General features: G+C 41.4%; 4 protein-coding genes across 5 annotated transcripts; all 4 read left to right on the top strand.

The window, feature by feature from the left end:
- Nucleotides 1-44,554: 44,554 nt before the first annotated feature.
- LOC310802324 (GRAM domain-containing protein 4-like) lies at nucleotides 44,555-96,465 on the top strand. 2 transcript variants are annotated; one of them, XM_083666616.1, is made up of 20 exons: nucleotides 44,555-44,849; nucleotides 45,323-45,412; nucleotides 51,307-51,505; nucleotides 55,425-55,545; nucleotides 67,589-67,709; nucleotides 71,488-71,552; nucleotides 74,680-74,812; nucleotides 79,738-79,763; nucleotides 79,921-80,012; nucleotides 81,604-81,695; nucleotides 82,072-82,120; nucleotides 83,022-83,093; nucleotides 83,250-83,293; nucleotides 86,512-86,621; nucleotides 90,019-90,173; nucleotides 94,526-94,673; nucleotides 94,915-95,008; nucleotides 95,169-95,259; nucleotides 95,422-95,490; nucleotides 95,838-96,465. In XM_083666616.1, exons 3-20 carry the CDS (start codon nucleotides 51,356-51,358, stop codon nucleotides 95,943-95,945), a joined length of 1,740 nt encoding a protein of 579 aa, XP_083522742.1. In that variant the 5' UTR covers nucleotides 44,555-44,849; nucleotides 45,323-45,412; nucleotides 51,307-51,355; the 3' UTR covers nucleotides 95,946-96,465. The 2 variants fall into 2 exon arrangements, with proteins under 2 accessions (XP_083522742.1, XP_083522741.1); XM_083666615.1 differs by lacking the exon at nucleotides 45,323-45,412.
- A 26,070-nt stretch (nucleotides 96,466-122,535) lies between these two features.
- On the top strand, nucleotides 122,536-124,374 carry LOC310801765 (gamma-crystallin M2-like; the record flags this gene model as incomplete). The annotated part of the gene is made up of 2 exons (XM_083665880.1): nucleotides 122,536-122,907; nucleotides 124,078-124,374. Exons 1-2 carry the CDS (start codon nucleotides 122,605-122,607, stop codon nucleotides 124,372-124,374), a joined length of 600 nt encoding a protein of 199 aa, XP_083522006.1. The 5' UTR covers nucleotides 122,536-122,604.
- A 6,524-nt stretch (nucleotides 124,375-130,898) lies between these two features.
- LOC310802270 (gamma-crystallin M2-like) lies at nucleotides 130,899-142,832 on the top strand (the record flags this gene model as incomplete). Its single annotated transcript, XM_083666560.1, has 3 exons — nucleotides 130,899-130,931; nucleotides 141,645-141,887; nucleotides 142,527-142,832. 3 exons carry the CDS (start codon nucleotides 130,899-130,901, stop codon nucleotides 142,830-142,832), a joined length of 582 nt encoding a protein of 193 aa, XP_083522686.1.
- On the top strand, nucleotides 131,205-132,451 carry LOC310801552 (gamma-crystallin M2-like; the record flags this gene model as incomplete). Its single annotated transcript, XM_083665623.1, has 2 exons — nucleotides 131,205-131,513; nucleotides 132,125-132,451. The coding sequence occupies 2 exons, from the start codon at nucleotides 131,205-131,207 to the stop codon at nucleotides 132,449-132,451; spliced, it is 636 nt and encodes a 211-aa protein (XP_083521749.1).
- Nucleotides 142,833-144,179: the final 1,347 nt, after the last annotated feature.

The following is a 144,179-nucleotide window of genomic DNA, read 5'->3' as shown; positions in this document are numbered from 1 at the left end:
GGATACTACAAAACCTCCTTGAGACCTTGGATTATTGGAATCATTTCCACCAAAGATATATGATTAGGACATAGAAAGCTCTTGTGGCGCAACTGGTTATACAACAGTATGCAGCAGAGCAATGCTGAGGTTGTGGGTTTGAGCCTCACCTGGAGCACAGTTATTTGGTTATGCCTGCTAAATGTATTTACAAGAAAGGTGCTTTCACCAGCTGAGTCACAGGTCATGTCTTTTTTGACGTTGGCGACATTCAAGAGAACAAATCATCTGTCCTGAAGTAGGCAGGTGAGTAGCCAGGTGCTGGGATTCAAACTCAGGGTCTCAGGTGCTTTCACCAGCTAAGCCACAGCGCCCACAGCTAAAGGTGGTAAACTTACAGGACTTGCAGGAAAGGGTTTCAAAGCAGTGTTTTCCATGAAAGCACCACAGAGTCCAGTTGAAAAAAATCAGAGAGACCACGGACAATAAATAGTGAGTTGGAACCACACAAAAAAAGAATCATATTCGGTGCATTTAGTTAGCTCAGGGCTTGAAGGCCAACACACCTTCCAGCAGTTGTATGGCAATCAGGAGTTTGCGGTGAGTAAAGGTTGACAGAATTTTCAAGGGGGATTTGACATTGATGGCAGTTTGCAGAGATGCTTTTGGTGGAGAAAGCAATCGCCCAACATGGGGCTCCAACCCACGACCCTGAGATTAAGAGTCTCACAAAGAAATCCAGAGGCTCCTGTGGCGTCAATTGCTTTGCGCGCTGTACTTATACAACAGTATACACCAGAGCAATGTTAAAAGCAGAAGTCAGGGATTTTTACTTTTGGTGCCCTGAAATGGGAGGACAATGAATAAAAAGTTGTCATTTCTAAATGGTGAAACCAATATGTACACAAATGCCCTGAAAAAACCCCTGAGAATCTATACTTGAACCTCATAGTAATTGTTTGATTTCAAATTCAAACTTTTGGAACATAGAGCCAAAAGAAGGAAACAGCGCTTCAATGTCCTATTATTTACGCAGGGCAAGTCAAAATGATTTTCTAACAATGAATGTCGTTGGTTTTGGACCTATTATATATCATTGAATATGTAATGTAATAAGCTTTTAGAATTAAGAGTAAAAAAAGGTTTAAGATTTGAAAAAATGTGTTTGTTTGCAAACCATTCATACAGAGCATTCCAAGAAAGCTTGAGTGCTACTATGCTATCACACATTTTTCAACTCTAGGGGCATAGAAAGATTCAAACAATCGCTATGAGACATCAAAGCTCCAAATGGTATTGACCGACCCCCCTGGCTGATGGACTAAAAAATGGCAAGTAGGAGTTTTGCGATGTGTGCGTTGTGACATCATAATAGGCGACACATCAATGATGTCACATTATTCCAGAGTAAAACAGAGGGACACAACAAAGCATGTTCAGACAGTGTTTCATTTCAGTTGGACATTTGTGACAAGTGATGATCAACTAAGATGAATTCTCTTCTCAACCAGCTGGGAGGACGCAAATTTGTCTGTGTGGCTGGCCTGGTAGCTGCTGCTGCTGGGTCAGTTTATATGTATAAGAGGATCTGGGGCTCTGAAGAGGCCCTTGTTATCACTGATGAGCAAGGTAAGTTACAGTTAGCCAGTGGATATACAACAAATGTCAATGTCATTATTGTTGGGGGGTTTTTTTGTCCAAGAAGTGGAAACATAGGTAGGTAATTTAGCTATGGCAAGCAAGGCTAGAATTAGAATACATTTATTTTTCCTATCGGAACTACATACAGGTAATATTCATAAGGCTCATGAAAATCACATTACAGTATAAAAAACACAATTAAAAACAATACATTTACATCAACCCACTAGAATATAGTGCATTTCTGAGTTCATAAACAGTGATAACAGATTTAGTTTTTTGTGAACCACCTATATAGCCTGTAGAAAATTCTAGAAACCCTACCAATAAACATAATGGTGTTTGATGTTACTAGTCCTGACCATGAGGGATCTGGCAGTGACCCAGGCTTGTGTCCTGATCCAACCTGTGGGAAACCCAGACCAAGGTCAACCAGATCAAGACCCATCCACTGTCCTCATCTATGAGGTAAGATCTCCCACTAGCAGAGAATTATGACACTCTCTAGTCTAGGTGTATGTATGTTAGTAGAGAGACAGACATCATTGTTACTTTATGTCCATGCATTCTGTGCTACAGGAGGTGGTGGTGCCAAGCGTGCAGTTGTTGCCATGGAGGTACAGTCCTCTGTACTGTGGGCCTCTGGCCATAAGGGTAAGACATGTTTTACTCTCCTAGCTTGTCAGTCTGTTATGGATCGATAAATGCTAACTGGGATCCTTGGGACGGCCCAACTCTGACGTCACCCCTTTGAAGTTGACTGATCTTAAATGGGTTAGGTAAGGGAGGGAGATAGAACTTGATTTTTGGTAGTGGTTAGTGGTAGGCTACGAACAACCGTTCCGACAATCCACACCACCTGTCGCCATTGGAGAGCCAAGAAAACCATAATTAATAAACAAATACAAGACAGCAGACTACAATTGCATATGATTGGGTATAAGAACCCAGTTAGCCTCTAGAGCTTGATTAGGTTTAGCTTGTGCTAACTTTCACCATCAGTCCCTAGTTGGACTTTCAAAAAGGAATGTCCAAATGGTGAAAAATCCAATTGATTTCACAGCAGACCTGGGTTCACATGTTAAATACTTCGCTATGCTTGATTTCCGTGACAAAAAGAAACACTATTTTACTCTGTTTCAGTCACAGAAAAAAACATACTGACATCTGTTGTATTTATTGTTTCTCTATGTTAACTGAAATGAGAATAGTTCTGGAACATTTCTTGATGTCTCCTCTCCTCTCGTTCTCAGACGAACACATGCAGAGTGCTGATGAGCTGTGAGAGGATTTTCCAGTTCCAGACTGCATGGTCTCGTGTCACTGGGTCCAAGGTACCGTAGAACAACCTTCAACAACAATCTAATAACTCTGGGCCCTTGTACCATCTTATAGCTTGGTTGTTCTACTGTATACAGTATGACCATTCAATTTGCACTGTGTTGGTGAATATTCTCATGTTAGGTCTCCATGTAGCTCTATCACTGACCTCCTCTCGGATCACACTTACTACACATGTCCTTGTTTCCATTCTCACTCCCCAGAAGGTGGAGACTAAGATGCACCATGTGTGTGTGGTGCGAGGGGCTGATTGCCGACTGTGGTGGGCGATGTCTGTGGAGAGGTGGAGGCTAACGCCAGAGGTAGGAACAAAGATGATTTACTCTAATAGGGATAGCCAGGTCTTATCAGAAAGTTCTGGTAGAAGTGGTAGAAGAACATACATAGAGATAGTTAGACATCCCAGATCTGTTCTGTAACCCACCACCCTCTCTCAATGAATCCACTCTTCTGTTTGTTTCTGAAGGGTTACCCATACACTAGCACAACAGTGGTATCTGTTACCGGCATTCAGGTGAGATTTCAACCTCTTGAGATGAGAAGGAAGTTGAGTTTTAGCTAGCAGCAGATTCAGTATGGGGGTATGAGTCCGTGTGACATTCTGTTTCTGTCTTGGCTGTTTTAGCTCCTGGGCGGTCAGGTGAGGCAGGTTCAGTCTCACCTGTGTCAAAAGACATCGGTCAGCATACCGTTCCCGCATTATTGGGTAATTATTACTTATGTACTGTACAGTGTGTTTCACTGTCGATACCCAAGTGTGCTTCAATGTTACAGCCCAGTCTGAGAGGAGTGTATGTTTGTATGTTTTTAACAGCAGACAGATGTGTCAATCGCCACGGCCACACTCTTTATGGGACCTGATGGGAAGCTCTCCTCCACAGCCCAGACCTTCCATGAGTCTCTGTCCAGTCCTACGGACACCCAGGCTCAGGCACAGGCTGATCCCCAACCTGACAGCCAAGAAGAGGCTGACTCAGGGGCAGAGTCAGACAGCGAGTCATACACTGACTCTGAGAGCGAGTCTGACTCTGAGAGTGTGCCAGGGTCTGAGGCCGAGTCTGAGACCCAGAGCTTCCCTGATGTAGCCACATTATATCTTTTACACACACAAATTAAACACACACACACACAGTCAGTAATTACATTGACCATTTCATCACATGTTTGATTCTATTTAGAGTTTAAGTGAAAGTTGTCTCATGTTCCAGATGGATCACGTCAGCTTCACCGTTGAGGAGATTGAGGTCCCCTACTTGAAGTGAGTACACTCTCTGTCCTCTTCCAAAGACTGCTCATATCTCACTATACTAGTATTGTTATGTGCCTGCTTTTAAAAAAGACTATAAGAATAAAATATACTATGCATTACATATTTCGTATGATGCTCTCTGTTCACGTACACTATCAGTCCTCACAAGCAATCAGGGGTGACCTCACAGTTTAACATGAGTACCACCTTCTCACAGCTACTACTTTGCCAGTCGAAATCTCCTCGACTTCCCCCTCAAGCTGGCAGCCCTGAGGGAGGCATTTTCTGTGAGTACTTATAATCACTATTTCCGCACAGATTCATCTATGTGCAGTACTCTAACCTCCAGCTTGGTGCATTCTCTTATCTCTACTGATGTATTGCTCAAGGCTTCTGTGGACATCAGAACAGTTCAACATGGTGTCTTGTTCCATTTGTCTCCACATAGACTCTCTTGAGCAACGAAGGCATCAAGAGAATCATCACCGAGGCTGGGAGGCTCCTGCTCAGTGGCCTGGTCGATGCCGGTCATAAGGTAGACATTTAATATTCTGTAGAGTTTGAGGTCTAAGTGACACTGAAGAGTAACAACCCGAGCCTACAGAGAAATCTAGAATCCAAACACTTGTCATTAATGGCTGAATGGAATGTTCAAAGGTAGCGACATCTCATCCAGTGTCCTCCAAGTTGACCAAACTCTCTAAACGACTCTGATTAAAAACATGCGTATTTCATGTATTACTGCCGCTTGTTTCCTCTGACAGGAACAGGAAAGGTTTTACGGGCAGTATGACCGACTGACCGGATTCTTTATTGGCGAGGCTAATAAAGAAGCTATTGCCGGGGAGCTAGCAGAGGAAGGGGTAGGCTCATTGCGTTTTACATTCAAGTAAAATGCAGTGTGTGTACACAGCGTGTACATCTAAATATCTGAGTTGCACAATCATCTATAAATTCTCCAAACTCCTTTCAGATCCAGCATGTCAATTTCATTGACATACTCTACGAGTTGGTCCTTTTGGGAATGCTTGGGGAGGACAAGAGGGAGCCAGCTGTCAATGTGAGTGGAATTTTCAACATACTGTACAGTACAGGATCACACCATGGCATAACTGGATAAAGTATATGTACCACAGCTGGATGACTACAGGACTCTCCTGTTGTTTTACCAGGTGTCTGGTGGGGTGTTTGAGGAGCTCCACTCCCTCCTCCAGGTTGTCCTGCCAGCCGGCCAATGGCAGGCCCAGGCCCAGCGCTACCTGGATATGCTCAAGGTGAAGGTCCCTGTGTTTGTGTCCACTAGAGGACAGATTCTCTTGATGAACACATACCCTAGACGCATGTAGGCACGCACACACTTATTCGTCAGATTTGATCTGACTCGACATTAAGAGCCTTAAAGGGTTCATTCAATATTTTTCAACTTATGGTGAGATGGTTCCTTACATTGAAAGTAGTCTTTGTGCCAGGAGAAACCTGGAGTAATCTTCAGACTTGTGTAAATAGCCACTACCAACTTCAGCCACCGCTACAACAACAAAAACTAAGGGAGTGAAAATGAACTCTCTGACTTGGTTGGAAGTTACTATGAGGTGATTTGGCCACACAAGTTGAACTTTTTTCTGTCTTCAGGCGATGCTGCTGGCATTTCTAGATGCCATTTTTAACCTGCCCCTGGATCACTATTCTACCCAGGAGACACTGCAGACAGTGCTGCTGCAGCAGCTAAGACACCACCTGCAGGGCATGGTCAGCAGCCTACGGACAGCCTGAGAGAGCTCCTCCTTTCCACCCCCACCACCCAATTTACAGTAGCAATCCAATTAAACATTCAATTCGACACTGTCTGCGTTCACTCATTGTAAGCTAATATATCATCTATTGTTGAGCACAACTGTTTAGTATGAGAGAACAGAGAAAGTGTTAAGGAGACAAGTGTTATGAGAAGAGGAAGAGGGCCAGACATAGGAAGAGGAGGATGTGGTGTTGTTGGTGAAACCCAGACATGTAGAGCCTACTAATAATGCACTTCAAGTGTTATGACATGAGTTAAATAAATAGAATGATCCTTAAAGTAAGTGAATTCGTACTAAATATTAGACACTAAAAGGAAGAAGAATATGCAATGATTGAGAGAAGCTAAAATCTATGAAAAATAAGATGATATGGGATATATTCATGGTTAAAAACTGGAAATGGTATTCCATGTAAGAACTTGGAAAGGTGATTTGTGGATGACATCATTATCATTTGGCAGTATCTCATTAGTTTTTGCAGAATTGAGAAACTATTCTTCAATCAACCAATGAGAACCCTAGTCACGTTGTGAGTTAACCAATCAGTAGTGTAGATCCGCCCTACGCCTCTTTGGATCATGGAAAAATCATGTCGCTGTCTTTTCCGTGTTAGCTCGTTACTGATCAGACCTGTATGTACTATGCGCTGGAGATTCCTGCCACGTGTGTGAAGAAATGCTTTCAAAGTATTTTTCCTTTGCAAGATCTGCTTACTTCCATTATTGAGAATATAAAAGACGAGTGTTACTTTGACCAGCGTCGAGTGAACTAGAGTGTGGAGTAGCATAGCTCTGCTAGCAGATAGCCTCATAGCTAACAAAGTTATCTATGGAGTTGTTCAGTTTTCAAAGACATACGAGCCTTCCACGAACCCACAATATCCGAATCACCTTTCCACAGTTCCTGTTCCAAGCTGCTGTAACCTTGAAATATTTCCCTTGGTGAGTCAGTGTTTTCATTATATTAGCAGCGCTACTCACAAACTAACGTGACGATAGCAGTAGCATTCAATTGTTAGCACCACCAACATATATGTCTTGCTAATGTGTTAAGTTAAATGAGCAAACTCCAGCTAGTGATACAGTATCTCCGTTTTAAACTAAGCTAAGTTAAAGCATTAGAATTAAATGAATATTCGGTTGAGTGAAAACTAGTATTCAGTGGAAAGAGAATTGACACTTGAATTGATATGGAATTGAAATATCTTTATTGAATAAATTAGAAAGGAGATTACAATGAAACAAACATGTTGAAAGTTGAAATGAAGAGGTAAATGAATGTAATTCAGAGATAGGATATTAATTATTTCTTGTGGCTTTGCTCTGCAAGGCCGGGTTTTGTGGTTGAGTTCATTCCCTTTGGATCCTGGATTTCGTCCTCGTCCTGCTACGCTTCTGTTGGAGGAGTTGTGCGGAGCGTGGACTGGCGAGCCATTCCCAACGTCCCTTTTGTTGATTTGATTTGAGCGAAAAAAGGAGAGACACTGTGTATTGTGCCTTCTGGATTTCGGTAGGACAGGTCCTTTGCATCCACACACACTTGAACCACTGGACGTGTAATAGCAAAAAATGTATTTGTACTATTTTGCTTAAGTCTTATATGAAATGTATTGACCTTGTTGTGACCCAATGTACTTTGTTATTTTCCTTTATGTGACTGAGGAAGAACCAAAACCGACTGCTCCTTCTATCATACAATAGACAGTGTGACCTTGGAACACTCCTAACTGCAGGCTGATACATTGTAATAGTGGCTCGCAACACCTACGCTTGTCTCCCAGCTTCTTTATCAGCAAACAGGTGCAAGATATGTTTACCCCTAGACCTATGACGTATGAGCATTGGGGTTAAAAATGGTCCTCTCCTCGGCCACAGCATCAGTATCTGAATCCATACTGTTAGTGAAGGAATGCTGATCCAGCTTTAAACAACGTTGTTTAAACTTTGTATATGCATTAAAACTCTCAACTGAGACCAAACATCGTTTATTGTTGTTCACTGAAAGATTTCCATCACAGACGGCCCCTGGTCCATGGACTGAGACTAAGTCATCACAAATCTCCTCATCCACTCATCAGAGTGTGGTACTGTTTTTGTAATGTTACTTATTGAAGTTTCTTGATGTTTGAATCCAGAGTACACATGTATTGACACTGATATTTGATTTTGGGATGTGAATATTTGATTTTGATACTTTACAATCTTGTGGTTGAATCCATTTCAGTTCTGCTTAAAATATGTTCTAAGTTTAATAACTACTAAGAGGTAATTTTAACTAAAAGACCTACTGGGTAATACCAAAATAGATTAATGTTTAAAAAAAAAGAAAGAAAAGAAAAGCTAAAATACTTAGTATTAATACAAAAGCAAGGTGTTAAATAACATAGTAAATCCCTGTTTAGAACCAGGGATCAGGTTCTAAAAGTAACTAACCATATGGGTAAATGAATAATTAGTCATACTTATCTCACAAGAAGTGAAAAGCCTTGGGTTGTACTGTTAAAGAAAAAGGTGTTGATTATTGGTATTTAAGAGTTACTGATATTCTCATTGAATCATTTTACATTCAAAATGTTGTTACGTGTTGGTTTTCTACTTTTGTAGAAAAAAATAATACATTTGAAGGAAGAGAAAAGAAAAGAAAAACAAGGAAGAAAGAAGCAAAACATTGTCTTACCTTTTAAATATAACATACGTCTCTGTGCGATTCATTCTTGCTTGTGCATCCCACCCTCTCTCCTGAACGAGTCTTTATCTTCCGATATCTGGTCCATACCCGAATTCAATATACATATTCTAGTCACCGGTGTTCATACCGAAACACGGATTACACTGGCCAGCCTGAATTAACAGCCGGTTAGCTAACCTGTCTGTCTATCTGGCACTGAGGACAACAGGATAGCTAACTAAATAAGTAGCAAAGTAGCTTTCTGAAACAATTTGGCTTTTCATTTACCATTTCATGATGTCTCATACTGATTTTTTGGAAGGTCTATGCCCCAAGAGTTGGACAATGGGTGATAGCACTGTAGCGCTTTCTCCACCTCACTCGCAGAATCTAAGCACCAGTGACCACTGGGGTTAACAAGGGCAAGAACAATTGGTCATCTTCTATTTGATGTTGGCCGACAACACGAAGCATGTGGCTTTCAAGAGAACAAATGCATGCATGCATCCGTCCTGAAGTAGGTGTCTTCTGTTTACAAGACAGGTGATTTCACGAGCTAAGCGCACAGAGAAGGTAGTCATTTCAACTGGACTCTGTGGTGCTGTAATGGAAAACAAAGCTTTGAAACCAGGCCACTTTGGATACTACAAAACCTCCTTGAGACCTTGGATTATTGGAATCATTTCCACCAAAGATATATGATTAGGACATAGAAAGCTCTTGTGGCGCAACTGGTTATACAACAGTATGCAGCAGAGCAATGCTGAGGTTGTGGGTTTGAGCCTCACCTGGAGCACAGTTATTTGGTTATGCCTGCTAAATGTATTTACAAGAAAGGTGCTTTCACCAGCTGAGTCACAGGTCATGTCTTTTTTGACGTTGGCGACATTCAAGAGAACAAATCATCTGTCCTGAAGTAGGCAGGTGAGTAGCCATGTGCTGGGATTCAAACTCAGGGTCTCAGGTGCTTTCACCAGCTAAGCCACAGCGCCCACAGCTAAAGGTGGTAAACTTACAGGACTTGCAGGAAAGGGTTTCAAAGCAGTGTTTTCCATTAAAGCACCACAGAGTCCAGTTGAAAAAAATCAGAGAGACCACGGACAATAAATAGTGAGTTGGAACCACACAAAAAAAGAATCATATTCGGTGCATTTAGTTAGCTCAGGGCTTGAAGGCCAACACACCTTCCAGCAGCTGTATGGCAATCAGGAGTTTGCGGTGAGTAAAGGTTGACAGAATTTTCAAGGGGGATTTGACATTGATGGCAGTTTGCAGAGATGCTTTTGGTGGAGAAAGCAATCGCCCAACATGGGGCTCGAACCCACGACCCTGAGATTAAGAGTCTCACAAAGAAATCCAGAGGCTCCTGTGGCGTCAATTGCTTTGCGCACTGTACTTATACAACAGTATACACCAGAGCAATGTTAAAAGCAGAAGTCAGGGATTTTTACTTTTGGTGCCCTGAAATGGGAGGACAATGAATAAAAAGTTGTCATTTCTAAATGGTGAAACCAATATGTACACAAATGCCCTGAAAAACCCCCTGAGAATCTATACTTGAACCTCATAGTAATTGTTTGATTTCAAATTCAAACTTTTGGAACATAGAGCCAAAAGAAGGAAACAGCGCTTCAATGTCCTATTATTTACGCAGGGCAAGTCAAAATGATTTTCTAACAATGAATGTCGTTGGTTTTGGACCTATTATATATCATTGAATATGTAATGTAATAAGCTTTTAGAATTAAGAGTAAAAAAAGGTTTAAGATTTGAAAAAATGTGTTTGTTTGCAAACCATTCATACAGAGCATTCCAAGAAAGCTTGAGTGCTACTATGCTATCACACATTTTTTAACTCTAGGGGCATAGAAAGATTCAAACAATCGCTATGAGACATCAAAGCTCCAAATGGTATTGACCGACCCCCCTGGCTGATGGACTAAAAAATGGCAAGTAGGAGTTTTGCGATGTGTGCGTTGTGACATCATAATAGGCGACACATCAATGATGTCACATTATTCCAGAGTAAAACAGAGGGACACAACAAAGCATGTTCAGACAGTGTTTCATTTCAGTTGGCCATTTGTGACAAGTGATGATCAACTAAGATGAATTCTCTTCTCAACCAGCTGGGAGGACGCAAATTTGTCTGTGTGGCTGGCCTGGTAGCTGCTGCTGCTGGGTCAGTTTATATGTATAAGAGGATCTGGGGCTCTGAAGAGGCCCTTGTTATCACTGATGAGCAAGGTAAGTTACAGTTAGCCAGTGGATATACAACAAATGTCAATGTCATTATTGTTGGGGTTTTTTTTGTCCAAGAAGTGGAAACATAGGTAGGTAATTTTGCTATGGCAAGCAAGGCTAGAATTAGAATACATTTATTTTTCCTATCGGAACTACATACAGGTAATATTCATAAGGCTCATGAAAATCACATTACAGTATAAAAAACACAATTAAAAACAATACATTTACATCAACCCACTAGAATATAGTGCATTTCTGAGTTCATAAACAGTGATAACAGATTTAGTTTTTTGTGAACCACCTATATAGCCTGTAGAAAATTCTAGAAACCCTACCAATAAACATAATGGTGTTTGATGTTACTAGTCCTGACCATGAGGGATCTGGCAGTGACCCAGGCTTGTGTCCTGATCCAACCTGTGGGAAACCCAGACCAAGGTCAACCAGATCAAGACCCATCCACTGTCCTCATCTATGAGGTAAGATCTCCCACTAGCAGAGAATTATGACACTCTCTAGTCTAGGTGTATGTATGTTAGTAGAGAGACAGACATCATTGTTACTTTATGTCCATGCATTCTGTGCTACAGGAGGTGGTGGTGCCAAGCGGGCAGTTGTTGCCATGGAGGTACAGTCCTCTGTACTGTGGGCCTCTGGCCATAAGGGTAAGACATGTTTTACTCTCCTAGCTTGTCAGTCTGTTATGGATCGATAAATGCTAACTGGGATCCTTGGGACGGCCCAACTCTGACGTCACCCCTTTGAAGTTGACTGATCTTAAATGGGTTAGGTAAGGGAGGGAGATAGCAGACTACAATTGCATATGATTGGGTATAAGAACCCAGTTAGCCTCTAGAGCTTGATTAGGTTTAGCTTGTGCTAACTTTCACCATCAGTCCCTAGTTGGACTTTCAAAAAGGAATGTCCAAACGGTGAAAAATCCAATTGATTTCACAGCAGACCTGGGTTCACATGTTAAATACTTCGCTATGCTTGATTTCCGTGACAAAAAGAAACACTATTTCACTCTGTTTCAGTCACAGAAAAAAACATACTGACATCTGTTATATTTATTGTTTCTCTATGTTAACTGAAATGAGAATAGTTCTGGAACATTTCTTGATGTCTCCTCTCCTCTCGTTCTCAGACGAACACATGCAGAGTGCTGATGAGCTGTGAGAGGATTTTCCAGTTCCAGACTGCATGGTCTCGTGTCACTGGGTCCAAGGTACCGTAGAACAACCTTCAACAACAATCTAATAACTCTGGGCCCTTGTACCATCTTATAGCTTGGTTGTTCTACTGTATACAGTATGACCATTCAATTTGCACTGTGTTGGTGAATATTCTCATGTTAGGTCTCCATGTAGCTCTATCACTGACCTCCTCTCGGATCACACTTACTACACATGTCCTTGTTTCCATTCTCACTCCCCAGAAGGTGGAGACTAAGATGCACCATGTGTGTGTGGTGCGAGGGGCTGATTGCCGACTGTGGTGGGCGATGTCTGTGGAGAGGTGGAGGCTAACGCCAGAGGTAGGAACAAAGATGATTTACTCTAATAGGGATAGCCAGGTCTTATCAGAAAGTTCTGGTAGAAGTGGCAAACATACATAGAGATAGTTAGACATCCCAGATCTGTTCTGTAACCCACCACCCTCTCTCAATGAATCCACTCTTCGGTTTGTTTCTGAAGGGTTACCCATACACTAGCACAACAGTGGTATCTGTTACCGGCATTCAGGTGAGATTTCAACCTCTTGAGATGAGAAGGAAGTTGAGTTTTAGCTAGCAGCAGATTCAGTATGGGGGTATGAGTCCGTGTGACATTCTGTTTCTGTCTTGGCTGTTTTAGCTCCTGGGCGGTCAGGTGAGGCAGGTTCAGTCTCACCTGTGTCAAAAGACATCGGTCAGCATACCGTTCCCGCATTACTGGGTAATTATTACTTATGTACTGTACAGTGTGTTTCACTGTAGATACCCAAGTGTGCTTCAATGTTACAGCCCAGTCTGAGAGGAGTGTATGTTTGTATGTTTTTAACAGCAGACAGATGTGTCAATCGCCACGGCCACACTCTTTATGGGACCTGATGGGAAGCTCTCCTCCACAGCCCAGACCTTCCATGAGTCTCTGTCCAGTCCTACGGACACCCAGGCTCAGGCACAGGCTGATCCCCAACCTGACAGCCAAGAAGAGGCTGACTCAGGGGCAGAGTCAGACAGCGAGTCATACACTGACTCTGAGAGCGAGTCTGACTCTGAGAGTGTGCCAGGGTCTGAGGCCGAGTCTGAGACCCAGAGCTTCCCTGATGTAGCCACATTATATCTTTTACACACACAAATTAAACACACACACACACAGTCAGTAATTACATTGACCATTTCATCACATGTTTGATTCTATTTAGAGTTTAAGTGAAAGTTGTCTCATGTTCCAGATGGATCACGTCAGCTTCACCGTTGAGGAGATTGAGGTCCCCTACTTGAAGTGAGTACACTCTCGGTCCTCTTCCAAAGACTGCTCATATCTCACTATACTAGTATTGTTATGTGCCTGCTTTTAAAAAAGACTATAAGAATAAAATATACTATGCATTACATATTTCGTATGATGCTCTCTGTTCACGTACACTATCAGTCCTCACAAGCAATCAGGGGTGACCTCACAGTTTAACATGAGTACCACCTTCTCACAGCTACTACTTTGCCAGTCGAAATCTCCTCGACTTCCCCCTCAAGCTGGCAGCCCTGAGGGAGGCATTTTCTGTGAGTACTTATAATCACTATTTCCGCACAGATTCATCTATGTGCAGTACTCTAACCTCCAGCTTGGTGCATTCTCTTATCTCTACTGATGTATTGCTCAAGGCTTCTGTGGACATCAGAACAGTTCAACATGGTGTCTTGTTCCATTTGTCTCCACATAGACTCTCTTGAGCAACGAAGGCATCAAGAGAATCATCACCGAGGCTGGGAGGCTCCTGCTCAGTGGCCTGGTCGATGCCGGTCATAAGGTAGACATTTAATATTCTGTAGAGTTTGAGGTCTAAGTGACACTGAAGAGTAACAACCCGAGCCTACAGAGAAATCTAGAATCCAAACACTTGTCATTAATGGCTGAATGGAATGTTCAAAGGTAGCGACATCTCATCCAGTGTCCTCCAAGTTGACCAAACTCTCTAAACGACTCTGATTAAAAACATGCGTATTTCATGTATTACTGCCGCTTGTTTCCTCTGACAGGAACAGGAAAGGTTTTACGAGCAGTATGACCGACTGACCGGATTCTTTATTGGCGAGGCTAATAAAGAAGCTATTGCCGGGGAGCTAGCAGAGGAAGGGGTAGGCTCATTGCGTTTTACATTCAAGTAAAATGCAGTGTGTACACAGCGTGTACATCTAAATATCTGAGTTGCACAATCATCTATAAATTCTCCAAACTCCTTTCAGATCCAGCATGTCAATTTCATTGACATACTCTACGAGTTGGTCCTTTTGGGAATGCTTGGGGAGGACAAGAGGGAGCCAGCTGTCAATGTGAGTGGAATTTTCAACATACTGTACAGTACAGGATCACACCATGGCATAACTGGATAAAGTATATGTACCACAGCTGGATGACTACAGGACTCTCCTGTTGTTTTACCAGGTGTCTGGTGGGGTGTTTGAGGAGCTCCACTCCCTCCTCCAGGTTGTCCTGCCAGCCGGCCAATGGCAGGCCCAGGCCCAGCGCTACCTGGATATGCTCAAGGTGAAGGTCCCTGTGTTTGTGTCCACTAGAGGACAGATTCTCTTGATGAACACATACCCTAGACGCATGTAGGCACGCACACACTTATTCGTCAGATTTGATCAGACTCGACATTAAGAGCCTTAAAGGGTTCATTCAATATTTTTCAACTTATGGTGAGATGGTTCCTTACATTGAAAGTAGTCTTTGTGCCAGGAGAAACCTGGAGTAATCTTCAGACTTGTGTAAATAGCCACTACCAACTTCAGCCACCGCTACAACAACAAAAACTAAGGGAGTGAAAATGAACTCTCTGACTTGGTTGGAAGTTACTATGAGGTGATTTGGCCACACAAGTTGAACTTTTTTCTGTCTTCAGGCGATGCTGCTGGCATTTCTAGATGCCATTTTTAACCTGCCCCTGGATCACTATTCTACCCAGGAGACACTGCAGACAGTGCTGCTGCAGCAGCTAAGACACCACCTGCAGGGCATGGTCAGCAGCCTACGGACAGCCTGAGAGAGCTCCTCCTTTCCACCCCCACCACCCAATTTACAGTAGCAATCCAATTAAACATTCAATTCGACACTGTCTGCGTTCACTCATTGTAAGCTAATATATCATCTATTGTTGAGCACAACTGTTTAGTATGAGAGAACAGAGAAAGTGTTAAGGAGATAAGTGTTATGAGAAGAGGAAGAGGGCCAGACATAGGAAGAGGAGGATGTGGTGTTGTTGGTGAAACCCAGACATGTAGAGCCTACTAATAATGCACTTCAAGTGTTATGACATGAGTTAAATAAATAGAATGATCCTTAAAGTAAGTGAATTCGTACTAAATATTAGACACTAAAAGGAAGAAGAATATGCAATGATTGAGAGAAGCTAAAATCTATGAAAAATAAGATGATATGGGATATATTCATGGTTAAAAACTGGAAATGGTATTCCATGTAAGAACTTGGAAAGGTGATTTGTGGATGACATCATTATCATTTGGCAGTATCTCATTAGTTTTTGCAGAATTGAGAAACTATTCTTCAATCAACCAATGAGAACCCTAGTCACGTTGTGAGTTAACCAATCAGAAGTGTAGATCTGTTTACTTCCATTATTGAGAATATAAAAGACGAGTGTTGAGGAAGCGGTGAGTCACATACTGACAGTCAAATATTCTTGAAGCAAATAAGACACATGATTTTGTTCATAGTCAACATACATTACGACATTTGGTATCCATATAGTTAAGTTGAATTAATTGCTACTAACATGTATATCACAAGTAACCGTTTCACACAGTGCTTCCTTTGGTTATATAACAATAATTATCAAAGTAATATAATGTTCCCCTTTAATTTGGTTAATTTGCATTCACAACATTTAAAACATTGTAGGCTGAATGTTGTCTCTCTCTCTCGTTCTCTACCTCTCTTTCCCAGGAGGAACAAGCCAACTCCCACATGTCTAAGTTGCGTAAGGTTCAAAATGAGACAGAGGAGGCTGAGGAGCGTGCTGACATCACTGAGTCCCAGGACAACAAACTCAGGGCTAAGAGCCATGATTCTGGAAAGGTACAAAGCTGCTGTCAACCCTATACCTGACTCATGTCCAAATATTATCTCATTAACAACACCATTTCAGGTTCAGTGTACACATACAGGTCAATATTGACTTTCACATTCACAACTGTCTTGGAAGTCTCTGAGAAACTTATCCTTCAGAGGGGGTAAAAACCTTCTGTTTGGCATTGCAAAATGCATTAGGGTGCTCATGTTAATGACAGAATAATACAAACCAAGCTGACACTCAAAGCTGAGTGCAGAGCCAAATAATTGCTTGCCCTAAACAGTCTATTGTGTTCTTTGAAGTGATCATATGCAAGAGGTTCATATCTGTTTATCCTTTATTTTGTCTCTCTTTTCACAGGCCAAAGAGGCTGAATAAACAAGATCACACACTCTGTTTGATCACAGACTGTGAAAATCATATTTTATGTTTTCATGGTGAAATTTTGAGCATTGATTAAAAATATGTAGATACATAGGGTATGTGTTCATCAAGAGAATCTGTCCTCTAGTGGACACAAATACAGGGACCTTCACCTTGAGCATATCCAGGTAGCGCTGGGCCTGGGCCTGCCATTGGCCGGCTGGCAGGACAACCTGGAGGAGGGAGTGGAGCTCCTCAAACACCCCACCAGACACCTGGTAAAACAACAGGAGAGTCCTGTAGTCATCCAGCTGTGGTACATATACTTTATCCAGTTATGCCATGGTGTGATCCTGTACTGTACAGCAGTGTTTCTCAACCTTTTTTCAGTCGCGGCACCCTTTGCATGAATGAAAAATCTCAAGGCACCCCAATATATATATATATATATATATATATATATATATATATATATATATATATATATATATATATATATATATATATATATTTTTTTTTTTATTTTTTTTTTAATGTTGATTATCATTAGAATACACACACTGTCTCTGACGAACAACAAATGCATGACGCATGTAGCCTACTACTCTTACACGCACGCACACACACACACACACACACACACACACACACACACACACACACACACACTATTCTCGCAGGAATGGATGACAGACACACACGTAGCTCCTGGTCCACAGCTCTCAGGCGCTCTCTATCCGCTACGTTCCACGGTAAAGTCCGATGTTTCCATTGAAATGGTTTTGGGTTCCTTGTTTTGTGAGGAACTCATTTTTATTCATTTTTCCGCTGGGAACCCTGTCTTTTTTCGCCTCAAACAGTGGACCTCTACCGCGTATTCTCTTTGATCGTGTAAGAGCGGGCGCTGTTTTGAATAATTCCAAAGCCGCGCTCATGCGTCCGCTACGTTCCAAGGTAAAGTCGGATGTTTCCATTGAAATGGTTTTGGCTTCTTTGTTTTGTTAGGAACACTGGGATATTTCATTTTTATTTCGTTTTTATTCCTCTGGGAACCCTGTTTTAAGCTGTTTTAAATAATTCCAAAGCCGCGCTCATACGTCCGCTACGTTCCACGGTAAAGTCCGATCGTTTCCATTGAAATGGTTTTGGGTTCCTTGTTTTGTGAGGAACTCATTTTTATTCATTTTTCCGCTGGGAACCCTGTCTTATTTCGCCTCAAACAGTGGACCTCTCCCGCGTATTCTCTTTGATCGTGTTAGAGAGGGCGCTATTTTGAATAATTCCAAAGCCGCGTCCGCTACGGTAAAGTCCGATCGTTTCCATTGAAATGGTTTTGGGTTCTTTGTTTTGTTAGGAACACTGGGATATTTCATTTTTATTTCGTTTTTATTCCTCTGGGAACCCTGTCTTTTTTCGCCTCAAACAGTGGACCTCTCACGCGTATTCTCTTTGATCGTGTTAGAGCGGGCGCTGTTTTGAATAATTCCAAAGCCGCGCTCATACGTCCGCTACGTTCCACGGTAAAGTCCGATCGTTTCCATTGAAATGGTTTTGGGTTCCTTGTTTTGTGAGGAACTCATTTTTATTCATTTTTCCGCTGGGAACCCTGTCTTTTTTCGCCTCAAACAGTGGACCTCTCCCGCGTATTCTCTTTGATCGTGTTAGAGCGGGCGCTGTTTTGAATAATTCCAAAGCCGCGCTCATACGTCCGCTACGTTCCACGGTAAAGTCCGATCGTTTCCATTGAAATAGTTTTGGGTTCTTTGTTTTGTTAGGAACACTGGGATATTTCATTTTTATTTCGTTTTTATTCCTCTGGGAACCCTGTCTTTTTTCGCCTCAAACAGTGGACCTCTCCCGCGTATTCTCTTTGATCGTGTTAGAGAGGGCGCTGTTTTGAATAATTCCAAAGCCGCGCTCATACGTCCGCTACGGTAAAGTCCGATCGTTTCCATTGAAATGGTTTTGCGTTCCTTGTTTTGTGAGGAACACTGGGATATTTCATTTTTATTCATTTTTCCGCTGGGAACCCTGTCTTTTTTCGCCTCAAACAGTGGACCTCTCCCGCGTATTCTCTTTGATCGTGTTAGAGCGGGCGCTGTTTTGAATAATTCCAAAGCCGCGCTCATACGTCCGCTACGTTCCACGGTAAAGTCCGATCGTTTCCATTGAAATAGTTTTGGGTTCTTTGTTTTGTTAGGAACACTGGGATATTTCATTTTTATTTCGTTTTTATTCCTCTGGGAACCCTGTCTTTTTTCGCCTCAAACAGTGGACCTCTCCCGCGTATTCTCTTTGATCGTGTTAGAGAGGGCGCTATATTGAATAATTCCAAAGCCGCGCTCATACGTCCGCTACGGTAAAGTCCGATCGTTTCCATTGAAATGGTTTTGCGTTCCTTGTTTTGTGAGGAACACTGGGATATTTCATTTTTATTCATTTTTCCGCTGGGAACCCTGTCTTTTTTCGCCTCAAACAGTGGACCTCTCCCGCGTATTCTCTTTGATCGTGTTAGAGCGGGCGCTGTTTTGAATAATTCCAAAGCCGCGCTCATATGTCCGCTACGTTCCACGGTAAAGTCCGATCGTTTCCATTGAAATGGTTTTGGGTTCTTTGTTTTGTTAGGAACACTGGGATATTTCATTTTTATTTCGTATTTATTTCCCTGGGAAGCCTGTCTTTTTTCGCCTCAAACAGTGGACCTCTCCCGCGTATTCTCTTTGATCGTGTTAGAGCGGGCGCTGTTTTAAATAATTCCAAAGCCGCGCTCATACGTCCGCTACGTTCCACGGTAAAGTCCGGTCTTTTCCATTGAAATGGTTTTGGGTTCCTTGTTTTGTGAGGAACTCATTTTTATTCATTTTTCCGCTGGGAACCCTGTCTTATTTCGCCTCAACCAGTGGACCTCTCCCGCGTATTCTCTTTGATCGTGTTAGAGCGGGCGCTGTTTTGAATAATTCCAAAGCCGCGCTCATACGTCCGCTACGTTCCACGGTAAAGTCCGATCGTTTCCATTGAAATGGTTTTGGGTTCATTGTTTTCTTAGGAACACTGGGATATTTCATTTTTATTTCGTTTTTATTCCTCTGGGAACCCTGTCTTTTTTCGCCTCAAACAGTGGACCTCTCCCGCGTATTCTCTTTGATCGTGTTAGAGCGGGCGCTGTTTTGAATAATTCCAAAGCCGCGCTCATACGTCCGCTACGTTCCACGGTAAAGTCCGATCGTTTCCATTGAAATGGTTTTGGGTTCCTTGTTTTGTGAGGAACTCATTTTTATTCATTTTTCCGCTGGGAACCCTGTCTTTTTTCGCCTCAAATAGTGGACCTCTCCCGCGTATTCTCTTTGATCGTGTTAGAGCGGGCGCTGTTTTGAATAATTCCAAAGCTGCGCTCATAAGTCCGCTACGGTAAAGTCCGATCGTTTCCATTGAAATGGTTTTGGGTTCTTTGTTTTGTTAGGAACACTGGGATATTTCATTTTTATTTCGTTTTTATTCCTCTAGGAACCCTGTCTTTTTTCCCCTCAATCAGTGGACCTCTCCCGCGTATTCTCTTTGATCGTGTTAGAGCGGGCGCTGTTTTGAATAATTCCAATGCCGCGCTCATACGTCCGCTTGTTCTTGATGCAGGTTAAGCTCGAAAAGCTCAGTTCACACACATATGTCGTGGAAAAGGGTAACAGTATGTCAACGGCACTACTTGACACTATCGGGTATTCCTTTTCCAATGATATCCAAAATGTATCCAATGTCATATCTTGAAATTTCATCCTTAATGTACGATCTTCTTTCATCTCTGCCATTTGCTCCTGTCCTGTGCCTGCATTGGCAGGTCGGCAGCGCTCTCCAAAGTGCACGAATTCCAAGGGTCACGGACCCAGTCAAAACCAGCAAAGGTCTCAGCTGGAAAATACTTATTAAATCTCTCGTCAAGGGTTTGCAGATGCTGAGAGATAAGGCCAGAAAGTTTTTTGCTGTTTGGATGTGCACTGTACAGGGGAAACATCTAAACTCTCCCCTGTTTCACACAAGAGTGCCAGAGAGTGAGTTTAGACTTGAAGCCACGCAATTTGTCTGATGAGCTTAGTAGATTTTCCTCTTTACCTTGCATTTTAGAATTAAGTTCATTGAGGTGCTTAAATATATCGGCCAGGTATGCGAGTTTCGCGCACCATTGCGCATCTGCAATGAACTCTTTATATGCAGAATTCTCTCCCGCTAGAAACACTCTGACTTCTTCTCTTAACTCGTACAGTCGGTCCAAGCACTTTCCGCGTGAGAGCCAGCGGACATCCGTGTGCAGCAACAAGCTCTGATGCTCGGCTCCCATTTCCTCGCATAGAATGGAAAAAAGACGGGACTTTAACGGTCGCGCCTTTATTAAATTAACTATGTCCACTGCCCTGTCCAGTACATCTGAAAGATATTTCGGTAAAGTCTTGGCAACCAGTGCCTCCCTGTGAAGGAAACAATGCGTTGTGCGAACATTTTGGTTTTGCGCTCTGATCCTGCTGATGAAACCTTTGACATTGCCGGTCATCGCAGCAGCGCCATCGGTGCAGACACCGATACAATTTTTCCAACTTAGACCTCCCTGTTCAAGGTACTCTGTTGTGACACGGTATATTTCCTCTCCCGTTGTTTTGTGCGGCAAACACTTGCAAAATAAAAAATTCTCACAAATTTCTCCTCCATCAATAAATCTCACAAATCCCAAAAGTTGTGCGTGGCCACTCACGTCTGTTGATTCATCAACTTGCAGAGAGTATTTCCCACATAGCCTTATTTTCTCTAAGACCACGTCTTCTATGTCTGCCGACATGTCATTTATACGCCTTCCAATGGTAGAGTTCGAAAGTGGTACCTTTGCGATCTCTTTAGCTGCTTGTGGGCCTATCATTTTGTTTACAATAGCCGTGCAGGCTGGCATTACTACTGATTTGGCAATGGTGTGAGGCTTTTTAGCCTTAGCTATTATTTCGGCTACCAGATAGCTAGCCTCCAGTGCATTGTTTGAGACTTTCGCACACTTGAACATCACCTGCTCCTGTCGGCTGTGTTCGCTTTTCAAACGAACAAAGTATTCCCTACTTTGGTTGGCATGTGATGGGTGATTGGTTGTCAGATGTCTTTTCAACTTGCTGGGTATCTTGCCTGGTTGGACAATTTCATACCACATAACAGGCACAGGGGGAGAGGACATGACAGCTCTCCAGTGAAGATGAATCCAAACGTGAGGTAATTGTCATCATACTGTCGTTTCTTCATCTTGCTGGAGGTGCCTACCTCCTTCACTGACTGACCACATGATGACGATGTTGAGGGCTCAGATTCAGATATATCAGACTGTGGAGCTTTTCTTTTAAAAAAACGTGTCCATGCTGCTGGCTAATTAACCGCTGCACAACGCTATGACAACTCATCCGATATCGCGCGCTGTAAATAAAAGTATTTGCCTACGTCATGCAGCCTACTTTCCAAACACTGATTGCAGCGTCGGTAGGCTACTAGAAAATTAATCCGAACTATTTTCTCTGATGTGTGCCTCGATTTACTTAACTGTATGATACAGCTAAAAGAAAGATTCCAAAATGATGCATTCATTTATTTCAATTTCACTATATTAGCCTAGTGTCAGCCACGTTTCTGCGGCACCCCTAAGGATGCCAGACGGCACCCAAGGGTGCCGCGGCACCCCTGTTGAGAAACACTGCTGTACAGTATGTTGAAAATTCCACTTACATTGACAGCTGGCTCCCTCTTGTCCTCCCCAAGCATTCCCAAAAGGACCAACTCGTAGAGGATGTCAATGAAATTGACATGCTGGATCTGAAAGGAGTTTGGAGAATTTGTAGATGATTGTGCAACTCAGATATTTACATGTACACGCTGTGTACACACACTGCATTTTACTTGAATGTAAAACGCAATGAGCCTACCCCTTCCTCTGCTAGCTCCCCGGCAATAGCTTCTTTATTAGCCTCGCCAATAAAGAATCCGGTCAGTCGGTCATACTGTCCGTAAAACCTTTCCTGTTCCTGTCAGAGGAAACAAGCGGCAGTAATACATGAAATGTATGCATGTTTTTAATCAGAGTCGTTTAGAGAGTTTGGTCAACTTGGAGGACACTGGATGAGATGTCGCTACCTTTGAACATTCCATTCAGCCATTAATGACAAGTGTTTGGATTCTAGATTTCTCTGTAGGCTCGGGTTGTTACTCTTCAGTGTCACTTAGACCTCAAACTCTACAGAATATTAAATGTCTACCTTATGACCGGCATCGACCAGGCCACTGAGCAGGAGCCTCCCAGCCTCAGTGATGATTCTCTTGATGCCTTCGTTGCTCAAGAGAGTCTATGTGGAGACAAATGGAACAAGACACCATGTTGAACTGTTCTGATGTCCACAGAAGCCTTGAGCAATACATCAGTAGAGATAAGAGAATGCACCAAGCTGGAGGTTAGAGTACTGCACATAGATGAATCTGTGCGGAAATAGCGATTATAAGTACTCACAGAAAATGCCTCCCTCAGGGCTGCCAGCTTGAGGGGGAGGTCGAGGAGATTTCGACTGGCAAAGTAGTAGCTGTGAGAAGGTGGTACTCATGTTAAACTGTGAGGTCACCCCTGATTGCTTGTGAGGACTGATAGTGTACGTGAACAGAGAGCATCATACGAAATATGTAATACATGGTATATTTTATTCTTATAGTCTTTTTTAAAAGCAGGCACATAACAATACTAGTATAGTGAGATGTGAGCAGTATTTGGAAGAGGACAGAGAGTGTACTCACTTCAAGTAGGGGACCTCAATCTCCTCAACTGTAAAGCTGACGTGATCCATCTGGAACATGAGACAACTTTCACTTAAACTCTAAATAGAATCAAACATGTGATGAAATGGTCAATGTAATTACTGACTGTGTGTGTGTGTTTAATTTGTGTGTGTAAAAGATATAGTGTGGCTACATCAGGGAAGCTCTGGGTCTCAGACTTGGCCTCAGACCCTGGCACACTCTCAGAGTCAGACTCGCTCTCAGAGTCAGTGTATGACTCGCTGTCTGACTCTGCACCCGAGTCAGCCTCTTCTTGGCTGTCAGGTTGGGGATCAGCCTGTGCCTGAGCCTGGGTGTCCGTAGGACTGGACAGAGACTCATGGAAGGTCTGGGCTGTGGAGGAGAGCTTCCCATCAGGTCCCATAAACAGTGTGGCCGTGGCGATTGACACATCTGTCTGCTGTTAAAAACATACAAACATACACTCCTCTCAGACTGGGCTGTAACATTGAAGCACACTTGGGTATCTACAGTGAAACATACTGTACAGTACATAAGTAATAATTACCCAGTAATGCGGGAACGGTATGCTGACCGATGTCTTTTTACACAGGTGAGACTGAACCTGCCTCACCTGACCGCCCAGGAGCTAAAACAGCCAAGACAGAAACAGAATGTCACACGGACTCATACTCCCATACTGAATCTGCTGCTAGCTAAAACTCAACTTCCTTCTCATCTCAAGAGGTTGAAATCTCACCTGAATGCCGGAAACAGATACCACTGTTGTGCTAGTGTATGGGTAACCCTTCAGAAACAAACAGAAGAGTGGATTCATTGAGAGAGGGTGGTGGGTTACAGAACAGATCTGGGATGTCTAACTATCTCTATGTATGTTCTTCTACCACTTCTACCAGAACTTTCTGATAAGACCTGGCTATCCCTATTAGAGTAAATCATCTTTGTTCCTACCTCTGGCGTTAGCCTCGACCTCTCCACAGACATCGCCCACCACAGTCGGCAATCAGCCCCTCGCACCACACACACATGGTGCATCTTAGTCTCCACCTTCTGGGGAGTGAGAATGGAAACAAGGACATGTGTAGTAAGTGTGATCCGAGAGGTCAGTGATAGAGCTACATGGAGACCTAACATGAGAATATTCACCAACACAGTGCAAATTGAATGGTCATACTGTATACAGTAGAACAACCAAGCTATAAGATGGTACAAGGGCCCATAGTTAATAGATTGTTGTTGAAGGTTGTTCTACGGTACCTTGGACCCAGTGACATGAGACCATGCAGTCTGGAACTGGAAAATCCTCTCACAGCTCATCAGCACTCTGCATGTGTTCGTCTGAGAACGAGAGGAGAGGAGACATCAAGAAATGTTCCATAACTATTCTCATTTCAGTTAACATAGAGAAACATTAAATATAACAGATGTCAGTATGTTTTTTTCTGTGACTGAAACATAGTAAAATAGTGTTTCTTTTTGTCACAGAAATCAAGCATAGCGAAGTATTTAACATGTGAACCCAGGTCTGCTGTGAAATCAATTGGATTTTTCACCATTTGGACATTCCTTTTTGAAAGTCCAACTAGGGACTGATGGTGAAAGTTAGCACAAGCTAAACCTAATCAAGCTCTAGAAGCTAACTGGGTTCTTATACCCAATCATATGCAATTGTAGTCTGCTGTCTTGTATTTGTTTATTAATTATGGTTTTCTTGGCTCTCTAATGGCGACAGGTGGTGTGGATTGTCGGAACGGTTGTTTGTAGCCTACCACTAACCACTACCAAAAATCAAGTTCTATCTCCCTCCCTTACCTAACCCATTTAAGATCAGTCAACTTCAAAGGGGTGATGTCAGAGTTGGGCCGTCCCAAGGATCCCAGTTAGCATTTATCGATCCATAACAGACTGACAAGCTAGGAGAGTAAAACATGTCTTACCCTTATGGCCAGAGGCCCACAGTACAGAGGACTGTACCTCCATGGCAACAACTGCCCGCTTGGCACCACCACCTCCTGTAGCACAGAATGCATGGACATAAAGTAACAATGATGTCTGTCTCTCTACTAACACACATACACCTAGACTAGAGAGTGTCATAATTCTCTGCTAGTGGGAGATCTTACCTCATAGATGAGGACAGTGGATGGGTCTTGATCTGGTTGACCTTGGTCTGGGTTTCCCACAGGTTGGATCAGGACACAAGCCTGGGTCACTGCCAGATCCCTCATGGTCAGGACTAGTAACATCAAACACCATTATGTTTATTGGTAGGGTTTCTAGAATTTTCTACAGGCTATATAGGTGGTTCACAAAAAACTAAATCTGTTATCACTATTTATGAACTCAGAAATGCACTATATTCTAGTGGGTTGATGTAAATGTATTGTTTTTAATTGTGTTTTTTATACTGTAATGTGATTTTCATGAGCCTTATGAATATTACCTGTATGTAGTTCCGATAGGAAAAATAAATGTATTCTAATTCTAGCCTTGCCATAGCTAAATTACCTACCTACGTTTCCACTTCTTGTGTCGCCTATTATGATGTCACAACGCACACATCGCAAAACTCCAACATGGCATTTTTTAGTCCATCAGCCAGGGGGGTCGGTCAATACCATTTGGAGCTTTGATGTCTCATAGCGATTGTTTGAATCTTTCTATGCCCCTAGAGTTGAAAAATGTGTGATAGCATAGCAGCACTCAAGCTTTCTCGGAATGCTCTGTATGAATGGTTTGCAAACAAACACATTTTTTCAAATCTTAAACCTTTTTTTACTCTTAATTCTAAAAGCTTATTACATTACATATTCAATGATATATAATAGGTCCAAAACCAACGACATTTATTGTTAGAAAATCATTTTGACTTGCCCTGCGTAAATAATAGGACATTGAAGCGCTGTTTCCTTCTTTTGGCTCTATGTTCCAAAAGTTTGAATTTGAAATCAAACAATTACTATGAGGTTCAAGTATAGTATTTTTTTAGGGCATTTGTGTACATATTGGTTTCACCATTTAGAAATGACAACTTTTTATTCATTGTCCTCCCATTTCAGGGCACCAAAAGTAAAAATCCCTGACTTCTGCTTTTAACATTGCTCTGGTGTATACTGTTTTATAAGTACAGAGCAATTGACGCCACAGGAGCCTCTGGATTTCTTTGTGAGACTCTTAATCTCAGGGTCGTGGGTTCGAGCCCCATGTTGGGCGATTGCTTTCTCCACCAAAAGCATCTCTGCAAACTGCCATCAATGTCAAATCCCCCTTGAAAATTCTGTCAACCTTTACTCACTGCAAACTCCTGATTGCCATACAACTGCTGGAAGGTGTGTTGGCCTTCAAGCCCTGAGCTAACTAAATGCACAGAATATGATTCTTTTTTGTGTGGTTCCAACTCACTATTTATTGTCCGTGGTCTCTCTGATTTTTTCAACTGGACTCTGTGGTGCTTTAATGGAAAACACTGTTTTGAAACCCTTTCCTGTAAGTCCTGTAAGTTTACCACCTTTAGCTGTGGGCGCTGTGGCTTAGCTGGTGAAAGCACCTGAGACCCTGAGTTTGAATCCCAGCACCTGGCTACTCACCTGCCTACTTCAGGACAGATGATTTGTTCTCTTGAATGTCGCCAACGTCAAAAAAGACATGACCTGTGGCTCAGCTGGTGAAAGCACCTTTCTTGAAAATACATTTAGCAGGCATAACTAAATAACTGTGCTCCAGGTGAGGCTCAAACCCACAACCTCAGCATTGCTCTGCTGCATACTGTTGTATAACCAGTTGCGCCGCAAGAGCTTTCTATGTCCTAATCATATATCTTTGGTGGAAATGATTCCAATAATCCAAGGTCTCAAGGAGGTTTTGTAGTATCTAAAGTGGCCTGGTTTCAAAGCTTTGTTTTCCATTACAGCACCACAGAGTCCAGTTGAAATGACTACCTTCTCTGTGCGCTTAGCTCGTGAAATCACCTGTCTTGTAAACAGAAGACACCTACTTCAGGACGGATGCATGCATGCATTTGTTCTCTTGAAAGCCACATGCTTCGTGTTGTCGGCCAACATCAAATAGAAGATGACCAATTGTTCTTGCCCTTGTTAACCCCAGTGGTCACTGGTGCTTAGATTCTGCGAGTGAGGTGGAGAAAGCGCTACAGTGCTATCACACATTGTCCAACTCTTGGGGCATAGACCTTCCAAAAAATCAGTATGAGACATCATGAAATGGTAAATGAAAAGCCAAATTGTTTCAGAAAGCTACTTAGCTACTTATTTAGTTAGCTATCCTGTTGTCCTCAGTGCCAGATAGACAGACAGGTTAGCTAACCGGCTGTTAATTCAGGCTATTTTGATTACTCAAAATATTATTCACAAATTTGTTAGAGGAAACAAAATATTTGCTTTTTTTATTATTTGGTTACAAATGCGACTGGCTATAAACCAAGGTTACACAACTCTGGTTTCCATATTGATATTGGCCAAGTTTCCGTATTAAATTATGCTGCATAACAACTATGACTGACAACTATGAACTATGAGCTGTCGAGTGGTAAAGCAATGTTAATTGTAGTTTTGGTGTTTTTCGAGATAACTCCTTGCCTTCTGCGTATCAACGACAGTATTGTTTGTGTTGTAAAGTGGCCACCCTGAACACGCCCGATCTCGGAAGCTAAGCATGACCGGGCCGGGTTAATACTTGGATGGGAGATCGCTTTTTCCGTATTTTGACCAGTAGGGTATACTATTGTATCACCACTCTCGTTTTAACGGTGCTGTAGTGTGAACACAGCTCCAGTTTCATATTGCTGTTTTGAACAGTTTATACAATTTGCTCCAAAACCACCTGCTAAGAATTGGTGACTCACTCAGCCTTCTCTTGATCTAGATTCTAGACTGACACCTATGAACTATCGAGTGGTAAAGCAATGTTAATTGCAGTTTTGGTGTTTTCCGAGATAACTCCCTCCCTTCTGCGTATCAACTACAGCAGGGGTCACCAACCTTTTTGAACCTGAGAGGTACTTCAAGGGTACTGAGTAATACAAAGGGCTATTTGTTTGATACAAACTTCCTGAATAACAAAGTTGCACGGTTCACCTTTAATGATAATAATACATTTTAACATTCATGAACAATAACATTTTTGAACAAATCATGAACTCTGTCCCGTGTTTGTACAAATTATTATGTAACATTTAAAAAAAAAAAAACATCAACTCTATTACATTTTTAAATGAAACATATCACATTTGTACTAGTCAATAAATATTATTAGTGGGAAGCCTGGCATTGCATGCTGTTCACCAGTGTACTGTAATCTGGGGTATAAATTGACACTGCAACTCTGAGTGAGTCTCAAAAAGTATAAACATGAAAAATATGAAAACGTCAAGTCAATCTGAATGAAAGTTATTGAGAGGAGTCTGTCTTCACAATTGAAAGTTGAAGGGAGGTGCCAAGCTTTAAAAATTAAAATGGAGACACATTTTGTACTTTTCCCATTGACAGCAAATGGCTATAGGAATTAATAGGATGTCAGGTAAAGTATTTTTTTCTTCAAACAAGTGAAGTTACACAAGTTTGGGCATTTAAAAGTTGATTTGACGTGAACAGGTTAAGCAGTTTAGACTGTGCATGCGTCAGTATAGGATTTCATTTATTCTATTTTTTGTGCTCAATAAGTATACATTGTATGAAAAAGAGAGAAGGTTATGTTTGTATGGGTTACCTATCTATGACCTTCTCAGTGTCTTACATCAGGTATCGTCATTCTATCGCGACACCACTTCACTACACTACAGTGTGGACAGTCTTCTGTCGTAAGACAATGATGAACTTCTAACCATCTCACATCTATTTAATCTTTCAACCTTGCAACTACCTAGCCATCATCTTTTCGCTTCACTCAGCATAACCCATACTGATTAACCTCTTAATTATTGATCTATCTATACCTCCCCTCTCTCATGTTTCCATCCTCTCTTTCACCTATCCAACCATCCATCCATTCAACCAAGCCATCTTTAACTTTATCTGCTGCTATAATAAAAAGCTACCAAAACTCATCCATCTATCTGTCTGTCTGTCCCTCATCGATCTAACTTCATCTGTTTATCTACCTGCAGTATCCATCTACCAATCTATCTAACCTTCTCCGCTGTTTGAGGCGAAAAAAGACAGGGTTCCCGTAGGAATACAAATAAAATAAAAATGAAATATCCCCGTGTTCCTCACAAAACATGGAACCCAAAACCATTTCAATGGAAACAATCAGAGTTCGAATGTAGTGGACACATGAGCTTAGGAAATCTTCAGCGGATTCAGCGTTTTCGCTGCCTGGTGGCGTGAGGGGGTCGGAGGTCCACTGTTTGAGGCGAAAAAAGACGGGGTTCCCGTTGGAATAAAAATAAGTGGTGCTGAAGCATCACTCTGACACCCCTTATTTTTTTTTTGGCCTCCATCCCAAGTTGAGATCCAGCAGAGGGACTAAACATGAGGACCACAAGCTAAAACATGATGGAGGGGGAGATGGAGGGAGACTAGGGGGGAGACAGTGACCCACAGAGGGGCCTAGTAGATGTGTGTGGCCTGCCTGGTAGTCAATAATAAGGACCACAAGCTAAAACATGATGGAGGGGGAGATGGAGGGAGACTAGGGGGGAGACAGTGACCCACAGAGGGGCCTGGTGTGTGGTGTGTGTATGTGTGTGCGGTCCGTACCTGTACATGTATGCTGTCCGTCTCCGTGGTGAGCAGCTGCTCTGGGTCTCCTCCACCTCGTCCTGGCTGCTCTTCCCCAGCTACGTTATGAAGGTGGGCTTCTCCTGCAGGATCAACTTCCTGTACACCTTGCGAGTCGCTGACGCCTCACAGGACGGCAACAGGAAGGCCTGCAGGTTATATATTATGATAATACATCATAATTATAATTATTATAGAATTATAATTATATAATATATATATAATATAATTCCAGGAGATTGTCCCTCTCCTATTTTCATCCTGAGAATGAGTGTGTTTGAGTCAATTTTCTAAGAATGTGTCTTCGATGGAGTGATACTGTCCGTCCACTAGAGGGCAGTCCAATAGAACTCATCTCAATTGGAGGTAATTCAAGGTAATTCAGATCAACACTGCATTCAAAAGCAAGTGGTGACTGTGAGGAAATCAAATGAGCATTACACGTACGGTAAAGCTAACATATTTCTATCATATCATATCTTTCTCCAGTAAAAATACTACTGAATTGTACATTTGTTTCATTTGTTTAATCTGGTCCTTATTGTGTAAAAAACGTTACTCTTCATACTTTTAGACAACATTAAACGATAACAACTTGAGCCCATGGTACTTCTGCACATCTGTAACTGGTGGAAGACCTTGTTGACGAAGATGATGTTGTCCCGCCAGTTGGACAGCGTGCTGCTGTTGGAATGGCTCTTCTCTGGCTCGGCGGGCCTGTTGAGCTCCCCCTTGTCCCCAGTCTTTCTCCTTCCCCTGGAGAATTGCACATAAATTTTTTTTATAGATTGGAGTGTTACAATTTCTTTAGCTGAGTAGTTTTATTGAGTTAATACCAATGTCTGGTCTAAATTTCATGTGAATGGCTGCAATGGAAATATGTTGAATTAAACATTTGTTGATGTGTTGAATACTTATTTCCCCAGCACCTTATTCGGAACACTATACTTACACTGGGTAGGGCCTCCCTTTGCTCTCAAAACAGCCTCAATTCTTCGTGGCATTGATTCCACAAGATGTTGGAAAGATTCCTTTGAGATTCTGGTCCATGATGACATGATTGCATCACGCAATTGCTGTAGATTTTTCAGGTGCACTTTCAAGCTGTGAATCTCTCGTTCTACCACATCCCAAAGGTGTTCTATTGGATTCAGATCCGGTGGATGGGAAGGCCACTGAAGAACACTGAACACATTGTCATGTTCATGAAACCAGTTTGAGACGACTTTTGCTTTGCGACATGGTGCATTATCATGCAAGAAGTAGCCATTCGAAGATAGGTAAATTGTGGCCATGAAGGGATGCACATGGTCAGCAACAATACTTGAATAGGCTGTGGCATTCAAGCAATGATTGACTGGTATTAATGGGCCCAAAGTGTGCCAAGAAAACATTCCCCACATCATTACACCACCTCCACCATGAGAATGTGTACAGGTGTTCCTAAGAAAGTGCTCGGTGAGTGTGTGTGTGTGTGTATATATATATATATATATATATACACACACACACATATACATGTACACAACCTCCTTTTATCTATAATTGTCTTATCACTATGCTTATTACCAATTTATTACATGTCCCTAGCATTTTCTTTTTATCTTATACTTGTTATTATCTATTTATATAGGCAGGCCTGCTATGATTTTAAAATCAACACCTCACTTTTCACTTTCACCCACTTAGCACTTCTTCTCCTAAAGCATTCACACCCTGATGGCTCAATAGCGCTCCAACAAATTCCTCTTGATTGCCCTCTAGTATTCTTTTTTTATTCTTTTTTTTCACATGGTTGTTAGAGGGATAGAGATGGCTGCTACAGAAGCCCTAGGTTGGCTGCAGTCTCTGTGGTGGACCTCCACAGCAGCCTCCATGGTTCTGTGTCTGTTTGAGACATTGTCTGTGTGTGTGAAGAAGTAAGAGAACATTTTTGAGACAACATCTGTGTGTGTGTGTGTGTGTGTGTGTGTGTGTGTGTGTGTGTGTGTGTGTGTGTGTGTGTGTGTGGTGTGGTGTGTGGTCACCAGTGTTGAGGTCATCATGGTTGGTGGTTGAATTGGTTTCCATATTGTGAGCTCTGGATTGATTGGGCCTTCCTGTAGGTTCCTGAAGGCTTTGGCGGTCTAAAACCCTTTGCAATGGTGTTTTGGGAGCAGCACCTGCTTTCTTGCATGCCGAAGAGACTGAGGAGGCCTTTGATCCTGTTTTAGATTGTCTAGATTTATATGATGCTTTAGAAATGCTGTCCAGAGGTGAAACCTGGGATTGTGCAATTTGATCCCTTTCCATGTTTCGATTTCCTTTAAAAAGTACTGGAAATTCGTCATTCTGGGCTCATATCATTCTACTTGATCATTCTCCCTTTCATCCTCTGAAAAGAGCATTTGCACAGATTGATGCACATTTTTAAAATGTATTTACGGATCGATTGAATGTGTCGAGACCCTTATTGACTTGGTCAACATTTCCTCCCTCCCCCAGCAAAGCCTTTATTTCATTCATTTTTAGGGTACAGACTCCCATTATCCCCCTGCGGGTTGCAATAAGTGAATTTAATAATTTCTCTGCCTCAGCAGCGGTCCCAGTACTGTGACGCTCAGTCATAGTCACTCTTAGTTCACTTTAGTCACACTTGTTTGTTTGTTTGTTTAGCGCGGTGCGTTGCCGCTATTTTGTGAGCTGCGCCCCTTTAAGGCCTTTTATAGACGGCCCTCCGTATTGCCTTTACAGTTACGCGCCGTTTCAGTTGCGTTTAAACAATTTTACATACAAGTGTTCTTTTAACTCCTTAGTTCCTTAGCTCATCGGTTTTTTAGATAATATTATTCACAGCACTATTTGTTATGATTCCCGTTCCCACATCAAACATTATATTCATAGTTCGAAGCGGCACTTCCATTATATGTTCGATCAAACAATTGCATTCGTCAGTTCAGCTCATTCATTAATTCGTTGGTGTTACTCACGACCGGCGAATTATCCTTTGACTCTGGAGCTGTACTGTTGTTGCGATATGAACGGTCTCCAGTGTGTATTCGTGGAGTTGTTTGTAAATCCTTTGCGGAGCTTTTTGACTTGATATAGTGGCTTCTTTTAACAAAATAATAACGAAATCACAAAAATACTCCTTTCCAATAGCCACTGTCCAAGCTGGAGCGTGGTTAATGACGCACAATCCAAGATAGAGCAAACGCGGAGATCCAGAGTTAGAATTCAAACCAAAATGGCATTTATTATACATTAACGTTCAACAAAAATATTCTCCGCGGCTCTACAATGCCATAAACAAAATATATTGATCCCGAATTGTTTCTTTCAGTTTGTGACAATAAGACCGATATCGTGAAATATGTGACGCTCTATATAGTTAATTCTGACCATTTGGCCGTCAGAACTACGCTAAAAATACCAGGACAAAAGAACACACAGTGTCTGGGAAATAAGGAACTCATAGTGGATTAAACGAAGAGATATGTCGAATAAAGGATCTCGGATGCTTGATGAAAAGTGAATGTGAATTTTGGGAAGTGTTGAAAGAACGAATTCAAAGGTTCTTCAAATGGAAATTTAGAATAATAAATCAAGTAAAGAATAAAGAGTATAACAAAACTGTAAATAAACTTATCGAACTCAAAGTCCAAATAGATTAAACCGAAAATGAAGAAGAGGAAATAGAAGACTGGAGAACGAAATTGACCTTTATAATAGAGAAAATGTTACTATCATCAAACTCCGTTCTGGACAACATCTTTCAATATAAATGCAGCCATAAAAAAAAACAAAGAACGGAAACAGTAAACAAATAAGTGCAATTATAAATGAAAATGGAAATTTCATCATGAATGACAACAAAATTAGAAAGACAGGTAGGTGCATGTTTGAAAAAATGTATCGAGAAATTCCTATGGGAGGTCCTCTGTGGCTCAGTTGGTAGAGCATGGTGCTAACAATGCTTAGGTTGTGGGTTCGATTCCCACTGGGACCATATATACTGAAATGTATGCAGTCACTGCAATGTAAGTCGCTTTGGATAAAAGCATCAGCAAAATGGCATAGATATATCTATCAACAATGGAGACGGCTGCTATCTTGTGGCTTTGGATCAGAAAAAGGCCCTTGATTTTATATCAAGAGACTATCTATGGCACACAATGAGAACCTTTGGTTTCCCCACAGCCTTTATTAACATGATTAAATGTATGTATGGAACGACAATATGCCAAGTGAATATAAACGACCACTTAAACATAAGATGAGGAGTTAAAATTTCAAAAAATGTGTTTTCGCTTTGTCATTCTGGGGTATTGTGTGTGAATTGATGGCAAATTTGTTTAATTTAATCCATTTTAAATCGTGTCTATAACACAACAAAATGTGGAAAAAGTGAAGGGGTCTGAATACTTTCCGAAGGCACTGTAAATTAGATAACGCAGACCAATACACCAATATACAATATAATAATGGATGACCTTTAAGGTGGAGTAATCATGTACAGAGATCTAACAGTAACTGAATGTAAGTCTCTAGCAAAGAGGATATGGTCTAGAAACCTCTCTGAAAAGTGAAGATACACTGTGTTGGCCGGCATCATCCCCCGTCACCTGCAGTTGGCCGTCCGTAATGACGAGGACCTGAACAAACTGCTGGGTGGTGTGACCATCGCTCAGGGTGGTGTACTGCCCAACATCCAGGCAGTGCTGCTACCCAAGAAGACCGAGAAGGCCATAAAATCTAAGTAAATGTACCAACGCGGCTTCGACTCGACTATTCAACCCCAAAGGGATGAATGATGGAATGATGTCTAGCAGGGTGGATTTATCTGGATTCTTCAAGTTAGGCCATGTTGGTTTTGAGATTAACTGTTTTATTTTATGATGCAGCCCTTTGGGGAATGATTTGGTGGATTTCACCCTGGATTTCACCCTTCATCCTCTACATGGAGCCGGTCCTGTCTTCATCCCCCATGTTGGAGAAGGAGCTCCTTGTAGACCATCACTCCTCTGGCCACTCCTCCTCCTCCTTGTCCAATGAGACATTGCAATGCATCTCTGTCGGACCCCTCGGGAGCGAATCAGAGACATCTTGTAAGCTCCCAGAAGGGCGCACTAGGGGCATCACCACGCCGACGGCCTATATCATGATAGAGGACTTGGAGGCGTATGGAGACGAGATCATCAAGTTCTGAACATCAAATGTGTTGAACTTGTTGAGCCACGCAGAATGAGAGTGACGACATTGGGAGTGACCTCTCTGGTGCTGGGATCCCACGTGTCTCCCCCTCCAACCTCCAGAGGGCGATATCCCCACTAAAGGACGCCACTAGCTGCCCTGGCTCTTCTCTGAGCAGAGTGTCACCACGGGACAGGAGGGTCCTCACTGCCATTCTGCTGGAGCTCAAAACCAAGCTGGGCAGTGAGGAGGACCTCCTCCCAGCAGCAGACAGGAGGACCTCTTCCCAGCAGCAGACAGGGCCATCGGGCCTGTGGGGAGATGGCCCTGTCTGCTGCTGGGAAGAGGTCCTCCTGTCTGTCCTAGAGATGGTGGTCCTAGAGATGGTGGAGCTGATGCAGAGGCACCTGGAGAGGGACCACATCTGAGCTCTCCCTCTCTCTCACCCCTATCTCCTCAGGGCTCCATTGTGCCCGCAAAGTCCTGTGTAGATGGCAGTCAAAAGAGCCAGAGGGAAGACAGAGTCAGAGCCTTCTTTGTGAGCCTCAGGTCCAAATTCCTGAAGCTGAAGTGCCTCTTGAGCCAGGAGGACATTTTTGTTCCTCTGGCGCCACCTATTGGGTGTGTTGCGTCAGTTTCTGACCTGAGAGAGGCAGTGAAGGAGATCTTGAGGAAGAACAAGGAGGAGGCTATTTTAAAGGGACTGGGTGGGGATTTCCCTGTACTGTCAGACCAGCAGCTTTACCCCAACCTCCAGGACAAAATGGAGTCAAAGAGAGAGCTGATGTATTCCAGCTCTTGAATCAGTTGCAGCCTCACCCCCGGTGAGGTTGAGAGTGGACTGGAGTTCTCTGATCCACTGTCAGAATCTGTCCTGTCTCTCCTGGAGGATAAATATGGAGGCAGGGCCCGAAGCCCTCAAAACAGGAAAATACATTTTCGAACAAGCGACCCTACTTTTCAGAGACTTCACATTCTTAATCAACCCCGATAAAAGCTTTCTGAAACCCATTTACCTTTTAAACTATTAAGCTTTTTCTAACTCCAAAAACTCTCATCCAAAAACCAACCAACTCTACCATTCTCAACCACTCTACCAGCCAACTCTACCCATTCTACTGAAGTGCCTCTGGCTCATCCTTTCTATCTATCTCACATTCTATCCATCCAACCAACCAACCAAACCATCTCTAACTTTATCCACTACCATAATAATACTCTCACTTTCTTTCTCACTACCCAGCAAATCTATCGCATCATCTTTAAACCTTTTCCACCACCAAAATAACACCTTGCAAGCTCTTCTGGAACCTTTTTTCTAGTTTATTTAAACAATTACATTAAGGGCCGGTTTCACAGACAAGGCTTAAGCCTAGTCCCAGACTAAAATGCCTGTTTGAGCTGTCTGAACTCAAGCGACTTGCACCGATTTATCTTAAAATACACGTAGATTTAGCCTGTTCTGGATTAAACAAAGCCGATTGCAAGAGGGAGGATTAGAGCTACTCTAGGACTAGATTGAAGCTAGTTTAACTAGTACACGATGGGCCGGTTTCACAGCCAAGCCATAAGCCTAGTCCTTGACTAATTCATACTTTCAATGGCAAATTGCCACTGAGGATGCTTTATAGTCTTGGACTAGTCTTAAGCCTTGTCTGTGAAACCGGCCCATTAAGGCCTACTCCTATCTTAATCTAAAACCTGTCTGTGAAACCTGTCCTAAATGTACTATTTCAGACCTCAGGTTAATGGATTTGTGTTACACTTAAGTTTGGGATTAAATTTGGGTTTGTTATTTCTCAATTATTCAAGAGATTAACACAACATTAGAAAGCTCTGAACAGATTACAGCAAACATAAACATGTAAAATGTGTACGCTTCTTCCTCTCTACGCTCTAATCTCTAGTGTTTTGTACGCAGTATGCAAACAACTTTTGACTGGAGGTCGAAATTTAATTCTTTATTTTATCTTCTGAGAAAGTTTGCTATTTGGGGTTTCCTGGGACTGAATATTTCGTTTAATTTCCATAGGCCTACAAGGCAAAACTGTGTGCTGGCTTCTGGGAATTAGAAAATACAAATAATTAATCTATATGAATATGGAGACGGGTGTCTTGAATGCATGTCGCTTCAGCATGTCAATATGAAGTAGGTACACCACTAGACCAAATCAATGACACTCGGAAAGGAACAGTCAGCAACAATAAATGATACAGAAAACCATTTCGAACCCACCTTTACCGAGAAGTACACCGCTGCTAATCCGAGACAGAAAAGGTTGAGATAAACCAAGCTGCAAAGTGACCACACAATGTAGTCCCTGGGTGTTGGCGATCAGGACTGTGGTGCATTGTTGATGGTGGTGACTGCTAAGTATTTTTTTAAATATGTTTTTAGGGCATTTCTGCTTTATTGGGATAGAGACAGTAGAGATTGACAGGAAGGATGGGAGAGAGAGGAGGGATGACATGCAAGATAGGTCGGAGGGTCGGAATCAAACCAGGAACCTTGCGATTACATGGTGAGCGTATCAGTGTGCTACGCCACTAAGCACTCCCCGACTGCTAAGTATTTTAATAATGACACCCCAAACCCATGAAAAGGTTTATTGAAAAATAAAAATAACAACAACAGCGAATGTCGAAAGTGGCAAACAGTAAGCTATTTGTATTGAGGATCAATGGGCAAACTTGACTTCCAGTAGAGGGGTGTGGCTTCAGATTTCTGGGATTTTAATGCTTCTGGCATGAGTATCTATAAGACTGTCTCCTTTCAATTCCAAATTGTCCCTTCCCTTGTTCCCTCCTATCGAGTGAGCCCTTCAGTGACGTTACATTTCCTTACCTGAGCGAAGGAGGTTGAGCGAGGGATAGTCAACCAACAACCATTAGTGGTCGCTGTTTCATACCTGTCTTGGTACGTCAAAAGACAGTTATGAAACAGCGACCACTAACAGCTATTGTTGAATGAATTACAATGAATTGTGGGTTACTCTTCGTGCTGAAGGGATGTTTTTCTGTTGACTCTGTGAAGGGGATATTTGGAGGGGACAGAATTCCCCCTTCCCTTGCTCACAACAGAATGGAATCACCCTGCTGTTCGCCACCATCTTACATCCGGGTAATACAGATTAAATAACCTGGACGCTTGTGCAATTATGATGCGGTGTAAATTCGCTCTGATAGCAGACGGCGGTAAACGTCATGTCTGAGGTTCTCTATCCCTGCCCATCTCAATTATCAATTGAGCAAACACCACAAACAGTACTACACACGCTTAAAGGTGAATGAAGTTCATCACATCTCCGATAATAAAAGAATCCACGTTGTAATCATTTCTCATTTAGGAAATAATGAATGAGGACGAAATAAGATGAATGAATTAATAATAACCTAACATAGACCCATTGTTGGTCAACCTGAAACAGAATGGGGTTGGTCTAATAGGTTACACGTAAAAATGTACAGTATGCAGGTAGGAATACACCTTCGCTGTATTCTGTCCCAGATTTATAATTAAATTATGAGAGCTAAATCATATTATTGACAAATATGCTATTATTGTCACAATCAGTAGTAGACTATCACATACAATTATTTGATTATAACTCAGTCATCATACCCCTTTTAATTCACAGATACAGCTACATGATATAACGTAGGCTCTAGCCATATATGAGGACAATTTATTGCAGTGAAGTAGGCTAAAGTTACACTAGACAATCCTATTGGAATATTTTTTTTCTTGTTGGAAATCAAAAGTAATCCTATTGGATCATATAGTGTACTCATGTTTAGTATTTGGTCCACAATCGTTTGCAGGCAATAACTGCCTGAAGTATGTGACCCATTGACCCCACCAGACACTGGGTGTCTTCTCTAGTGATGCTCTGCCAGGCCTGTACTGCAGCCATCTTCAATTGTGGTTTGGTGTTATAGATTATATTGTTTGTGTTGTATTTATTGTTTATATTGTTTAGTATTGTTCTTGTTGTGAAGCACTTTTGAAGCGTCATTTGTCTATATAAAAAGTGCTATACAAATACATTTGAGATAGATAAACATTTGGAGGTTAATCAGTATGGGTTAGGTTAGTTAGATAGAATGTTCTAAGGTTGGGTAGTTCAGTGGAGTGGGTGTTGACGTGGTTGGTTAACCAGATGAGAGTTTTTGGAGTTATATAAAGCTTAAAAGTTGAATAAGTATCAGAAAGCTTTTATCAGTTTTGATAAGAATTTCTGGATAGTTGAAAGATGGGTTGGTTGATTAGATGGAAGAATGGATAGATGAAAGAGAGGATGGATGCATGAGAAGGGAGGTATAGATAGATAATTATGAAGAAGAATAAGTATGAGCAATAACAATAGTTGGATTTGCTGAAGCAAGCCCACCAATGACATCATTGTTCATATATACGCAATGAAAATCCATACTAGGCAGCAGGATGTAGGCCTAGGTAAACATAACTGGAGACACTCACACATGCAGCAGTTGATGCTGTCAATGACTACATATTGACTTTAATATTTACCTTGAATATTTACCTAAATAGCCCTAAGATAAATATCAATATTGTCAATATTGTTTCAGAATGGCAGTTGGCTAAATCAACATTCCACCATGTTAAAAGGTAGGAGTTTTTGAGTTACAAAAAGCTGAATAGCGTAAAAAGTATAATTAGTTTTAAAAATATAAATCTAAGCAACTCAAGTTAGATCTCTCCAAATGTTTTAACGTTTGATTGTTGTGAATAGCTTAAAAGCTGTAGGAGTAGCATACTGAACAATCTGAAGAATATTATTATTGAATAATAATAATAATAATAATAATAATAATAATAATAATAATAATAATAATAATAATAAGTATGAACAATAACAATAGTTGGACTTGCTGAAGCAAGCCCACTAATAATACAAATACGTATTTATTATTATTATTGTCTGAGGACGAGAAGAAACATCATCAGTTGAAACACGTATAACATAGACTTTTTGACCTATCATGATATGTATCTCTTTTGTGCATTTTCCTAATTGTATCTCATCCATTTTATTGTGGCCTTTTGATTGCCTACGTGCTTAAAAAAAGAAGAAGATGTTAATTTAACAACAATAATGGAACATGCTCCCACTGTATTACAGTGTTCTCCCATACTACTGCTAACTAACTCATACCCCGATCCTCTCTCACTGTACCCACTGAAGGCTTCCGACCCTGAGCAGCAGACCTATTTGATTTAAGTACACTTCGCTTTGCCCTCACTCAAATAGCTTTGTAAGGGCAAATACAAGACAACAACTATATGTCAAAGTGACATGCACCATGCAGAACATTACTGTAGGCCTATAGCTACTATCATAGAACAATGCATTTTTCTAGGCCGTAGTAATCTGGCATTGCATAATCTTTTAGGGCTATTTTCTTTTGTGTTCTTTGTGTGTTCTTTATGCTGTTCAAAATGCGGCCTCTTTAAGAAAGGTGGCCGCTGACAGCTGTGTTCTGTGAACGACAATAGTGAAACACCGCCCACATAGCTCGGGTGTATGTAAATGACGATTTCTTCAAAATAAAAGCACCCACGTTAAACTAGTTTAAGCGTTTAGAAATACTAAATATAGATAAAAGAACCACCAATCATATGTAACTATATGTGGAACTAAACATTTAATCGTCTCAATGTATTATTTGTGTTTTTAAGGGTTTGTAATTCTTCTAATATCCTAATTACCCTGATGAAAGACTGCTGCACTGCATAGGGAACACATTAGATTAGATTAGATTAGATTCAACTTTATTGTCATTGTGCAGAGTACAAGTACAGAGACAACGAAATGCAGTTAGCGTCTAACCAGAAGTGCAAAATAGCAGAAAGTGCAATGAACAGTATTTACAGGTAGTGCAATATATGATCAGTAGTAGTGCAGTGTAATATAGAATAATATAAGCAGTATAATATAGCAGTGCAGTATAGCAGTATGTGAGTAACAGTAGCATTATAGTAGAATAAATAGTTACAGTATGAGCAGTGTAGCAGCATATGAGCTGTATGGGTAATGCAGTCTAGCAGTATATATGTATTAACAGTAACATGAGGTAGATGCCGAATAAATATAAATATGGAATGCCGTATAAACAGTATAAACAAGTATGTACAGTATGTGCAGTAGTATTAAAGAAAATATAGGATATGTGCACTATGTGCATTATGAACAGTATGAACAGGTATGTACAGAAGAGCAGTGGTAATGAGTAAGAGAAGGGGAGGGGAGTATAGTGCAATAGTGCAATTGTCCGGGGGGGGGGGGGGTGGGGGTTGCGGGGGTAGTAGTTTGTCAGGTAGGTGTAGTGTTCGAGTTCAGCAGGGTGACAGCCGCAGGGAAGAAGCTGCCTCTGAACCTACTGGTTCGGGTGCGGAGAGACCTGTAGCGCCTCCCGGAGGGGAGTGGGGTGAAAAGTCTATGGTTGGGGTGAGAGATGTCCTTGACGATGCTGCGTGCCTTACGCAGGCATCGTTTGCCCTGGACAGCCTCGATGGAGGGGAGTGAGGAACCGGTGATGCGTTGGGCAGTTTTCACCACCCTCTGCAGTGCCTTCCGGTCCGATGCCGAGCAGTTGCCATACCATACTGTGACACAGTAGGTAAGGATACTCTCGATGGTGCAGCGGTAGAAGTTCACCAGGATCTGAGGAGGTAGATGTACCTTCTTTAGTCTCCTCAGGAAGAAGAGACGCTGGTGAGCCTTCTTTATCAGGGTGGAGGTGTTGAGGGTCCAGGAGAGGTCCTCAGAGATGTGGACACCCAGAAACTTGAAGCTGGTGACTCGCTCCACCTCAGTCCCGTTGATGAGGATGGGGGTGTGTGCGCCAGCTTTAGACTTCCTGAAGTCCACAATGAGTTCTTTGGTCTTCTTGGTGTTGAGAGCCAGGTTATTGTCGTTGCACCACACTGTTGCACCAACACATAATGGACTGTACACAAAATATTTTCAAAGGCTAAACATTATTTTCAGTACCACTCTACTCAGCAACACAAGTATATATATCAAGTGTGTTTCAACCATGAGGGGTGTCACAACATATTTTCCAAGGCTAAACATGGCACTTTGAACTATTGGGCCATAGTGTTCCCTATGCAATCTAGATGTGGCACTGAACTGTTGGGCCACAGTAAAAGGACACTTTGTATGACACCCCTCATGGTTGAAATTTACTTGATATGTATACTAGAAGTGTTGTTTAGTAGATTGGTAGTAAAAATATTTTTTCGCCTGGGAATATTATTTGTGTATAGTCCATTATGTATTCCCTATGCAATCTAGAAGACTGACACTGTTGGGCCAATAACACTTTGTATGACATCCCTCATGGACATCCCTTTGAGTGCCTCGTGCTCACCCACCTCAAGGCCATCACAAACCCCCTCCTCGACCCACTGCAGAGCCAACAGGTCTGTAGACGATGCAGTCAACATGGGACTCCACTTCATCCTCCGGCACCTAGACTCCCCCGGTACCTACGCCAGGATCCTGTTTGTGGACTTCAGCTCCGCATTCAACACCATCACCCCAGCTCTCCTCCAGGGCAAGCTATCCCAGCTGAGTGTGCCTGAGCCCACCTGCAGGTGGATCACTGACTTCCTGACAGACAGGAAGCAGCACATGTGGCTGGGCAAGCTTGTCTCGGAGCCCCGGACCATCAGCACTGGAGCCCCACAAGGCTGTGTGCTCTCTCCTCTACTCTTCTCCCTCTACACCAACAGCTGCACCTCTAGCCACCCTTCTGTCAAACTCCTGAAATTCGTGGATGACACAACCCTCATTGGATTAATCTCCAATGGGGATGAGGCCGCCTGCAGAGAGGAAGTTGACAGCCTGGCTTCCTGGTGCAGCCAGAAGAACTTGGAGCTGAACGCCCTAAAAACTGTAGAGATGGTAGTAGACTTAAGGAGAAGCCCAGCCCCAATCGCCCCCCTCATCATGTGTGACTCCCCAGTTAACACTGTGGAGTCATTCAGATTCCTGGGAACAATAATTTCAAAGCACCTCAGGTGGGCGGAGAACATCACCTCCACCATCAAGAAGGCCCAGCAGAGGATGTTCTTCCTGCGGCAGCTGAAGAAATTCAACATGCCGCAGAAAGTGATGGTTGTGTGATGATGAGTTCTACATGGCCATCATTGAGTCCATCCTCAGCTCATCAATCACCATCTGGCTCGCTGCCTCCACTGCCTCCACTGTTCCACTCCAGGACCAGTAAGAGAGCAGGAAAGATCATAGCTGATCCTTCCCATCCTGGTCACCACCTCTTCCATAGACTTCCATCCGGCAAAAGTTTCCGGTCAATCAAGACCAAAACCTGAACAGTTTCTTCCCCATGGCAGTGTGGCTCACAAACAAGCTCCCTGCCTCTCACTGACTCTGGGACTTCCACCCCCCCCCCCCCCCCCACCACCCTGTCACACACATACACACACACACACACACACACACACACACACACACACACACACACACACACACACACACACACACACACATACACAAACAATGCACTGACTGATGCCCCATACCCATTTCACAGTCTCTAGGCCCAATGCCACTTAGCCTCGCACAGCCTACAAAATTTATTGTTTTGCTGGTTTTTTTTGTAAATTTGTAAATTTCTTGTTGTCCCATGCACCAACCTCACCAAGTTAATTTCCTGTATGTGCAAATATACTTGGCCAAATAAAATAATTCTGATTCTGATTCTGAAACTCACGTGATAGGTATACTAGAAGTGTTGTTGAGTAGATTGGTATGAACATATACATTATAATGTATGTCCCATGCACCAACCTCACCAAGTCAATTTCCTGTATGTGTAAATATACTTGGCCAAATAAAAAAATTCTGATTCTGATTCTGAAACTCACGTGATAGGTATACTTTATAAATATATATACTGTATATAGTGTTGTTGACTAGATTGGTATGAACATATACATTATAATGATCAAAATTACTTTTCTCAAATGTTACATTCTTTCTGTTATGAAATATGACATTAATGTTAATGAAATATTTAATTAATTCATGAAAAATATTCATTAAATATTGTGATCCAATGACTTTACAGTGATCTATTACCTCGCGCTTTTATTTTGATGTCAAGAAAACCAAACCGGAAGTCTTATTGTCGAAATGTGCCGGTTATTAACGTTCAGAGAACACAGCTGTCTCTGACATTGACGACATTTCCTGTTTTAGCTTGTCTCACTGGAAAGGAGAGCAACAACAGATATTTAAAACAGGTTATTGACGGGTGGGGACATAGGCGTTTTCTACGATTCGAATGCCAAGTTCAACAGGACTTGCGATATGTTGTTCCTTTTATCAGTAACCTCTTGCCTTTTTTCCATACGGGAATTTGATTTATAGAGTTCAATGTTTTTACTTGGGCGTGAGCGGGGTGGACCAACGGAGGATTTCCTTGCAACACATTGGCAGGTGGAAGAAAAAAGGCGAACGTCGGAATAACCACAGCGTTAATGAAACTTTGTTACAGATTTCGCTCTGGGTAAGAAACTTTCTGAGAGCTTATTTTTCCTTTAACCCTATGAGTATCATCAACAGGCGCATCATTCAAGGCGCCTTATCTTTGTTTTGTCACAAGAAAGCGCATCGTGTTCATTTATACCATATCGGTGAACATGAATTTTTCATAACGTATACATTTTTCTCTTCAGCATAGATATATATTGATATCGGAAAACGCCCTCTGTGGCGATAATGTTTCTATCAATATGCTTGGTATAGCTTCATCTTACAGTGGAGAAAATGTAATGCCAATGAAAAGTCAGTGTAACATTGTTTCACGTAAATTTAACACATAGTATATAACCGATAGTAATATCACAATAAGGAAGTGCTCTTGCGTTGATTAGGGAGAGACGGAATTTCGGTTATATTAAGTGGTGTCATCATGTCATCCCCTGCATTGTTCAACAAGCTTTTGCTGTTTAAACTGTGTTTATTTTTCATATATTCAAGGTCTACCATATAAATGGTCTGGGAAAAACAATTCGCTTCAGCTCCACGGTAACAGAATGACCCTAGGACTCAAATATTTCACTTGGAAAGGTATGCCAAACCAAAACCCTTAATAGCAAAGTTTAACAAACTATACAACTCTATGCACTTCTAACAATTCCAACTGAAAATTAAAAAGAAAAACACATTAACTGTGCTGCTTCAAAGTTAACGGTAACAGAATGACCCTAAAATCTCCCTGGGTTTTTTATGTAACCACGTTTCCCCAAAATTCTGTTAGATATTTGCTCCAAATTAAGATTCAAATACGTCTGCAGAAATAGTGGGGTGTTAGCTATAATATGATACCTTAAGTTTGAAAATGTCTCTTTTGGTTGTTGAGTTACAGTAAGTGAAGTGGATTTACACCTGGCAACAGAATGACCGTAACAATGACTAAATGTGTCCCTCACAGAAATGCATGATTTATGGATTTGAATGTTATTCTGTACATGATGATGTAACTAAAATAGGGAAACAAAGGTAGAAATACAATACACTCTCATTAAGGTAATGATCTATTCTTTTAACAACTAATATATATATATATATATATATATAATTAAAAAGGGAAATTGATAAAAACCCACAAAAGACAATAAACAAATCATTAATTTAGTCATTTAAATCAATGACATTTGTGGTTTTCAGTGTATTTTTCTTCATTATACCAAAAGAAAATAGCCTACACTTTTGGCAGTGTCCATATTTGTGTGATTTGCTAGCTTTGCTTTCCCCACTGTACTCAACAGCAATGAAGTCTCCATTTATTGGAGCATGAGATGAGGATGTTACTGCGGTGCTTGGTGAGGATGTTGATGCAGTGGTTTGTAACTATTACTGTATGACTTCCCACTGTTTTTTCGGCTGTCCCTATGGAAGGAACTCTTAGCTTTCATTTGACACCCAATTTGATATGCTCTGATGAATTTCACATTTTCATCCTCATGGGTCCTTTCACATGGAACTGCCCTAAACACAATCATCTTAGGAAAATGGTTTGCATCCCATCAATAGTAGCAGACTACAGGCCTATGCCCACACACATTTATGCATGGCACCCAAAGTAGCCTAGCTGCTGTTGCTTATGAGGAGGAGGAGGATGATGATGATGATGACTTGTTATTTTTTGTATAGAAATACAGTGCCCTGGGTAAGTAATGGGTCAGTGAAGATATTGCATCCTTCAGAAATTGCACCACTTTTTATGCATAGTCCTCTTTTTCAGGGTAAATAGGGGATAGAAAGATTCTCAATGACCAGGTTTCATGATAAAGTTGTCTTTCTATATGTGCTCGATGTGATGTAGAGGGATAGCCTGGATTACACTTAGAAATCCCATTAACTTGTACATCCAAATAACTAAAGGGAGGGTTAGAACTCTTTATTAAAATTATCTTTCTACCAGTTTGAAGAAATAGGAAGTTTATTGGTCTTCTATGAAACAACTCTTATATGCTGTTATTCTGATGAACTGCTCTCAGCACCTAGCTCAGCAGTTTGTTAGCGATCAACTAATTGATCCTCATGAGATTTATTGCATGAAACTCCTGAATTCCTGTCATACCTGTGAATAGAGACAGTGTGTGTGTGTGTGTGTGTGTGTGTGCGCGCCCTGTCCCATTACTTACGCAGGCCACTATAGTTGAGTGCGTGCAGTGCACCCACAGGTTTTTATTAACATTCCTGCCCAGTGCCCACACTATATTGCTTTAAACTGTACTTTTGTTCAAGAATATACTGTATTATATCTTAGTATCTCCCTTGCCCTGCAAGTCTTCTCTATTTTCCTGTATGTCAGGTGTGCACATGCACATGCACAAACCTGCCCTGCCTGAGTAGTGCCTGAGCTGAGATATATTTGTAGTTTCTGATTGCAGAGAGACTTTCTACGGTTTCTACGTATGGCAAGACATCTCCACCTTTCACCTGTTGTCAGACCAGCAGAACAGGACATGTGACAAACCCTATTCTTGGGTTTGTATGACTTGATCCGGGCACATGCAGTGAATTTAGCCTACATTTCAAAACACTGTGGTGAGGTATGGGCAGCATCTCATCAATTAGTGTGGAGAGCCTCTTGACCATAATTCTATGTTCTTCCATATTGCTTCTGAAACTAAAGCAATTTAAGATCAAGCTACTGATGTGATGTTGTCTTTGTTTACTTTAGAGGGAAGCTGATAAAACTGCCTTCATAAAACACAGCTGCAGAGTAGTCTCCCTTTAGTCCAGTGTATGACATTATGTCTCATAATGACAGAAGAGGCCACTACCAAAAGCCCCAAACAACATGTCCCATAACGCCTCCCGTCCTGAAGATTTATGAGTGTATAGATTTCCTCTTCCGTGAGTGGTGGAAGTGCTAGTTTGTGTGTTGCACCATAATTGTTTGCCACATGCATACAACCTTTCCCTCTACATTTCTGCCATGGTCATGTAATTGGATTTTGGTGGGACTGTAAAAACCTTGTGTGTCATATTTTTCCTCAGCATCTCCCTGAAATATAGTGCCCTCCATAAGTATTGGAAAGAGGAAGCATTTTGTCTTTTTCTTCTTCTTTTTTTTATTTATTTTTTTATATCTCTACTGCATTTACATTTACATTTATGGCATTTAGCAGATGCCTTTATCCAAAGAGACTTACAACAAATACATTTGTTTAAGTAAGTGAATCATCTATCCATCAGTCATCATAAGATAAAGTAATCAATACTCAGACCAGGGGCCATTGGCAGTAATAATGCTAGAAGAAGATTTTTTTTTTTTTTTTACTGCAACAGTTTGGGTCAAAGTAGAGATTCTCAGCTTTAATTCAGTGTTTTTTTTCTGATTGGGTTCATTTAGAAAGTACAAACATGTTTAAATATACTCCCCCTATTTCAGGGCAAAATAAATAAATAAATGTCCAAATAAAGCACTAGTTTAGTATTTGGTCAACAATCTTTTACATGCAATAACTGCCTGAAGTCCCACCAGACCTTGGGTATCTTCTCTGTTGATGCTCTGCCAAGCCTGTACTTTTTTGCCTAAGGAAATGCATGTTCAATTGGATTTAAATCTGAAGATTGACTTGGCCAATCAAGAACTTTCCACATTTTGGCCCTGAAAACCCCTTAGTTGCTATGGCAGTATGTTTGAGGTCATTGTATTACTGTATAATGAAGCGTAATTGTTTGATTTCAAATCCACTGTTGGAGTGTGGAGCCAAAAGAAGACAAAATGCTTCCTCTTTCCAATACTTATGGTGGGCACTGTAGCTTAAAAGAAATAGGTGTGTCTGTGTATGCACGCACCATGGGTAAACATGCCTGAATGTGCACATTGCGTTTTGTGTGTGTGTGAGTATCTGTGTGGACAAGTTCGATCGGCTGCTCACAGTAATGTTCTCCCACTTGATTGATGAGCCTCCGCAGCACAACTATCCTGTCTGTAAATGGGCTGCCACTGTAAACCCCTGCTAGTGTCATTATCACACTAGGCCTGCAGTTGTCTGTTTGCAGGAGCTAGATAGAATGACACTACCTTAGAGGATTATAGGATCGCACACTGAACATGTTTGGATCCCAGGATAGGTTTTTATACTCAAGGTTAACCTGGCAGCTCAGAGGCTGTAGAACCATATGCTTGCTGACTTGAGAGCATTTCAAAATGCTTGTTTGTAAAACAAGTGGAGAAAAACCTTCCTCGATTTGTCCTTCCTACCACATGGTAACCTAAGCTTTACTGAAGAGGCATGTTTATTTATTTATTTATATTATTTTTTATTTTTAATATATACACATATAGAGAGAACACCAACATGAGGTCCCACAAGGTAGCCAACAACTTTCCTTGCCTAAGCAAAGTCCTTTCCTTGCCTGAAGTCCTGTTAACTTGGGCCACTGTCAATATATTTATTTTTAAATAAAAGCAAAAACGAGCTTAGGTTCAGGTTCTACTCCTTATCCAAGCTTAACCTTTTCTCCCCTTTTGTGTCTCCTGAACACTATTGTTTTAGTTGTGTGGTTGGCTTGTTCTTTTCAGAGAGCAGATCTTGCAGATATAACCTGCACCCAAGCTCTTTATAGATGTATATTATATGAATGTCTCTTGGTCTGTTGAGAGAGATGGACATGGAAAAATGTGACAGTTGGAGATTCTCTTGTCTGTACTCACAGTTCACTCCTTAATCAAACAAATGATCTTATCTCAAAAGGCAAATTACTCATTCACTCACCCTCTCCTCAGTAAACTCACCCAACTCCCAATGAACCATGGCTTCACCAACCCTGTCAGGATTGGGATTGGGTGTCATGTACAAGTCTGGCTTGTCTCTCTCCTGCTTGTCTCTCCCGCTCTCTTGTCCTCCCTCCCCGTGTCTCTCCCCCTCTCTCTCTCTCTCTCCATCTGTCCCCTCATTTTCTATCTCTCTCTATCTATTCACCTTCTTTAGCTCTGTAACTCTCTCTACCTTTTGCTCTTTCTCTCCCTTTCTCGCTCTCTCTCTATTTTCCTCTCCACCTCTTGATTTCTTTCTCTCCCCCTTCTCTGTCTTAGACCAGGAAGTACAGGGACACTGTTTGACCTACATACAGTAGAGAGAACATGCAGGGGAGGCCCAACCCTAAAATCACTGCCCTGCTTCCCTTCACTATTTCCCTTTATTTATCTTTTAAACTACTCAATTACCATGGAGAGGTGAAATACACCATTTATATTGTCTCATTCTAGTGAGGGAAGTGCATTTTCAAGTGATTCCATTCCAAGTGTCTCCCATTACAGAGATGAGTAGAGAGGTTTATTTTGTCCTGGACGAAATTGAGATGAAAGATGTCCTGCTGTTTGCCTGGCAGTCTGGCAGCATTGAATGACAATATGTGGGTGACTCAGCCATTCATATCACAAAATGTAAAAATGCACTGTAATGAGAGGTGCACATGTGAGAGCATTATCATCAACACATGAAATTATTGGCTGTCTGGCCCACTTACCTGTCCGTCACTGCTGAGCTATAGAACTGCCTAGCAAGCCACTGGCACTGACTGTTAACAAGCTAGCCGGGTACATTTTAATATCATGTAACAAAGTTTTATAAACTGTCCTAAATAAATGTTTCATTACTTACTCGCACATCCACATAGTGTGAGAACGGTCTTCCTTTCTTGCATATGGCATGGACATTTCGAAGCAGCAGCTTCATTCTCTCAAACTGCTGTGACTTCATTGATGTTATTGCCTTCACGGCAAGACTCTCCTCTTGGGGACCTATGTTTGCGATTTTAATTGTGCTGCATTGAATGTGACACTTTGAAGACCTGTGGTCTTTCACCACCTCCAGTTTGAGGTTGTTTGTGCCCAGTACAAACAAGTTATTCTGTGCTTTATCTTGTGTGTAAAGTCGACAGACCGAGCAGAACATGATGCCTTCTTTTACTTCAAACGCAAGCCATTCGCGCATCTTCTCCTTGTCATCAGTGCGCCACTTTTCATTGAAGAAACGCTTTTTAGTTTTCTTTGTTTCCGTTTGTGGTACTTCATCATCTTCTTTTGTTAAAGTTGTCGGTCTTTTCACTCCAGCAATGTGACTCCACATTATACCAGGAGCCGCAGCTAACTAGCTAAACATGTACAGTATGGCTCTGTCGTAGGTGGGGAAATCTTCTGTCTTCCGATTCGTGACACTTAAAATTAGTAGTGTGTGTGCCGGCAACTCTGAGTGGCAACACATACCATAGCAACATGTTTAAACCAAAATAGTTATGCTCACATCTAATCAGAGGAAGATGGTAATTTGTGTTGTATTGGCAACCACAAAAAAAGTTGTATTTGCGAATGCTAGTTGGCTACCCGGCAAAGTGGCTGGTGAGATTGACAGATTTACCAGCCAATGCCTAAATTGACCTTCAGAACAGCACCAACAATACTCCAATTTATTATAACCAGTTCCATTTTCTCCCTGCAGGGATGCCATACGCCATGTTAAGATAAAGGCCAAGACCACAGTGCTGAACATGCTAAAGCGATTGGACAAAATCCGGTTCCGGGGCCAACGGAGAGATGAGTTCCTGGATCTAGCCGAGTCACCCAACACGTCCGACAATGAATGTAGTGACGAGATTCTGATGAAGCCAGGCCCCTTGACGGAAGAATTGCGTGACCCGGTGAGTGGTACCTAGATTTAGTGGTTCCCTTTGTCTGGTCAAATGTCTGTAGCATTTTATTTGAATCTTTGTAGTTGAACTAAAGGCCCACATAACATTTATAACATTGTATTTTAGTTTAACTAAAAGCCCACATGGCATTGTATTTTAAGTAAATGCATGTGATGTTGGGAAGGGTATTGGTAAGGACCTCATGAAAAGATACAGAGCCATTTATTGGCCAAATTAGTCAGGTAGTATCAGAGCTATTCTCTTCTTTGACACGAAGCAAGGAGCACGGAACGAGAGGCCTAAAGGCTGAATTGGAAGTGAATGAGAGTGAAGAAAGTTTGGTTACATGGCTTGGTCTGGCTTCAGCTAGGCTAACTGTGATGTGGTTTAGCTGTGCTTTGTGTAACAAAGGTGTCATTGCATCACAATAAGAGATTAACACCCTCTTTACTTGCTAATCTGAATTACATTCGAATTACATTCGACCATGGTTCCCTAATGTATTGTTTTAGCTATGGCACTTTGCTTCAGGTGGTTGTAAAATAAAAAAAACAAAACATAAAGGTGCCAATTTAACAACTTTTACAAGGGGGTTCATCTCAGGTTATAAGAATAAAGCCGTTTTGCGGAAGAGCTCTTGAAAAGGTTCCTTATTTGAATTATACAGTTGTGTTCATTGAGATGTTGGAAGCTGCATCCTTTAGTTACTCTCTTTCCCTTAATCCTGACACAACAAAAGATAAAAAGAAACACATTCCCGATCTAGTGTGGAATCTTCCAGACTGCCTCATTAAGTCCACTCACTCTCTATTCCGAAGTGCAACGGGGGCCAGGAATTTTGGCCAAAACATTACTCTTTGATACACAGCGTTCCTGTTTATTCAACCCCTTTCCTGTTGATCTAGTCCTCTCAGGCCAGGATGGAGAGAAAAGTCTTCCAACCGCTATGTGCGTCACAGGCAGTAACTTAGACTGGAGCTGACCTGTGCCAGGGGCTCTACCCCTAACTCACTCTCCCTTAACCAGGGCCGGATTTTGGGGGCCTGTTTCAAATTGCCATTGTGGGGTCCCTACTTTACTATTTGTATTTCAAATAGAGAAGTGTGGCGCTGCTGTCCACGTAAAAGGTGCTGAAATATAGGTAAGAATGTAAATGCATCATAATAAAGCAAAACAAAATGTCTTTGCTCTTTGTAAAACACTTTCATTTACAGTTTACCTTTACAGTTAAAAGAGAGATCTGTTTTTTCTTTTGGGGTCCCCCGGAAATGGAAATCCAAGTCTGCTACTGCCCTTCACACATTCACAGAACAACTATATTCAACAAGAATTGTCTCTCTAACACTATACTTAATGCTGACAGGTGTAATGCATTATTACTTGTACACATGTATGAGCCATTTGTAATGTTTTTATCACAGTCATAATATGTTGCGCCATATTGCAATTTGCTGGTAGTAAAACATTATAAGAAGGCCATATGTCAAGTCTTGCATTATGACCGTAGCAATAAATTATACCTGTCAATGGCTTTCGCTCTGACGATACTGGTGGTTTGTAAGGAGAGTTACAGATTTAGTGACTATGTAATTATTAGGGCTGACACTGTTTAGTCGACTAGCCTGCTATTTGGTCATTTTTCTCTTAGTCGACTGAGATTTGTTTTGTCAAGCAGTGTGTAATCGATTCCTATGCAAATCAGAGACCCTATAAAAATAAAGATATTAATTCTAAAATTACATGAACTATTATCCTTGCATTAAGATTGACTCAATTCAACTAGAATGATTGGTTGATGACATTTTTGCATTTTAGCTAATTTTAAGAGTGTCATAGCAGAGGGTCTGAATACTTATGTACATGAGGTATTTCTGTATTTCAATTTGGATAAATGTACAGAAATTTCTAAACCTGTTTTCGCTTTGTTATTCTGGGGTATTGTGTGTGGATTGATGGCAAATTATTTTAATTTAATCCATTTTAAATTGAGTCTATAACACAACATGTGGAAAAGTGAAGGTGTCTGAATTCTTTCCGAAGGCACTGTCTCGTTTTTGGACTATCTTCCAGTTTCTCAAGATCCCGATCCCCTTAACTGTGGGTACCCAGGGGGCCCCCTTTATCTCCCCCCCCAGCACCCAACCATACATGAATGTCTTCCAGTCTAACCTTGGTTGTACATACACATTACTCTGTGTTCTTTAATATATGCAATTGTAGTTATACAAAAATGATTAATAACTGCAAGTATAGTTATACAAAATGATTTGCCTTCCACAACATGTTGCAGAGTGGTCAATATAAAACATTCTGGATCAACTTATTTGCATTCTTTTATAGGGCTGCCAAACGATTGAAAAAATTAATCAAGTTAATCGCATGGTTTGTCGTGATTAATCACAAATGAATCCTAATTTTGGTTTTGTCAAATTTAGACCTGATTAAAGAACTTCACATTGGTTTGTAGATGTCATATTAAGGGGAGAAAACACCCCTTGACAAACGCTCTACCAAACGGTGAGACACAACAGTGATGGTGGTGGGTATTGCGGGGATACCTTGAGAGTTGCAGTCAATAATTTGAATTCTACAAATTGTACCCTTAGCAGAGAAACAACCCCAAAGCATAATGTTTCCACCTCCATGTTTGACAGTGGGGATGGTGTTCATGGGATTGTAGCATTCAGCATTTCTCTCCCTCCAAACACGAAGAGTCAAATTTATGCCAAAGAGTTCAATTTTGGTCTCATCTGACCACATCACCTTCTCCCAAGCCTTCTCTGAATCATTTAGGTGTTCATTGGCAAACTTCAGATGGGCCTGTGCATGTGCCTTCTTGAGCAGGGGGACCTTGCGGGCACTGCAGGATTTCAATCTGTTACGGTGTAGTGTGTTACCAATGGTTTTCTTGGTGACTGTGGTCCCAGCTGCCTTGAGATCATTACCAAGCTCCTCCCGTGTAGTTCTGGGCTGATCCCTCACCCTTCTCATGATCATCCTTACCCCACGAGGCGTGATCTTGCATGGAGCTCAAGGCCGAGGGCGATTGATGGTTATTTTGAATTTCTTCCATTTTCTAATAATTGCACCAACAGTTGTCTCCTTCTCACCAAGCTTCTTGCTGATGGTCTTGTAGCCCATTCCAGCCTTGTGCAGGTCTACAACTCTTACCCTGATGTCCTTTGAATGTTCTTTGGTCTTGCCCATGGTGGTGGAGAGGTTGGAATGGAAGAGATTGATTCTATTGACAGGTGTCTTTTATACCCATAACAAGCAGAGATTAGGAGTACTTTCTTAAAGTGACAGGAGTAATCTGTGTGCCTCATGGGCATATAACCGGTCTGTATGAGCCAGAATTCTTGCTGGTTTGTAGGGGATCAAATACTTATTTCCTTCGATCAAATGCAAATGAATTTATAACTTTATAAAATGTGTTTTTTCTGGACTTCTTTGTTGATATTCTGTCTCTATTTGTTAAAATAAAAGTACCATAAAAATTATAGACCGCTGATTTGTAATCGGGCAAACTAACAAAATCAGCAGGGGATCAAATAATTATTTCCCCCACTGTATATATATATCGGTGTCTATCTGTCTTCAGATCCACCTGACAGACAGACTTTCACTCTCTTTTTCTTCCCTCTCCCCCTTTCACACTCTCTCTCTCACTTGCTTGCTCTGTCCCTCTCTTTCTTTCTTGTGCCACAGTGCAGATAACAGCATGCAGGATTAGGACGCTGCAGTTTTTTTGAGCTAGGCAGGTTGGTGCAGGGAGATGGTTCTAGATCCATTTTGGCTTTTTCAGCTCTGCATGGAACAGTGGTATTCAAACTATGAGACTTAAAACTTGTTTATCTCATTGTCTCATGTTTGTTTACTGTGCGTGTGCGTGCGTGTGTGTGTGTGTGTGTGTGTGTGCCCTATTTAGGCTGGTCCTGGGACACTCGCTATGGCCGCAGCCATGCAGGACTACCAGAGGACGGAGGCGGACCACCTCAATGAAGTTAAAGGCCACCTAGAAATTGCCTTACTGGAGAAGCACTTCCTACGTGAGTACTTCCTACATGATACCTCATTCACCCTCCGCCCACGTACAGTACATGTCAAAGTTGCTGACGCACAGTATGTGAACCTTAGTTTTAGCCCTTGGAGGTAGACCGTGTGTTTGTACACTGTTGATATTATATTCTATGTTTATTTGCAGTCGGTGAAAATGTGACATTAACATAGTTTGTAACTTGGTATTCAAATGTAGACTTAGACTTAGAGTCAAACAAATAAAAACCATCATAATATGCTGAACAACATGTTATCATCCATGCGCATGTCACTTTAGCTTTGTAATGGAGCTTCAGTGGATAGGGCTACGTATGGATAAGCAAATAGTTCTGTCTATACTTTGGTCATTGCATGCTTCACAGCACATATCGTTTAGTTATAGTTTTGTGTTGCCCATTCATTTTTGACTGTGGCTTGTAAGGGTGAAGCGGTACACATATTCGGACTGAACTGGGGATCTCGGTTCGCTCTGTACTGTCAACCAAATGAATCCTCAATGAAGGAAAAACAAACACTATAGGCCTACGCTGCGTGGTATGCCTCTTGTGGCTGAAAAAACATCTAGACCATCTCTTTTGAAAAACACAACATGGGATGTAAACAAAGAAAGCTAGTCTTAGGCAATGACAGGGGCCTACTGTTGTAGCTAATAGAAGCGAAAGTGCATTCTACAATGCAATATGAATAATGAAGTTATATTTTACCGAATTTTAATACATTATTTAGCCAAATAAACAAAAAAATAACTACAATAACTGTTGACATTTAATTTCCTTGCTGTACTGAAACCGAACTGTTGTATGTGTATGTTATGTGTGATGTCTCTATGTCTTTAAGCTACTTGGAACCTGAATTTCCCCTAGGCATAAATAAAGTTTCTATCTATCTATCTATCTAACTGAACCCCAAAACCGTGACCCCCAAAACCCTGTGACCCCAAAACCGAGATACATACCGAACCATGGTTTGGTGAATTGTTACACCCCTAGTGGCTAGTCCACACTGCGTTGTTGGAAATCCTCCTCTCCTGTTTGTTTGTCTGTTAGTTTGTAAACTCATTGTGTTTTATGTGTAAATTGAAATACACTCATCTCTACAAGATTACATTTGGACTGCCCCTCTAGTGTCTTGGAATGTTGAGTGTTTAGACTGCAATATTAGATTAACTCTCTAATGACTCTCAAATTGCCTTCAGGCAAGTTTCATCGTAATATCCTACCTCCAGTTTCACATTATAGTGTATCAACATATCTTGTACAGTAATATTTCGAAGGAGTGCTGAGTAGGCACGAAACAGGAGAAAACTTTGAAAGCTTTGAAAGAGTTAAACAGAGGAGGTACTGCTTGTAATTGTCCAAAAATAAATCTCTAAACATTATTTAGTTTTGTTTCAACTTTCTCTGTTTTCATGCTTAGTGAACTTGCCCTGTCGTTTAATTATGCTTCAATGTATCATCACACCTGTTACATTAAAAAAGGGAAGCTACTTCAGTCTTCCTTTAACACCTGTTCTTAAAAAGGGATTATTGTGTGTGGCCTTCATTTCACCTCAACAATCCCATCTGGGCTGCATGTGAGCATTGTGGAACAATCTTCATTGCAGTGTCCTTTGACCTCTGTTTCCACCAAAGTGTATGGGGAGGAGGGCTATCAATATAATATGCTGCTCTCCATATTAGCACATTACATGGGATGTTAATGGAAGTATTGCCACTTTATTTGTGGCAGCACTGTTGTTGAATTATTGTAGTTTTCTTTGAAAAATGGGTAACCCTTTATTTTACCGCCCAGTATTAAGCAGGTACTTACTTAACTACTGGGTAAAATGGCTATGAAAATATAGGGTTACCGAAAAATGCATTTAGATATGTTTGCAGTGAGGCATTTCCCATAAAGTGCCATAAAGTAAAGAGTGTTCTTTGGGTTTTCTATTTTTCTATTCTGAGTATGTTATAACAGTTTGTAGTGGTTCCTGCTAACAAATGATTTTTAGTGGTAATGCAACTTGGAGGATTTGAGTGATTTGAGTCAGTCATTTTTTGTTGTTGTTGAGGAATGCGCCATCTGATTACTTTGTTGGTGCCATAGCCATTTCAAGGTCAAGAGCCACAACGTAATGGCATTGATGGATTAGTATTTTCAATTGAAAAGTGGCAGCCAATGAAATGGTTGCTACAAATGCATTTTGAATGTATAGTTTGTACTTTAATAGTTGAATAAACATATGGGTGAGATGTTGGGTCAAGGATTTTCCTGAGAACCACATGGCCTAACCAGGAATATCTGGGCCCTATGTACAGTATAACCTACTGTATAACCAGGGTCCAGTTTTTCCTGATCAGTCAGGTCACGTGGTTGGGTAAAAAAGCGTTTTGTTTAATCTGGACATTCAACAGTGTAGGCAAGTTTTGCGATGATCAGGGTAAGCATTGCAATTCTGTGTTGATGAGTCATTAAGACCTGCAGCTCTAAGGCTTGTTGGAGACTTGAGGTGTTACATTGCACTGTGTTGGCAAACCTTTGCTTATCTCTTGTGACCCAGACTTAATTTTCAATTAGTGTAGACACAAGATATTCCTGTATGCATGAGAGATGTCTGCACAGGTCCACACACACTGATGGGAACAGTGATTCTAGTTGATTTATAAGCACATGATGCATTGGTATGACAGTTGATTCTGGTTGATTAATAAGTTAATGATGCATTGGTATGACAGTTGATTCTGGTTGATTAATAAGTTAATGATGCATTGATTGATTACAGTTGCCAGATCAGTTATAGGCTGCTCGATCAGGCCTTCGTCTCTCTGGTTACAGAAGGTCCACAGAAGGATTGGTTTTGTCTTAGGCCAAGCTGCTGGTGCCATTCTCATACTCAGCATGGTAAACATGTTGATCTCACTGGGCACTGACTTTTCCACTGCTTGTAGGTTTAGAAAGGGTTGGAGAGTAGTGTTATTGAGTTGAAGGAAACAGATATGTAGACTAGGGGTTGGAGTAGAAAAAAGTGAGTTCTGAGTAGGAAGAACGGAAATGGGAAGTTATTTTTAAACATGGTGCTAAACCAGGTGCTACAGAAAGGGAGTGGATAAAGAGGTAGGTTTAAGCAGACGAGAGATTATGATGATGTTAAATTAATTGTAGTAAACAGTAAATATCCTTTTTGATCAGATCAATATATTGAATAAGATAAATAGAATTAAAAAGTTGCTCATGAAATTGCAACCTGAGGGCAACCAACCTTTAAAATTTTCTGAGGAAATCTTCTGACTATTATAGAGGAAATTGCTCACATCTTGAACATGTTTATTAATTTTTTTTTTGTAATAAGCACTTTTTAGTATTAACAATAAACACTGACATCTTAATAGCACTGAAAAAGTCAAACTCTTAAGTATTACAGTGCCTTCGGAAAGTATTCAGACCCCTTCACTTTTTCCACATTTTGTTGTGTTAGACTCAATTTAAAATGCATTAAATTAAAATAATTTACCATCAATACACACAATACCCCAGAATGACAAAGTGAAAACACATTTTTTGATATTTCAGTAAATGTATTAAAATTGAAATACAGAAATACCTCATGGACATATGTATTCAGACCCTTTGCTATGACACTCTTAAAATGAGCTAAAATGCAGAAATGTCATTAACAAATATACTCAATAAGTTGAATTGAATCTATCTTAATGCAAGGATAATAGTGTAATTTTGGAATTAATATCTTTGTTTTTATAGGTTCTCTGATTTGCATAGGAATCAATTACGCAGAGTTCAATCTTGGTTTTATCAGACTAGAGAATCTTGTTTCTCATGGTCTGAGAGTCCTTTCGGTGCCATTTGGCAAACTCCAAGCGGGCTGTCATGTGCTTTTTACTGAGGAGTGGCTTCCGTCTGGCCACTCTACCATAAAGGCCTGATTGGTGGAGTGCTGCAGAGATGGTTGTCCTTCTGGAAGGTTCTCCCATCTCCACAGAGGAACGCTGGAGCTCGGTCAGAGTGACCATTGGGTTCTTGGTCACCTCCCTGACAATGGCCCTTCTCCCCCTATTGCTCAGCTCTAGGAAGAGTCTTGGAGGTTCCAAACTTTGAAGAATGATGGAGGCTACTGTGTTCTTGGGGACCTTCAATACTGCATACATTTTTTTGTACCCTTCCCCAGATCTGTGCCTCGACATAATCCTGTCTCGGTGGTCTACGGACAATTCCTTCGACCTCATGGGCCTGGTTTTTGCTCTGACATGCACTGTCAACTGTGGGACCTTATATAGACAGGTGTGTGCCGTTCCAAATCATGTCCAATCAATTGAATTTACCACAGGTGGACTCCATTCAAGTCATAGAAACATCTCAAGGATGAGATACATTGCAAGGGTCTGAATACTTATGTAAATGTGATATGTCAGTTTTTTATTTTTAATAAATTAACAAACATTTCTAAAAACCTGTTTTCACTTTGTCATTATGGGGTATTGTGTGTAGATTGATGAGGAACAAAATGAACTGAATCCATTTTAGAATAAGGCTGTAACATAACAAAAAGTGAAGGGGTCTGAATACTTTCTGAATGCACTGTATGTATTGACATGGCCTGCAATCAAGTTGGCCTGCTTGGAAAGTTTGGTAATCATCGATATACATATAGTGCTCTGCATAAGTAATGGGACAGTGAAGCATTTTTTCTTCTTTCGGCCCTACACTCCAAAAGTTTGGATTTGAAATCAAACAATTACTGTGAGGTTAAAGTAGAGAGAATGTGGAGGCATTTGCTTGCACTTGAGCAGACAAGATGTTTCTCTATAATTCAGAATACATTCTGCTGCTGCCGTCAGCAGTTACAATCATCAATTAAGACAACTTAGCAAGTTCTAGTGGCATCTATACATGCCCAAACTTAACATCCCCTGCACCCTGTTTCACAGATGAGGTGGTATGCTGTAAATCTTGGGCAGATCCTTTTTTCTCCAAACTTTCCTCTTGCAATCACTCTGCTCCATAATGATATTAATCTTATCTGTCCACAAACTCCAAAGACAAATGCAAAGCCTAGAATCAATACTACAGTAGACATTGACAGCTCTCTTATTCTTGCACAAAATATGTGACAGATTACACCTGTCAAACCAATTGTCCCATTACTTTTGGGTACCCTAAAATAGGAGGACTTAAAAGGTGTCATAAAAGGTGTTGCCATTTCTGAATGGTGAAACCAATATGTACACAAATACCATCAAATAAAAGCTGAGAATCTCTACTTTACCTCAGAGTAATTGCTTGATTCCAAACTGTTGGTGTGTAGAGCCAAAAGAAAAAAACTTACTGTCTCATAATAAATATAGATACCTATTGAAATTACCCTTGATGCAGAACAAATCACAGATTGTGGCTTTACAATTTTCAGGAATAGGAGTAATACAAATAATTCTTCTTGTATACATGCAACAGATAAAAGTTAATTTTGATATAGGATCAAAGAAAATATAGCTATTAGGGTGCAGAGCCAGGCCTTATAGTAGGTTAATTTATCTTGTTGTTTGAGGAAGACTTTAAAATGTGCATTCATAACCTGTTAAAATAGGACAGTAATCCAGAGCAAAGTATGATGTTTTGTGAATCATCACAAGCAATAAGCATAGGCAAATTATTGGATAAGTTTCATTCCCAGACGAAGAAGTGTTCGGAAGGTCTGGTGGACCAACACATTAAACTTGGCCTTTGTTTACAATAAAATATTTTTTTATAGTATAGTTTTTAGCAAAGCACTGTTGGTCTATGACCATTTCCATTACATTTCTATCATGGCTATCACACTCAACCTAGTTTCACACAACTGGAATCATAGTGCCTGTTTTCTCCCCTCCTCACACTCTTGATATGTCATGCCTAAAGAGGGTTCAGCAGCACCTCATAAGATAGTCGCCCCTGGTGTGTGCGTGCGTGTGTGCGTGTCCTGAGGGCTCTCCATTATGAGAGGACATGAAAGGTCAGACGGAGACCTTCTTACTGTGCCGGTAAATAACAGTTATTAATAGCTTATATTACTTAAGCCTCTCCACTAAATACCTTTTACCCTCCACTACCCCTATGTACAGTTTCTCTACTGTTAATAATATTAAAAATAAATAAATAAATAAAAATAAATCCTTCCTTCCTCTAGCATTGTGACAGCCAATGGCACCTGGTCCTAGCATAGATTTTTTTCTTATGATTGCTGATATATAGATGATTCACTTACTTTGGACAAATGTACTTGTTGTAAGTCGCTTTAGATAAGTGTCTGCTAAATGTCAAAAATGTAAATGTAAGAAAGGCAGGTTTCTCTTTCAGTCAGGTTGGTTAAACATCTCACTATTGGATATGCACCCCTGCGTACCCCATTCACTAAAACCCTGTTGGGAACTCATGCTGGAAACACTTTGTTATGGCTGACCCCGCCCCAGCCAAAATAGGCTACTGCAATGTGCGGCCATTTCATTATTTACACTCTTCACTTGCTTGTTCGCCAGCCAGTCTGCAGTGTTCCGATAGAACCTAGCTAACTAGTAAAAAGAGCAAAGGTCAAGAAATGAGGTCCTTATACTCCACTCTAACAAAGGTCCTCCTTCAAGGTATGTAGCTTTTTCCCCTTGAAAATGTCACTAAATAACCATGCATGCTGTTTTCTGATGATTTTTCCTAAAAAAATGTAATGTTTGACATTACAGCTTGTCTGAGTTTTGTTTGGGGAATGAGGGTTTAACTTTAGTAAATGTGAGTGTCTCCACTGGCTGGCTTCTGGCTTCATGTTTCTGCGAACATTTCCGAACTATATAATGACTGCATTTCAACCACACAGGTCCTTTGCTAGTTTAAAGGTCATGTATATAAGACATTCGCTGGATACAAATGTGAAAAGATTCATTGTTTCCGTTAGAAGTAGTTTGCATTGAGCAAGGGGAGGGAGAGAGGAGGAGACACTATTCTGAATTGTCATTGCAATTCCCATTGCTGTGAAAACACCAAATTACCCAGCGAGACGTCCATTTGTTGATGTTAGTTTAACAGTATATTCATTGAATTAGATCAGTAAATACCCCAACACAACAGTAAATACCCCAACACTTTAGATGTCATGCTGGCATCTCCCCTGTTTCCCCTATGTGTTGAAACGTGCCAAAGTAGATCCCCCTCCCTGCTCCAAAAGGAATAGCGCCCTCTAGTTGTAGTAACTATGATTGACTGGATCAGATCAGCGACAATTGGTTTCAATTTGATATCTAGATAAATGCAATGTTGACTAACTCTTTTTTGGGAGAGTACAAACAGCAGACCAATGTACTGTAACAAATAGGATTAAGATGGGGTCAGACTTTGCTTTCAAACAAACGGACAGATGGAGAGGTTGATATGGTTTTGAAAACATTTAATTTATTTTCACATTTAGTCAAAATGACCATTAGTAACATCATACTTTACTGCACAGCACTGTCATGTTGTAGTTGTGTTAAAAGTTATATCAGTTACATTTTAAATGTTGTTATTTGTGGATGTGTCGTAAACACTGTCAGTCTAGCTATCCAGCTTCTGTTACCCTTGTATTAGCCAAGCAGCCATGTTCGTTTGGTGCCAAGATGGAACCAGATTTGGTTCCTCACCAGGTCTTTATGGCTCCAAGCCAAACATGATTCTTGCTCTGCTGTGACTTTGTGAAATGCCTGGGTGTGGTTGCAAAGTGATACCCTTGGAATCTCTCTAGTGTTATTCCACTTACTATTTCGACCTGCTTGTTTTTAAGTATTAAACAGATTGATGACTGCTTGGGTGTCTCAGTGGGATTGGAAGAGTATTCCGGTGTAAATCGAAACAGCATTACTAAATGTAAGTCCATTGACTTACATTTTCATTTCTATCTTGTCAGCCACAGGTCTTGAATAGTCCTCATTGCTTTGGCCTTCTATAATACAAGTACCACCGAATTGCTTTGCTGACAGTTGTTGGCATGTAACAGACTTGAACCAGCTATCAAACTAGAGGCCTGTGCACAATGTTGAAAGTACCTCTGCTGTTTACCCTGACACTCCTTTCCCTGGCGTGGTTAAATAACCATTAAATCAAATCAAATTTGATTTGTACAGATTTCACAAGAACATGTTTCCTATCCATTTCAATTTATTTTAAAAAGCGAAATTATAATGTAAATATGATTTTTATTCTTTGAATGATAGGTAGATAGAGCTTGTCTGTTGTGCACTGAGAAGGGGTCAACTATAGTAGCAGATCTTTTAATATCTTAGATTAGAAGGTTCTCTTCAAAAAGCAATGGCATTTTTTTACCAGCAAAAAAACATGTAAACATGTTAAAACACCATGTGCAAAGAAAGTAGAATATCATCATTGCGTCATACATGTGCCAAACATTTATATGCATGCATTCTTTGGTGTACATACACTTTCTCACAGTCCCCAGAGAACCATGAATATGCTTATGACTCTTGAGAACCAATCCTGATTTGACCTCACAGGAACACCCCCAGAACACCCCAGAACTCATCTCAGTGAATAGGCTGCCTGTCCCCACAGTCCTCATCAAGTCCATAGGCTTGGCCAGGCATGACAAGCCATGCGTGTGATGAGAGGATGCTCTCTAGCGTGGTTAAATAAAGACCTCTATACAAATGTTTGACTTACATAACTATCTGGGACGTCCACTGCTCTCTCTTCTCCCCTCGCAGCTCTGTAGAGCTATGGGCAGGTTAGAGTACTGCATTTCACCCATTCAGAAAAAGGAGTCGTGGTGCAGTGGTGGTGCTGGTGACCTGAAAGACCTTATTGGAGTTCCTATATAGGGGGTTGAGCCGTTTTCATCAAAATGTAGTACCGTAACTTAAAAAATCCCCAGTCATTTTTCCTATGGGTATTCTTTCAAATAGCATTTGGTACTCAGTTTCTCAATTATTTGGTCTCTCATTTAAAAAAAATAATTATTGGTAATTTTGGTCATGAACCAAAGCAGGTTCAACAAACTGCATTTTGACGGGACTCTTCAGAGCCCTAGAGAGGCCAAAGCTATTGCTGAAATGGAATGGTGACAAAGGCTGAGGCTTTTTCAGTGATCAAGAGGGTGAAGTAGCATATTATCTGTTAGAGTGATTTCTGTACACCTCAGTACACCTAGCCACCAGGCACATCCTTATCTGCCTCTTGTTCTACCCCTTATGCACTTATGAAACACTGAAAGGATGTAAGCAATATGCTTATTGCTCCATCTTGCCTTTTAATAGGCTAGATAGAATGTTTGCCGTCTTGCTTAAACCCATTAGTCTCAAGCCATCCTGATTTGGAAGACGAATACCAAAAGGGCGGATTTCCTGTGCGTGCATTTCCCTCCTATAGACTTATCGGTCCCTTTCCATCCATCTATAGAACTGGGAAGACAATACCCCTCCAGTGTCATAATTCTGTCGCAAACTCTGTCACAAAGACAACCCTCTCATGTCTGGGTAGATGAAGGCACCATGGTGACGGGGAGGAGTGACATTACAGCCCTAGCAGTGTGATGACATCATGTGGGAGAAAGGAGGCAGATATGTTGAAATATGACAGTTGACTCATTGGGAGAACTCTGGGACCATGGCCTTTTTGAATATTAATGGCCTGCTAACACTGTGCCTTGGATGTCATGGGTTTTGTTGCTACTGTGTATTTTCCAAATAGGTTGATGTTGCTGCCCCTGTGTATAGTTGCCACAGAAACCCCATTACATTTGTCTATTGAATAACATTTTGTTTTCCAAATGTTCCAAATATGATTTTAGAACTTGATATTTGCATGCATACTGATAAGGTCAAGGTTAATGAGGGCAGTCAACCCAAGTTATTAAACCGAGATTACAGGAGATTTTGGGGATTTTTGCAGGAGAGGCCTCTGTAGAGTGCCTATGAAAAAGAATCCTCTTTTGTGATATTAACAAGAAGGTAACATCTAGAGGACCTGTTCAGCTTTTGTTACTGTGAAGGACGCTTGATAAGCTGTAAGGGGGCTAATTCAACTGTTGAAGGCGCTAGTGTGAATGGGGTTAACATGAAGTATTTAGTTGCCACAAGTGGGGAAAGGGCTCAGAATTCAGGAGGTAGCGAGCTGAAGTTTTGATATGGGTTTTTGTGGTATACCAAAGCTAGCAAGTAGAAGCAATGAATATATTAACAATAACAGCGCTGTGTCCCCTTCATAGAACCTTATCACTCCTAGATCCAGCGCTGTATTAATCTAAAAGAGATGGTTGCTGTTAGTCAGAGTTCAGAAGCTTCCCCTTGTATTATTCTTTATGATGGCCTCAGTCCAGTTGGAGAGTGGATCTTTAAAATGATGACACTCATTGCAGGAGGCTCTAGCTTGTTGTAGTTGGCCAGTATGTCACTGCTAGGCCTATGTACATTATTACTATTACATCTGTGGGCTTATGAGAAAGTTACCCAATGCCAAGGCTTAAGCAACAAACTTGTGATGAACTATTCAGCCATTTCTGACCAAATAACTTCTGGATAAGTAAAACTCATGTTAGATTTGGGATGAATTCCATTTAAATTCAGTCAATTCAGGGTTTAATGTTTCTCATTGTTTTCAATTAATTCAATTTAATTGACTTCTGTTCTCTTGTTCTTTGTCCACACTGAACAGACATGACGGGAAGTAAAAGAGTATGATGATATGATGAACAGTTGGTCTACTGTCCTTTTGTGTTCACCTCGACCCATCTTCTTCTTTTTATCTTTCATTCTGGGAATATGGGGCATCATCCCTCATTAAAATTACATCCTCTCTCATTTCTACATCCCTTGTTCAATTACCATAATGAAGTTGGTTAAGGTTTTCTGTGCCAGTATATTAATTTTTAATGACTGCTAACAGGTGCTCAACAAGACAGGCTTTATGGCGCCTACTTTATCTTCCTCCTCTCCATTCTTTCTGCCCGGTCTATTACGGAAATGGCTGTAAAGATAGTGCCTTGGTGTTTTACGACTGCTTCAAGCAGTCGAAGTATCAGCTTTTAGAATATATGACTATAACTATTACGAAGGCAGTATGATCTTGATTACACCTATTATACCTGCATTTCGTTGTCTCTGTACTTGTACTCTGCACAATGACAATAAAGTTGAATCTAATCTAATCTAATCTAATTTTCTTATGATTATATATTTGGAGAGAAATCTAAAGGTTACAAATGTAACCCAGGTTCTGAGAAGGAGATGAGGGAGACACCTCACGATGGGACACGCACTCTTGTGTACCTTTTTCTGAAGACCCCTATTCAATCACGCCTCGTACAGGCCGGTGACGCTTGCAGGATATCACCTGTCCCAATAAAGGGATGCAGCAAGCGTGTCATTTCATCCAGTGAACCACTCTCCTTTAGAGAACCTGGGTTACCTTTGTAACCGTTAGTTCTCTTTCAGTCAACTCTGTTTCGACAGTTTTTTTTACCCTTTTGGTTTCCATATTGGGCCCTGTAATAGAGTAACAAAGTAATATTTCTCAAATAAAACTTAGGCAAAGATTTGCATCAGCTTTTTGATTCGGCAAAAATGTCATTAAGGAAGTAAATGAAATAAGTTTCATGAATCTGGTTACGATCAGTAACTAATCAGAAAAAATAAGTAAATCAAATTTACAATTACAGTTCTGGACTAGAAAAATTAAGTAAATCCAATTTACAATAATGACTGGAACTGATCAAAATTAAGTTGGTTTTACACTAAAAGCTAAGTATATAATATCATACATAAAACTCTGACTTGTTGGTAATACTTAAAAAGCTGATGTATATATTGTCTCTTTTTTAAGTTGAGCAAGCACAATATTGTTTACAGTGTGATTAAGTATGACGAATAACAGTAGTGTGTTGCTTCGCAAGCACACTAATAAGCATAAGCAAGAACAATAGTTGGACTTGCTGAAGCAGGCCCACTAATGACCTAAACGACAGACCAGTGAACCCATTTTTCCACCAGAAGAGTCAAACTTATGTGCTTTCATTTACATGTTTTTCAGAGGAAGAGTTGAGAAAACTTAGAGAAGAAGCAAATGTCGACACACTGAAACAAGAGCTTGAGAAGGAGAGATCGAAAAGGCTGGACTTGGAACAGAAAATGAATGAAGTTCTTAAAACAAGGTAAGAGGTTCAAAATGTCTGCTATTGATGAATACCCTGCGTAAGTAATGGGGCTTTTTCTCTTTTTCCATATTTATCATATTAAATAACAGTCAGGTTTTGGGCACTTCTAGACTCTCTTCCTCACACATACAGTGCCATTTTTAAGTAATGGAACAGTAAAGTCTTTTCTCTTCTTTTGGCTCTACACTCCAAAAGTTTGGATTTGAAATCAAACAGTTAGGTTAAAATAGAGATTCTCAGCTTTTATTTGAGGGTATTTTGTGTACATATTGGTTGCACCATTCAGAAATTACAATCAAAAGAAGAAAAAATGCTTTACTGTCCCGTTACTTGTGCAGTGCACTGTAAAAACAAATGCCCCCTTCCCCCCCTCCCCACAACCTTCCACCAAGACTAGAAACGAATAACATGCCCTCCAATGCCCATTCACACCTCCTGCAACCCACACTCCCTCGGAACCAGCAGACATTCACTTTGTGTGCATGTGCGTGTGCATGTGTACGCGTGTGTGCACATGTGCATGCATGTATGTTGCTAGTGCTTTGTGTTAGTGTCTTTGCCTGTGTGTTTATGTACAGAGCCCCAGGGTCTGCCTCTATGTGTTTGTTTGTGTGTGTGTCTCCATCCGAGTTAAATATACAGCTTCTCTCTGTTGTTGAGAATGTGAATTTCTCAAGAATCCCTTCCAGGCTGCTAATAAACAACCATGCACATCCCAACCCCAAAGGTCCTAATGTGATGTGTCCAACTCACTCCAGATTAATCAGATCCATGTCAGTGAAATCTCAATTTAGTTTGAATGGAAAATCACTCCTCGTGCCAAAATCATGTAAAGGCTTCCTCTGTGATTTTAATCAAGTCCTTGATGTGTCCCAGCAGTCTTAGATAATCCTTTTTCCATCCCTTTTTCTTGTCTTGACTACTAATCGTAAAAGACTGGTTAAGAGGCACCAAGGCCCCACCTATCCAGTACAATATTGATTAATGACTAAAATCTATATTTTAAGTGAGAAGTTATGGCTTGTCAGAAGACAGGAAATTAAAAATGAGCAAACCAACCTACCACACAACTTTGATACCTGCTATAGTGCTGTATGTTGGTCTACTATATTTCAAACATGTACTCACCACTGGGCAGGTTACTCAGGCTACAGCCTAGTTCATACTCTTAGAGTATGTTTTCTCCAAGATAGTGATTTTATATTTTGCATGACAAGATCCATTTATTGCCACACAGCCTAGGTTGGTGGAATGTACACTCAACAACATTTTCCCGATAACATTATCAGTGAGAACTTTTGCGGGCGAGCTTACTGTTAACTAGCTACATCACAGGCATTGGAGGCGTATTATGCCATTGCCATTTTTTGCATTATTGATAATTGTCACAGAGGAGCATCCAAGTTTGGACATACAGTCATGAGAAAAAGTTAGGACACCCCCCAAAATATTAAGTTATTCTCTTAAAAATATGGACATATCAATATGTTATCTTCTTTCTAACAATGTCTATAGATAAAGGGGATGTAATTGAACAAAAAACTATGAAAATGTAACTTTGTAATCATTTATTTAACGAAAAATTAACAATAATGCCAATTCCTACTGAGGAAAAAGCCCTAATAGCTAGTATTGCCCCCCTTGGCTGAAATAACCTCAATTAGACGTTTCTTATAACTGTCTACAGGTCTCTGACATCAATTGGGAGAAAGTTTTTCCCACTCCTCCTTGCAGAATTCTTTCAGCTGTGTGATGTTCGAGGGGTGTCTTGCATGCACAGCCAGTTTCAAATCAATCCACAGCATCTCAATAAGATTAAGATCCGGGCTTTGACTTGACCATTCCAGAACTCTCAATTTAGTTTTCTTGAGCCATTCCTTGGTAGATTTACTGGAATGTTTTGGGTCATTGTCATGTTGCATGGTCCACATCTGCTTCAGCTTCAACTTTCGAACAGATGGTCTCACATTTTCCTCAAGCACCCTCTGATACAATACAAAATTCATAGTGGATTCTATGATGGTGAGCTGACCAGGCCCTGCTGCAGAAAAGCAGCCCCAAACCATGACATTTCCACCCCCATGCTTCACAGTTGGTATGAGGTTCTTGTTCTCAAATGCTGTCTTGGTTTTGTGCCAAACATGTCTACTCTTACTGTGCCCAAATAGTTGGATTCATCTGTCCAAAGCACATTGTTCCAGAAGTTCTGGTCTTTCTCTAGGTGTTCTCTGGCAAACTTTAGTCTTGCCCTGATGTTTTTTTTTGACAGCAGGGGTTTCCTCCTTGCACACCTCCCATGTAATGCAAACTTGTTCAGTCTCTTTCTTATGGTGGATGCATGTACTTTGACATCAATTGTGGCAAGAGATACCTGTAGGTCTCGTGATGACATTCTGGGATTGTTGGAGACTTCTTTAAGCATCTTTCGGTCAGCTCTTAGGCTGAACTTGCTTGGGCGGCCTGACCTGGCCATGTTGGTGGTGGTTTTAAATGTTCTCCACTTGTAAATTATTTTCCGGACAGTGGAATGGCCAATTTCGAATAGTTTGGAGATCTTTTTATATCCCTTCCCAGACTCATATGCATCTACAATTTTTCTTCTGAAGGCCTCAGAGAGCTCTTTTGATCTCGCCATGGTGATGCAACTCACTTCAACAATCAAGAGCAAACCAAACTAAATATCTGAGGCTTAAATAGGACAGGCTCCTCCAAAATCCTCTGTAACGATGTTCTAATCATTTGCACCTGATGTGGTGCTCTTTATTATAATTTTAGGCATTTTAAGTGGAACTAAATGTGGGGGTGTCCTAACTTTTTCCTCACAAGAAGATTGCATTTCTATTAATTACATTTTACCAATCATTTTTTAAATAATTTGTTTCAGTTGTATTTGTTTAGTTATATTACCTCAATTTTTCAATATTGTTCAAATGAATATCAAATGTCCATATGTTTGAATATGTTGAAGAAGACAAAGGTTTTCATAGGGTGTCCTAATTTTTTCTCATGACTAAGTGATGAGCCCATAACCATTAAACCCCCACACCTCCTGTCCTTTTTTTAATGCTACGGGGAGGGGCTTTCCTCCTGGAGTCTGGCCTATACAGCAAATGATCTCCAGTTACACATTATCATGGATAGCAAACTAGATATCTAGTTTATCAGGCATAAATGAATGTTAGGGCATACATTGTAAAAGCAAAGGCACCCCTTTCAGCAATGTCATTATGAGAATCTGTCTAGCTTTGACATACATAATGTATAGTCCTCTACGCTAAAGCTATAGGTAAAACAAACATTTTACAGCTGTCAAATAGTTAGCATTTTGGTCTTCACAATGCATCGTCTATGGGCACATGAATTTGATATTTTATAAATGTGATAAAACATTTACAAACATAACTCGGCCTTGATGCACTGCTCTGAGCTATTACCTGACGGGGCCCGAACGCCCCATCTTAATCAGTTGTGTAGAAATTGATGTAGGTCTGACTAGGAAAAAGTTGTATTAAATTTTTTGAAGGTACCTGGTAAACGAAAATGGCTGACCTAATTGTTTCAATATTCAGGGGATGTGTAGACATTTGCACATTGAGCTAACGCCAATCGCCCAATTTTGTATATTGGTTACTTTCCAAAAGTCAGTGTTGGCTAGGAATGGATTTTTCGGGACATACACAGCCCTATCTGAACAAGGCTACCTACAGGATAATGCTTTTCAAAGCTTGCGATGATTCTTTTAGTAATTTCTTGTCTCTGCTGTTCCCACATACAGTAAACCTGAAGATTCCCCACCAGAGCCTCCCAAAGCACCAACCCCTCCCACTGTCAATGGTACAGGTAAGCTGGAAACAAGTATTTTTTTTATATACAATGCTCAACATGTACTTGTAATTGAATACAGGACAGTACAGTCTTTTCTATATTCCTTTAACTATTTATTTTGAGAAAGGAGAGTCGAATTCTACTTCCCTTCCCCGTTTCTACTTTATTGAGACAGTGGGGGAATACAATGAATAGAGGACAGGTGATTTGGGATCACACTAAACTCAAGTGTCACCCTCTGACTTGAGCATGTCCTCTTGGCCTAATGGAAGATGCTTGGGTCTTCTGTCACTAAAGTTGGGCTGTATCCATTTTTTCCTACCTTTTATACCGTCTTCAAATTTTACCCAAAAAATAAGAATAACAATGTTGCGTTGGGCTGGCGGGAGCCATCTTTGCTCAATATATTTAATCTACATTGAAAAACATAAAACATAAAAATGCGGAGTGCATCAACAATGTTGTCCTCCGTGTGGTTTTCTGGAAAAAGTCTGTAGGCTTTTTGACTGTAGTTTCCATTCGGGTGTGACAAAGTGGACAGTTAATGACATGTATGGTGTCATGTTAACTGACGACCACATATCCGTTGTCAACGAATAGCTGAACCCGACAGCACCACTTGATACAGACAGGTATCCCATCCGTTCAGCTGTTAAAGGGTGTTTCAGTTTGAGGTGTAAGTGTAGATTAGTTCCCATTAGTGTTCCCATCTCTGGCCGTCATCTTTTTCATGCAAATGAAATCTTTTTCTTTCAAATAACCTCGTCCAAAAATTTTTAGGCACCAAGTCATCTCTAACCCTAGTCATCTGTTTTTCCCTCCTTCTCTAACCTTAGGTGGAAGAGGTCACATGCAACACCCCAAAAATTACACTCCTGAAATATTTGTAATACTTTCTCCTACCACGCTGGCAGCGGCGCTGTCGCACATTGTGAATTGACAAACAGCTCTTAATTTGCCAGTTTGACAGATAATGGAGCAGAAATGGTATTGATAAGCACACCGTGGGCATTTTCAAATCCCGTGGGATACCATATTAGTTTTACACCACCAACCCTATCTGTCACACGCACATTAGAAAGTAAAGTGGTAATGGAATTAGAACTTAAGTGTTGTTATGAATCTGGTTGACCTCAGACACCTTTGTCACATATCCCCCTCCGTCCAGCTATGAGCTATCTCATTCTCGTCCACATTCCAAAGATGAGGATAGGGTCACATTTGAATGGTGCTCTTGTGTGGATGAGGCACCTTGTAGATTGCGCAGAGAGCATATAAGCCTCAAATAACTCAAACCTGGCCTTGTTTATTCATTTTCAGCGAATCACACGGCTGCGAGGCGTAGTTCCGAATCAGAAACATGTGGTGTGCAAGCACTCGGGGAAGTGCTGTGTGCGATGATTGAAGCGAAGTAAAGCCAATAGCTATGCACCTTCCGTTTTCGATGCTCTTTCTATCGGCTTAATGAAGGCCAAGTTTGACGCGTTGGCCCACCAGTACTTTTGCGCATTTGGGTGGAAGTGTCTGGGAACAAGACTAATGTGCTGGTAACCCTTTAATGCCTGATGTTGCATATAGGAAAATATGTGTTTAAACACCGGGTAAGATGTCTGTACACAATAAATTAACAAAAGGACACTACTGGTCGATTGTTGTAATTAGACCAGCGTAAGTTTTCTCTGAAAAATGGTGGAAAACACAGAAATTCTGCTCCTCTGAAAGTCTCTCGTACATAGTCAAAACGGTGACTTTCTGAAATTCAATGGATGTAAAATGCTCATTCGATGTCCAGAGGTGCCAGAGTATGTTTTATAAGAAACATGTTTTTGGCAAAAGGTAGTAATGTAAATACACTTTCATGCTTTGCACAAACTTTCATGTAAAATATTTGTGTGGCTCAAAAGCTGAATGAAACATACATTCAGAGTCTGGATCTCTTTATCACACATATGAAAATCTTAACTACCTGTGTTTGTAATATATATGTATGTTTATATATATTCTTTTTATATTAATATAATCATATATTTATATTTTGCATTAAAAAAAGCCATTGAGACATGCATAAATTCAACATTGCATTATTATTGATATGAGTGTTGAAAAAAAAGAATCCCCAGAAATTTGTTTTTAGGGTTCTCATTGGGCAGTCATAATCACACGTCACACTTGAGGGGCGTTATGCAAAATATTTTAATTTTTTATTTAACCATTATTTATTCAAGGAGACTTGAATATTGAATATTACTGCATTCTCCATTGAGACAGAGGTCTCTTTTGAAAAAAAAAAATAAGGAAGCATAAAAAGGACATAAAATTAGTATAAGGGACCAAGTGCTCCAACCTCAGGCTACCCTGAAGATCATTCCATGTCAGTAGCTAAAACATTATTTTTCCCAATTCTGTAGACATCCTTGGAACATTAAATAGTAGCAAGCTCTGAGAGTGTGTCTGATCACCACTAGGTTGTCATAAAAGCAACAATGTGAGGTAAAATGGGGGTTGCTTTATATACAAATAAAATCAAATGCCCTTCTCAGTCACAGAATCCCAACCCACAGACTGATACAAAAGACAATGGTGGGTGCGGAAACTATACCTGCAGATGAACCGCGAGTGGAATGCGGTAGCCGTTACCTAAAAAATAGAGTACACTTTGGGAGTGGATTTCTCCAAATCAGTGTTTAGTAATACGACTGTAACTGGCTATTTCTTGCTCATTTTGGGGAGTTGAGACTCACATTTGGCATGGTTAAAAATTCTCAGCTTTTCAACAATCAAAATATGTTTAGGTGCAGAAGTGAATGGAAATGATGGGGCAAGTCACATATATTGTTGGCGTCAGCTTTTCAATTCCCCATCAAATTGTAACATCTTAACTTTCTCGCTCTCTTCACAAATCCCTATTTATATGAATCAATGCAAATTGATGGGGTCAATGCAAATTTCAACTCCCTTAATGCAAGAAGTGAATTCAAATTAAAAAGGACTCATAGAAAACTATGGCCAATTCTGAAATCATTAATACAATTTCAATTCATGGCCTGCTTTCAGTGAACTGAAACTTGAATTGACCTCAATCCTGATTTGAATTCCCCTCTACGGTTTTAAAATATCCTCATATCTGTCTTTCTCCCTGCAGAGAAGCAGAAAGAGACTGCTTACTCGCGGCTTCAGAAGTGGCTGTACAACAAGTTCGGTGCTTACATCGAAGACTTCCACTTTCAGCCGGAGGAAAACACGGTGGAGACGGAGGAACCGCTTAGTGCTAAGAGGTGAGAGTTACTTCTGTTAACACTCCAAAGAACTCAAACAAGCCTACTGTCTCTTCCCTACGTCTATGTGAAGGGACCTGAAGAATTCTTGACTTGTTTTTTTCTCTTGTAGTTCTATCCCCAGCATCAAGAGAATGACAGCACTCTCTCAAACCATGAGTTTCATACACAAGTTGCAGAACCAGAATGCATAATATATGAACTTCTCTTGAGGATAAGCTTTGAATTACATGTTGATAATGTAACAGGTCGTGTTGTCAAACATTGTTCAGGTCCGTACCTATGTGCAACAGGTGTGATTTGCTGTACTGTGGTCTTGTGATGATGTTAGGAATAGCTGGGCTAGATGGGTATAGAGCGCAGTTTAGACAATACGTTATCACATTTCACACTCCAGTTGAGGTTGGGACCCGAGGCGGGCGTGGCGATAACGAAAATCTTAAGATATCGGTTGGCTGCGCCAGGTAAAGGTGTTGGTGAACGCTGCGACTGACCTTGTGTGTTGCCCACAAACATACATGTAGGCTAGTTCACTGACCTGCTATGCAGCCGTGGGCCTGTAGACTAGACTAAGATTAACAGGTGGCTGGTTGGTGGAGTTCGTAACAATGAGCAATCTTGTCTGAGACTGTGATGACCCTAGGTCTAGGTAAATTAGATTGCATGTACTAAACACTACATAACTGACTCCACATCCCGTAAACCCAGAGGGCAGTGTTGCTCATAAGTCCCTTAATGTCAGGTTTACTTCCTGCCTGAGGGATATAAAAGAGAGGGGTGTGGCCCGTACTCACTCTCCACCATTCCTTGACCAAGTCACTGTCGTAGAATTTAAGCTATAATACTTTGAAATAAAATACCGTTAACCAGAGCTGTTGATTCATTCAAAGACTTTATTCACGCAGAATATGTAGCCGTTCAGGTTTGCAAAGCTGACCCCGTTAGCTTTATAGACTTTGCACAGGTTAACGCCTTCTATTCAACGTATTTCTGTTTCCTGTCTACATACACCAATAACATTCAAGATCTATATTTCGTCATCAAGGTGTGCGCAGCCTACCTGGCTGGCGCACGTTTGTCTGATCAGGCCTTGCTGACGCCCAGGCTGTTTTCAAAAGCCTTTTGTTCTGACTGTTTCTGACTTTGTTTATTACTTAATTACCCTAACTTTTAATGACTCTATCCTGTTTCCTCCAGCTTTGATCCTTTGTTTTCTTCACCTATATCAAACCCCTCAATCTGACCTCACCCTCTTTACTGCATTCTCCAAATGTTTTAGGACCATCTGTTTTCTTGTGACCTCTTCCCTAGGTGTGGGATTACAAACCCTTATATTGTCTTTAAATTTACCATATCACTTGGATGGTTCTCTAGTTGGCCTGGAGACCAACAAGGATTATTTGACATGAATGGACTTGACATTGTCTCTTCCCTAGTGTTGTTCTATATATTGTATTTAGTTTACCACCTTCCATTTTAAAATAAAACTTGAACAAAGACAACACTGGGGCTGGCCGACCCAGAGAGGACCAAGGCTACAGGTCTGAGATCTGATGTTGGAGCACATGTCACTCGGGGCTTGACAGACACACATGCTGACATATGTCACTTACACGTTAATACTGCATTCACACGTTCATGTTGCGAAAGCTAGCCTAGTTAGCCTACGTTTCCCCTAGACAACAGTGCTGTGGTAGTTCTAGGGCTGACTGTGGGCCGGAGACTTAAAGATGTACATTTCAGTAATTTAGCAGATGCTCTTATACAGAGCGACTAACAGTAAGTGTATTTGTCTAAAGTAAGTGAATCAACTATACATCACAGTCATTGCAAGAAAGACTTTCTATAAGAATAAGTGGCATAAGCAGTCACAGTGCTAGAGAAAGGGAAGAAAACAATTGTTAGTTTTATTAGCACTCCTTGTTTTATGGCTTAATTCAGAGGGTCTAAACAGTCTTGTGGCACGCTTAGACAACATGCTTTGAATCTAATTCAGTTTGTTGCATGTACAACAGGCCTCTCCAACTATGGTCTTTGAGAGTTACAGGGTGCATAGGCATTTGTTCCAGCCCAGCACAAACTATCCCGTTTTAAACAATAAATTAATTGTGGTCAGTCTACTCTGGGCCACAATTAGTTTGGCCCATTCATGGAATTAATGCATGTACACCCTGCATTTCTCCATGACTGGACTTAAAGAGGCTTGTGTACTAAGTTCAGTGTTTCACATATGACGTACGTTTCATAAGTCTATATCCACAACCGCTATGTGTCTCGTATGCAAGGCCAGACATAAGTAGATTATGAGACATACAGTGCCCTCCATAAGTATGAAAATGTCGCCGCCCCTAATTAGCATATAATGACCATCTTCATCAAAAATCGGCTGTTTTAGGATTTTAACAGATTGTAATACTAGAACAACATGTTTTCTATTCATTTCACTTTGTTTTAAAGGTGAAATCATATTGTATATATACTTTTAATGTCTCAAATGATAAGGTGGATAGAGCTTTCAGTTTGAGATGAGTTGTTAGCTCCTTACAACTGCACCAACTGTAAACTCACTGGCTAGCTATCTGTTTGTCCTCCATTACAGTTTGGCTAAAGTCAGAATGACAAATTCATTAGTTGAACTGTTATCACAGCCAGACAGGTTACGATGAGTTTCTCAGCTTGAATTCAATGTTTTCTTTTTTCAGATTGGTTTTACAACCCTTTTTATACTTAGTCCCCCTATTTCAGGGCACCAAAAGTATTGTACGGTTGGCTTGATTCTGGTTAGTCAGGTGTGTTCGTCACATAATTTGTGCAGGCATAAGAGAGCTCAAACAACAGGCCACACTCAGCACTGGGAAGTACAGTAGCCCAACAAAACTATTACAGCAGTAGTCAAAACTGACAACAAAGCTGGAAAACCCTGTCAATGCATTGGTCAAAGTTTTCAGCTTTTTTGTCTTTTGACAACTCTAAATATCTAACTTAAAACATAGTTTTTTGTATTTAATTAGAACGTTTGCAATGATTACGTAACATAAGCATACTGTATTGCTGACTTGACTAACATTTGTGAAGGACTGGCTTCATTGTCTCGCATATGATATAAGTAGGCAACATTTTCATTGCAATATTGTGATTGTATCACCTCTTGTTGGATGTGAGCCGAGGGCCTGCCAGTCACTGTAGTCATCCGGTTAAATGGCTCTGAGGACTCTGTGCACTCTCAGAAAAAAGGGTCATAAAGTTGGCTTTGCAAGGGGCCTACAGTCTGTCAGCATGCTCTTCATCAACAATTGCCTGTAAAGTATGCCAGTTATGATGTGAGCTACTGGCCCTATGAGCTCACCCTGATAGCTGATTGGCCTGTGATGACAACTGACTGTCAATCACAGGGCCTTCAGCACAGTGGGTTTTGGCGAAAGTGTTGAGGAAGTGGGAGGACTGTCTGACCCCTGGTGGTGGTTTATGTGCAATGCAGCAGGATTTTTCTGCCACTTACTGAGCTGCTCCACTCCTAATTTTATCCAGTGACTTTACCACTGTCCCTGAATGACTTGAGCTTAATCAACATGAGCATTTTTGCAGGACTATTTTGGTGTGCCAAATATGAACCTGTTAGTTGCAGAAGTGAATGAAAGAAAAACTAATTATTATTATTATTATTATTATTATTGTATTATTCCAAGGTCATATTTTATGTAGTCCAAGATTATTTATAGAACTACGTATACCATTGTACATACAGTACACAAACTGTTTTATATGCCATGGGAAACGATTGTTGTGAAAACTATGGTCTAGTACTTCTGTCCTAGTATGTGAGGAGGGAACGGTGTCTCAAATTCTGGGCCAGTGTCCCTGAGTCACCTCTGTGAATGACGCAGAGAGATCGAGCCCAATGGAAACTTTTTCCATCCTGGAACTTTATCCAAGTACGGAGGACAAGGGGGAGAGAAGTGGGAAGAGGGACGCAAAGAGGGAGAGGAGAGGAGGGGAATCAGTTGGGGTAGGGAGGGAAAGAGAGGGGTAAGGGGGAAGAAGAGAGGAGAGAGAGAAATGGGAACACTCTCTGTGCGCTATACCAGCTGAACTGACCTTGATTTTAGTTCTAAAGGTTGAAGAACAGAGAGAGGGGGAAAGAGGATCTTGGCAGAAGAGTGATTCTTCCATGCACCCCCAGTACGTGCTCACTCATAGGGTGGCCAAATAGAGCAAGATCACACCACTTTGCCTCAAACTAAACACAGCTCATCTCGATCTCTGTTTGTGCTTGTTATGCATCAGTGCTTGATGCAAGTGCATTCACAGAAAGATACTAAGGCCTGGATTCAAACAATCTCGGATTTGGTGATCACTGCAATATTTATTATATTAAATAACAGTCAGGTTTTGGGCACTTCTAGACTCTCTTCCTCACACATACAGTGCCCTTTTTAAGTAATGGGACAGTGAAGCGTTTTTTCTTCTTTTGGCTTTATACTCCAAAAGTTTGGAGTTAGATTGTCAGCTTTTATTTAAGGGTATTTTTGTACATGTTGGTTTCACTGTTAATAAATTACAACACTTTTTATACATAGGATAAGTTATACATAAGTGCTTCATTTGGACATTTTATGATTTTTTTCCAATAGTTTTGGAGCCCTGAAATAGGGGGAGTATGTTTAAAAAAAGTTGTACTTTCTAAATGGTGAACCCAATCTGAAAAAAACCCATTGAATTAAAGCTAAGAATCTCTAATTTGACCCCATAGTAATTGTTTGACTTAAAATCCAAACTGTTGGAATAGAGAGCTAAAAGAAGACAAAATGCTTCCTCTTTCCAATACTTATGGAGGGCACTGTAGCTTTCAGAATAATAGGTGTGTGCTTGTGTAGTACAATTTAAATAAAATAAAACTTTCCTCTTGTCTTGTCTCCCATTCTCAGGTTGACGGAAAACATGAGACGACTTAGTAAGTATTGTGAACTCTGTGAATCTGGATATATTGAGAATATAGCAATATTATGAATATGAATATCCCAATAACAAACGGTTGGTGTAACTTATTAGTGTTTGTGTCAACAACATCTTTGACACTACCTCATCATAACATTATATTTCTTGTCCAGAACGAGGTGCCAAACCTGTCACTAACTTCATGAGGAACCTTTCTGCCTTATCCAGCTGGCACTCCTTTTACACATCAGCCATCGCCTTCATCGTAAGTACACACACACACACACACACACACACACACACATATTCGCTCTCGCACGCACGCAAGCACACACACCTGTGATACATATGGATCACAGGAAAACATCTGGGATGCACTCATCTACTTTAATTAAATCTGCCTCCATATGCTGTATCCATGTACTGCATATCCCAGATCACAGTGAAGGAAATCAATAGCACTATATTTTCATCTACACCTGTGTTTGTAGCAACAACATCTATATATGTATCTAGCCCCACATGGATATTCATGTATACCTACAGTGCATTCGGAAAGTATTCAGACCCCTTCACTTTTTCCACATTTTGTTGTTACAACCTTATTCTAAAAAGGATTAAATTCATTTTTTTCCTCATCAGTCTACACATAATACCTCATAATGACAAAACCAAAACAGGTTTTTAGAAATGTTTGCTAATTTATTAAAAATAAAAAACTGACACCACATTTAGACCCTGTGCTATGACACTTGAAATAGAGCTCAATGGTCACTCTGACAGAGCTCCAGAGTTCCTCTGTGGAGATGGGAGAACCTTCCAGAAGGACAACCATCTCTGCAGCACTCCACCAATCAGGCCTTTATGGTAGAGTGGCCAGACGGAAGCCACTCCTCAGTAAAAAGCACATGCCAGCCCACTTGGAGTTTGCTAAAAGCACCTAAAGGACTATCAGACCAGGAGAAACAAGATTTTCTGGTCTGATGAAAGCAAGATTGAACGCTTTGGTCTGAATGCCAAGCGTCATGTTTGGAGGAAACAGGCACCACTCATCACCTGGCCAATACCATCCCTAAGCTCCCTACACATCCCTATGCTGTGGGGATGTTTTTCAGCGGCAGGGACTAGGAGACTAGTCAGGATCGAGGGAAAGATGAACAGAGCAAAGTACAGAGAGATCCTTGATGAAAACCTGCTCCAGAGCGCTCAGGATCTCAGACTGGGGCGAAGGTTCACCTTCCAACAGGACAATGACCTGAAGCACACAGCCAAGACAACGCAGGAGTGGCTTCGGGACAAGTCTCTGAATGTCCTTGAGTGGCCCAGCCAGAACCCGGACTTGAACCCGATCGAACATCTCTGGAGAGACCTGAAAATAGCTGTGCACCAACGCTCCCCTCATCCAACCTAACAGATCTTGAGAGGATCTGCAGTGAAGAATTGGAGAACCCCAAATACAGGTGTGCCAAGCTTGTAGCGTCATACCCAAGAAGACTTGAGGCTGTTTTCGCTGCCAAAGGTGCTTCAACAAAGTACTGAATAAAGGGTCTGAATACTTATGTAAATGTGATATATATATATTTTTTTTTAATAAATTAGCAAACATTTCTAAAAAACTGAAAAAAATAATTTAATCAATTTTAGAATGAGGCTTTAACATAACAAAATGTGGAAAAAGTGAAGGGGTCTGAATACTTTCCGAATGCACTGTATATTGGCATATACATTTGATATTCATAGCATTATGATGTGATGTTCTCTCAATACTTGCTTATGGGTTGCGAGCATGAGTGCGTGTGTAGGGGGTGTGTGACCTTTTTTCCCCCTCCGCCATCCATTCTCTCTCTTTTCCACAGATCTATATGAACGCAGCGTGGGTCGGATGGGCCATCCCATTGTTTTTGTTCCTGGCCATACTGAGGCTGTCCTTAAATTACCTCATTGCAAAGTTAGTTACACGTTGCTCTTTGGTATTTAATTTACGTTACATTTGGACATGTACAGTAGACAATGTGCTTATCAAAATGTGTAAGATAGCTGTGTATTAGCTTGGAATATTTAGTTGAAATGTGTAAGCATTCGTCAGTGGACACACCCACACACTGGTTGTGTTTTGATAACCACACATTTTAAATGGCATGCTAGTGTGAATTGTGGGTGGTAGCTACTGCTTCAATATATTTTCTCTCAGTAATCACAGCAATATATTTATGTTCATATCTGTATGTACAGTAGCAGGGGTTAGGAGGAGATTTAGATAAGATTGTTTTTGTTTTTAATAAGATTAGTCTGCTTTTTCTCTTTCTATTCTCCTCTCTTCTCAGAGGCTGGAGGATTCAGTGGAGTATCGTGCCTGAGGTCTCCGAACCTGTGGTAAGAGTTGTATGATGCAACTTGCCCAAAATGCAGATTCCCCACCAGAACCAGTAAATGTGATCATATCAATCATTCTATCATCATTGCATTGGCTGCCAGAAAAACAGCGCACAGACTTCAAGGTCTTGCTTTTAACATATTAAGCCCTTAACAGTCTCGCACCTGAATATTTAACAGATCTGATGTACTCCTTCAACCCACTTGCACTCTCAGATCAAAAGATGCTAGATTGCTTGTTGTCCCCACATCAAAAAGAATACAGCTGGAGGCAGGTTTTTTTGTTCTTATCGAGCACCACTTCTATAGAATAGCCTGCCTGCCCTTGTTAGGGGGTCACTGACAATTACCACTTTTAGATCTAACCTCAAGATCCACCTTTTTAGATCTGCATACGGTTGCCCTTAGAAACTCTCCCTCCCCACTGCCATTCCCCATGTCATTATTGTGTACCTATATCATATATACTCAGAGGCTCCTGAATATAAAACATACCTTTCCCTGTCAGGCTTAAGTTTAAGTCATAGAGTTTTGTGCTTTTATCCTCAATTAATCTTAATGAAATGCGTAATTTTGTATGTGTAGATGTAAACAACAAGATTTAGCTTTTAGCTGAGTTTATTCGGTACCTCACCGAATAAACTCAGCTAAAAGCTAAATCTTGTTGTTTACATCTACAGTATCTGGTGTTGGCCCTTATATATGCCATGGCCTTTAGGGGTCTAGCAAAAGTGGCTAGGTAGCCTACCCTACTCCTGGATAGCTACCCTCTTTGTTCCGACCCTTACCTAACACACTGACTATTAACAAGATGGTAGGCCCTTGATTAGCTGAGTTGGAAAAAGTCTGCACACAGTAGCTCTTGAGGAGGAGGGTATGATACTCTCTCTTCTTTCCCCAGGACCCACCAAAGGAGGATCTGACTGTCACTGAGAAGTTCAATTTAGTCCTTGATGTAGCACAAAAAGCACAGGTGAGCCGTGACAGAATTGGCACCGTTTTATTTAGACATTGTGAGAGACGACTTAAAGCAGCAACGACTAACACTTCCGTAATGGAACTGGAATTTTGAAGTTCTATACTAGTTCTTGTTGTGTGTTTTCATAAGAAATGTGTGTTCTCTTCACAGAATCTTTTTGGGAAGATGGCAGATGTCTTGGAGAAAATAAAGAAGTGAGTTTTCTTACGGTAGTCTGCAGTTTCAGTTTATGAATTGTGTTTGTTGCTTGACTGTACAGTAAGTCGCTGCATGTTGTCATCGCAGTGGTAGGCTACCTCAATGCCACCACTGCGGCAGATAGTAGATGTGAATATGTGATGTGCTGCTGAAAGCCGCCACAAGGTGGAGGCAAGAGCTGTGAAGGATGTTTGAAAAGATCCATACTTGTGCTGACATTTGTGTTCGCTCCTTGTAAGAAAATAATCACCAAAATGAAAATAAGAAAGAGAATGATTTGTGATTGCAGAGCCTGGCTTAATCAGCTTGCTAGATTACCTCCTTGCAGGACTGACAGAATATCTCCTATATTTGGCCAAACAGGAGTGGATAGCAGACCATGAATTAGAAAGTCAGAAAGTCTGTTTATTTGCCATGCAATCAATTCACATCAATTGTTGGAATGGGTCTTTTTGCACACACCCCCCCCGAGACAACACACACGCACTGCACACCCCCCCTCCGAGACAACACACGTGCACACCCCCCCAGGGAGAACAGAGCGCTGGGCTCTGGGCACAGGGTCAGCCAAGTCAGCGCCCCTGGAGCAATTCGGGGTTAAGTGCCTTGCTCAAGGGCACAACGGCAGTGGTAGGGACCTGGATATGCTGCCAGCAACCCTCCAGTCACCAACTCACATCCAGATCCCTCCTGGAGCGGGGATCGAACCAGCAACCTTCCGATTGCTGGCCGGCCTCTTTAACCTCCAGGCTACCTGCCGCCCCGGAATTACAGGGAGATGAAGAGTGGAAATTGTTTATACAGTGCCCTCCATAACTATTGGAAAAAGGAAGCATTTTGGTTAAAGTAGAGATTCTCATCTTTAATTCATGTTTTCTTTTTTCATATTGGTTTCACTATTTAGAAATTACAACCATATTTATACATAGTCCCCCTATTTCAGGGCACCAAAAGTATTGGAAAATTGGCTTGACAGATGTTTCTGGTTAGTCGGTGTGTTTCGCCACATCATTTGTGCAGGTATAAGAGAGCTGCTAATGTCTAGTATTGATTCTAGCCTTTTATGTTTTCCTTTGGAGTCTGCTATTGGTGTACAACCTATGGATAACGGAATAAAGTTAAAAATGTTCATGCAAGACACGAGTGAGGATTTGGGGTTTCAGTGGGATTGAGACTGAAAAGTAGGCTATATAGGACAGCAGAAGATGGCTTTGACGTCAGCCCACAGTTGATGACAAATTGCTTACCTTCCCCCACCTCGGCCCCATATTGTAATTCGCCACCAATTACAACCCCATTAAACACTCCTTCTGAGATCGTTCTGTCTGTATACATTACTGATCTGTCCCCCTCCTCCAGCATGAGCCCACTAAATGTTTTTTATTTGTTCCATGACCAACAGTGTCTTCAGTAAGAAAAAAGATATTTATAGTGCCTTCGGAAAGTATTCAGACCCCTTCACTTTTTCCACATTTTGTTGTATACCTCAGAATGACAGTAAATTTATTAAAAATGAAGTACAGAAATACCTCATGTACATAAGTATTCAGACCCTTTGCTATGACACTTAAAATTAGCTAAAATGCAAAAATGTCATCAACAAATCACTCACTAAGTTGAATTGCGTCCATTTTAATGCAAGAATAATAGCTCATGTAATTTTGGAATTAATATCTTTTGTTTTTATAGGGTCTCTGATTTGCATAGGAATCAATTTCACACTTCATAATCATAATTTGGACGGAGGGTCTGGGAGAATTTGGTGGATAGACTAAGTCCTTTTTGTCTTTGCAGCTTTCCTCATGGTTTTCATTCAGGAATGTGTGCAATAGAATGTAAAGCTATTTGTGAAAATGTACAGTACCAGTCAAAACTTTTGACTGGTACTGTATATACAGATCTTTCCATGATCAGTCTGGCATGCCAATTGGCCTATATCAACAATATTCCGCATCTCATGGGGGACCATGGGAAGCGGGGGACATGATTACAGTTCACATTTTTCATGTGAAACAGGAGTAAGGATTTTGTGTTTCAGTGGGATTGAGACTGCACTTGTGCTTGCTCTACTTGCTCTCACTATCCCTTGATGCCTTTCTCAGATTTATTATTGTCTTTACACATGATATGTTATGTAAACTTTTGTAGATTGATTCATGATAGCTCTCATTTCAAACATGGGCAATACGCTATGAGTTAATTAATATGAATTTTCAGATATTTGTTCTAATTGAAGGTTTATCCAAGGACATAATTTCGAATTCCTCAGACCAGACAATAATTTGTCCTTTTCCAAATTTAAACAACAACTCATAGGCTAATCCTCGCGTAGTTCATCCAGGCTGCCATTATTGTTTATTCAGAATGAAAAAAATACATGAATTCCAATAATACAACATAAATTAAAATATACTATTAATATCAGCTCACAAATTGGGCAAGTGAAGACGCAGATATGAGCTATGGTTTCACTGGTGGTTGTTTTGCAGAGGTAAAATATGTCAAATAAAATGTGAAAACGTTGACTCGCTTCTGCTGTCGCGGCACCCCCTGCGATACTGCTGCTCAACCATGAACTTTTTAAACACTAACTTACTGTATTAGAAACATGTTTAATGCAAAGGCCAGCGGTGTGTTATTTTGAGAGCTTTGATTCAGCTCGAATTCAACGCGACTCCAGGGGGTTGGGTCTCTGCCTGTGTCATTTGTGTATGGCAGGGTACCCTTTCTCAATACCAACCCCCAAAAACAGCAAGGTTCTAATCCTGAAGACCAAAGATGATAGCTCCCCTCTGCAATACATGTAATCTTAATTTAGAAATGATTATCTGTTCTGTAGTAGCCTACTCTTGCAAATTATGTTGGTAAAGGAGACAAATGCAATAGAATACAGTATGCTGAGGTCTTCCCTCTCTCACATTTCCTAACCCAATATTAACAACTTCAATGCGTGTCTCATTGAGGTACAGCAAGCCTATCCATTAGAATTGCTCAAAGATGCCTCATAGTGGTTGTTTTGCCCCCCAAAAATGTGTGAAAAAGCCCAGTAGAGTCAATACCGCAGTAACTGTGCTCTGCTGTTGTTCACATATGAAATATTAAGCAGTGACCTACTGTAGGTTGTGTGCGTTATTTTGCCTTTCCATTGATGCATGTGTTTGTATGCTAATTATCCCTCCAATTGTGTGTGTGTCTGTTTTTGTGTGTGTTTCAGCCTGTTCATGTGGGTGCAGCCTGAGATCACTCAAAAGCTCTACGTTGGTCTGTGGGTGGCCTTCATCTCCTCCTGTCTCCTGCCATACAAACTCGTAGGCTTCATGATGGGTTAGTACAGTATAATGAAAGTACAATTAATTAGTCATGGGCAACAGTATATATAAACAGTATGGTATACAGTGCATTTGGAAAGTATCTAGACCCCTTAACTTTTTCCACATTTTGTTATGTTACAGCCTTATTCTAAAATGGATGAAATTCATTTTATTCCTGTCATCAATCTACACACAATACCCCATAATGACAAAACCAAAACAGGTTTTTAGAAATGTTTGCTAATTTATTAAAAATAAAAAACTGACATCACATTTACACAAGTATTCAGGCCCTTTGTTATGACAGGTGCATCCTGTTTCCATTGATCATCCTTGAGATGTTTCTACGACTTGATTGGAGTCCACCTGTGGTAAATTCAATTGATTGGACTTGTAACGGCACACACCTGTCAATATAATGTCCCACAGTTGACAGTGTATGTCAGAGCAAAAACCAGGCCATGTGGTTGAAGGAATTGTCCATAGACCTCTGAAACAGGATTGTCAAGGCACAGATCTGGGGAAGGGTACAGTACAGGGTACTGTACTGTAGGTGCAGTATTGAAGGTCCATCATTGAAGGTCCATCATTCTCAAAGGGAAGAAGTTTGGAACCACCAAGACTTTTCCTAGAGCTGGCCGCCCGGCCAAACTGAGCAATAGGGGGAGAAGGGCCATCATCAGGGAGGTGGCCAAGAACCCAATGGTCACTCTGACAGAGCTCCAGAGTTCCTCTGTGGAGATGGGAGAACCTTCCAGAAGGACAACCATCTCTGCAGCACTCCACCAATCAGGCCTTTATGGTAGAGTGGCCAGATGGAAGCCACTCCTCAGTAAAAAGCACATGACAGCCTGCTTGGAGTTTGCTAAAAGCACCTAAAGGACTCTCAGACCATGAGAAACAAGATTTTCTGGTCTGATGAAAGCAAGATTGAACTCTTTGGCCTGAATGCCAAGCGTCACATCTGGAGGAAACCAGGCACCACTCATCACCTGGCCAATACCATCCCTACGGTGAATCATGGTGGTGGCAGCATCATGCTGTGGAGATGTTTTTCAGCGGCAGGGACTGGGAGACTAGTCAGAATCGAGGGAAAGATGAACGGAGTCAAAGTACAGAGAGATCCTTGATGAAAACCTGCTCCAGAGTGCTCAGGACCTCAGACTGGGGCAAAGGTTCACCGTCCAACAGGACAACGTCCCTAAGCACACAGCCAAGACAACACAGGAGTGGCTTCGGGACAAGTCTCTGAATGTCCTTGAGTGGCCCAGCTTGAACCCGGACTTGAACCCGATCGAACATCTTTGGAGAGACCTGAAAATAGCTGTGCACCGATGCTCCCCATCCAATCTGACAGAGCTTGAGAGGATCTGCAGAGAGGAATGGGAGAAACTCCCCAAATACAGGTGTGCCAAGCTTGTAGCGTCATACACAAGAAGACTTGAGGCTGTAATCGCTGCCAAAGGTGCTGAGTAAAGGGTCTGAATACTTATGTAAATGTGATATTTCAGTTTTTTATTTTTAATAAATTAGCAAACATTTCTAAAAACCTGTTTTGGCCTTGTCATTATGGAAAAAGTGAAGGGGTCTGAATACTATCCGAATGCACTGTAAGTATACACATGTTTTTTACACATCGTACTGACATTGGTGGGTAAATCTATAAATCTTATCAGCCACTTTGGCAGGTAGCCAACAAAGGTTAATGAATACTATGCTTAAATTTAAAATAAATAAATAAAAAATGGTGCGATCCACAATTATGGTCACCATTTATTCTACATTTGTGACAACACTCCTGTTGCACCTGCCTCCTCCAGCTGGCTATAACTGCTGCGCATCTCACTCATGCATTTCTTGACTTTCAAACAAAAGCCTATGAGCTTTCTCAGTTACAACCAAATAAAGCATTAACTTAAAGCATTACCCCTTAGTGGTAAATTCTTGTGTCTCGTGGCTTTTTAATGCAAAAAAAACTTGGAAAAATTGTCTGATGTTGGTAGGTAACACTCAAAAATGTCTGATAAAGGGATCCAGACTCAGGAAGTAAATGTTCATTCAGCTTTTGAGTCACAAAAATATTATTTTCCATGAAATCCTATCCAATTCATGAAAGAGTGTTTTGCATCCATTGAATTTCTGAAACTCACCATTTCACCATGTATTCTCATCCTCTTGTGGGGTAGCAGAATTTATGTGTTTACAGACTTGTGAGGGAACGTATGCTGGTGTAATTACAACAATCAGCCACCAACAGGAGTTAAAAGTGTTTATTAGGATTTCATGTTCAAGGCAGTACTTTTGTGAATTGATTGCGTCCAGACATTTTACCAGGTGTTTAAAGACATTGTTGCCTATATTCAACATCAGGCGTTAACCCTCTGAACCCAAAGCAGTTTCTGGGCATTTTTTTGCTCCCGTCACATTTTTACTCACTGTGGGCTCATTTTTCACCGCACCTGCAAGTCCTGCACCTCTATGGAAACATCACACTCATGGCTAGTAGTAGGGAGAGAACTAAAACATGTATTTTGTGCAGTATAACTCAGTTAGAATGTCATAAATCATAAAAGAAGGAAAAACGTAAGTTGAATTTCTTTGATAATTTATTTTTCAGAAATCGAAAAAAGAAGGAAAAGGAATCTATATACACAACATTTTTCCAAGTGCGACATTTTTGGCGACATTTTAAATGAGACATATAGAATAAATTGATTTTGATGAAATATCACTATTTTAAGCTTAGATTTGGTTATTTTTCCTGACGGAAGCGTTCGGCGCACATTACATTCGTACATTAGCACACATTAGTTCAAGGACCGTCGGAAATTTGAAAATCCGATGATAATTTATATTTTTACAGTTTCTGGCTATGATAAATGGTGTAATTTTGCCGATTTTTTTTAAAGACAACATGCCTTTCAAACCCACCGGCGGGTTGTGGGGTTCAGAGGGTTAAAGGGTAAGTAAAGTAAAATTCAACTACACGTGACAGCAACTTACACACAACTGTGTGTGAGAGATAACATGCATGGGACAATATTTAGCGGTATTTTGACACAGGTATATGCACGAAGCCTACTGGGTCAGGAGTCATTTTTGTGCTTTTTGCTTTAATGTTAGTTAAAATGGCTGGTAAAAAACAGAGTGGCTGGTGACCAAAGACACCTTGGCTTGTAAACCAAAAAAGTACATTTTATGCCCTGGCCCCAACCTAGGATTCTTGATTAATCTCAATGATATACCCTATTCCCTGAGTTGTGCACTGTGCTACCACCATATCTCTTACACCATTACATTCCCCTTAAATCCATGTTGGGGTGTGTAAGTGCACGCTTCATGAAAAGCATGTAGAGATTTGGGATGCACTTTGTCTCCCACTCATCCCTCTCTTCATCCCCTCTCTCCAGGGCTGTATGCAGGGATCAAGTTCTTCATCATCGACTTCATCTTTAAAAGTTGTCCCAAGCTTAGGGACAAGTATGACACACCCCACATAGTCTGGACCAGCCTGCCCACCGACCCCCAGCTAAAGGAGCGTAGCAATGCCACACTGTCCAGACGGGTGAGTGTGTGTGTGTGTGTGTGTGTTAGTGAGGAGACATTTTGTGTGTGTGTGTATGTGTGATTGTTTGTGTGTGTGAGAGAGACAATGTCAGTGTCTGAGAGAGAGTATGTGTGTGCAAGAGTGACGTGTTTGTGTATTTTTGTTTACATTCTTCTGTGTGTGTGGGTGCGAGAGTGACACTGCATCTTTGTTTTTGTTTTGTATTCTGGCTCCAGATCTGTGTGTGCTTTAGCCAACTTCAATGACACTAGTTGCCATGTCATACAGTCTGGCTCCTCATATTTGCTATTTTGTACAGCACAATATTAGTCTATTGCTAACCTCATCCCCAGGCTATTGCCTGGTTAAAACATTTACTCAAATCTGGCCCAAGGTTGTCAGTTATTTTTCTTCTCATCACACGCTACTCTATGCAACTAAGTCATGCGATTACCTCTTGTCAAGGAGCGACACAAATTAATGTAGTGTACTTCATTCTTTAGCCATGCTTTTAAAGTACCATCTCAATGTGTAGGGCCTGGTTGGCAGTTACAATACAAAAGATTGGCGAGGAAATGTGGCTATGTTTTGTTAATAGCAAAGCATATCTTAATATTAATAATCTACAAGTAATATAATTAACACTGTGCAAATAATTGTTTATTAGGGCAAGGATGATCATGTTAAATTAATCAAATAAGGTACTGTAAACTTACAAATACAATTATTACAAGGCAAATACATCATAGAAAAATGTTACATTCTATCCTCATGGTATATTATATAAAGAGAGAGAGAGACAAAGACAGACCACTTGAGTTGTTACTGTACTCACAAAACAACAGCTGGGACCTCTGACCAGAACACAAAGAGAAATAATCTGTCCCTCAACTTCTGTCCTTATACCCGACTTCCAACCACAGTATTTAAATTAAGAGCTGTTTGCAAGGAAAACCAACGAGACCTCATCCTATCAATTCTGTTCATATGACACCACAGCATTAACACATTTCCAAGGGCTTGGGCTTGTAAAACATCCTAGAGAGATCAGTCATTTGTCTGTATTTTCATGAATATAAACTCACACTCATAAACAAATCATAATTGTCTAAAAGTATATTTTAGAATTGCCTGGTATTTAGCTTTCTTACCAAGTATGAGGTTAGTCAACACTCATCAATAGGGTAAACAAAGTATTTATTACAAATATTGTCCACAGACCGAGTAATGAATGTAAAAGGTAATTTCAGCAAATGTGTAACATTAGCATAGCAAACAGTACGCCACTAAGGAAGGAGCAAGGAAAGACCCAAACTTCACACCGGTAACCAGCACCTTCATCTCAACCCCTACATTGTTGACCCCAGTGCCAGTGTTCACCGCCAAACCCAACTTTGCCGTGATCGGACCCACAGAGGCTAAAGCGTATGCGAGTTCTGCCTTGGCCATGGCTTTCACTCCATGTTTGGAAGCCCCAATACCGGAGCTATTTAGTGGAGCCCACAATTAATGTATCAGTAACTGTCACTCTTGAATTCATAGTTCATTACTGTTCATTAGATCCTGTGTGATTCTACTGTGGGTAGATTCATTTTAAACATGGTACACTTGGCAAGACTTCAAAGTGAGTCAATATTGGCCATTGAGTGTAAGTACCTTCAGCTTCAGAAGATGACCTCTTTCAGGGAATACCTAGAGGGACAGTCCTGCTTCATTAGACATACATATACCAGGTCATCGACATAATTCAACTACTTTATTATCCAGGGATACAGCAAAGATGATAATGAACTGCAGGGTACCTGGTGACGTGCCTCACAATACTCAGTTTTTATAAAGCTGTTATGAATTAAAAATGTTTAATCATTTATTAAAAATTAAAAACAGAAGACCTGTTTGAAAAAGTCTACACCCCCCTCATCTCTTTTGTCCTCCAATGAGGTTCTGATTGGAGCAAATCTTGTCCTAACATGTTACTGTGCAGGCTATCATGCATTAAGTTGCTGGAAATAGTTTCAGTTTTAGGATTAGTACATGTTGTTTGAAGTACAGTAAGTTTGAAGGCTTTTAATGTGTGACTTTGTATGTTGCTTTTGTTCCGTGCTGTGCCTATATATTCCATGTTTTTATCAATGTTTGCTTGACCTGTGATGTGCTCTGGATATGTGATAGAAGCACTATACAAACAAAGTAATTATTATTATTGTTATTATTACAGCAGACCAATATACATCATTATTGCAGGGATCAGGGTAAAGTTGTGTGCTGGAAACCCTTGTTAGTGAAGTTATCTAGCACCAGCCAAGCTGTTCTGGTTGCCAATCATTTTTGAGATGTTGGCTAAGCACATACAGATCTACGTCCAGGCTGTTGTTTTGTACATTGTTTTCCCTTTTTCTGTCAGAAATTGTCTTCATTATACCACTGTCTTCCCATGTCCCTATATTGTGTGGAAAATAGTACATACAGTGCCCTTCGTAAGTAATGAGACAGTGAAACATGTTTTCTTCTTTTGGCTCTATACTCCAAAAGGTTGGATTTGAAATAAAAAAGCTTTCATGTTGGGTTCACCATTCAGAAATTGCAGAATTTTGTATACATCGTCCCCCTATTTCAGGGAACCAGAAGTAATGGGACAGATAATGTTCAAATTAAGCACTCATGTTTCGTATTGAAGATGCAGTAAAGGCCTGGCAGAGCATCATCAGAGAAGATACGCAGCATCCGGTGGGGTCAATGGGTCGTAGACTTCAGGCAGTAATTACATGCGAAGGATTGCCGACCAAATACTGAACACGAGTGCTTTATTTGGACATCATATGATTTTTCCCAATAGTTTTGGAGCCGTGAAATACTGGGAGTATGTTTCTAAATGGTGAAACTAATCTGAAAGAAAAAACATTGAATTAAAGCTGAGAATCTCTACTTAGACCCCATAGTAATTGTTTGATTTCAAATCCAAACTGTTGGAGTATAGAGCTAAAAGAAGACAAAATGCTTCCTCTTCCCAATATTTCCCAATATCTTTATTTATTTATTATTTAATGCAAATGCATGTTTGTTAGTATTTTGTGTTTAATCACAACATGGACATACACACTGATTGCATACTCATATTCATTTACAGTATGTGTGGGCAATTTATCCCTGACATTGGCGTTCACAGTTGCTGGGACTGTGGGGAAATTGTTTTGGTATCTGTCACATGAGTATTTTGTTGTTTCTCTCTCTCAGCTCTCTGGGTATGAAAAGGTAGGGCTACCTAGTGTGCACTTTGGTTTGACAGTGCCTGTGTGCCACCACCACCAGCTGTGTGTATGTGTGTGTGTGTGTGCGTGCGTGTGCACAATAGTGACAACTGTGAGTGTCTCTGTGAAGGATCAAAATGTGCCCTAGTATTTAAATGTGTGCATTTCCCAATGCACTGTTTTGATGTTGCATGTGTAACCACGACCAAACTCAGTACAGAGCTCCATTAAAATGTTTTGTCATTTCATATACACAATCAGATTGAACCCTAGACATTATCTGAGTATACTGTATGTGTGTGTTTGTGTGTGTTGTGGGAGTGACTGGAAGCTAGAACTGCCCAGAAGTACTTTTGAAATAGTAGTTTTTCAATAGAATCTGTAGTTAGTTCAGTAGTGCAGTTGCATTGGAGCAATGTCTTTCATAACATCAGGTGTCAAACAACAATTTCAATGATACAAATGTTGTGACTTAAGTCAAGTAACACAGGCGTTATGGAACTCCTCAAGTGTTCTTTTTGGTAAGAGATAGATACTGTATGTACATGTCTATTCCTTGGAATTGGAATTTACTGTTATGCTGAGATAGTATTGTGTGCTACTGTCCTGATACTTCATATTTTTGCCTAGATTTTATGCTGGAATACTGCTATAATAAAAGATGGTCTAGTTATATTGGAATTGGTTAAAGGTCTCATCATGTTTAAAATGGGGGAATGTTTTTTGTCAGTTTTTCCCTATTTGTTCATTCATTCTTTAACTCTGATTATGAGGATTAGATTCAGATGACCATTGACAAGATTAAATAACCAGAGACTGAGGTTAAGCTGATCATGTATGAGTCCAACGTTTCATGCTTTGCATGAGACCCCAAACCTTGCAATACAGGCTGCCATGCAGATGCCCGTAGGCAAGGCCGTTCCACCTTAAAGCTTCCCCAGCCAATGTCCACTGCTTACCAAAACAACTGCTCGCCTATATATGGTTTTGAGACGCAATGAGTGAGGCTGATGTCACAGTCAAGCCACTGGTTTGTGAAAGGCTGCAATAACACACAAAGCTGTTTTGGTCTTTCCAATGCTGAACTCTTTCTCTCGTCTCTGTCACTTTATTTCTCTTCAGATCCAGCCAGCAATTGCTCGTGGCAGCCTAGCAACAGGTTTACCTTGTAATATCAATCGAGAGGAAGAGAGTGGGCGGCTCTACAGTACTAAGAAGGGGGCTTTCCACGAGGTGTTCAACCTGTCTGAGGATGAGCGCCCCCTAGCTGGTCAGTTGAGAACAGCATGGATGAATCTCTGGAGTAACAATTTTGTCTGGTTTGACTGTAAAACTCTGATGCCCCTCTATTTTTACCCCAATTCAATGCTTTGAATGAGTCTGAAAAATGTCTTATTGTATTTGTTGATTATGTTTGTGTGTGTAGGAATGCCAGTGATGCTGTGGTAAAAAAAAGTATTTGCAGGCAGTGTTTCAGACCATATGTTTGTGTTCAATCTTTTCTTTGGCAGTGTGTGAGAACGGGTGGCGATGTTGCTTGATCAACAGGGATAGGAAGATGCCTACCGACTATATCCGTAATGGTGTGCTTTTCGTTACGGAAAGGTAAGCTGACCGCAGCCAATGCCCTGCAAGAATTGTATCTGTGTTTACCCACGTTTGAATACAAACTTGAATATATACATTGCTGACATGGATTTAAAACAACAAGCAAGTTATGATTTTCAGCACTTACTGTATGTAATTAATTTCCTTGCATTCACAGTTACCTATGCTTTGAGAGCTCAAGCTCCAGGTCGAACTCCTCTAAGAAGAATAAAGTCATTAAACTCATTGACATCACTGACATTCAAAAGGTGAGTAATACATCTTAAATGTTTACCTCACATTTTTCCCCTTATGTATATGTAGTTTTAAATTGATAACTGAAAATGTAAGTGCCACAGAGGTGACACCTTGAAAAGTTCAGATGAGAGCTGGTTTCAGGGTGATTTCTTTTCTTTTTTTTTTTGCTACAGTACAAAGTTTTGTCAGTGTTGCCTGGTTCTGGAATGGGAATCTCCATAGCAACGCCATCCACCCAGAAAGTAAGAATTCTAGACAAACAGTCTATTTCAGACCATTTTATCTCTAGGCCTATGTACTGTATATGGAAGTTTGTTTGTTAAATATGGTATTAACAGTTTGATGTGACAAGACAGGCTGCATCATTTCATTAAAGTGAAATCTGACAGATTGATTGACACTCCTTCTCTCATTCCCTCCCCTACTCTCTCAATCTTTCTTTCGCCCCTCCATCACCTCACCACCTCCCTCTCTGTCTCCCTTTCTCTCCCCCCTCCACCACCTCACCACTTCACTCTCTCTCCCTTTCTCTCCCCCCTCCACCACCTCACCACTTCTCTCTCTATCTCCCTTTACTCTCCCCTCTCAGCCTTTGGTGTTCGGTGCCATGATTCACAGGGACGAGGCCTTTGAGGCCATCATCACACAGTACATGAAGATTGTGACCATGACCACAGGCACCAGCCCTGAAACCTAGCGCCCCAAGACTGCTGCCTTCACCAGTGACTCCTCTAGTGCACCTAGATGACCGCCTTTGCCAGTGGCTTCATCAGACTAACATGAAAAACTAGTACACAAAGAGAGCGACCATCGCTACCTGCCTAGTACATAGGTTAGAATGTGAAGATGATATCCACTTGTATCATTATCTGAGGCCTAGTTCATCAATATGAAGCCTTTTTGTCCTCTCTCTGACAACTCCACCTCGGGTCGATAACCATTCGTGAGGGAGGAAGGACTCCTAGACCTGCCCAGCCTTGTGACCTCCTGTTTCACATTGGTTGGGTTGAGGCTGTTGTGTCTGTGTTAGTGACAACCCTACACACCATTGTCTCATTTGTTTAAATGTTTGTATTGTCTGGACTGGGGTAAGAGGCTTTCAACTCCTCTTTCATTGTTGACGTCACTGTGTTTGTAAGTGTGTGTGCACACCTGTGTCCTACATGTACGCACATGTAGGAATGTGTGCTGCTAATAACCATGTGAGGTGTGTGTGTGTGTGTGTGTGTGTGTGTGTGGGTGGGGGGGGGGGGGGGGGGGTCTTCTATAATTGTGTCTTCAACACTGTCATGGTATGGAGGCTGGATCTCCCTGCCTGTCAGAACCACCTGTAACTCCACATAAGTGAGTATCTTTGTTCCTTGACTTAAGTTCTCCGCTTTAGCCTTTGATAGGATTTGGATCAATGAGATATCATTGGGGGCTTTGTACAGATCGTACATTTTGTTTATAGCAAGTGCTCTTGGAGATAGTAAAGAGCATAAATGTCAGTAAAAGTATACCAGAAACCAAGCCTTTTTTTGTTTCTTTAGAAATAAATGTTTCCTCAGTGTGCACAATTAGAAATACCTCCAGCCTGCCTGTGCCCCAGCTAACAAAAGGTGCTTTGAGAATTATGCCAAAAGTAAACCCAACTGATTTAGTTGAGCAAATCTAAAATAAACACATCTGTCAACACTGCAAACATGAAGTTAATATAGTGTGAGACCAGTAGTGACCAGGCAACTGAAACACACATACTGTACAGTAGTAACTGCATCAGTCAATTATGGGTTTAGTATCCTCATTTAAATATGGATATGAGCACATCACTACATTGCTATATTCTCAGAAGAATCCACTGCAGCGGATAGATATTTAATAGGTCCGCATGACATAGGTCATGATGGTGCAGTAAATTGTTTATAGTGAGTACGAAAGCTTGACATTGAATTTGGTATTGAATATGGGAAGAATGATCACCAAAATGTTGTTTTGCTTACAAATATGTTTCCAATATGCCAATGTTTTACAATTAAAAAGTATAATCACAATCAAATATGGCGCTCAAAGCACATCAACTGTATAAAGTCTTCAAAATGCTGAGAGGCACAGAATAACTAAATCAATATTAAAATTATGAGGTTGGTTGCCATCATCACTATTCTGAATAAAAGCTGGACTTTTTTCTTCCTAAATGGTACAGATACAATTGGACTCATTGCCAAACTGTTCTCCCACAACTTACAGATGGTACAATAGTTAAGTTGACAAGTAAAGTAGGTTTGTTGGTCTTTGCCTCAAATGTTTGTCAAATATTCTTCACTCACATTTGTGTCTTAGCAAAGATTAGGTATTAATTTTCATCTACCCTGTCTCAAAAAAAGAGTTAATGCATCCATAAGCATCTCATGAACTAAACATAACAAAATGTATACATTGAACCTTTTTCATTGTATTTATATTGTACAATAGTGTAAGTCATTCGTAACGTGTGGCATTCTACATTGTCCTATCATTAACATTCTGTGTAACTGTTATGAACTGTTTCTATTGGTGTCTATAAATGTATTGAGTGTTTTATGAGACAGACTGCATGTAAAGCAATACCCAAAATGCTACTGTAACTCCAAAGAGCAGGAGCCTTGGCCCACACACTGCCTCACTCAACCACTCCCAACAATGCCTTCTCTCATTCTCTCTCACACTTTGTGTAAGAGCCTTTTCTTTTGGTATTGACAATTAATGAATAGCATTTTGAGTAAAAATAAGTGAGTCTAGCTGACTGGACATTGCTTTCTGATGCCTTTAGCCTATACCAATGTACTCTGTTCTTTCACTCTATAAGCCGCTCAAGGCAGATTCGATATATACAGTGCCTTCGGAAAGTATTCAGACCCCTCCACTTTTTCCACATTTTGTTGTGTTATAGACTCAATTTAAAATGGATTAAATTAAAGGAATTTGCCATCAATCCACACACAATACCCCAGAATGACAAAGCAAAAACAGGTTTTTAGAAATTAATTAATAAATTAATTAAAATTGAAATACAGAAATACCTCGTACATAAGTATTCAGACCCTTTGCTATGACACTCTTAAAATGGGCTAAAATGCAAAAATGTCATCAACCAAATCATCAATAAATTGAATTGAGTCCATCTTAATGCAAGGAATAATAGTTAATGTAATTTTGGGATTAATATCTTTATTTTTTATAGAGTCTCTTATTTGCATAGGAATCAATTACACACTGTGTGGATCAGGTTGTCATTACAAACTGAACAAATGGAGAGGAACAAAACTGCTCAGCCTTACAAAAATCTACAAAGTTGAATGGTGGAGAGGAAAAAGCACAGTTGATGGGACAACATCATCTCAGTCACTCCACAAAATTGGTCTATAACCAAATGGCCAAAAATAATCCCTTAATGGAAAATAATCTACCTCATATCCATAATTGTGTTTGCAACAACAAATTCAAGTGACACAGCAAAGAAAGTGGCTGGAAATGTGTTTATTTAGTTTTACTGCAAAGCATTGCATGTGCTGGTGCAACTCCAGCACATGCAATGCAGTTTCCAAACCATCTCTCATGAATAAGAAGAATAGTGGTAGTTGCATCAAGTTATGGGTATGTTTGTCACCGGCAGGGACTGGGGAGTTTGTCAGGATCAAGACAAAATTATGAAATTTGCTGAGTTGGTAGTGACATCCTAATCCACACAGTGTGCCATTGATTCCGATGCAAATCAGAGACCCTATAAAACAAAGATATTAATTCCAAAATTACATGAACTATTATCCTTGCATTAAGATGGACTCAATTCAACTTATTGAGTGATTTGTTGATGACATTTTTGCATTTTAGCTAATTTTAAGAGTGTCATATCAAAGGGTCTGAATACGTATGTACATGAGGTATTTCAATTTTAATAAATTTACTAATTAAAAAGTGAAAATGGTGAAGTGGAAAAAGTGAAGGGGTCTGAATACTTTCTGAGGGCACTGTAAATAAGAAGCACAGAATGTACTGATTGTGTGATGGTCTTTTTTTGCCAAATGCCATCTTATTTTATGATGTCGCATGTCATGTTGTTTCTGCCTAAGACTGTAACATTTACAGAGGTTTGGGTATTAACTCCACTGTTTTAAGCCTTTTGGATTCCTTGTAAGAATATAAGGGCATGAAGACTGGTCTGATTACTCGTTATGGAGTACTGATCCCATGACATCTCTGCAGACTTTGTCTGGTCAAGTATTTGTTTAAATTATGTTAGATCATGTCCGATCTCAATCTTTTGTTTCAAGACTTCGTCTTTTATTCATCCTCTCTTTAGACTCTTAGAGTTTGGGTAGGTGGAGCTCAGAATGAAGGTGGAAAATTGCGCTCTCTATAGATCTATATAAATCTCTATAGCTAGTGCAGACAGCTAACATCGGCAAGCCTCTACAAGTTAGCGACTAATTTTATGTCTGGAAGAGTTGCTGACGATAAGGTACAACCAGATTCAGAAGACAAATAACGATAGGCGGATTTCCTGCACATGCATGTCCCTCCCAATCTGTCTTTTGGACTTGAAAGACAACGGGCTTCCAGACTATGCTGGGAGCATATGCAAGTTGTGGAAAATTGAGGGAACAAGTCTGACAAGTCAAAACTAATTTGTTTGTGTAATGTTTCATTAAAACGTTGCTTGACTCATCATTATCTGAACAATGATATTTATTGCTGTCTGCTTAGGTGTCAGCAATATGGCAATATTGGCAATGTCTAATGCCTGCTATGTTTCTTAAACTACACCTATCTAGACTTGTGAGATCAGTTAAGGAGAGTCATCAATGGAAGGGATTGACATTACTGCATCTATCTAGTGTCCTAATATATGTCTGCAGTCCAAAGGTTGTTTGAGGCTTGCCTACTGAACAAAACTATACTGTTGTATGTCACTGCTTAAGAACGGTATTGTCTGAAACACCTGATATAGTTGTGAATTCCTCTTCATAATATGCATTGTCCACTGACAAAAAATATATTTTATATTTGAAATTATGTAAATGTGCAAATCCCTGTAAAGTTTTTAAAGAGAATGATGTCTATTGGATGATGTGATGTAAAAATTTTATTTAAGTAAACACACTTAAAGTAATGATGGTTGTTGTTTTTGCCTTGTTTTGTTGTGGTGCCCATTTATTATTCATGTCATCTTTCTTTGCAGGACTTCGGTATCTGAGGTGAATAAAGAACATGTTGTTGATGTTTAGAGAGTCTTCCTAGAAGAATACAAAACACGACTATTTCAGTGATGATACACATTGCTACCTGCATGTTGAAAATGTGTGTTAGAATTCTCTCATACACATTTTCCACTCTTTCCCCTGTCCAGGAAGAGTTTTAAACTTACAAAGAAATGGAACCTGAATCTGTTTCACTACAGTATATGTCACAATTAATTACTTTAAACAATCTCAGACATACAGTGCCCTCCATAAGTATTGGAAAGAGGAAGCATTTTGAATTTTTAATCAAACAATTATTATAGGGTCAAAGTAGAGATTCTCAGCTTTAATTCAATGGAGAGGGTTTTCAGATTGGGTTCACCATTTAGAAAGAACATGTTTTAAACATACTCTCATTATTACTCCCATATTTCAGGGCTCCAAAATGATTGGAAAAAAATCATATAATGTCCAAATAGAATACTCTTGTTTAGTATTTGTTCGACAATCCTTGCATGCAAGAACTGCCTGAAGTCTGCGACCCATTGACCCAACCAGACGCTGGGTGTCTTCTCTGGTGATGCTCTGCCAGGCCTGTACTGCAGCCATTTTCAGTTGTTGTTTGTTTTGAGGTCTTTTTGCCTAAAATATTATCACTAAGAAATTAAATGCATGTTCAATTGGATATAAATCTGAAGATTGACTTTGCCAATCAAGAACGTTATGATGTATGGCCCCTTTTCTCCAAACTTTCCTCTTGCAATCACTCTGGTACATGATAGTATCTTATCTGTCCGTAACACCTTTTTTTAAGGTACTTTTTAGCTAACTGTAATCTGACCTTTTTGATGATAACTAGTGGGTTTGCACCTTGCAGTGAAGCCTCTGTAGTTCGGTTGGTGACGTATTCTGCGGATGGTAGATACTCTCCTCCTGGAGAATGTTCCTGATCTGTGGGTCAGTTCTTTGTTGTTTTTTTTCTTAATCATGATGAGCATTTTTCAGTCATCCACTGTAGAAGTCTTTTTTAGTCTACTAGACCTTTTGCAACTGCTGAGCTCACCAGTGCTTTAAAATAAATAAATAAATGATGATGATGTTCCAAACTCTTGATTTTCTGACTGAAGTATAAGACTTTGGCTATGTTTCTGATTGATTTTTCTGATATTTCAGTATCATAATGGCTTCCTTGACTTTCATTGACGTCTCATTTCATTGACGTTTGGTTCTCATGTTGACAGATACCAATAGCAGACTCCAAAGGCAAATACAAAGCCTAGAATCAGAACTAGTTCATTCCAGTTAAAGGGGGCACCAGGATTTGAACCTGGGACCTCTTGATCTGCAGTCAAATGCTCTACCACTGAGCTATACCCCCAATGACATGTCAATTATGAAATACGATATGCTTTTCTGGGAACGTATGTTACGTCCCCACCTTTGTGTGCGTGTGGTGTCGTTTGTCTGTTTGTTTTTCCCTCTGTCTCTCTCCCAGGTATTGGTTCATCCCCCTGTCAATCATTGTTTCGTCCGTCACTCGCCCGTCTCTGTTTAAAACTCCCGCGCACTCTTCAGGAAGGGAGGGGTGTGGTAGCATCGGTTAGCGGTTTTCTCTGTCATTTGGTATCATCGTATTCTACTGTTCTTGTTAGTGTCTGTCCTACCATTGTGTCCGCTGCCACACCTGTAGTTAGCCCCAGGGGAGGGCGAGTTAGGCAGGTAAGACGCCCATGCGCTTACACCTCCATCACGCAGGTTGATTTTGTTATATAAATTAGGTTAGTTTCCCCAGGCGGGCGCCACCTCTTGTATTTTGGGTCTAGGGTAGGCGGGCAAGACTTAGTTAGTTAGATAGCAGACTTTTCGTAGTTAGAACAGATAGGACTAGAATATTAGCTTTGGGGTTATTTTTGTTTTCATTTATTTGGCGCCGTCTGGCGTCCTCCCCTTAGTTCCCTCTCTATGTTTCCCCCGTGCTGTCTGGTTGTTTGTTGTATGTATTACTAATAAATCTGTCTTATTTTACATATACAGATAAAGTATGTTACGTTTCTCCCCCCCTTTTATATCCCTAAACGTAGTATCTGGGGGGGTCGGGGGTCGTAACAACGTGTCTGTGCTAATCAGTATCTGAAAGAGTCTTGAGCGAAACCAAACACATTGAGACTTTCCAATTAAAGGGGGCACCAGGATTTGAACCAAATGCTCTACCACTGAGCTATACCCCCATCACCACGTGAACTATGAAATACAATTTGCTTTTATTAAATTTGAGTATATTAGGTTTCAACAACCTGTATTATTTGTTTGCAAATGCTTTTTTATTCATAAGTTACTGCCTGTTATTATTGTTTTAAACAAATCAATCCATTGTATGGCACTAGCTCAGCTTTATCAAAGAGAGTTTATCATCATTTTTCATAATAATGTATTCATTTATCATAATGTTTTAAACTCATACTTCACATTTCCTACTTCCTCTCCAAACATGGCAGATTTTGTTAGAAATGAAGGCCTCCTTTAAGCTACAGGTTGTAGCAACACCTCCCTCTAGTGGGGAAACTAAATAAATACAGAAGGTGATGCAGGCAGACAGACGACCTCAATATCAGAACATTCACATCCCATTCAATAATTCAAACTAAAACCTTCAAAGAATATTTAATTAACTGCCACCTGCAAGTCAAAGAGAGAGGGAAGGTGGGATTAGACAAGAGAAGAGCAAACAAATGAGTATACTAATACAACCAACACCTGCATTACTGAAATACTGGATGGAAACCATGTGAATCCATTTGCAATAACACATGTAACATGTCTCAGAGGGAACCTACTTACCTGCAATAGTGTATGATGACCAGTATTTGACATACCACTTACCTGTATCTGTGTGATATGAAGAGGAACATGTTGACCTTCCATTACTACATGTTTAATCTTCACCAGTATATCACATTATCTTATCTTCCACATCGTATTACTTATCTTTAAGCTCTAAAGCAACATGTTGCTTATTTTAATCTAAACCTCTGCTTTACTTAGTGTATGTAGCTTATGCCTATTCTATGCCTAAATTAACCAGCTGATCAGTTTTTTTTGTTGAATTTAATGTGTAAATTTAAATGTTTTAATATTTTGTATATGCTAGAAGAGGAGGTGTAGAGAGGAGAGGTGTTCTCTTCCAGGACATCAATAAGCCTCTGGGTTAGTTCTCCTGCTTGGCTGACATCCCTGGTGTGACGGACATGGCGAACATCATCTCCAAGTCCGCAAATAAATTTAGCTGGTCCTGGGCCTTGGAACCACTGCCAGGGGCGGAGTCTGGGCCAGGGGTGGGGTCCATCGACTTGGCCTGAGAACAGCGGTGGGGGGCCAGGGCCAGATACAGGGGCGGGGCCCTTCGTCTTGGCCTGAGTACAGGGTTGGGTGCCAGGGACCGGGCCAGAGCCAGATGCACGGGCGGGCGATTCGGCTTGGCCTGAGAACAGGGACGGGGGCCAGGGCCAGATGTAGAGACGGGGCCTGAGATGGGGCAAGGTCTGCTTAAGAGCCCACCCCGAGAGGGATTCAGCTTGCGCTGAGAACAGGGGCGGGGACCGCGGGAAGGGCCTCTGCTGCTTAGAAACTCATCCAGTAAGGCATTCAGCCTCGCCTGAGAACACAAAACACAAATGCACATTCATGTCCTCTGCCTCAAGATTCGGTTACACAGGCACATAATGTATTAACAATGACTGCATCTTCAATTGGGGACTTAATACTAAACAATACAACATCATCGTCAACAAAGTGACAGAGAGGAGAGGAGTCTAGAAATGTTTACCAGATTATCGGAGGAGCAACTGCCCGAGGCGGAGTCCGCATCAGAGGCGGGGCCAGGGCTATGACACACCTCGTCCAGGACATCATCCAAGAAGGTTGTGTCAGCCTGGGGGACGGTGCTAGGACCAGGGATGGTGCTAGGGCCAGGGAGGGGGCTATGGTCAGGGACGATGCTAGGGCCAGAGGCCAGGCCATGGTCAGGGACAGTGCTCGGGCCAGGAGTGAGGCCATGGTCAGGGGCAGGGACAGGGACATGGTGAGGGGTGGAGCTAGATGTGGAGCCAGTGCCAGGGAAGACGCCAGAGGTTGCCTCCATGTCACCAACCAGCTTCTGGGTTAGTAGTCTTACAGTGTTGTTAACTTGACTGGTGAGGCAGTCCTGGTTGGAGAACAACCTCACATTCCATCCAAACATCTCTTCTATTAAAAGCATCAGCTGGCCCTGAGAACACAAAACACACAGGCACCATTACGTCTCCACTGCCTACAGGGACAGCAAGTGAGGTGAGAGAGTAGCAGGAAGAGGAAGTGCCGTGTGTATCTGCAGATGCGTCTTACAATGCTGTGCGTCATCCTGTGAGGTGGCGTCAAGAAGAAGAAAGTTCAGGACTTTGCCTCAAGCACGCCACCTTGCTCCTTAGGAGTAAAACAACAACAACAACAACAACAACAGACAACCATTAGCCTTTTCAACAATAGACAACTCAATGTCCACTTCATCTCCATTTCCATGTGGATAGAAATACTCCCTATTGAAATATCTACAGTTAACCCACTGTACAATCAATACCTACATCAGCATGTCGTCTCATTTGTATGAATTCACTCACAATTTCAAGTGGGGCGTTGTCCTCAATAAGCTGTCCCACGATGATGTACTCATATACCACGTCAATCACATTGAGGTGGTAGACCTTACCCAAACAATAGAAAGAAAGAGACATCAATTAGTAAGTTAACCCTAATAAACCCCTTGAAGTCATAAAGTAACAATAAACATTGTAGTACAGTGTAGAGTATCTATCTGGATGTACTTACCCCCATGGTGGCCAGTTCTCTAGCCACTGCCTCCCTGCGCTCAGGGTCAGTCACCATGGCCACCAGGTCATCATAGGCTGCTTGGAAACCAGCCAGGTCCTGACACAACCACAACAACAACAACCACAAAACAACCACAACAGCAACAACAACCACAGAGAACAATCACAACAACAACAACCATAACAACAGAGGGTAAATAACAATGTCAGTACATACAATGGTAAATTATATCAAGTAATTAAAACACTGGCAAATGGTTAAGTTAGTTACCCGTCCATGCAGGGACACTGTCACGCCTGAGGGTTCTGTCTGGTGACTCTGGCGCCCCCCTCCGGCCACACGGGTCAGGGCCTCCCAATCTGCCGGGATCACCCTCATCCGCTTCACCTGTGTGTTCTGTCCCCGGTGCTATTTAGCCTGTCTGTTCCCTCATGTCCCCGTCCGAGATTCTCTCCGTGTCCTCCCCGTTTGTGCATAGTGCCCGTCTGTCTGTTCGTAGCCCAGCTATTATCGCCTGTTCCTGTGTTTATATTATTCCACTTTCTAAGTGAGTACTTTTGTTACGGAGCTGGTTTCTCCGCCTTTGTTTTATCGTTTTGACTCAGTGTTTGTTTGTTCCCGTTGTCCCTACCCGTTACTATTAAAGTTATCCGTTCTCATACACTTCGCGCTGTGGTCTGAGTATCTCTCTGCTTTTGGGTCCACCACACTACCTCTCACCCCGTAACAGAATCTCGGACCAATATGGACCCAGCGGAGATACTCAGGCTGCGGGAGGAAGCCGCAGCACAGCGCGAAGTGTTAGCTCAGCATGAGCTAGGGATGCAGCAGGTGGCCGAGAGCCTCCACCAGCTCACCATCATGGTCCGCTCCCTGACGGAGGTTCAGAAAGCCACCGCTGCACCCGCACCGCCACCGCCTGCTCCAGATCCCCAGATCCCAGCATGGGAGCCCCGCTTACCACCACCAGACGAAGGGAGCGACGGTTGACACGCGGCGCGCCTCCCCCTGAGCCTCCCTACCCAGACCCCTTTCCCCGTCCTCCGGAGGAGGACCCTCAGGAGGAGCCAATGCAGTTGGGGGCAGCGCACCTCTCCAAGGCGGACAGACAGCGCCGCCTGATCGAGGGGCGCTGCCTGTACTGTGGCCGGTCGGGTCACCGCTGCGCTGCCTGCCCAGAGAAGGCGGGAAAACGCAGGGTCCCGCTAGTATCTGGGTGGGTGCTAGCGGGACGGGATCCACCCTCCATGCCTGGAGACCCCCGCACCTTTCTCCGGAGCACAGTGCAGTGGGGCTCCGGCCGACAGAGGGTCCTCGCCCTGGTGGACTCTGGAGCAGCGCGGAATTTGATGGACGCGAGCCTGGCGGCTGGATGGGATGTCCCCCTCACCCAGCTAACAGAGGCCATCCCGGTCCGGGCTCTGGACGGTCGGCCCCTGGGAGCTGGCCTCATCACCCGGCGCACTGTCCCCGTGCGCCTCCAGGTCGAGGGGTCCCCCTGGGAGGAGGCCCAGTTCTTTATCGTTGACTCTCCTGACTGCCCCCTCGTCCTGGGTCATCCCTGGCTGGCTTCCAGCAACCCCCGGATCAACTGGGCCACCGGGCGGGTTGTTCTGGGGGTGGGAGCGACCGTCCACCCCTGTCCATCCGGTTCCCTGGCTCCCGCTCCCCGCCCGGCTCCCGCTCCCTGCCCGGCTCCCGCTCCCCGCCCGGCTCCCGTTCCCCGCCCTGCCCCCGTCTCCCACCCACTGCCACCCACCTCCCCTGCCCCCCCACCTCGTCTCATCGAGGGACGACCGGCCTACACCGTGGACAGGATTCTGGGGTGTAGGAGGGGGGGGAGGGGGCTACAGTACCTGGTGGATTGGGAGGGGTATGGCCCGGAGGAGCGGACTTGGGTGCCCCGGTGGAGTATTCTGGACCCTGCCCTGATTACGGACTTCCACCGCCTGCATCCCGGGGCACCTAAGGAACGGCTGGTGCCGTTCGTTGGGGGGGGGTACTGTCACGCCTGAGGGTTCTGTCTGATGACTCTGGCGCCCCCCTCCGGCCACACGGGTCAGGGCCTCCCAATCTGCCGGGATCACCCTCATCCGCTTCACCTGTGTGTTCTGTCCCCGGTGCTATTTAGCCTGTCTGTTCCCTCATGTCCCCGTCCGAGATTCTCTCCGTGTCCTCCCCGTTTGTGCATAGTGCCCGTCTGTCTGTTCGTAGCCCAGCTATTATCGCCTGTTCCTGTGTTTATATTATTCCACTTTCTAAGTGAGTACTTTTGTTACGGAGCTGGTTTCTCCGCCTTTGTTTTATCGTTTTGACTCAGTGTTTGTTTGTTCCCGTTGTCCCTACCCGTTACTATTAAAGTTATCCGTTCTCATACACTTCGCGCTGTGGTCTGAGTATCTCTCCGCTTTTGAGTCCACCACACTACCTCTCACCCCGTAACAGGCCACCAGGCCTCCGAGGACTGTCCTCCCAGCCAAGGTCATCTGGCTGCGGGTGCCAGCATCGGACTGCAGGGCTTGGGCATGGAGGAGAGGAAGACATTAGGCGATTGACACAATGACAATTACATACACAAGTCATAATGCTGTTTACTTACACTGAAAGCCAGGCGAAGGCCATCCAACTTGACTGAAAAGTCGGTGACCCCCTTGGTCTCCAGGTGGGCCCTGAGAATGAGAGAGACAACATCACATGATCAGTGACCACTTATGGGACAACAACCTGGATTTGATTGGTGGCCAGGGCCAAAGCCAAAGCGGGGTTGCAGTGGGGTTGAGTCTGATGTCCTCTCACTCCATGTGTTGTGACATGCTTCCCCTGTCACCGAGGGCGAGTCTAGTATGGCCTTTCCCTGGCCTAAACACCATTCCCATCGTTACCCAGTTAAGCACGGCAGGATTGGCCCGAGGTTTGAGAGCAACCTTGGTGAATCACCACGACACTGCGAGAAAGAGAAAAAGCTTAGCAGCTGGGGGCCCAACCTGACGAGGGACACCGCGGCTGCGGATGTTCCTGAAACACATTTTATCTTTGATCTATCCCTCAAATAGGTGCAACTGCATAACTGCTTATGAATGATAAGTTGATTAAAATGGGTGTAAACTGCATTACTGCTTATAAATGATAAGTTGGTTCGAATATGTGTAACTGCATAACTAAATAAGAGGAATTAGATTAGATTAGATTAGATTAGATTCAACTTTATTGTCATTGTGCAGAGTACAAGTACAGAGACAACGAAATGCAGTTAGCGTCTAACCAGAAGTGCAAAATAGCAGAAAGTGCAATGAACAGTATTTACAGGTAGTGCAATATATGATCAGTAGTAGTGCAGTATAATATAGTATAGTATAAGCAGTATATATAGCAGTGCAGTATAGCAGTATGTGAGTAGCAGTAGCATTATAGCAGAATAAATAGTTACAGTATGAGCAGTGTAGCAGCATATGAGCTGTATAGGTAATGCAGTCTAGCAGTATATATGTATTAACAGTAACATGAGGTAGATGCAGAATAAATATAAATATGGAATGCCGTATAAACAGTATAAACAAGTATGTACAGTATGTGCAGTAGTATTAAAGAAAATATAGGATATGTGCATTATGAACAGTATGAACAGTATGGACAGGTATGTACAGAAGAGCAGTGGTAATGAGTAAGAGTAAGAGCAGGGGAGGGGAGTAATAGTGCAATAGTGCAATTGTCCGGGTGGGGGGGGGGGGGGGGGGGTTGCGGGGGTAGTAGGTTGTCAGGTAGGTGTAGTGTTCGTGTTCAGCAGGGTGACAGCCGCAGGGAAGAAGCTGCCTCTGAACCTACTGGTTCGGGTGCGGAGAGACCTGTAGCGCCTCCCGGAGGGGAGTGGGGTGAAAAGTCTATGGTTGGGGTGAGAGATGTCCTTGACGATGCTGCGTGCCTTACGCAAGCATCGTTTGCCCTGGACAGCCTCGATGGAGGGGAGTGAGGAACCGGTGATGCGTTGGGCAGTTTTCACCACCCTCTGCAGTGCTTTCCGGTCCGATGCCGAGCAGTTGCCATACCATACTGTGACACAGTTGGTAAGTATACTCTCGATGGTGCAGCGGTAGAAGTTCACCAGGATCTGAGGAGACAGATGGACCTTCTTTAGTCTCCTCAGGAAGAAGAGACGCTGGTGAGCCTTCTTTATCAGGGTGGAGGTGTTGAGGGTCCAGGAGAGGTCCTCAGAGATGTGGACACCCAGAAACTTGAAGCTGGTGACTCGCTCCACCTCAGTCCCGTTGATGAGGATGGGGGTGTGTGCGCCAGCTTTAGACTTCCTGAAGTCCACAATGAGTTCTTTGGTCTTCTTGGTGTTGAGAGCCAGGTTATTGTCGTTGCACCACACTGTTAGGTGCTGGACCTCCTCCCTGTAGTCCGACTCATCGTTGTTGCTGATGAGACCGATCACCGTTGTGTCGTCTGCAAACTTAACAATGGTGTTTGAGCCATGTACAGGTGTGCAGTCGTAGGTGAAGAGGGAGTAAAGGAGGGGGCTCAGCACACAGCCTTGTGGAACGCCGGTGTTCAGGGTGAGGGTTGAGGAGGTGTGGTTGTGAAGCCTAACAGACTGCGGCCTGTTGGTCAGGAAGTCTAGAATCCAGTTGCAGAGGGAGGGGTTGATGCCCAGTTGCCTGAGTTTGGAGATCAGTTTGGAGGGGATGATGGTGTTGAATGCTGAGCTGAAGTCAATAAACAGCATTCTCACATAAGAGTTAGTCTTGTCGAGGTGGGACAGGGCGGAGTGAAGTGCCGTTGAAATGGCATCCTCTGTACTCCTGTTCTGCCGGTAGGCGAATTGAAAGGGGTCCAGTGTGGGTGGTAGGCAGGTCTTGAGTTGAGCTAAGACCAGCCTCTCGAAGCACTTCATGATGATGGGCGTGAGTGCCACTGGTCGGAAGTCATTTAAGCTCGTTGCAGTGGAGTGTTTTGGCACCGGCACGATGGAGGTGGTTTTGAAGCACGCGGGGACAGCTGCTTGGGCTAGGGACAGGTTGAATATGTCAGTCCAAACCTTAGTCAGCTGCACAGCGCAGGCCCTGAGGACGCGTCCGGGGATCCCATCAGGACCAGCAGCCTTGCGTGCGTTAGTCCTGCTCAGTGCCGCACACACGTCGGTGGGGGATAGAGTGAGGGGCTGGTGATCCGCAGGGAGCACAGCCTTGATGGCCACCTCCTTGTTGTCCCTGTCAAAGCGGCCGTAGAAGTGGTTCAGCTCATCAGGGAGGGAGGCGTCAACGGAGAGGGGTGAGGTGTTAGATGGTTTGTAGTCAGTGATGGCCTGGATGCCCTGCCACATGCGTCGGGGGTCAGAGTTGTTTCTGAAGTGATCCTCTATCCTCCGCTTGTGGTTGTGCTTGGCCTTTTTGATGCCCCTCTGCAGATTAGCCCTGGATGAGCTATAGGCCCGAGCATCCCCTGATCTGAAGGCAATGTCACGTGCCTTCAGCAGGAGTCGGACCTCACTGTTCATCCATGGCTTCTGATTAGGGAAAGTGGTGATCCGCTTGAGTGTGGTGACACTGCTGATGTTGGAATTGATGTAGTCCAAAACAGATGAGGCATATGAATTAATGTCCGTGTGGGAGTCATGGGTGGCCTGAGTGGCAAACACACCCCAGTCAGTGTTTCCAAAACGCTGCTGGAGCGCTGAGTCAGCTCCCTCTGGCCAGACCTTGACTGTCCTCACTGTAGGTTTCACTCGTTTGATGAGTGCTGAGTACTTGGGCAGTAGGAACAATGAAAGGTGGTCTGATTGACCTAGGTGGGGGAGGGGAACGGCTTTGTACGCATCAGCCATGCTGGTGTATACTTGGTCCAATGTCCTGTCTCCTCTGGTGGGGCAAGAGACATTACGGTGGAATTTGGGCAGTACAGTCTTTAAGTTGGAGTGATTGAAGTCACCCGCGACAATGAAGGCTGCCTCGGAATGCAGAGTCTGTTGTTTGCTAATGGCAGCATACAGTTCTTTCATAGCAATCTTAGCATTAGCATCCGGGGGGATATAGGCTGCCGTGATAACAGTAGACGTGAACTCTCTGGGCAGATAGAAAGGTCTACACTTAACCATGAGAAACTCCAGGTTAGCTGAGCAGTGACTCTCGGTGATGGTAGTGTCCGTGCACCACGTCTTGTTAACATAAATGCACAAACCTCCGCCTCTGGTCTTACCGGAGTCGCCTGCTGTTCTGTCTGCTCGGAGAACGCAGCGCCCTGCTAGCTCGATAGCGTTGTCGGGAACCTCGCTGTTGAGCCAGGTTTCAGTGAAAACCATGATATTACAGTCCATAATCCATTTGTGGGTGGTGATCCGCAGCCGCAGTTCATCCATCTTGTTTGCCAGGGAACGAACATTTGCAAGGAAAAGGCTAGGTAATGAGAGTCGGTGTGGGGTTAGCTTTAGCCTAGCTCTCAGCCCACCTCGGCTCCCTCGCCTGTGTTTTCGTTTCCGAGCCGGTCTGGGGCCTCTTCCGGTCGGTGTAGCGGAGTTAGCTGGACCCGCTGTTTTGCTAATCTCGGGTATATCGTCGATAAAGATGACTGAAGTGCCGGAACCGATGTCCAGAAGTTCTTGTCGGCTGTACGATATGTACGCTAAACTGTTTTTAGTGAGAATACTTAAGATAAACAAGCAAATAACTACTAGTTCGCAAACTCTGGAGAGACACTGAGCGTCGCGATGCATGCGCGCCGCCATCTTGGTCAATTAGAATGCAAGTGTATGACCCTGGGTCAACATATCTGCTTGGGCCTCATTGTGATGACAGCGGAAGGTACTAAGAATATAGAAATATAGAACTGTTTGATTGTGTAATCTTACTCAGGGATGATTACTGAAGTAGGCAACCATATGTACGAATGTTGGATTGTGTAATCTTACTCAGGGATGATTACTGAACTATGCTACCATATGTACTAATGTTAATTTTGATGATACATAGTTTTATCACGGCATAAGAAGGGTTAATAGTGTAAGACCTGCGGGATGAAGTGGGTCAGGTTGCGGAAATCCCCAACAAAAAGTACCCTTGTGTCCATAATCAAGCATGAGTGTGATAAGAATGTTTAGCAGACACAACAAAAAGTACCCTTGTGCCCATAATGTATTATTATCAAATGTATTATTATATGTCTTGTGACACTGAGAGTTGAGGGACAGAGACACTTCCTAAAAAGAACTTCCCTAAAAGCACTTCATATGACCTTACAAACACAGACACTGTGTCTAACACATAAATACAAGCATGAATAACACACACACTATGTTTAACACAAATATTCAGGCACAAACACATAAAGCACCTGCACTCTGGTGTTAGACAAACAGGAAGCCACATAAGAAGTGTTAGCCAAAAAGGAAGTCGCATTGGAGGACTTTTAGCAAGAGTATAAAAAGAGCTCCCCGGAGCAGTACAACGGTCATTCCCCGCTGAGGAGCGTCAAAACCTGGAGGACCGGAGCAGGACGGAGCGTGTTGGAAACTTTACCCCGGAGTGGAAACTGGAGCTTTCATACTCTAGCACCCAAGCAGTTCTCCGTGACCGGAGCTCACACTCTGATTGAATTCTGACTGACGGACTCGCCACTCGAGTACAGCGGAGGACCTTGGCGGACCTTTCTTCGTACAACAACGGCTCCTTTCCACGGCCGTGGCGGAAAGAGGAACCGACTTCGCTCGGAACAAGTGAAACTGGGACTTCTCTAAATTTCACAGGCAGAATAGGGACAGACTGATAGGTTTTGTTATTTTCTAATTTTTATCGTTTTAAATGTTATCATGTTAACATTTTAATCACTCTGCCTATAACCCATTTGTATGATAACTCAGCTATGCTGCAATGCTTTAAGCCATCATGAAAGAATCTAACTTGCATTTAAAGGAACAGTTTTGTCAATTTTAATTCTTAAATTTGTAATTCTTATTTTTAGTAATTTCATCCATCATAAGCCTTTTTACCTCCTCCTGGTGACATAAAATATTATAGACTACTGTGCATATTTCATCATAGGATTTGAAGGGTTTTATACCTGGCCCCTTATTACCTCCTTTGGGTAAATTATCCTTACCGATAAACCTTTTTATCCGCAACCACACCAACTGGCACTCATATAAGATTAGAGCAGTCGTTAACCATAGAGATTACCCACTTCTGTGTACGGTTTTATTTGGGGTGATTTTTCAGTGCAACTGAGGTGGGTAGAGGAAGATGTGGGAGGAACTATGGGACGTAGACTGTTAACAGCGGAGTGAGTCTAATCGACACCAACCTACATAGGACCAGTCAGCAGCTGACAGGGTAAGACCCTGCAGGCTGAGGATCCACACCTGTTATCAGAGGGTTGGACCGGGGCTCCTGTACAGGGAACTGAATTCCGGGGAGACACCCTGCAGGAGTTCATCATCAGCCCGCTGTATTCTCGGTAGACGTCCCGCAGCTGCAAAAAACACAGTATCTACCAATCCGATACCACCATCCACTACACAACAATGAAACACTAGCCAATCAGAGCTCAGAACAATAGCGTTTACCTTGACGTCATCCGAATAGCGATATTGGGAGGTCTCCTCCAAGCGGTACGATATCCACTGCTGGATTCTCCCGCCCATGATCTACAGAGGGAGGAAAGAGAGTGGAACTCCTCTAATATCTTTAAAACACAGGTAGTTGTGTATCTATAGTAAATCAATGCTCACCAGACTAGAAACCAAACCATTGCTTAAAAGACAATAAGAGGTTAGTATAAAAGTATGAAACAGGAATGTGCTCCCACCTGAATCTCAGTTTGCATCTTGGTCTCTGTCTTGGAGAGGGGATCAAGCTGAAGGTGAAGACCATAACAACATGCACTATGATACTGCCGTACATTAACTTTGATGTCAGTTCCTTAAAGGACATGAGACCATCGAAATAGAATTCTTATAATATTTCATGTGATTGTTTCCAGTGTTCAATTCTAATTATATACATGAGACACTCACATGCCGGTTGTTCACTGAGTCTCCTGTTGTCAGGCTCAACCACATCCAGGTCATGACCCCTGTGACCTCACAGATGATTCAAGATTCAAGATTCAAGATTCAAGATGGTTTTATTGTCATATGCACAACAATTACAGAGCAGTCGCTGGCAATGAAATTCTTAAGTCTTGGGCTCCTCCAACAGTGCAATAAGAAGTGTAAATAATAAAAAGAAAAAGAAACAACAACAATAACAATAGTTACCTAAATACAAAACTAAATAAATGTAAATGTAAATGTAAAATGTAAAAAGTGAAATGTAAACAGACGTTTTTATCCAGATGTCGACTGGTATAAAGTGGCATTTTATAAAGTGGCATGTTATAAAGTGGCAGTTCAACAGTCTTATTGCCTGTGGGATGAAACTGTCCCTGAGTCTGGTGGTGTGAGACCGGATGCTGCGGTAGCGTCTGCCAGACGGGAGCAGCTGAAACAGTTTGTTGCTGGGGTGATGAGGGTCTTTAAGATGCTGACCCATTTGACTTCTGAGCTCTGAAGTAATATCAGTCAAATAATTTCAATACATCTGAGGGTATGTTCAAATTAAATTGTATGTAAAAAATGAAATACTGAAGTTTAAGGTAAAGCAGGATCAGGGAGTGAGTTTTGACTCTAGGCTTTGTATTTGCCTCTGTCAATGAAAGTCAAGGAAGCCATTATGATAATGAAATATCAGAAAAATCTATCAGAACCATAGCCAAAACCTTAGACTTACCAAAATCAACAGTTTGTAACATCATTATAAAAGAAAGAAAGCACTGGTGAGCTCAGCAATCGCAAACGGGCTGGTAGGCGAAAGAAGACTTCTACAGTGGATGACTGAAGAATGCTCATGTGGTGGAAGTCTAGGATTTACCACTCTGTACTTTAGCTCTTCGGAGGTAAGAATCAAGAAACAAGTCCTGAGTAGCCACAATATCTGAGTCCGGTATTTATTGCTTGCAAACAAGAGACAAGAGCGTAACAGCAGCCCAGCGTAGAACCGGGGTTCGTTCAGCACAAGTCTAAAGAGACAATGATCAGGTTCGTCTTTTATACAGTTTAAACATAATACAGGCGCCGCCAAGGCTATCGGCTGATGGGCCTGTGCTTACGTGAGAAAGGGCGGGAGAGAATGAACAATGGGGAGACTTTCTTATTGATTAATCGCCGTTCAACATTTCACACCTATCGACAGGATGCGCCTGTCCCCCCACTATTGCTCTCTCCTACCACTCCCTCAGAGATCACCGCTGTTCATATGGTAAATCATACAGTGCTTCTCAGAACAATGGCTATAGAACTTTAGAGAAGTGGCAAGAGAAAATGTCATCACAGTAGTTACACAAGTTGTATCAATCATATGAAAGTGTATAACCTGAAAATAGTTCTATGAATGTATTTTCCATAACAATCCCTCCTTTTAACATTTAATTCCTTGAATGTTAACAACACTTCAGCCTAAATATCATATTTCACTGGACGGAGGTTCTCATATCCTCCTCATCAAATAAGTTAAACCCGGGAAAGGGATCCAGGTTAGAAAAGTCATCCCCTGTCTCCATTCGTTCGAGCACCATGTTAGTTGTCATTATATGGGTGGCCGCCCTCCTTATACATGCCTTGCCAACCACCGACATCACTATATAACTATTTTTCATCAAGAAAGCGATAAGTGCACCCCTGATTAAGGGCGTCACATAGGCCAAATAGCAAGTTCCACCTGCATTTTTAGGTACACAACTGTAAGCTTTTGGACCGCAGACTAAGTACACTTGCTCTGGCAGTGGTTTAGCTACGGTGAGGTCGAATTGGGTTTGGTTTCCTGCGTTATCATGAACAATCACTCTTTCCCAGATAAAATTTGCCTCTTGTCTTATTAGAGAACAGTATGTCACATTATGTAGCTCATATACAGCCACTCCGTAGGCCTCAATCGTCTCGGCGGCTTCATGGTGTTTCAATTATGTTGGGATCAGAGGTTACTAGCACGTGATTCTTGTTGGAGCCCTGCGGTGGCTCAGTGTTGTCCTTGTCTTGGGCCTTGCTGCTTCTCTCCTCCTGGCTGGTCATGCCTGGTCCTGTCGTGTTCTGGTCATGCCTGGTCCTGGCCGCTGATGTCTAGTCTCGCTGGGTCGCTCCTGGTCTGCCCGCTGACGTCTAGTCTCGCTGGGTCGCTCCTGGTCTGCCTGCTGATGGCTGGTCTCACTGGGTCACTCCTGGTCTGCCTGCTGATGGCTGGTCTCACTGGGTCACTCCGTGTCTGCCCGCTGACGTCCCCACTGGTCTCTCCAGTGGTGGTGCCTTCTTGCCGTGTGTGGCATGTACCCACGTGCCTCTCTCTGCAGACTGCGTGACGAGATGTACCTGGAAAGGACCCAACCACCATGGACTGCTCCAGTGTTTTCTCCTGCAGTTCTCGATCAGCACCCACTCCCCTTGCTGGATGTCGTGGAGAGGTCCCCCTAGTGGTGTGAGGAGTGCCTCTTTCATGGTTCTGTGGATGCCTCTTAAAACTCTGGTCAAGTTAGCACAGCATGTTAGCATAGAGTAATTCACGTAGCATTGGTCTACCAGTCAGGATCCCATGAGGAGACAGGCCGTTCTTTGCCCTAGGCCTCCCTCGCCTAGCTGTGAGAATCAATGGAAAAGCTTTAGCCCAGTTCAGTCCAACTTCTTCACAGAAAACATGCCCACAAAAACTAAAAAAATATTTCTTTCCCTCTCAGGGGTTTAACTCAACAAAACAACAAAGTTCATCATAACATGATCAAATGGGCCATCAGGGGGAGGATGGCTTGATTGGGGAACCATTTGGCCTCTTTCTACACTATGCCAAATTCTGTGAATAATGCTAATTTACAATATCCGTCATCCCCCCTTTTGACACATGATCTTCTCCATGTGACAACACTTCATAAAAAATAAATTAAACATTTGGTAAACATGGGTTATCATTTTAGGCCAACCCAGAACAAAAAATAACAGGTGTTTCTTAGTAATTATCTTAGGTATTCTAGTAAATGTGTCTATTCTGTTTGTACTCTGGCTTTTGCCCTCCCTGGTGAGCTTATGGCCCAAAAACAAATAACAATAACAACAACAACAACAACAACCACAGCAACAGCAACAACCTTTACAAATAGTAATCTCTGCAAGCTTGCCTTGTGGCTCTGTTCTGCCAAATATGTTAAGGGTGCTTACCCCCTTTCAACACCAAATTCTTACTGAATAGATACTAAAGTTATCTCTTATAGCTGCCCAAATACTGCTGGGTTTTCAACGTAGCCCCTAGGGGCTCTAGACCATGTATCTATCTATCTATCAATCAATCAATCAATCAACCTACCTATCTATCTATCTATCTATCTATATATATATATCATATCATATCATATCATATCACTTATCCTTAAAGCGAAATGCGAACCAGAACTGGAATCCTTATGTACAGGGATACTGAAGAACGCATTAGCTAGGTCGACCACTGAGAAATATGTAGCATTACTTCGTATATGTGTAATTAGTATATGGATCCGTAACAATAGGGGCGCGCGCTTGGACTGCTTCATTAACCTTTTTAAGATCCCGAACAAAGCGCCAGGTTTGTGGTTGGCCTTCCTGTTTGGCCTCTTTTACGGGGAACATGAGAGTACGACAAACGGCTGTCAGGACATGGAACAATAATGCCTCTTTCCAATAATGCCTAAAAAGCTAGTGTAAATATCATCTATGGCTTCTCTCTGAACCAAACGTTTCCAACACTCATCCTGAATTTCCGAGACCTTAGCTATACAATGAAAATTATCTTTATCCGTGAACATACTTAATAATTCTAATTCTTAGCTCGGCTTCCGCCAACAATTTCTGTGCAATTGATCTCAGCCGAGAGACGGGCAAGTTCCATTCGTAAAAATAATTTAGTGGTGCATTACCCAACGATATATTTTGCATTACACGTCTTTCTATTCTAATCCCATCTTCTGAACACCACAGATTTAGTCCTATCCCACACATCAAGTCTCTACCTAGTAAGTTGATTGGGCAGCAGTCAGATAATATGAAGGAATGTTTACTATATTGATAACTATCTTCATCATGCACTGTGAATCTCTCTTTTACCCCTCTTCCCTCTGCTCCGACTATGGTGATTACCCTTCCACTGAGTTTCGGTGGGGGTTGCCAATCTTCTGTTCTTAAGACAGAGTACCCTGCTCCTGAATCTATTAACAAATGTAACCGATCTGCCAGCCACCTTCAATGTTATTCTAGGTAGTACCTCATATGCACTTTCTTTCCTAATAGCCTGTATGTCTAGTTGTGGTGTACGTGTGTGCTTGCGTATTGGTTTTATCTCACCGGGTACCGCCGTTGATGGGACCCCTCCCGCTTCCTCTGACCGTCAATACCCTTCCCGCTTGCTCGGGACATTCTCTCTGCCAGTGGTCCTCTGCTTGGCAGCGGAAACACCCCATCTGATCGTTCTTGCTGCGCTTGCCTCCGAACCTTTCTCGCCCTCGATTGCGTCTGCCTCGGGCTCCGTAAGTCGACGATGGGTTCGGGCGAACCAGATCTGCCCGTGGTGCTGTCAAGGGTCTGTAGGGTGGAGGACGGACAGAGGAGCAGTCGAGATCCGCATCAACCTGTTCGGACAAGAATACTATAGGACACTGGTTAGAAAGCCCTGGCCTATCTGACTCAACTTGTGGTTCCTTTCCTGGCTTTACCTTTTCTAATTCGACTTGTTTTACCTTCTTAAACTGTTCAGCCTGTTCTTGTTGTGACTGTCTAACTGCCCCCTCCGTTTTCCATGCCCAAAACGCCTTCCAATCTACTCGGCGTGACCCTTGTTGTAACTTCTTAATTTTATCTGTAGCATAATAATTTAATACTTCAAGCCTGTCTTCTAGCATGTTAATCTGTTGTTGGCTAAAGCTACCGTTCAATGGAAAACCCAAAATCTCCCACATAGGCAATTGTTCGCATGTCCATCGACCATATTTTTCAATCATTATCTTAGCGCATCCCTCCGTGCTCGAAGGCAGCGTGTTTGCTTTACTGGCCGCTTCCCCCATTATCAATTAGTGTAGCAACTTTTTCAGGTATTTTAAAAAGGTTAAGTGTCGTCAACGACAATAGGTGAGTTCCTTACCTTTTATTCACGTGTCTCCACACCGGTCTTTACGCGTTTCATACAAATTCTAACTATTAGGTATACCAAAAAATTATAATAGAAAATATATATATATTCATATATGTGTGCCTTCCACACGTTGAGTGTCCCCGACACCTCTTCTCGAAGTGTCAATCAGCCCGTCGGCTCTTAGCAACAAGTTTACAAAAACACAAACACAAAACAAACTGCAGACCTATTACCAAAATAGGATTTTCAACAGTATTTTACAACTGCAGACCTATTACCAAAATAGGATTTTCAACAATACACCCACACCACATAGGATTTACAACTGCAGACCTATTACCAAAATAGGATTTACACTGAATATCAGCGACCCAGCACCTAGCTGGGGTTTTTGCTAGCCTTTTTTTTTTATTTTTATTTTTTACAAATATTGTGGTCTTACCTCTTCCGAGCTCAACGTCTTTTCGGACTCGCCGTGCCTGAAAACGCCGCCTCTCTCCTTTCAGGCGCCTTTTCTCTCAACCTTTGCGTTCTGAACTTTCAAAGGGAGGATTTCGGCTCCAGGAATATATCCTGACCGTATACGAGTTGACCTTCTTGGCAGAGAGACGACGAAGTCAGGGCAGGCGATCCCGGACGAGCCCCCAAATTGTGGTGGAAGTCTAGGATTTACCACTCTGTACTTTAGCTCTTCGGAGGTAAGAATCAAGAAACAAGTCCTGAGTAGCCACAATATCTGAGTCCGGTATTTATTGCTTGCAAACAAGAGACAAGAGCGTAACAGCAGCCCAGCGTAGAACCGGGGTTCGTTCAGCACAAGTCTAAAGAGACAATGATCAGGTTCGTCTTTTATACAGTTTAAACATAATACAGGCGCCGCCAAGGCTATCGGCTGATGGGCCTGTGCTTACGTGAGAAAGGGCGGGAGAGAATGAACAATGGGGAGACTTTCTTATTGATTAATCGCCGTTCAACATTTCACACCTATCGACAGGATGCGCCTGTCCCCCCACTATTGCTCTCTCCTACCACTCCCTCAGAGATCACCGCTGTTCATATGGTAAATCATACAGTGCTTCTCAGAACAATGGCTATAGAACTTTAGAGAAGTGGCAAGAGAAAATGTCATCACAGTAGTTACACAAGTTGTATCAATCATATGAAAGTGTATAACCTGAAAATAGTTCTATGAATGTATTTTCCATAACAGCTCACCATAATTAAGGAAAACCCCAAAACAACCATTCCACAAATCAGGGACACTCTCCAGCAGGTAGGCGTGAATACATCACCAAACCAACTACAGAGGCTTCACTGCAAGGTGCAAACCACTAGTTAGCCTAAAAAAGGATGGTCAGGTTAGAGTTTGCTAAAAAAGTACATAGAGTTTGGAGAAAAAAAGGAACTGCCCAATATTTACAGCATACCACCTCATCTGTGAAACATGGTGGAGGGGGTGCTATGGTTTGGGCATGTATAGCTGCCACAAGAACTGGCTAACTTGTCTTCATTAATGTTACTGCTGACAGCAGCAGTAGAATGTATTCTGAAGTGTACATAACCAATGTGTCTGATTGAGTACAAGCAAATGCCTCCAAATTAATTGGATGGTGCTTCATCATACAGTAACTCAGTGACCCAAAACATACTGCCATAGCTGGGGACTTTTTTCTAGGGAGTTTTTCTGGGCCAAAAGGTGGAAAGTTCTTGGCTGGCCAAGTCAATTTTCAGATTTAAATCCAATTGTATAGATTGTTTTTACATGAATAACTTCCATTCAGAGTGTTGATACTATTTAGACTTTTTAAACTTCATGCCTTTTTAAATTGCATGAATGAAGGACCATTGGGTTCCTATGATACATTTTAAAATCTCTTTCATCTTTTAAAACTCTTTTGAAAACTCAATCCAACTTTAAATGTGTACGGACTGACCCTACTTAAAGAACTTCTATACGCGTTTTTGATAGTATTTAGACTTACATTAGACTAAACATTAAGCACATTTACACTCTCTCTCTATCTATCTATTCATCTATCTTCAAGGGCATAGCCTACGAATATCTCACTTGAAGGAAAAACTTAGGGCACAGTGGCAAGGAAAAACTCCCTGGTAGGAAGAAACCTTGAGAGGAACCAGGCTCTAAGGGGGACCCATCTTGCTTTGGTTGATCAAGTACTGGCTGAACAGTAAACTAATTTGGAATTTGGTGTGCTGTGGTGGAGGAGTGTGCACTTTCTTTCACACTGACCTGTTGTCATTCAATCATTCACAGTCATCAGTCAAAACACAGCCATGTTCAATGAATGACCATATCAGCGCGACGGGAGATGTCACTGTTTATTATTTCATTTGTATGCTATTTATAATAAGCCTATATTTTTATTACAGCAAATAAGGCTAGCCATTGTTGTCCAATGACCAGAGATGTTGCCGTTAATACTAGCCTAGAGAAAAACTTTGGCACTTATTAATGAATGTAAAAACAGATCAAGGACTAGGCATATTTGAATAACACATAGGAAAAGAATATAAGCGAGTAGGTGTATAGACTCAAGTTATACTCATTCTGGTCATTGTGATGAGAGGGACAGGTGTAAAAAGGGCCATGGAAGATGAGTGGTACTTTGACAAGGTACACTGAAATATGCCAAGTAAAGTATTTTGAGTGAGCCAGTCCCTGAAAAGGACAAACCTCAGTGCTCTATGAGCTTCTATGCCATGTTGCTGGGTCAGGGGGTTTGCACAATGGGGCCTCTGGTGGTCAGGTATAAAAAGAAAGGTTTCAAACAGGTAGGAAGTCAGTTCAGGACCAACAGCAGCAACACACTGAGACAAAATGACCTCCACTAACATGAACATGGGCAGAGTAAGCAATGTCAAAATGTTTTATGTATATGTTTACATTTTCACAGATTGTTTCACTAAGGGCACCATTTTCTGTCCATAGAACAGTCCTCATTGCTCAACTTGCCCAAAGACAGCCTGTTTTGTGGACAGAATATGTTACAATATGTTTTTTTTTATATCTGCACTCTGTAAGAGTGTAAGGCCTGTTATGTGTAAACAAACAAAAAACTGATGTTATTTGTCAACATTTTATTCTCAGTGTGATTGAGTAGGGCCCAATATGTATCCTCTTGCTCTGTATGTTTGGATAGTTCAACAAAAGGATTCTGTTTCTTTTCAGATTACCTTCTATGAGGACAGGAACTTCATGGGTCGCTCCTACGAGTGTGGCAGTGACTGTCCTGACATGTCTTCCTACCTGAGCCGCTGCCACTCCTGCAGGGTGCATAGTGGCTGCTTCATGGTCTATGACCGCACCAACTTCATGGGCAACCAGTACTTCATGAAAAGGGGAGAGTACTCCGACCACATGAGCATGATGGGAATGAGCGACTGTATCAGGTCCTGCCGCATGATTCCCATGGTAAGCATATGAGCATGACTAAATGCTGTTAGGTAGATGGAAAAGTATCTATCTATCCATCCATCCATCCCTCCCTCAAAATTCAGAATTGCTTGTTGCGTCCTCATTTCATAGTGTACACCTGTGTCCAGTCCTCAATATGAAATACAACAAATACAAATAAGTTCCTTAGCATTTAAAGGTTCAGGATGTAACATTCAAGCTTTCTTATGCCGTTCTTATCATTCTAAATGACATTGTTTAATCTGGGTCGTGGTATGAACAGAATTTTGCCCTGGTGGCCAGAGGTGCCAGATTTCCCAAAAAAAGGCACAATTTGAGATTTGTTTTGCTGTTCAATAGTAATTTTATTTCATGATATATAGCTATTATTCATTTATTTATATAATTGTGTATTTATTATTTAACATGGTAATTTATGTCCATTATGGTATATTTGGTATTTTTCCTGTTGTACATGCTAAGATATATTCCATTTTAAAACTTTAAATTCTTAGAGTCTGCACAGATTTTAAGAGTATAATTATGTTGATTAATGATTGTCCGTCAAATACTAAGTCACCCAATAGGTTATTTTTAGATTAATATTGTTTTATGCCAGCCATTCCTGAACCTTAGACCAAAAGTCAGACACAAGGGGGCAATACCAAAACAAATGTTCTATTGCTTCGGTTTCCGCACTACAAAATCTGCAGAGTGGCGACTGTTCACTTGCCCATATGGTGAGCATTCTTTTGGTTGCAATAATTGTATACAGTATTTTAAATTGAAAAAAGCTTAGTGATGAGTCAGTTGTTGTTTGATATATTGATTCATAAACCAGATTCCATGGCATAGGAAGGTCAAATATCTGTTCCCAGTATTCTTGTATCCTATGTGGCGCAGCGGTCAGTGTTTTTTGAAAAAATAGTTTTACCTTGAATGAAACTGGTATACTGCTCTATTTATACTAATCCTTTTCAGCCATTTGTGATTTTTAATGTGAGGCAGACAAACTGTTCATTCTTGCATCCAGGGCTCTGTCTATGAGTTTAAGAGCAACCAAATTTCCCCAGCCCCATCTCTCAACTTTATACCAAAACAAGTAGCAAGAAAAATAAATTAAGGATTGTACCTTTAAACAGTGTACAGCATAATTCCCAAATAAACATGTTCTTCCTCCTACTACAGCACAGAGGAAACTTCAGGATGAGAGTCTATGAGAGGGAGAGCTTCGGAGGTCAGATGCACGAGATGATGGACGACTGTGACTCCATCATGGATCGTTACCAGATGTCCAACTGTATGTCCTGCAACGTGATGGAGGGCCACTGGCTCATGTATGAGCAGCCCCACTACAGAGGCAGGATGATGTACATGAGGCCTGGGGAGTACAGGAACTTCAACATGGGCATGGGCATGGGCATGGGGGGCATGGGGGGTATGAGATTCATGAGTATGAGACGTATCATGGACTCCTCTTACTAGACATTGCTTATCTACATATGTAGGACAAGCCATTGAATAAACATATCTGACAAAACAAATATTTTTGTTCCACATGGACCCTTGTCATATCCCACAGACCTCTTACAGTATGCTCATATGATAGAATAAACACATATGATATTGTGGTTCATTAATCCTGGAGAGTCAGACAATGTGCCTTAGTATATTACGTATACAGTGCCTTGCAAACAATTCAACAACTCTGACTTTGAAATACTGTTGTATTTGCACACTGCGAACACATTGCACAATTTTAGCCACTTTATGCAGTGCAGTACATTTCTGTAGACAAACATTAGTTTTGCAATGTATACCATTAGTTAGTACACCAATTGTTAGCATTTTAAATCAAAACCCAATGCCCAATGGACACTAAGTTAGCATGTTTGAAATGTCAAGTCTTTTATCAAGTCATGTACATCAAGTAATTGAGTCTCTTCAGACATTTTGAGATGATTTGGTCATGACATTATAAACATAATAACTATAAAAATAATAACATAATAACTTGCATTGGGTTTTGGTTAAACACACCAAATGAATTGGGCAAATTGTGCCTTTTTTGCTCACCTATTGACATTTGAAATTTTCTGCTGACATATTTTTTACAAATTCATAAAGAATTGGAAGCTTTCAATATACAGTATATACAGTGGGGGAAATAATGATTTGATCCCCTGCTGATTTTGTTAGTTTGCCCGACTCTTCGTGTTTGGAGGGAGAGAAATGCTGAATGCTACAATCCCAAGAACACCATCCCCACCGTCAAACACAGAGGTGGAAACATTATGCTTTGGGGTTGTTTCTCTGCTAAGGGTACAGGACGACTTCATTGCATTGAGGGGCCAATGGACGGGGCCATGTACCATAAGATCTTGGACGAGAACCTCCTTCCCTCAGCCAGAGCACTGAGGATGGGTCGTGGATGGGTCTTCCAGCATGACAATGACCCAAAACATACAGCTAAGGCAACAAAGGAGTGGCTCAAGAAGAAGCACACTAAGGTCATGGAGTGGCCTAGCTAGTCTCCAGACCTTAATCCTATAGAAAATTTGTGGAGGGAGCTGAAGCTTCGAGTTGCCAAGCAAAAGCCTTGAAACCTTCAGGATTTGGAGAGGATCAATGATATGCCTTTATCTGGATTGGGTCATACCAAAGAGGTGAGAAAGTGCTGCATAATATTCATATTAAGATACATGTCATGACGTTCCTCAAATTCAATACAAGGCAAAACCCTCATACAAATCATAATAATGAAGACATGAAACATACATATTGGCCAAAATATTTAACAGAGAGAAACCCTTAACCCTTACCATATTTGGTGCCATAACAGTTAGTATTAATATCTCAAACAATCGGTGCGTCACCTCCCCTTGGACATGTCAGATCCGCAGCAAACCTAGACCTCATAGTCTATCAGCTACCACACTGGCCTTCTTCAACGACTCTCTGTTGTTCAGCATTGTGGGTTTCCACTCAGGTATGATTCTACAGTATGTGCTTTTTTGGTGGAGTTGAAAGATGCACTTTTTTTTCCTGTGGCTTTAGGAAAAAATGTTATAGGAAAGCAAAAACTAATGGATTTAAATCTAGGATTTAAACCAAAAAATGACTGCTCTAAGAGCAAATGGGAATCTAATGTAATGAACATATGTGTACATAGTTCCAAACCAACAGATTTCATGACCTATGTCCAAAGTCCAACACATTTACATTACATCTTTGACATTTAGCAGAAGCCTTTATCCAAAGCGACTTACAAATATACCTCTTGTAAGTGAATCATCAATACATCAGTCATCATAACAAAAAGCCGCGACCGAGGCAGCGGTGCCAGGCGGCCAGCCGTGGTGGAAGAACGGAGTGATCGGGCAGGAGTTTGGGGGCTGACCATTGCTTGCAAGTAGGGAGTGGCTGTTCCCTTTGCCGCCCAATAGGGTCTTGAATCTGCTATCGGGAGCCAATGAAGGATGCGAAGGAGGGGGGTGACATGGGAGGATTCGGGGAGATTGAACACCAGCCTGGCAGCAGCATTCTGGATGAGCTGCAGAGGTCTGATGGCGGAGGCGGGGAGCCCGGCCAAGAGTGCATTGCAGTAGACAGCAATCCTTTCCACGTCACCTGGTAAGAGCGATCGGCCAGGTAGGATGCAAACCAGAAGAGTGCAGAGCCAGAGGTGCCCAGTTCTGAGAGGGTGGAGAGAATCTGGTGGTTTACTGTGTTGAATGCAGCAGACAGGTCCAGAAGAATGAGAACAGAGGAGAGGGAGGAAGCTCAAGCAGAGTGGAGGGCCTCCGTGACAGCAAGGAGAGCAGCCTCAGTAGAGTGCCCAGCCTTAAAGCCGGATTGGTGAGGGTCAAGGAGGTTGTTCTGAAGGAAATAGTGAGAGAGTTGGTTAGAGACAGCACATTCAAGGGTTTTAGATAAGAAGGAGAGAAGGGATACCAGTCTGTAGTTATGGACAGCAGACGGGTCAAGAGTTGGTTTCTTGAGAAGAGGCTTGATCCTATGGATAAAGAGGAATTGATTATGGTGGTAAGTAACGGAGTGAGGACAATGTAGAGAACAGTTTCCTTGGGTCAGAGACAGAGGATTGAATTTTGGAATGGTAGTAAGAAGCTTTAGCAGCTGATGCAGAGGAGGTGTAGTTGAGGAGGTGAGAGAAATAAGGTTTTAGGTCATCAGGGAGGCCGGTTTTACTCCATTTCCTCTCAGCCAAATGGTGTAGCAAACTAATCTACATTTTGTTTAAAATTTGCTATTCAATAGGAAGCTGTGGAAAGAAAGTCAGGCGTTGACGTGATTGCACATTTGCACATTATCTGCATGTCATCAACAGGCAGCCTGGTCGATCTCGGAGGCATTTCAAATCGATCGCAAAAATGTAAATATAAAAATACATTTAAAAAAAGTGTCACGTAGGTACAGGCTCTGCGTAGTTGCGCTTAGTGTGAGCTAGCCGACCACAGCTAACAAGAAGGTGCAATGGTAGAGGCTCTGCGATCATTTTCATCATGAATGGGATAATGAGTTTTTGTTCATGTTCGTCAAAGACAACACTATTTGTCTGATATGCCACCAGAGTGTAGCGCTGGCAAAAAGGGGAAACTTGGATTGCCACCACAGCACCACCCATGCTAAATTAAACGACCCACCGAAGAGTGCCATCCGTACCAGGTGAGTTGAGGAATAAAATCGGTCTTTAAGGCCCAGCAGTCGCTGTTCATCAATCCGACGACCAAAAGCAAGGCTGCTACAGAGGCTTCGTTCCGAGTTAGCCATCTCTCAGCGAAAAACAAAAAGGCATTTACTGATGGAGAGTTGTAGAAGGAGGCCATGGCCGTTACTGCAGACACTTTATTCAAAGACTTCAAAAACAAAGAGGATATCAAGCCTGCAATCAAGACTGTGCCACTTGGCCCGGCTATAGTGAAAAGAAGGATAGAGTTGTTATCTGACGATGTGTCTCAGCAAGTGCTCAAAGACTTGTTGCTTTGTGAATGCTTTTTGCTACAGTCAAGAGTTTGTGAATTACATGTAATGACACTTGTAAGAATTGTTAATTCGATTCAGGCAAAAGCACTGCGGCACCGCTTATTTAAGTCATTATTGGTGATTTGATTCTCCACACGAATGTGCGGTGGTTGAATCATAGCAAAGTGTTGCAGAGATTTGTTGACTTGCTGCTGGAGATAAATCGTTTTTTGAGACGAGGAATGTGGAGCATGAGAAGCTGTAGGATGATGCATCGATGTTGGACCTGGGATTTCTCACGGATTTGACAGGGAAACTGAACGAGCTCAACCACCAGCTGCAGAGAAAAGACAGAGACCTCGCATACATGATCAGCATTCAAGTTCACATGTTTACGTCAAATACTACTTTGTGCATACATTGTGTTGGACACGTGATGTGTGTAAAATACTTTTTTGAAGGTTGTCATAATAGGCTAGCTAACAGACATTCGCTTGCTTGATCGTTTAAGAATCAAAGCAGAGCAGTTGAAGTAAATGTAGTCATAGTCAAACACAGTCACAATCAAGCAAGCCATTGCGAATGTCCACGTCAGCTTGCAACTATAGCAAACAGACCTGTGTAATTACAACAGAGATCTGAGCAAAACAAATCTCACTCTTGGCACGTCTCTATTTACAGACTTAAGTCAAAAACCTAAAAACCAGTCAAAGTTACGGCTGATGTGTGATTGATTGTATGATGATGTATGATGACTGATTGTTTTCCATTGCAATGAGTGTGAGAGAACGGGAGCGGGATACAGCAGAATGTGTCCAAAACCAGGCCTGCATTTATTTATTTTTATTTGTATATTTTTGTATGCCGCTCCTCCTCCTCATGCACTCCGCATTATGATAAATAATGTGTGCACAAAACAAGATTACATTACATTATTTTATTTCTTCAATGTTTTAATGAAAATGGAGATTTAGCCTACTGGTGATAGTTGCTTTCTCTGACAACTGTAGTAAACAGACTTGTGTCAACAAATCTCACTTTTGTCGTGTCTTTATTCACAGACTTCAGTCAAAAACCAAAAATCCAGTGTGACTGGAGCGAGATGTGTTTGTTGTTGAAAGTACAAGTTCTCGAGCCAGCCAGGAGTTGAACATTTAATCTTAGGATATACTGTATGGTTGATGGGGGAGGGTAATCTTTTTCTTGATCGTTAGGGTTAGGGTCACTTTCATAGCACCCACATACTACATGACTTTGCTCATTGTATTATTCCTTCTCATGAAATAGACTTCCTATGTCCCTTCCCCCAAGTATTTGAGCAGATTGGGAGTGAGTAAGTGTTCATGTTAGTGTTAAACGCTCTTTGCTTTGTGGGCGGGTGGAATCAGGAAAAATAGCCAAAAAGTGAGGTGTTTACTTTACTCCATCTTCATCTCACATCACTTTGTGTGGTGGTGCGTGGTGACATAAGCACCTGCTACTGTAGATTGTAGCACATGATTGGATGAGTTGGGATTGACATACTGACAAATATATGCAACTCTTATCAGAGCTGTTTATAGGCCTCGTGTCATTAACCTGAGACCCGATCATTTCATGCTTTTCACTCACACAAACGACATTTTTTAACATTTACATTTTTGACATTTAGCAGACACCTTTATCCAAGCGACTTACAACAAGTACATTTGTCTAAAGTAAGTGAATCATCTATACATTAGTCATCATAAGAAAAATAAATCTATGCTAGGACCAGGTGGCATTGGCAGTCATAATGCTAGAGGAAGAAAGGATGATTATATATCTTTTTTTTTTTTTAACAGTAGAGGAACTGTACAGAGGGGTAGTCTGTAGGTATTTAGAAGGGACAGTCAAAATGTAACCTGAAGAGTTGGGTCTTCAGTCTACGATGGAAGATAGGTAGTGATTAACTACGTTAATCTCCCGTCAAAAGTTACCAGAATTGCTTGTTTAACATGTGATATGCAACACAGCCCTTGTAACATTTTAGGCAGCACCCCCCTCACTGTAGCCCCCTCATGTCTTTTCCTGTCCTTGATACTGTATATTAGCTTCAAAACATGGTGTACTTAGAGGCTACAGCAAAACTGCCCCATTTGGCTGTGATGAAGGTATATCTTCTCATGTGAGATCATCCTCCATTAGTGATGTAACGATTACAATTCACAATGTATCACATTACGTGAGCTCACTAGTGATCAAAATAATTGACTAAAATACTTTCCAGGATTGAAAAATAGTCTGATGGTGGTTATTACAGGACACTGTATCTGCTAATGTATTATCATTTCCATACAAAGCTGCCGTTGTCAAGACTATTGAATACTGGTAATGTTGCAATGGTTGTTGTTTTAACAATCTGGTAATATTAACTACAGTATATACCAGTAAATAATGTATTTTGACCCTGCTTTAAATACTGTAGGGACTGATGCTTATTTGCTTCAAAATGATTAGTGGCCTGGCTATTAATTCTTGTTAGAATTTTTACAATATTTTACTGTGTAATGTTGAAGGTGACTTTTGCAGGTGAAGGTGAAGGAAGATGATTTTTAATAGGGAATACAATATAAATGTTTTTGGTTTACTTTTTTCAAAACCTCATATAGAATGCCTCTAATCATTCCTAGAGCTCAATAGAGTAGCTTCAGCTCATGGGCAGAGAGGATGTGGTAAAGGCCCAATGCCTGAAGATGCTTCAAAACAGAAGGGAGTATCTTGGCAGAAGTGGGCAGGTATGTTATGCTAAACACATGGAAGATGACTGGTACTTTGACAGGGTACATTGAAATATGCCATTTAAAAATGTTTGAGGGAGCCAGTCCATGAAAACAAGGACAAACCTCAGCGCTCTATGGGCTTGTACACCATGTTGCTGGGTCAGGGGGTTTGCACAATGGGGCCTCTGGCGTGCAGGTATAAAAAGGAAGGTTTCAAACATGTAGGAAGTCAGTTCAGGACCAACAACAGCAGCAGCAGCAGAAGCAGCAGCACACTAAACCAAAATGACCTCCACTGACTTTAACATGATGGGCAAGGTAAGCAATGTGACATTTTCATGTTTTGATTTTCACAGATTATTTTACAGAGGATTCCACTTTCTGTGCACAAAACAGCCCTCATTGCGCAAAGTTACCCAAAATATAACTTGTTATGTGTTTAAAAAAAATACTTACTGTATGTGTCAACATTTTACTTGTCATTGGAATGTGAAAGTTACACTAAAGGCTCTTGTGCTCTAGTCTAAGAGCTTCAGCAAACAGTACTTTTCTGCAACACCTTTACTACCAGTGTGATTGAGAAGGGCGAAGATGTATCTTGCTATATGTTTGGATAGCTCATCAAATTTCCTTTTTCCATTCCTTTTTTTTCAGATTGTCTTCTACGAGGACAGGAACTTCATGGGTCGCTCCTACGAGTGTGACAGCGACTGTCCTGACATGTCTTCCTACCTGAGCCGCTGCCACTCCTGCAGGGTGCATAGTGGCTGCTTCATGGTCTATGACCGCACCAACTTCATGGGCAACCAGTACTTCATGAAACAGGGAGATTACTTTGACTACAGGAGCATGATGATGGGAATGAGCGACAGCATCCGGTCCTGCCGCATGATCCAAATGGTAAGCCTATTAAACAAAATGCTATTAGGTAGATAGATAAGTATTATTTATCTATCTATATAGAGGCTTAGTATATCTCTCCAAAATAAGATTAGCTTGTTTGTATTTTATGGTGTACACCTGTGTCCAGTCCTCGAGATGGAATATGATTTCTATGACACTACATAGCGAATAGAATGTAAAACAAACTTAATAATAACCCTGAGCTTTGAAAGGCACAATCTGGAATTTGTTCCACTGTCCGATTGGCATTTTATTATATATAGCTAATCCATTAGTTCTCGAAGAATATTACTTATAATGCTTAATGAGTTTATCACAACTGCCTTAAATTATCATAAGTAAAAATAAAAAATTTTCCACGTTTTAGCTAAACAAACAATACATAAACAATGTACATCTTAAAAATATGTATAAAACTATCATTTAAATATCATGGACTGAAGCTCTTGCATCCAGAGCCCTGTCTATGAGTTTGAGAGTGGTTACATGTTTTCCCCCAGCCCCATGGGGGAATGCAAGCCATTTGGCTGAAAAAGGTGCAATCCTTAATTTATTTAACTTGTGTACAATACAATTCCCAATAAAACATGTTCTTCCTCCTACTACAGCACAAAGGATCCTTCAGGATGAGAATCTATGAGAGGGAGAGCTTCGGAGGTCAGATGCACGAGATGATGGACGACTGTGACTCCATCATGGATCGCTACCAAATGTCCAACTGTATGTCCTGCAACGTGATGGAGGGCCACTGGCTCATGTATGAGCAGCCCCACTTTGGAGGCAGGATGATGTACATGGGGCCTGGGGAGTACAGGAACTTCAGACAGATGGGCATGGGCATGGGCATGGGCATGGGTATGGGCATGGGCATGGGCATGGGGGGTATGAGGTTCATGAGTATGAGACGTATCAATGAGTCCTGTAACCAGTGGTGAAAATGTAATTCATTAATTGGAGGAACCCTGGTGGTCCAGAGGCAAATTGAATGCTGAAATTGAAGTATTTAACACCAACAACAAATTAATTAATGGAACCCGGTTCCTGTGGGTTCCCCCCCATTTCCAGGGGCCATGATAAGCCTTTATGAGGCTTATCATGGACTCCTGTAACTAGACATTGCCTATCGACTGATGTAAGAGAAGTCATTGAATAAACATTTCTGACAAAGTAGTTTTTGCCAACAACATTTGTGAATCGACATGGACCCTTTGTCATATCCCACAGACCACATATGCTGATATGGTACAATTAATACATTTGATATTAGTCAAATTAGTATATTACATATACATAACATATACATGTACATGTACATATAAGTTGTCACCCCTTGCACAATGTTCACTTTGTGTTTGTGACACTTAAATTACATTAAATTAGGATTATTTCCCCCCACTGATACTGACACATTTTACTGCACACTTTCAAATTGAAAGAAATTGATTAAAAATAAAACACTGAGAAGACCTGTTTGTGCATGTATTCACCCCTTTGCTGTGGCACTCCTATAATTAGTTCAAATCCTAATATTTATTTAACAGGAGTGTTATGATCATAGTTTGCCCACTTTTTATACATTGTCTCCCTATTTCAAGCACCAAAAGTATTTCGAACAGATTAATATTATGTCCCAATGAATACTACTATTGTTTAGTATTTGGTTGACATTGACCACATCACAAGCTGGATATCTTCTCTGGTGATGCGCTGCCAGGCCTGTACTGCAGCCATCTTCAGTTGTTGTTAGTTTTGAGGTCTTTTTGCCTTAAGTCTCATCTTCAAATGAAATACAAGTTTAATTGGATTTATATCTGGATATTGACTTGGCCAGTCTTGGCCATTCCTACAGTAGGTCACGCATGTTGCCATCACAGTGGTGGGCTACCTCAATACCGCTGCTGCGGCAGATATTAGTTGTGAAGATGTGTGAAGTGCTGCCGAAAGCCACCAGCAGGTGGAGACAAGAGCTGTGAAGGATGTTTGAAAAGAAGGGTCCTTCCATTAGGGGTCCTTCTGTTGTAGAAATGACTGACCCGCCCTCTTCATGAATCCCTTTAATAGCCTATCTTGAAAATAATAATTTGGTTGTGTTCATTTAGGCATTTCCTATTGGACGAAATCATACATAATCATATAAATACATTCATTAAAATAATCAAGTTCTGCTTATGATCATATGAGATTAGTTATTCATAACAAATCAGCAGGACATAGACTTATTCTGTGCAGGATAATACTTTAAATTCAAATTACAAAAATAAACATTGATTGATTGCTTTCAATTAATACTGTCCTTGGGCTGCTAATGAATCAAATCAAGAGGCAACAACCCCTAACGTGCATAACAACATTTTGGATAGACAGTACTTTGCAAAATGTTTTTTTGTGACAATGTCTTTATCCAGATCTTTCCATGGACAGCCTGGCCTGCCCATATCAACAACTGGTCAGCTCTCCACTGCCTTCACAAATCCCAAAATAAAAAATCTCACTCTCCTCTGAAATATTTCTCTGTTTTGTAAACTCTTTTATATACTGGTCTTTTTATTTGTTTTCTTTATCACATCTTTCACTGTTGCATTGTGTGTTTTTAACTTGATGAAAAATGTGGTGTGACCCTGTGTGAAATGCTATTTTAAACTGATCTCAATATCTCATAATGGTTAATCAGTAGTAGCCTACAGGTGATGACAAATTTACACAGAGACAGGATCATACAGTGTCCTGCGTAAGTAATGTTCTTCTTAATGTCCATCTTCTTTTGGCTCTATACTCCAAAAGGTTGGATTTGAAATCAAGCAATTACTATGAAGTTAAAGTAGAGATTTCCAGCTTTTTTATACATAGTCACTCTACTTCAGAGCACCAAAAGTAATGGGACAATTTGCTTAACAGGTGTTTCTTATAAGTCAGTCACATCATTTGTGCAGGCATAGGAGAGCTGTCAATGTCTAGTATTGATTCTAGGTTTTGCATTTGCCTTAGGTGTCTGCTGTGGTGTCTGTCAACATGAGGACCAAAAAGATGTCAATGAAAGTCAAGGAAGCCATTATTAGGCTGAAAAATCTGAAAAGAAAATCAGAAACATAGCAAACAAAACCTTAGGCTTGCCAAAATCAACAGTTTGGAACATCATTAAAAAGAAAGAAAAGCACTGGTGAGCTCAGCAATCGCAAACAGGCTGGTAGGCCAAGGAAGACTTCTATAGTGGATGACCAAATAAAGCTCTTGCTTCGTAATGCATAATTAAGAAAAACCCCAAAGCAACTGTCCCACAGATCAGAAACACTCTCCGGGAGGTAGGCATGAATTTGTCAGAGACTACCATTCACAGAATATATCACCAGTTGAACTACAGGTGCAAACCACTGGTTGTCCTCAAAAAACAATACTAAAACACTTGCAGAGGTATGGAAAAAGGTCTTCTGGAGAGTTAAGACGAATATCATCAGTTGATTGCAAGGGGAAAGTTTGGAGAAAAAAGGATCAGCCAAAGATTTAAAGCATACCACTTAATCTGTGAAATATTGTGGAGGGGGTGTCATGGTTTGGGCATGTCTACTGTAGCTGCCACTAGAACTAGCTAACTTGTCTTAATTGATGATATAACTGCTGATAGCAGCAGCAGAATGTATTCTGAAGTGGACAGAAACATCTTGTCAGATCGAGTATTGGCCAACACCTTTTCCAAATCCAAATTAATTGGATGGCGCTTCATCATACAGTAAGACAATGACACAAAACATACTGCTATTAGACACGTTTTTCAGATCCAAAAAGTGGAAAGTCAATCTTAATATTTAAATCCGATTGAACATACATTTAATTTCCCAATGATAAGATTTTAGGCAAAAAGAGTGAAGCACCTACTTTGCCTAGCTGTACCAAGCGATTCGTTTTAATATGACCACGATATTTCATGTTCTTTCATCATCAACTTTATTGTCAGTACCATGTAGTGGCCTATACTGCACAGATAATCTAATATAAAGTACTGTAGTCTACTAGTTCCAGCTGTTTAATTGTTCCACACTGCTCACACATTCTCTGTGCGTAATCTGACTGGCTGCCCTGGAACCAGTGGCCACTAGGTTTTGCGGCATGCACACCAGATGGCCGATGCCAGAGTCTCAGTTGGGATGTTGTGTCATTCTGTGGCAAAACATATTCTGCTACAATTGTGCCTACAAGTGCACCCATCTTTCAGTGGCTGTTTTGACACCTCACACGCAGACACTGTCTCCACTTTGAGTTTAATTTCGGCAAAAGCTGTAACAAAAATCTCTGACCAGTTTGCAGAAGAAAAATATAAACAGTTAAAAGTAGCCATTCTATATATTTTGAATACAATGGTTATATCACGCAAACATAACAAGGTGAGCAGAGTTGTCCAGTGCCAATCTTTTAGCCTATTCCACCAATATCAGTAGGATTATGCGTGTCTCCAACAACTATTACGCACATCTCCAACGAGCTCTGGGCCAATTACACAATAAGCCTACTGTAATGAAGTGAACAAATGACTTCTGCATCAATAGCCTACATCCAACCAGAACCAGTCACTGATTTGGTATACAGTAGTAGGCTATACATAAAATATTGCATTGCATTCGAAGACAAGATTAGCAATGGCTTCTAATTAACTTGTCATTGCGGCTGTCCAAGTGGAATTGATTTGCGATAGTCAGTTCCTAATACAAATGTGTGAAGACCATGGCATATCAAGTAAAATCGTGGAACATTGTCTTATCAGCCCTATGCATTGTAACATCATATAGCACATCATTTGACAAATAACCATTGGAAACCATTGCCTAATACATCATTGCCATTTGTTTTGAGTTTGAGGCATATTTACCGGTGTAGGGCCTTATATGGTGGCAGTTACAATACAAAGGGTTAGCAAGGAATTTTGGCTATGTATTGTTCATAACAAAGCGTATCTTAATATTAATAATCTGAGTTTTGGTTTTATAGCAAGAATAGTCAAGTGAGAATAAATTGAATGAGGCTTTAATAATATTGTAAACTTATACAATTATTACAAGGCAAATACATCATAGAGAAATGTTACATTCTACCCTCATGGTAAATGATAGAGAGAGAGAGAGAGAGGGGTAGAGAGAGAGGGGTAGAGAGAGAGAGAGAGAGAGAGAGAGAGAGAGAGAGAGAGAGAGAGAGAGAGCAGACCAGAGGACAAAGAGAAATAATCTGTTCCCCAACATTCTGATTTTATACTCGACTTCCAACCATAGATTTAAATTGAAAGATGTTTGTAAGGGAACCAATCAGACATCAATCCTAGTCATATGACACCTCAGCATAGAAAACACATTGTAAACATCACAGAGACATCACAGTCATTTGGCCCATCGGGGGAAGGGATCTCAAGAAGAGGGGCATAATTGATGTCTCACCCTTTATCGTGTTTCCCCCCTTCACTGTGTAGACTGTGTTCTGGACAGACTGACAGGTCCGTTTGTGGGTAGAGTTTTATTAACAGGAACCCTGCGCATTGGAGTGTCAAAGGATGAACCACAGGCATAGGTCTGTGGACAGAGCTCAGTTTTGATATATTACCTAATTATTGATGTAGTCTAAAACAGGATCATAAGAAACATAGACATAGGCAAAACTCAAAACTGTTCTCCACCCGTCATTACACACTGTCTGCCCACAATTCAATATCCTATCTATATTGAAATATCAAAAAACATTATGCTTTCCTCTAAAATCAAGTGGCTATTTTCATTATCTAAGCTCAGATAGAGTTAGTTATTGAGCCAATGCACAATTATGTAGTCACATAATTTGTCCAATATGGTTCTGCCACCGGCCATGACAACTAAAATGCTATATATATTAGCCTAATAATAGTCCAACATATAGTCTAATATAAAGTCCTATATAGTCTATACATGGTTTATGTACTTTTTAAACAGTAGATGCAGCAATAGGCTTTGAGTTTCTTGGTAATGATTTGTAATAGCCATTTCTTTGCAGTCTCTAAACTTCAAACTCATAAACAACATAAACAGAGCGTTTGCAATAAAATGTGCTCACAATCATACCAAGCTTATCATGTAGTTATACCATCTTCCATATACTATTAATTGGAAATAGTCTAATGTTGATGACACGCCTCATATTTGTCTCATACAGTATGCAGACATCTTCCCCCTCACATTTTCTAACACAATATTAACAACTTAAATGTGTGTGTCATGAGGAACAGTAAGTCTAACCATTAGCTTGGCGCAAAGATGCCCCCAGGAGGTTGTTTTGCCAAGGTGTAATGCCCCCTGAAAAAGTGTGAAAAAGGCCCGGAGACTTGCTACCACTTTGCATTAGCCGTGCACTATCGTCACTGACCAATGAATATATTAAACAGTGATCTACTGTAGTTGTTATGGTCAATGCTTGATGTATGATGAAGTGCCAACCAATGAGTTTGGAGACATTTACTTGTATTTGAGCAGACAAGATGTTTTTGTACACTTCAGAATTTATTCTGCTACTGCCATTAGCAGTTACAGTACATTATCAATGCAGACAAGTGAGCCAGTTCCAGTGACAGCCATACATGCCCAATCCATAACACTCACCTCCACCATGTTCCACAGATGAGGTGGTATGCTGTGGATTGTGGGCTGTTACTTATTTCTCCACACATTCCTCTTGCCATCACTCTAGTACATGTTAATCTTCATCTGTCCACAAGATATTTTTCCAGAACTCTGCAGGGTCTAAGTACTATTTAGCAAACTGTAACATGGCCATCCTGTTTTTGAGGCAAACTAGTGGTGTTCACCTTGCAGTGTAGCCTCTGTAGTTCTGCTGGCAAAGTCTTCTGCCGATGGTTGTCTGTGACACATCTTTGCCTACGTCCTGTGGAGTGTTCCTGATCTGTCCGACAGTTGTATAGGTTTTTTTTCTTAAATATGGCGAGTATTCTTCGATCATCCACTGTAGAGGTCTTCCTTGGCCTACCAGGCCATTTGCTTACTAGAGTTAGGGTTAGTGTTCGTGTTTGCCTCATAATGACTTCCATGACTTTCAATGACACCTCTTTGGTCCTCATGATGACAGACACCAATGGCAAACTACCCGTCAAGCCAATTGTCCACATTTTTTTATGCACTGAAAAAGGGAGATTGGATTTTTTTTTACCACACAATTACCCTGTTGTGGATAATTTTTCATGTTCAGTAGACCTCATTTATCAACATGTTCCTAAATATAGACCCTATTGGATGATCCAAAATGTAAACCACTGTCAATTTCAATTTAATTTGGAAATGTAAACTTTGTGTCAAATGACTCGCTACAACTAGATAATGCCTGTACGAGTGGTCTCAAGCAGTCATACATTTTGTGGGGACCCACTAACATATTTGAAATATGAAAACTTAAGTGAATGCCGAAATGTTTGTGTAATTGCACAAACGAACAATTTACAGTTTGATAAATGAGGCCCAATATTACTACGATTTCCCCAGTCCAAGACCACCTGCAGATGTTTGGAATACTCTAAAGCTCTTGATACATTATTTCCTCCGGTAAAACAAAAATGGATATGACCAAATCAATTATTGGTTTATGTTTACATTCATTCTTCTGTCCAATTTGGGTGGATTTCAAACTAATGCACATGGCTAAACGTAAGGCGAATCATGTTTTATGTGGTTTGATCACATCTACAGTGCCCTGCGTAAGTAATGGGACAGTGAAGCATTTATCTTCTTTTGGCGATATATCTTTGGCTAGTTTGGATTTGAAATCAAACAATTACTATGAGGTTAAATGAGAGCTTCTCAGCTTTTATTTGAAGGTGTACATAATTTGATTTCACCATTTAGAAATGACAACACTATTTCAGGGCACCAAAAGCCAACAACAATTGGCTTGACAGGTGTTTCTGGTAAGCCAGGTCTTTTTAGTCACATCATTTGGGCATGCATAAGAGAGCTGTGATTGTCTAGTATTGGACAGTGAGATCAATGAATAATGAATAAAATGAAAGTCAACTCAGCAATCACAAACAGTCTGGTAGGCCAAGGAAAAGTTCTACAGTGGATGACCAAAGAATGCTCACCATGAAGAAAACTGTCCCACAAATCAGGAACACTCTCCAGGCGGTAGGTGTGAATGTGTAAGAGACAGCAGAATATGTCTACAGAATATGAACTACAGAAGCTTCACTGCAAGTGGCAAACCACTAGTTATCCTCAAAAAGGATGGTCAGGTTACAGTTTGCTACAAAGTACCTAAAAAGCCTGCAGAGGTCTGTAAAAAGGTCTTGTGGATAGATGAATTGAATATTATCATGTACCAGAGTGATTGCAAGTGGAATGTGTGGAGAAAAAAAGGATCTGCCCAAGATTTACAGTATACCAGCTCATCTGTGAAACATGGTGGAGGGGTGTTATGGTTTGGGCATGTATAGCTGCCACTAGAACTGGCTAACTTAATTGACGATGTAACTACTGATGGCAGCAGAATGTACAGAAGTGTACAGAAACATCTTGTCTGCTCAAGTACAAGCAAATTAATTGGAAATACAGTAAGAACAAAGAGTTTTTCAGGGCCAAAAGGTGGAAAGGTCTTGACTGGCTAAGTCAATACCTATCCAAGACAAATCCAATAGGTCATGCATTTCAGTTCCTGATGATAAGATTTTAGGCAAAAAGGCCTCAAAACAAACAACAACTGAAGATGGCTGCAGTACAGGCCTGGCTGAGTATCACCAGAGAATATACCGAGCATCTGGTGGGGTCAATGGGTTGCAGTATATGTTCCTGTATATTCACATTTGATTACCAGTAGCATCTGTCTAGTGAAAATGATGCTGTGTTAGAAGGAAAACAAATAATAAACTCGCATAATACAAAATAATCAAGCGTAAATAGTGATCACTAATTATTGATAATGCTCATATGTGTAGTAAATCCAGAGTGTTGTGTAACCTATGTTGTGGGGGTGTCAGGGGATGTTATGATCATCTTGTCTTTGGAATAATGTTGGTAATGTTAGTTATCATTAGTGTATACTGTATAACCTTTATTAGCAATTGCAAACCTAGATAGGCTATTCTTCTGAAAGCAGTCCACTATATTACCTCTCTGAAGAGTAAGTATTAGGCTGTATGGAAGAAGGTGCAAATTCTAAACAACCTGCCCTGTGCTGAGTGTAACCTATGTTGTTTGAAGTACACTAGCCCAACAAAGCTACTCTAACAGGAGTCAAAACAGAGTGTGCTGGAAAACCATTTTCAGCACTAAATATCTAACTTAAAACATTGTCTTTTTTTCACTTAGTTTCACTTTGTTCATGAAAGTATTCCGTTCATTGTGATCGGATGACAGAAGGTGGATGAGAGGGACAGGTGTAAAAAGGGCCATGGAAGATGACTGGCACTTTGACAAGGTACACTGAAATATGCCAAGTAATGTATTTTGAGGGTTCCAGTCCCTGAAAAGAAGAACAAACCTCAGTGCTCAGTGGGCTTCTATGCCATTTTTGCTGGGTCAGGTGTTTGAACAATGGGGCCTTTGCCGCTCAGGTATAAAAAGGAAGGTTTCAAACAGGTAGGAAGTCAGTACAGGACCAAGAGCAGCAGCAGCAGAAGCAGCAACACACTGAGCCAAAATGACCTCCACTGAGAACATGATGGGCAGGGTAAGCAATGTCAAATGTTCTTATAAATGTGTGAATGTTTAGATTTGTTTAACTAAGGACCCCTTTTTCTGTCCATAAAGCAGACCTCATTGCACAAAGTTGCCCAAAGACAAACTGTTTTGTGGACAGAATATGTTGCAATATTCCAAACTGTGCTGTTTCTGTACCTCACTTTACAATAATATGTAAAAATAAATAAATAAATAAATATATATATGTATATATAATGTGTCAACATTTTACTCTCATTCAAAGTAATATTAATTTGAATTGATTACAAAGAAGATTGTTACACTAAAGGCTCTTGTGCTCAGAGCATCGGAAAGCCTTACTTTCCGAGGCACTTAGCCGAGGCACTTTTACTATCTGTGTGATCGAGAAGGGCCCAAGATGCATCCTCTTGCTATGTATGTTTGGATAGTTCAACAAAAGGATTCTGTTTCTTTTCAGATTACCTTCTATGAGGACAGGAACTTCATGGGTCGCTCCTACGATTGTAGCAGCGACTGTCAAGACATGTCTTCCTACCTGAGCCGCTGCCACTCCTGCAGGGTGCACAGTGGCTGCTTCATGGTCTATGACCGCAGCAACTATATGGGCAACCAGTATTTCATGAGAAGGGGAGAGTACTCCGACTACATGAGCATGATGGGAATGAGCGACTGTGTCAGGTCCTTCCGCCACATCCCCATGGTAAGCATATGAGCATGACTAAATAATCTTAGGTAGATGGATAAGTATCCGTCTATCTATCTCTTTCTTTCCCTCAACATTCAGTTACTTTGTTGCCTTCATGGTCAGCCTAATATATTGGGGACTGGTAACAGGTATTACTACATATCAAATAGAGTAACATAGAAACAATCCTGAGCTTTTATCTGGGATTTCTTGTGCTTTTCAATGGTAATTCAATTTCATGATATATAGTCTTTGTAAGCTTGGTATGAGGTCAGCATGATAGGAATCAAGTATTGACTGTATCAAGACTGTATCAAGTATTCCGGCATGATCCCCATGGTAAGCCTATGACCATGTCTAAATGTTGTTAGGTAGACAGATAGACGGATACCGATACCTATTTAAATCCCTTACATGATCATAACTCAAAATATAAGGTTGTTGTTAGTAAAACATTTCTTTGTGAACAAACATATGTTTACAACTATCATTTAATTATCACAGACTTGCACCCAGAACTCTAAGAGTTTGAGAGGTCTCACATTTCCCATCTGTCAACATTATACCAAAACAAGAAGTGAGCCATTATGGATTGCACCGTGAACCACTGTGCAGTATATTTCCCAATAAAACGTGTTCTTCCTCCTACTACAGCACAGAGGAAACTTCAGGATGAGAATCTACGAGAGGGAGAGCTTCGGAGGTCAGATGCACGAGATGATGGACGACTGTGACTCCATCATGGATCGTTACCAGATGTCCAACTGTATGTCCTGCAACGTGATGGATGGCCACTGGCTCATGTATGAGCAGCCCCACTACAGAGGCAGGATGATGTACATGAGGCCTGGGGAGTACAGGAACTTCAACATGGGCATGGGCATGGGGGGCATGGGGGGCATGGGGGGTATGAGGTTCATGAGTATGAGACGTATCAACGACTCCTGTCACCATTGGTGAACAATATAATGACTTCATTGGGGGAACTCTGTGGGAAATTGAATGCTGAAATTGAAGTATTTAAAACCAACAAGAAGTTAATTCATGGAACCCTGTTGACGGAACCACTGCCTGTAAACAATACGAGAAGTCATTGAATAAAAATGTCAGACAAAAAATATTTTAGCCAGCAGAATTTGTTTACACTTAACATCCCATAACACTTTTGTCATATCCCACAGACCACATATGCTCATATGATGCAATTAACAGACCTCTGACACTATGCACATATGATACAATAAACAGATATGATATTGTAGTTCATTAATCCTGGAGAGCCAGACAATGTGCCTTACTATATTACATATTGAGTGTATTGGAAAAGACAATGTTCACATTTGGTTGCCTTAGAGTGTGAAATTGAAATGGCATTACATTAGGATGTTTTTCTACTGATCTACACAGCTTACTGGACACTTTCATAGTGAAACAAAACATTTTCAAAAATGTATTAAAAATAAAACATGACCTGTATTAGTACACATTATGTTATTTTTATTGAACCTTTATTTTAGTAGGGAATCCTATTGAGACCAATGTGTCTTTTACAAGGGAGCCCTGCATATGTATACTTTACAATCATATATCATACAAAACTACAACATTATAAAACACAATCAGGAAAAACAATCACATTTTTCAACAAAGAGGTCCTCGATCCAAATTGCCCGAGTGGCACCAGAACAAACAACTGTAAGGTACTCTGTTGATTTTTAAATTAGTGAGGTACACCAAAACTAAAAGCAAAGATACCCAATTTGGTGGAGACCTTAGGAACCTCAAGAGTTAACCAACCCAGAGAACGAGTTTGATCACTTATGTTCTTAGACTTCAGTAGCGAGTTATGCTGGGAGTTCATGCAATAGGAGAAAAGAGAGTAATGGTGCTATGTACAGGACATAGATTTTGGTAGATGACATCACTATAATCTAGCACTGGCATGAAGGTTGATAATTCGCTTTCTTCTGTTTATTGAAAGGCAAGATCTATTCCTATAAAAGAAGCCCACCGTAGCTTTTTAACAAGCTTCTCTGTATGTTTTCTAAAGGTCAACTCTGTCAACTTTGTCTAAACAAATGCCCAGGTATTTTTAAGCGAGGACACGCACAATGTGGGCACCACCCAATGTGCATATGCATAAATCATCAGATCCATTTTTCTTGATTTGGAAAATAACATGTACTTGGTTTTTCCAGCGTTGCAGCTCATGAATTGGTTAGAGCATGCGTGTCTGATGGTTGAGGAGAGCGAGTGTTCCACTAAGGAGAAACGACGGCGTATCATGGAAAGTCTGAAAGGTCCTGC

Source organism: Argentina silus (genome assembly GCF_951799395.1).
Source record: "Argentina silus genome assembly, chromosome: 3".
Lineage (NCBI taxonomy): Eukaryota > Metazoa > Chordata > Actinopteri > Argentiniformes > Argentinidae > Argentina > Argentina silus.
Note: the sequence above shows the minus strand (reverse complement) of the source record. Positions and strands in the feature narration are given on the sequence as shown.

Bases quoted from the DNA above. Each gene is read 5' to 3' on its own strand.
- LOC310802324 (XM_083666615.1), top strand. From the start codon at position 44,821: ATGAAACTTTGTTACAGATTTCGCTCTGG. The intron at 80,013-81,603 runs GTAAGTACACAC...TCTTTTCCACAG, and splicing joins CATCAGCCATCGCCTTCATC to ATCTATATGAACGCAGCGTG. The intron at 83,294-86,511 runs GTGAGTTTTCTT...TGTGTGTTTCAG, and splicing joins GTCTTGGAGAAAATAAAGAA to CCTGTTCATGTGGGTGCAGC.